At 46.1% G+C, this 121,896-nt stretch overlaps 11 protein-coding genes, 1 non-coding gene and 1 pseudogene across 12 annotated transcripts; 7 read left to right on the forward strand and 6 right to left on the reverse strand.

Annotated features, from left to right (window-relative positions):
* Positions 1-22,072: 22,072 nt before the first annotated feature.
* Positions 22,073-25,228, forward strand: LOC128707222 (leucine-rich PPR motif-containing protein, mitochondrial). Its single transcript, XM_053802172.1, has one exon. The coding sequence runs from the start codon at positions 22,073-22,075 to the stop codon at positions 25,226-25,228; it is 3,156 nt and encodes a 1,051-aa protein (XP_053658147.1).
* Positions 25,229-27,433: 2,205 nt separating this feature from the next.
* On the reverse strand, positions 27,434-31,802 carry LOC128708679 (zinc finger FYVE domain-containing protein 1-like). The gene is made up of 6 exons (XM_053803659.1): positions 31,755-31,802; positions 28,935-30,232; positions 28,611-28,809; positions 28,272-28,536; positions 27,940-28,107; positions 27,434-27,873 (listed from the first exon to the last, which is right to left on the reverse strand). The coding sequence occupies exons 1-6, from the start codon at positions 31,800-31,802 to the stop codon at positions 27,434-27,436; spliced, it is 2,418 nt and encodes an 805-aa protein (XP_053659634.1).
* Positions 31,803-33,503: 1,701 nt separating this feature from the next.
* Positions 33,504-34,798, forward strand: LOC128707168 (dihydroorotate dehydrogenase (quinone), mitochondrial). The gene is made up of 2 exons (XM_053802116.1): positions 33,504-33,530; positions 33,629-34,798. Exons 1-2 carry the CDS (start codon positions 33,504-33,506, stop codon positions 34,796-34,798), a joined length of 1,197 nt encoding a protein of 398 aa, XP_053658091.1.
* Positions 34,799-35,343: 545 nt separating this feature from the next.
* Positions 35,344-39,945, forward strand: LOC128719808 (intron Large complex component GCFC2). The gene is made up of 8 exons (XM_053813445.1): positions 35,344-35,665; positions 36,184-36,497; positions 37,279-37,528; positions 37,602-37,778; positions 37,852-38,565; positions 38,649-39,384; positions 39,465-39,788; positions 39,870-39,945. Exons 1-8 carry the CDS (start codon positions 35,344-35,346, stop codon positions 39,943-39,945), a joined length of 2,913 nt encoding a protein of 970 aa, XP_053669420.1.
* A 1,671-nt stretch (positions 39,946-41,616) lies between these two features.
* Positions 41,617-50,767, forward strand: LOC128710136 (uncharacterized). The gene is made up of 10 exons (XM_053805178.1): positions 41,617-41,665; positions 42,755-42,948; positions 43,023-44,211; positions 44,287-44,680; positions 45,518-45,737; positions 45,812-46,040; positions 46,109-47,082; positions 49,575-49,886; positions 49,944-50,184; positions 50,271-50,767. Exons 1-10 carry the CDS (start codon positions 41,617-41,619, stop codon positions 50,765-50,767), a joined length of 4,299 nt encoding a protein of 1,432 aa, XP_053661153.1.
* A 303-nt stretch (positions 50,768-51,070) lies between these two features.
* Positions 51,071-51,142, forward strand: Trnad-guc (transfer RNA aspartic acid (anticodon GUC)). Its single transcript has one exon. It is a non-coding gene; the product is annotated as a tRNA-Asp (tRNA).
* A 1,252-nt stretch (positions 51,143-52,394) lies between these two features.
* On the reverse strand, positions 52,395-64,276 carry LOC128719078 (bromodomain and WD repeat-containing protein 3). The gene is made up of 9 exons (XM_053812698.1): positions 64,234-64,276; positions 63,928-63,986; positions 63,797-63,826; positions 62,641-62,700; positions 56,967-60,601; positions 56,728-56,898; positions 56,289-56,562; positions 53,462-56,197; positions 52,395-53,171 (listed from the first exon to the last, which is right to left on the reverse strand). Exons 1-9 carry the CDS (start codon positions 64,274-64,276, stop codon positions 52,395-52,397), a joined length of 7,785 nt encoding a protein of 2,594 aa, XP_053668673.1.
* A 4,016-nt stretch (positions 64,277-68,292) lies between these two features.
* LOC128706737 (E3 ubiquitin-protein ligase RNF13) lies at positions 68,293-72,609 on the forward strand. The gene is made up of 7 exons (XM_053801680.1): positions 68,293-68,514; positions 70,307-70,464; positions 70,536-70,627; positions 70,715-70,914; positions 71,235-71,433; positions 71,502-72,072; positions 72,150-72,609. Exons 1-7 carry the CDS (start codon positions 68,293-68,295, stop codon positions 72,607-72,609), a joined length of 1,902 nt encoding a protein of 633 aa, XP_053657655.1.
* Positions 72,610-74,312: 1,703 nt separating this feature from the next.
* Positions 74,313-75,299, reverse strand: LOC128706722 (dehydrodolichyl diphosphate synthase complex subunit DHDDS). Its single transcript, XM_053801665.1, has one exon. The coding sequence runs from the start codon at positions 75,297-75,299 to the stop codon at positions 74,313-74,315; it is 987 nt and encodes a 328-aa protein (XP_053657640.1).
* Positions 75,300-77,952: 2,653 nt separating this feature from the next.
* LOC128717969 (uncharacterized) lies at positions 77,953-80,042 on the reverse strand (annotated as a pseudogene).
* Positions 80,043-80,276: 234 nt separating this feature from the next.
* On the forward strand, positions 80,277-96,692 carry LOC128709805 (F-BAR domain only protein 2). Its single transcript, XM_053804823.1, has 15 exons — positions 80,277-80,306; positions 85,886-86,230; positions 86,303-86,518; positions 86,634-86,732; positions 86,820-86,916; positions 87,980-88,459; positions 93,101-93,209; positions 93,283-93,455; positions 93,542-93,714; positions 94,847-95,088; positions 95,158-95,333; positions 95,408-95,591; positions 95,669-96,178; positions 96,254-96,483; positions 96,556-96,692. Exons 1-15 carry the CDS (start codon positions 80,277-80,279, stop codon positions 96,690-96,692), a joined length of 3,201 nt encoding a protein of 1,066 aa, XP_053660798.1.
* A 2,111-nt stretch (positions 96,693-98,803) lies between these two features.
* LOC128708836 (uncharacterized) lies at positions 98,804-101,762 on the reverse strand. Its single transcript, XM_053803817.1, has 3 exons — positions 101,659-101,762; positions 101,210-101,587; positions 98,804-101,129 (listed from the first exon to the last, which is right to left on the reverse strand). Exons 1-3 carry the CDS (start codon positions 101,760-101,762, stop codon positions 98,804-98,806), a joined length of 2,808 nt encoding a protein of 935 aa, XP_053659792.1.
* A 17,754-nt stretch (positions 101,763-119,516) lies between these two features.
* Positions 119,517-119,969, reverse strand: LOC128707934 (uncharacterized). Its single transcript, XM_053802892.1, has one exon. It carries the CDS (start codon positions 119,967-119,969, stop codon positions 119,517-119,519), a length of 453 nt encoding a protein of 150 aa, XP_053658867.1.
* Positions 119,970-121,896: the final 1,927 nt, after the last annotated feature.

Here is a 121,896-nt window from a genome sequence, read left to right on the forward strand (position 1 = left end):
ACTCCTGGCCGTATTCAACATCGTAACAGTGTACATATCCAATGTCACCTCCAACCTGCCCATCACACGCTACGGCAGGGGTCTCAAAACGATACAAGACCTGATCGACAACCAAACCCCGATTTTAGGCTCTGAAACGCATCTGCAGGTGTTGCGTCTTGCACAGCAAATTCGCCGAAGCTATATGGGCTAGTTGGAGAACCCTTGGTTTAACGCTACATCGTGTACCTGCTGGACAAGGAATCGATCCTACAGGAGGTGCTGGAACGGTATGTTGCACTAACCTATCAAGCCAACCTGTACCAGTGCTGGGATAGCTTTATACTGCAAAAGGTACCGATACCGAAAAAATACCCAACAATCGCAGCGAATCTGATTAAATTTGAGGAAATTATTAGACTCTTCATAATCCTGCCAGTTGGTGCATGTTTTGGGATGTTCGTTTTTCTGCTGGAAATCATCCATTATCGCACGATGCAATGGTGGTCAACTACATCCAACTTATCTTTTTCACACCCGAGAGTAACGTCTTTAAGATTGTGAAGGAATAAAGTTGCTTCTCAGGGTGGCCGCAATATAATCCTCTCTGTTAAACAGCGAATGATCCCTTCAAGGTTTGAACACAGCTCCCGTCTGTTGTCAGGAAAAGAGCTTTATCATTTAGCCTATTTGCGCGATCAACCAAAATAATGAAAAACCACCTATAATAGCTGCGCTATTTTGTCAGCTGCATCAATGTGCTTAAATTAAATATTTACAAGCTTGGTAAAAACAAAATAAAGTAAATGAATTAAATACTAACACAGTAATTATGATTTGATCCTTATCTAAACAACCTTTGGAAGTAAAGTATATTTCTTTCAAGCTCAACAACTGTATTATTGTGCTGCATATTTTAAATCTTTAAACTATTCATGATCATATAAAACATGTTCGGATACAAAGGATACATTCGTGATCAAACACAAATTTAATTATATAAAAATAATCATGTGTCTTTATCAACTATTCCGATCTGGCTGCAAGAATTCATAGAAACATGGTGTCTCAGACGTAAAAAAGATAAACAATTTTGGATTGTTAGTGGAATTGTTGCTATTCTTTTAGATTTCTCCAAATCAACCTACAAAAAACACATGGCAAAAACATAACATTACGTCTTATCATTACACAAAAAAAAAGTTGCCGTTAAATATTGTCTCGTAGCCACTAATTTTTGACAGTGGGCAATTTTTGAGATTGGGCATCAATTTTTGTCGCTGATAATTTTGTGTACGAACATAATATAAAGAATTGATGAGTTAGAGGCAAAATTTCGCGACAACGACTGTATTCAAGCTTTAACAATGGGAGAATTGGTCACGATACCATGGCCGCTAAAATATGCTTGATATAAAGTCTTTACTACTCTTCCTCCCTTCTACTCACAGAAAATACCAAACACAAAAAAACAAACGATATCAAACAACAAATCTCACTAGCTTCATTAACCATTGTAATTCTTTTTGCTGCAGGCTTATGCTGTAACGAGACGCCATACTCACGCCGAATGAAACGCCCAACCCTCAACAACGCCAGGGAAATGAATTGGATCATTTCCTTCGCATGTCAAATAGACACATCAAGCCACGGAACGCACCGTCCGTCCTCGCCGGTGGAAGGCCCTTTAATGGTCCACGATCAATAGCACACGCTCTCACCCCTGTTTGCACCGTTTAACGACAGTTTATGCTACGGTAATACTTTTGCTGGCGCTCTCCCCAATAAAACACCGGACGGCGGGGTAAAGGACCCCCGAAAACTTCTAGCCGCCGTTGCTAGGGCTTTGGGGTTGGGACAATACGTTAACTACCTAATCTGCGGGGCGGGCCACGGCGGGCGCCAACCGAGAGAGGACGGCATCTATTTGACGGATATTTTAGGAACGGTTCGATCGAAGAAAGGATGCCAGCAGCCAGCAGTTTGCCCCCCCCCGTGCGTCTTCTGTGCAACCATGTGCAGCATGTACCGGTATCGGGTTGGACTGCGTTAACCGAGACGGAGCAATCCGTTTTGTTTTGTGTGTGTATGTCTTTTTCTTTTTCCTCATCAAGACCCCAATTCCCAAACCAAACATCGCGTGTGTGTGTGCGAGTGTTTTAGATTTATTTTCATTCGGTTTTGGTGCGACGAGCCACGCCACCGACCGTCACAAAACGGACGCAAAAAGGGAAGGAATCTAAGTGACACTTACCCGAACCCATCCTGACCGCCCCCATCTCACCCTACAACAAACAACGGTTGTGGCTTTATTTTTAGACAAGGTGGTGGACAGAAAGGGCGGAGGAAGGGTGTGTGTGGGGGGGGGGGGGGGGGGGTAAGTTACGCTTTGCGACGATCGACACCACTTCGACAGGCGTCGTCCCGTCAGAGCGGGCGTCCATTTTGCGGGCACCACACGGGGGCACATTGTACGATTGTCTTTTTTCCGCCAAATGGGTTCATTAGAATGGGAAGAAATTGTGACACGCACACACACACACGGTGTGAGCCACGTACAATCGGATACTGATTAGTTTTGTTTCGGGGTTGGTGGTAGGCGGCAGAGGGAAGCGTTTATTTCACATCTTAAACCTTGAATTGAACCCGGGCGGGTTGAAAGAAGGACACCAGGGCCATCAGAAGACACAACATCCTCATGTTCATGTAGCTTAACGATGATGTAAACACGGTACCATAACTGCACGACAAGCCATGAAAGACCAATACGCAGCATTAATTGCTTTTAGGACAATATTTGGCCAGTTTTGTTTGTAACTTTATACTTGCAACAGCCAGCAGACACGAAGCCTGCAAAGGAAACACTAAAACGGACCCATTTGTACCCATTTGCCCGGCATCCAGCACCATTGAAGCAGCATCTTATTAGCGCACTGACCGCCTTCATCGTTTGGCAACCCCGTCCATCGTTGTTGATCGAGCGTATTAGCGATCTTGTTGCAATGTAGCTCACTACCCGGCACGGTGGTACCGGCCGCTTATCGCACATGCGGATGCAGAACAACAACAAACTGGGGGGAACGCCATCAAGATGGCGCCCCAAACATGGCCAATATATTATCTCCGCGTCGGTCGCCATCTTTATTGCCCACAACAGCGCGTCAAATCGTATCGATACAGAACCAAAAACAAAAATAAAAACAAGATTACGAAGGTAGGTTTTGGGAAGTTGGCCTTGATCGGCACAAAAAAAAAAAAAACAAGTACAATGGAACTCGCTTCACGTGCTTAGTACTAGCGATACAACGATAAGAAGAAATAGGTAGGAAAAGTGAGCATTCAAATTTGTCTCTCGAGCAGCGTAAACAACAACTTGATCTTACTCTAATACGGGGGATGGCTCCCGCTGGGGGATTCGATTCGGATGCAAAACAGAGATAGATGCACCCTTATATATTGCCCATTACACCCCCCCCCCTCCTCCCCCCCTCCCTTCTCCCCCCGTTTTCCCGTGTGGCCATTACGTCACAGCTCAATCACATCCAATTACGGTAAAGCGAGTACGAGCATCACATTGCCCCCCCGTGCCATAATTGCAGCAGTATTGGTAACGGACCCAACCGCCGATTCTAAACATGGCCGTCCCGGCGGCACTGGTTTCGATGATCGTTGTCAGTGCTTTATGGAACGATGTCAACACAGACATTACTGCACCGTTCCGGCGTTCCGCTATTGCTGATCGGTTTTCAATGTTTGCTAGTTTTTTTTTTCGAGCTCCGTTGCTCCATTCGCTTGGAGAGTTTGCGGCGAGCAGCGAGAACCTCAACGTGACTCAAGTATGTGTGGCGACCTGAAAGGAGGGGTGAGGGAGGGAGGAAGGCACTGCCATGCTAATTTGTAGCATCAATTGAATGAAACGCTGCTACTGGTACAAGCTTCGGCCTCCGGGAAAGCGGACACGAGGCACGGGTTACCAAACAAACAAACAAAACGTGTCCATCGAATGTGGCCAGCACGAGGCAAGTACGGGAGCTTCACCTCACCAGTGAACTGGTTTCGGGATGCTTCTTCTTTGCAAAAAAAACAACAACAAAAATCACACACACACACACATCCAGATTGTGAGCCATTGGATGTTGGAACCATTTTGTGAATGATGGATGTCATCTCTCCCTCGCCCATCCCCACGTGTGCCACACAGCGTGTGTGTGTGTGTGTGTGTGTGTGTGTGTCTGGTGTGTATACAACCCGGACGCCATATGTTTGGGTACACGCAACGGATGCATTACACAATATCATCGCGTCTTTTTCCCTATTTAGCCAGCGAAGTGATCTGGCGTAGCACCATTACGCGCGAGCTGATAAATTGGTTCCGCTTTGGACACACGCACACACACATCCAAACGTCCGATAGAAATGATGTGATGCGGGGGGATAAGAATATTGTTCACACCCTGTTATCTGCCGATGATATTAAATAATAATGGCTTTTTAATTTAGCGACTAGTATACAGGTGTTACATGCATAAGTATCAAAGGGGCGCCATTTTCCATCAGCGTCATTGGGCACTACACGGGACTGCAGATCGTTGTTGATCGAGGGCACTAACGGTTCGTTACAAGCGCTTGTTTACAGCGGTACGTTTTCTCCCTCTCTCTCTCTCTCTTTCGCTTTCTCACTGATCTACTCATCTGTCAATCGTGTCGCTACTGTCAGACGCGCTTGCAACTGGTGTTTGACAGCCGTGTGCTTCCCAGCGCCCGGACCCAAACAGTAACATCATCATCCAGTACCAGGCGCCCCCGTCAAATTCTGCGCTTGTTTATCAGTGCGACCGATGCGGCGTCATTGTTTCGTACATTTGCTCGCGCACCGATCAAGGACGGAACGTAAACAATGTCCGCACACACCCCGCCGCAAACCGACGGTCGGCGTCGTTGTGGGAGAGGGAATGATAAAACAAACACCCACACAGGCGGACCGCCGTTTTGGTCAAAATCGCAACCATTCCAAACAAGTGGCGACAAACGACCCCAAACCGGAACCGAGGCGTTTGGCCTGTTTACAAAACAATACTGTTGTCTTGCCACTGTTTGTTTGATTGTTCGTAACCTTTCGTTAAAACAAATGGCCATTGGTTCCCCCGGTTGTCATTAGTGGCGATTAGTGGCGAATTGCGTTGCTGTGCTTCTGAATTCAACTGTCAAGTCGATATCTCCAGAGGCCATTCTCAGGATGGGAGGTTTTTTTTTCCTCACGAAACTCGGAAGCTCATTCCTGTCCGCCATCACAACGGTCGATCGGTGATTGTTCTCGCGCGCCGCGTGTGGTGCCGTTGTTTGACCACTAACACTTTCCTGCTCCATGTATCTGTGTGTGTGTGCGAGCGATTTGGTGTCAACATTACGCTAATCAGATAGCCGCAGCTCACGCGATTTCATGCTGTAATCGTTACGGTCATTTTTCCGCTTGTCCCGATTCCCATCGCCCGTGCCAGCTTTCCGTGCGGTGAGTGACCAATACAACAAACAGCGCAAAGATATACACGAAAAGCTATAAATGTTGCTTCTGCAAAACCATTAAACGCAGCGTTACAACATTTGGACAGGCAGAATATCGTGCTTAGTATAGCTCAACTCCAAACCATGACAGCAGTGTTGCCAGACCGTGCAATCGAACCCGTGCCAGTAGAATACTAGTGCTATCGATCGTATTTCCTCTTAGAAACCAACATTCACGACTTCAGTTCTTAAACCAACAATACTTAAAATGTTGTGTTTTCAAAGCATTTCTAATCGTTTCACAAGGCTTTATTGTCAGGGTTGCTTTAGACAAACGAAGCAGATGATATGAAATATGTCAAATCTTGAAGAAACATTGTTAAGGTCTTATGAACAATAAGCCAACAGTTGGAGCTGTTGAAGTTGAACAGATGACTATCTTGAGTAGATATAGAGAGAGTCAATAAACGACGAATTTCAAGTGCTGCAGATGTCTTCTGTCATTTTTTGTGACAGTGATTTAGCAGAGATGAGGCATCAGATCAGAGATCAATAAACATTCCATCTTAATGACAGGGTTCTGTCGGAGACATTACCAATTCTTCAATTCCACGTTCGTCTAGTTAAGTTACCCACCTGACATTTTCTATTTTCTGAACAGTTCCACAGAACTTCAAGCAATGATAGAACAATTTCTTAATAGCATCCAGATCTCCAAATTGAAGATGCCTACAAATGCAATTCCCAACAGTACATCACCGCCAACAGTGCAAATGAAAATCAGAAGAAAACCCCACCTCATATTACTATGCGAAGCACGTAGCACTCATTAGAATGAATATTGCAAACGGCACTACGACAGCAAACCTAAAGCATAACTAAACGGGCAAAATATTCAACGTTCGTTCCCGTGCCAAACATTCCACCAATGGCGCCGGGGGATGCACAGGTGCACACTGAGGAATTTCTGGCATGCGCGCAGGAATCGCCGATCGCTAATTTCATCTACATCATCCGCACCTGCTCGGTCGGGCGAAACCAGGATGCTCGCGATGGTTGAGGCTCTCGATTCATTCGCCCTACCCGCCAATGGCTGGAGGACTAGCCATATGTGACCTCCTTTTTCTGCTTTCTTTCCCCACTCACTTTTTTTTTCTTCTTCTAATTCTCTCAACAGGTTCATTGCAATAGCGCATTTGCATACGATTACAAGCTCCAACATTACGGGGCCTTTGCCTTGGAACACACGCTTGGAAACCCCACCGTGTGTACATCCGAGTTCTACCGCAAAAACCGTGCCACAACATCTTGTTCATCTTTCCCGACGATCGTCGAACGGCGCAAACGCGTTCCCTGGCGGTGTACTTGAGCAACAGCATACTCCGAACTCTCCGAACGCTCAATTCTAACCTCAATTAGAAGCATCACCTTTTGGGGCGTCTCGGGCACACACACGAACACACGCTCGATCGGACTTTCGCATGCGTTTGTCGAAAGAATGTACGATCGTCCGTTATTGTCAGGCGCGCGTCCGTATACCAATCTCCGGACCGGCCAATCCCAGCCAGGCAGTCCAATCAAATTGAGCAAATGGAACGAACAAAATAGAGAACAAAAAAACTTCCACTGCCCGTTTGCCAACAGTCAAGGGCCGATTGAAGGTTGTGCCGTAACTGTGCGTTACAGCCAAGCCGGACCGAAGAAGGGAGAGGGGGTGGCGTGTTCGGATGCTGCTTAGATATTTTGTAATTACTACACATATTGCATGGTGGTTGAGGTTGGAATCGGTTTGGATCTACATCTACATCTACGATCGCAAAGATTGTTTCTTCCTTTTTTTCCAATATTATTTCACTCTTGGGAAGGAAGGAAGTAGACATTCTTGTACAGATCACAGCACAAAATGTAGAAGCTGGGCACGACCTTTCATCTCAAATGTGTAAACAATATGCTCGCATATGGGAAAAGAGAAATAGATGATTTCATTGCAGCACGTTTCTTATACCAAAGAAAATCGGTTAAAGGGATGAAACATAAGACTTGCTTTTTCAATAATTAAAGAAAAGTTAAATTAATGAATTAGTACAAAATTGTGGATAAAAACAATCGTCGATCTTATACAACTTTGAGTGCATAAGCCTTTTTTTTACCTTCAAGATCATATGCCTCAAAAATGGTTTATTTTAAAACAATCAATTTGTCTTATCAACTGCTTCGTTTGTCTAAAATACTGACTCGAATCGAACAGATCACTCCTCTCCAGCTCCAAAAGGTCCGAACTATTCGCCATCTTTCCCGAATTAGATATTGAGTTTCAATAAATTATCTCACAATTCTAAACGCTTTAGCGATTGCTAGCGCCAAACCCTCAACAAGTGGGATTTTCCAATAAAAAAAAAACCCACCCTTACTGAATTGTCTAGCCTTTTCTACTACCCCATCCTCCAAGACGCTAGAACCAACATGAGCGAACGAAGCGAACAAGAGCTAGAAAAATTGAGGACACAATGATAAGCATCAGATAACGCCCCGTTGGGGCACTGTTGGGAAACTCGTGGGCACTCGCACGAATCAGCATCTTGGCTTCGTGGACCTTTTTGGATGCATGTAAGCCCGCAATACAATGTTTAGGAAGCAGTGCGGATACATACACACGACGGCCTGTGCACATATCATATCGCGCCGTGCCAAGAATAGCCTAGCCAAAGGGACGGACAGGTGAACGAGTGGCCCCAAAAACGGGGAAAAAGCTGAGCAGCAAGCGGCCGAGAATGCAAATCATTCGACCGGTTTCGTCGTCGACAACCAACGGCGCTGTCGCGGTGGTTTGTCATCGCCGCCACTGCCACCGAACCGAAGGACGAAGCCACGCCGGCTGACACTCGGGTGTGGTAATGGGGGGGCCCGAGGAGGGGGGGGGGGGGGGGGGGACAAGCGTTTGTGGTACATGTGATCTAATTACCGAATCACGATGCCATTTTGTGTGTTTCGGCCACCGTTGGTCACACAACTACCTGAAAGGAAGGTGAAGTAGATGGGGGGCGGGGGTGGGGGGAGGGGGAGATAGAGAAACTGCGAGGCCACGCGATGCAGCAACTAACGAAGCAAAAAAAACCGACGCACCGGTTTTCGATTTTCTATCCGCAGGTTGGTGCGTTTGGAGCTCTCTCTCTCTCTCTCTCTTTCTCTCTTGTTCGACCTCAAACGACGGTGATGCGGGTTTAACCGGTAAGATTGGTGTTGGTAAGAGCACGTGCGGCTGTGTGCGTAAAAGCGTTGGGTGTAAATAAACACAACGGAACCGCTGCACGATCTTACGTTCGCATGTGTCCGTTCCGGACAAACAGAGCAAATATCGGCAATGAATAAACGCGTTATTAAACATTGAAGCTCTAATATACAGAAACAACACAGCAACACAACCTCTGTAGTTGTATCATACTGTGCTGTGCTGGCAAGTATTTGCTTCTCATCCCTTTTTGCACATTTTGACAAGCAGGGCATCATTTTCGATCTCACGTGGCTCGTTGAATCCTACTCCTCTCACCCTTGTTCGATCGGAAAACAACCGTTGGGAGGGGTAGGGGGTGCACACACTCGCACACACTCCCAATCTCTAGCTCTCTCTTTCTCGCGTGCGTTTCCATCTAATCGAAGCGTCTTTAGCCAAATTATTTCAATAATCTCTAGTGTGCGTGCGTACGCTTGGTGTATTTATTGCGTTGGCTCACGATCATCGTTCTTCCCCATTGCTTTTCCACCCGATCAACACCCTTCCCCTGCCCGTGTGCGCTGAAAACACGATGGTGACCGCGCGCGGTTGCCATGACAACCGACAACTGATGCTCCCCACCCGGCATTATACGAGTCGGCAGGCGTCGGTGTGTTAGTGAAGCGAAAGAAAAGCGCGTTCTCATCAACCCCCGCTGCCGCACACACACATAAAATACCGACTGTCGGTAAAACCGCATTATACGACCGCGCCAGGGGGGGGTTTGAAAAGAAAAAAAAAGCCGTGCAAAAGAAAGCAAAAGCAGACAGGCGCGATACGTCACCGGAATAGCATTTCATAAGGTAAATTTCATTCTTATTAAGCGATTTTGGGTTTGAATACATTAAAAAAAAAAACGGTTTACAAAGCTTGTTTTTGACAGCTTTTCTCACACACTGTCAAAGTGCGCCCGAGTCATTTGACATTGTTGCGTCATCAAATAGTTGTTTGTTGATGGTAGTTTTTTTGTTTTGTTCGCTCTCATGTTGGTCATCAAAATTTCCGTCACTATGACGCCTGTGCGTCCCATTTTTGCTGTATAAACGATGCCACAGAAAGCGAGAGAGAAGGGAAAGAGAGAGAGAGAGTGCGATAATGTGTGTTATAAAGAGAATGAGAAACTTTATATACGCACACGCGATCACACGCTAACTGTGCGTCAAACAACACCTGATTGAGACACTGGCTAATTGATAAGCTTCCCTCCCGCAGGGCGGGATGGGAGGAGAAGGCAATCGAGTAGAAGGGGTGTACCACCCTCCCATCACCTTCACCTTTCCCTTTTCCAACCTTTTCGCCCTGGTCAACGGCGTCTTTAGCAAGCGGACGGCAGCATCAGCGGGCAAGCGAACGCAATTAAAACACACAGCCGACCTACCCGATGATGGCCAAAAATGGATTTGCCGGCCTAAATACCACGACCAGCACCAGGCACCGTAGGTAGATTAGAGGGAGGTTTGCGTTCCGCAGCCTCCTTTGCTTGCTGTGCGCGACCACCACCACCGGCAAGCCGTCCACCGTGTGCAACCACAGATGTGTGTTCCCGTCGTCCGCAGCGTACTGTTCAAGACCGAGAGGCGATGGATAGCCAAGGGCGGCACTTGCAGAGGCCGGTACAACACCACTTCCGCTTCGGGTTTGCGGAACATGTGTGTGTGTGTGTGTGTTGGAGCTGTTCAACCGTATCACAATCAACCTTTTTCCGCTACCGAACGCACAGTGCTACAGATAATAAAGATTAATAACGAAAAGCGCATTTCCAAACTTCAACCCCCCTTTTGTTGGGGGTTGGGGATCTCGTGCTTTCTCTCTCTCTCTCTTTCTTTCTCTTTCTCTTTTTCAACAATATTTTGGCTTCGTTACACACACACACCCTCCAGCCAGTCATTCTCTTTTGGCCAAGTCATCGATGATGGCGTCGTTGTGCAAATAACGTGTTTTCTATAAAAAAAACTCACACACCCGTTACCATAACAGAGATCTTGCAAAAAATCCTCTTAATGATGCAGAAAGATGCTTCTTTTTTGACAAGCTGTAGAACTAAAAAAATAAACTTTGTTGTGTTAAAAAATATGGTCAAAGCAAGTCGAGCATTAAATGACGCTTTTAACTTACTGGCGGCGAAACTTCATATTGTAGTTTGTGTGTTCCTTTAGAGGAGTTCTTGGGCGGAAGTTATAAACCACAGTCATAGTTGTGACAATTGTTCCAGAAAATCCACGAATAACAAGGCGATTGATTTCATAGATCGCTCACCGAAAGCTCCACCACCGAAACATACACAACTCGCACTGTGGTCACGGGACCATTCGGCCTGGGGGGGGATTTGGACGGTAAAACCCGGCGCGCACGCCCGTGTGCGTGTTTGTGTACTTGCTGCAGCACCGTGGGCCCCTCGAGGTGAATGTGTGAAGCCCCGTTACAACTCACAGCCAGCCAACCACCAGCCAAAGGGTGAGAAGACGCTACCGGGCCACACGGAGGCAACCGAACCGTGGCCGCTGTTTCTGTGCACATTTCTGTGCCAATTCTTCTGCACGATTTCTTCCTTTCGGGCCGGTCGCGGCAAGCTGCACCCACCCCCAAGGCGCAGGGGGGTGGTAGTCAGTGGTGAACTATTTTTAAACCACACCGCCCAGTGCAACATACATGCTACACGTAAACTTCAACAAACATACACACAACCACACCACAGGCCCCGCTCGCGTACGGCACACCCCTTTCACCCTTGCGTCCGCGTTGGCGATTGACCGGGGGCCAAAGGGTTCTCCTCCTCCAATCGCATTGGCATTTGTTTCGCACTAACATATGCGAAACGCCAAAACGGTGCTCCCGTCGGATGGATTTTACGGTATGTGCAAAAATCTATTTCACTTTCACTAGCAAATGATTTAATGAAATATTCTAATATCTCATTAGCTAAATTTGGAACGCATTCCATACATGCAACAAACAAACACAGAAAAAAAACATCTTCTACACCCTCAAAACTGGACTTAATTAATTATCTAATTAATGTCAGGTAATTTCCCGTTTCTCCGGTTTGGTGTTTTGGTTTTTATTTTTCCATTCCACTCCAATTTTTTGTATACATTAGCCAAAACTCAACTCGGCGATCGAGTAAAGCGCGGTATTCGTGAGTGCGAATTTTTGGCAATGACGCTCAATTTTACCTACAACACACACATACATAGATTGCAGAGGTAAAACATCGCTTTTGCCACGCATCGGTGACCAATGCAACATAAATCAATCAGCACAGGACGCACCTGATCATTGCCAACCCGGAGGGAAAACCACCCCTCCCCCCCCACCCAGGGGCGGGCTGTAGTTTAATTTATTACACGTACTCACAGAGCAAATGACAGATATAGGGAAGAAAATAGTTACACCAGGCGACACAAATAATTTAATAATTACTCCGATGGTTTACAAACGAAATGGTGAGAGTGTTAGATGAGTTCAATAAACACACCTAATGTAAACATAAATTTAACATTGTAACGCATCATTAAAATAGATTTAATTTCGCGGTCCATAACATAATGGGGTCGATCATACCTTAAGCTGGTAAACTAAAACCTTAACACGGTAGATGCCAAACGGACGAGCAAATAACTAACGGTAAATTGATCAAGAAAAATAATATGTTTGGTTCAACTCGATACTTATGATCTTCGATTGTGCTAAACGACCATAGTGGAGTAATTTGTTAAAGAATTGTCATTAATATTAAATATTAAAATAAACGATTAAACGATTACAATATTGGTAAAATCTTAAAGGTTTTTAGACTTCTATAATAATAATAATAGCTTTTTAGATGAAAGAGAAGAGCTTTTTTATTATTTGAGACAAATTATGTTTAGACAGCTTATTTGATTGTGCACCTTTTGGCAGAAAGATTAATCAATCTGGAGATTTATCGTAAAAAAAGTCTATTGAAAAGGTTAATCTAAAGTACAGTTCACATTAGTTTGGAGACTTTTCCTTCTCTCAACAGCAAATGGGCACCATGCCCCGGTGTTCTCGACCAACTATTCCGTAAATATTCTTATATAAAATAACCGCATTTACCCGTTTAAAAGATGTTCCTTCATTTTAACGATACAATTTTGTTGAAAGTATTTTTTTGTAAATAAAAGTAAACGTTTAATACATCTTTTAGAACTTGTAATGTTTTTTTTTTATTCAAGAAGGACGGCTTGGCCGTACATTTGGTTTATTTGTCATAAAATTTATCTAATTTCTCTTTACCTAGATCAGCAATATCAACACTTTCCAAAATACCACCGGGTTCACATTCATAATCATAGGTAACATTCTCCTTATCAACAACGTCAATGTAATTGGTATTGCTGTATTGCCCATGCCGGTGACATCCCGGTGTATACAATATAGCCCTGTTTTTAAAGGCTTTTAAAGGTTAAATTTATATTTTAAAAAAATAAGGGAAACTTGAGCCAATTTAAGACAAACAAGAAACAAAATGTTTTATTTTGACATTCGTCGAGGAACCCAGTTTGTCGTTTCCGGTTTGTTCTCCCTGTTCTCAGTGGACTTGCCAGTTTGTTCGTACGACGAGTTCAAATGTCAAACGTCGACCACATTTTACACAAAAAAAACTAGTGAAAGGTATGATAGACAACCATATGTCCACACCAAACAGCTCAAATACAGCCTGAAAGTATGTAACTCGTGACACTTTCGCAACGGAACCAACTAGACGAGCTATACAACGTGAACAAATATCCTTGATCGAATCGAATGCAAAATTCGCAACCAACGCAAGTTTGCTGACATTTTCGCATTAGAGCCAAGGGGCAGCTTCGGCGATGCAAGTGGGCTTATATTATTTCGGGTTTTGCGATTTAAGCGTCCCCGTTCCAAGACGCTGTTAGAAAAAAAATTGGCGCCTTGAGCAGGTGATAAGAAATACAGCCAACAGGTTGCATAATCTTGCCGCGGGGTCGACCCATAACGCATCCCGATAGGGCAGGAATAAAAAGAGCAAGACATGGCCACAAACAATCTCAACCAAACAACCTTGAAAGTGAGGTTTGATTTTGGACCGAGATGGGCGTCGTTTCGGAACGATGTGGCGCAGCACCGTTCCAGCGAAGGTTCGAAACGATCGCACTTGTATTGTGTTCGTGTCCGGTGCGTTGCGATGATATGCGGGTGCACCGACTGTTTGCTCACGGCGCTTTAGGGGTGGTATTCTTCGGATTAGAAGTCGCCGGGTGCGCACACCAGCCCGGGCTTGAGAAAGCTGTCCCACCGAAAGTACGACACCTTATCGGGGGATAAACTCGATGGGAAAGGGAACGAAAACCAACCAAGCGGAAGCGGGCGGCCACAGAAGAACAGGTGAAGCAAAAGATCGTTTATAAACAAACGGTCTGAACAGCGTTCCGCCGAGATAGGAAGGTGATATGAGTTTTTCGTATTGCGCCACCATACACCGCACGCACACACACACACACACACACACACACACACAACTAGGGACACAAACCGGGCCGGGGGGTTTTATTGTTGGTTGCGGCGTCTTAAATTGATTTGATGCCTTTTTAACTTTGCAGCGCAAACGCCAATGCGCCCGGGTGGCGTTACCCGCGTAACCTTCGACTGTCTCGCCATCGCGCTGGTCTGTGTTGGTATTGGTGGTGTTTCGTTTAGCGATCGGTCCACTTTTTTACGCAGCGACCAAAAATCATATCTGATAAGCCGGCCGAACCGGCCGAACATCGGCAGAGTTCAAGGAGAAGAGGACGTCGCCCGGCTGCCCACTACACCCGCAGTGGTCCTAGACCAGCTGTCTTCCGTCTTGCGTTCCGCCACATCCGCTTGAATGTGTCTATCGATTGTGACTTACCCTCATCACCCCCCATCACCCCCAACCCCCTCCAGAATTTTGTATCCGATCGGGTTGCCGGTTTCGTCGGTAGCGACTTTAGCGATCGCAAATGAGAACTTGTTTTTTTTTTACACTTGTTAGTCGGTTTGTTCAAAATTCCACACATTTTAAAGTTAATTTGCATCTTTTCATTGATTTAAAATACAGGAAGTCACCGAATTTCTTCGCGTTTTTTTTTTCGAATATCTACGCATGTTGAATGAGCAGCAGTACTCAACGACTTTATTAAAGAAAATATTCACAAAAAAATTAAACAAAATCTATTGCATGTAATGAGAAGACGTTATCAAGCATTATCTGCTAAAACTGCTAGATTTTTGAGCTATTTACCCAACGAAATTGTCTCCGAATCACCGTATATTAACTCGGTACCGAATATCTCGAGTACTACCTGTGCATATTTTAAAAGTTTTATTGTTATTTTGCTGTTTATTTTAGTTATTTTGACGTTATGCTTGCTTTTTATTGTAACATATTAGTAAAGCTACCTTGTAAGAGGCATCGTCTTTAGTTAAGAAACATTAAACTGAAGTAGTTTATATAGGTTTAATCAACATTTGCAAAACCTTTACCAAATAACCATGCTCAAAAGACATTCTTTACCTCAAAATGTACTCCAAATATAATCAAAAGATTATCTCCATCAATAAAGAAGCAAATTTAGCATTCTATTTTTTCCCTCTCCCTCTCTCTCTCTCTCTCTCTCTCTTTCTCCAAACCCCAACAAAGAATTCATTCCTTCCAGCCCATCTACGCAGCAACACTGACCACCGCACCTACGTAAGGTTAAGACGAACCACGTGGTCAGCAAATGCTTCCTCCCTTTGCGCATCACGTGTCGAAGGCATGGCCAAAACGAAAAACCAAAAAAAAAACCCTTCACACACCAACAATTGGTACGAATCCGACGGATCTGTTTTGCCCACTGCAAACCGAACAACCGAAAATGCAACACTTGATACAACAATGCGGCCAATGTGGCAACGATACCCTGGGCGGCAATACAAACCCACCACCCGGTCACGGAAGGAAGAACGACCACGGCGGATGGGTGACAAGAACGAAACAGAGAGAGAGAGAGATGAAATGGTGGAATGTTAAACGAATGGTTCATAATGCGTTCTGTGATGCGGTGATCATATGCGACGGTGTTGATGCTGATAGTGCTGCTGATGCCTGCCCCGAGATACGCGAGACAGGGCTCAACCCAACGCGGTACTCCAACACGGTGACGATTGTAATGCCACGGGAAGTTAGATAAAGTGAAGAATTGCAGGAAGCGTTAAATTAACGCACCGGGGGCCGATTGCTGTTGTATATACGCACCGACTCGGGGCACCGACTTTTCCACCACAAGCGCACACACGGCAACGGTCGGTGTGTGTGTGTGTGTTCGAACAGTCGAATGGTGTGTTAAATGAAGATGATGGGAAAACGTACGTGAAAAGCAACGCATGGTACATTTGGTGTTCCGGGTTCAACAAAGTTCCGGCAAAGGTCGATCGGGAAACAGGTTCGACGTAAGGGTCTCGTTGGGAAAAGGATGTGAAAGGAGTCGAGTTCGGTTAGGGATAGCAGGACTGGCGCGGGAAGATCGTTTTTGGCGATAAGGAATAACGCATGGTTCAAGGGGAAGTTGAACGATAAACAAACCTTAAAGAGGTTGAGCTGTAGGTCGAGATCCCTTCATTCCGCTCTAACTCAAATAATTGTCCAATTTTAACAGTTTCCTGAATATTTTAAAACAAAACCATCGTTATTATAATTTAGCACGAAGATCCTGAAATTCTTTTGTGTGCTTTTATTGCCATTGAAATGTAATAAAACTAATGAGTTTCATTCAGAAAAAAACCCACCGTAAAGCTGTCAAATTCATTCATAAGAAAAAGAACTTAATTACCACATCGGCTATCCGGTGATCTAACATGATCGGTAATGCGAGTGGCACACTTATCATACATTACGTCACACCGACATTATGACACATACACACACACACACGCTGTGGAAGTGGCGGCATCAAGCCAAGAATCAGCGCGAACAATTGAATCGTATAAAGGATCACGCAAACCAAACATCGGAAACACGGCGAACCTCACACAACCTTCTATCGTCGGTTTTAGACGCGGCTTACACCGCTCCCGACAGGGCAGACATAATTCTTCCGGCCGTACCCAGTACCACCGCCTCAAAGCCTCCGGAAAACCCGAACATCTTTGACCGTGGGCTGCTGCAACACGATGCACATCCTGTTGAAACAGACGCGATGCATTACGCGATGCATCATGCAAAACTTGTCGCCTCACAACCTCACACCCCCCCCCCCCCCCTCCCCCCCTGGGTAGTCGGTGGTCTTGGGTGATGAAAAAGAGCGGAAAGAAAAGCAACACCCACTCGCCGTTCGCATATGAGCGCTTGAGTGAAAACACAACAACAACCAAACGGGGCGGAAATGCAACACGCTGCACCAAAGACGTTTTGCACCTGTGAATCATGTGCCCTGTCCGTGTGTGCGCCGGACGTACTGTTTTTGCAAATCATAAATAACCATCACACCTAGATGCGATGGGACGGGGACGGGAGGAGCAGAATGGATAAGTGCACGATTGGCATGCAAGCGCCCAGACGGTGTAGATCATTCCAGAATGGGTACCGTTTGTCAATAGAGTCAAATCAACATTAAAGTGATCGGTTTGCTGGTTAATGGCAAGCAGATGACTTGAAGTGGCACAATTTAAAGTCATTATTGACACCTTCAACAGGTATTCTTCTAGTTGTAGGCCTTATAATATATTGGTTTATGCCAACGGCTTATTCGACTCACCTTTGCCGTGCTTTGTATTTAGATACTTTGCTTCTTACTCTTGAAGGTACCCTTGAAGCTAACTGAACTTCAAGCAACTCCCAACATAATATCACACTACCAGGAAACTAAACTCCCCTGAAATTGTCGAATTCCATGGAGAATTAAGAATTAATGAAGTATAACAAGATGATCTTAAAGAGCCACTAGTGCCATTTCTAGAGTAATGCCATCCCGAATACAATCCGGCTTGCAGCAGCTCATAATGTACCATCTCTAGTTGATCCCACCAAATTTTATTTTACAATGCTTGATGAACGTTTTGCTTCATACGACGATGTTGGGAATCAAATAAAGGTCACCGACGCAACACCCCCCCCTTTCACGGTTGTCCAAAACGGAGTTATCAAACTGAAGAAACTCCCCAAGCCTGATAACATAGCAAAACGTTGGCTTATCAAAAATAAAACAAGAGCACGGTACAGCTGCATTCCTGGTGCGATTGTATGGCGCGATCAACACGACACGCCTAATCGTAACCCGGTCGGAAAGTACGCCTGCCAGAGGCAATAGAGCCGCCGCACATTCGCACGCCATCTTTATCGAACGATCGATTAGCGAAAGTGTCAAATTCATGCGCCATCTAGTATGCACAGCTTAGAACACTCGCATACGTCACGGTGCCGCTACACTGGTGTGCGTTGCTTGGGACTGTCCGAACGACTGCACGACACCAACGCTGACGACGCTGCACGTGCACGTAACAAACGTCAAATGGGTCCGACGCTCGATTAGAGCGATTGTTGCTGTTTGTCGTCATTGCCATTTGGCCGGGGGGCAAGGGGGAACGCAGGGACGGCACGCCCCCACGCCAAACAAAGTGACAGATAATTCTGGCAGTGATCATGATGAATTTCCAGCTCGTCTTTCGTCACCAAACCCCACAACAACAACAAAATCCTACTGCCTACGACGTAATGTAACGTGACCCAGTATGTACTCAGTACGATGACGTAACAGCCGTAGCGCGAGGGTTGTTCTTCTGTTCTGCGATCGGATTTAGAATCTACCAATGAACATAAATACAACCGCTTCGATCTCTCCTTACCTGTGGCAGTGCTTTCTGCTGTAATTATTGCGTGAATTATAGAACTTTTTGGTCAATGTCTTCACAACCCCTCTATTGCGCAGGAACTTTCACACAAAATCTATCTAGCTTTGCTTCACACTCGGAAAACATGCGAATAGAACCGATCATAGCGAACAATCGACACACCACAACTGTGTCGTACAGCCCGGCGGTGGTGGCATGCGGCATCACCTCACAATCAGCCGCAGCATTGGCGCAGGAAGGTCTCCACAACAACGACACCGGCAACGGAACTACAAAAAACAAACGCACACTGTTACGCGTGTGCGTGTCTGTGCTGGCCCACAACACGATCCGGTACTTTCTCAATCCTCCCCGGTGCGGTTAGCAAAAAAAAAAAGAAACCCCTCTCAGGTCCGCGTGTACTGCGGTGATCGAGGCCACACACCGCATGGTTGAATCAATTTCGGGTGCAGTACAGCATACCTTTTTACGCCGGGAGCAGTGGGAGACAGTGTGAAAGGGCACCGGAATGGATGCGTCCGTGTCCATGCTGTACGGGGAAGTATGGGAGTGGCGGGGCTGGCCCCCCTCCCCCACCCCCCCACTACACAATGTTAAATGGAACAACACAACAGCAACAAATTCGCCAATTTCAAGCCATTCTCAATGTCCCAGACTCTCAAATCTAATCTTGGCGTATGGGGTTTTGTTTGTTGTAATGTGAAACACCACACGGAAGAACACAGGCCGTTTAGAGTGGTAGAAGAGTGCCACTCTGTTGGGATGACATTCAAGAACTAAAGCACAGTATGTCGCTTTATCATAATTTCGATCATTTATAGTCCAAAAGAATCGTTGTTTCCTCATCAACGTGAAACCCGAATGACTCACTATCTATCCTCAAAATTCATCAAAGTGGAGATGGCGAATGCATAAATTTTATTCTGCCGCTGCTTTGAGTTACGGCAGTGTCAAAAAGTTCATGAAATCGATCCACCCGTGATCAACTACAATCGAACTTTTGTTCCGTTGGAATCACTTTGAGTTATTGTGGTACAGGATAAAATCCACAGTTGCTCTTCTTTAATATAAGAAGAAGTGTTAGAATTAGAATAAGTGTTAGAATCATCCTAAATTTAACTTAGGAGGATTAAATTTAATCATCCTAAACGCTGCTTAGGAGCTGCTTTCGATGCCCAATCAGCCCCAAAGTCGCCTGTCTGAATGATTTTGATCTACTACAAGTGTGTTCTTTAACGTCATAATTTTATACTTAATTAAAATTTCTATTATATGTATCATTTATTCAGCAAAGGAATTCAGCAGTCGAATAAGAAAATATAAAAAAAGTTTAATTTATACCATTTTTGTTTTTAGTTTTTCAACTGAACAAAACCCTGATGGCAGTACAGTACATAATTATTTTACAGTATCTTTTTCAAAAACAATATATTTACTAGGTTAATTGTAATATCCACCACTGTAGCGCACTGTAAAAAAAAAACCAGCACGCATACACAAATTGGCTTCCCGTCGTGGAAAAGGTGCGCGTATCTTCTACGCAAGCGAACACCGCGTTTATGTTTCAACAAATAGATTGCCATGATTTGCCGCAAGGACACATACATACACCCGTCCGCCCCGTTTGCGAACGGGGGCTGTATATGCTGTAACCCCAAAAAGCCACAGCCTACTCCGTGTGCCCTTCGATTGTACACCTCCCAAAAAAAAACAATACAACACCACGATCAAATGGTTCGTTTGTGCTTATTTTTTATCTAACCTCACACTCGGTCCCTTCGTTCAAGCCAAAGGGAAGATGGTGCCAACGCGAACGCGAATCACATGCTCGGTATGCTCGCCGCAGAGACATACACATTACCGCGTGGGGCGGCGATACTCGAGTATCAATCCGCCGTGATGATAGCCGAAGTGCATCTCGCATGGTCAATTAAATGTGGTTGCTTGCCAACGTTCGCCAATGCACGACTACTACGATGCGTTTCCGTTGGTAGTGGTCCAAACGGCAACCAATCTACCCACCGGGAGGGGGTGAGAAACGGTTTCGGTTTCCCTGGGTAGCAACGGGCTGACGAGAGGGTATGTGTGTGTGTACTCATAACAACGCACCGAGAGACACTGCCGATCAGTGAAAACGCATCGGCCCATCATTGATAAGGGTAGGGGAAAGGGAGGTTTTTCACGAGGGGAACCATTTAACCTTATTTGATAAGGATACTGCCGCCAGGGGCTTTAATTAGATGCTGCACTGAGCTGGGAAGAGGGGAAGTTTTGCGTACATACCTTTGCTGTAATACCCGGTATCTAAGCAAGCAACCCCACACACACACAAGCCACACAGTGTGTACAGTAATTATAATGCTACCGTTTCTGTTCCACGACCAAGTTTGTTGTGAACCACGCGGCAAACCATTGGCCACGGATGACCTAGAAACTCAACACAACTACGCACACAAACACACAGCACGATTTTGTGTCCACGATGCCTTTGCACGCCAATCAATCCATTTTCAACCTTTATCACCGACCAGTGGCTTCCTCGCTATGCAACAATTTCACTTTCGCTGCACACAATTTTCGTTGACAAACAAGCAAAGTTTGCAGTTATTTACCAAAGAGGTTTTCCACACTCCACGCACGTTATCAAAGTGATATTTAGAATGCACGATTTTGACTGCGAACCCACGTTGCGTTTCGTTTCCGTTTTTGTTGTGGCGAGGGGGAGGGCTAAGAAAAACCAGCCGTACTACTCGAAGACCGATCCGGGTGGCGTTTGTGCCGAGCGGTAAATAAAACGAGCTATCTGTGTTCGAAACCAACGGAACGCACGCACATACACCAGCTCAGCTCAGTAATGTCATTCGCGATGGCTGCTTTGTTTTTATTTTATTTTTTATTTCGTTGAATGAAGCACTTTTTGAATGGAACGTTTCATTCCATTTTACTTGCCTTGCTGGTTGCCAAATTGCCAACTGCACCTGTGCGTGTATGTTTCGGTTTTGGGTAGGTATTATGCAAACGGGCGAACACTAATTTATTTGTAGAAAAACTAATCTTTCCCGTGCATTACTTCCAACGAACGAACTGTTTGATGAATATTTTATTTGTCATTATTAAAGGTACTTCCTATAGATACTCGTTTTGTGTTACCGCGGCTGCACAAGTTCAGCAAATAAAAAAATATTCTACTCACAGTTTGCACACAAATCAGCAAAAAGTACACAAACCCTTTTTCACAATACAATCGGTTTGTTTACATCACCACGTGCTCTGCGAGAAATGACCGGGACGCATCATCTCACGCACACACCTGCACCTAAAGTCCGTCGCCCGGCAGCTGACACTGACGTTTCAAGCTGTCAAACGCGATCCGTGTGGGCACTTTTTCAAAACAAACCCCCGACCGACGTTTTCGCTCATGTAATCACTAGACTCGTTTCGCTGCAAACGGTACGGCGTTGTTAGATAGCATTTTCCGTAGAAATGAATCACCTCCGAGTGGCGCTCATCAGACAGCAGCGGTTGTGTCGTCGTGCTGCGGTACAGTGTGTTTCCGGTTCGTGCTATACTGTCGTTCTGCAGCAACCATCCATACCGCTTACTAGGCTGCTCTCACAATCGGTACGCCACTGCCAGACGATTCCATCCGCTAAGCAGCAAGAACCGTCCTCAACGCAAGCTCGGGAAGCTTCATCCGGGAAGAAGACAGTGCAACCGGACAGTGCTCGCCTGGTGGAAGTGCTGCGGTCCGATGCGACCGTTTACCGGCGTGTACAGTTGGAGAAGCTGAATCAACTGCTCGCGAAACCGTTTGAAATTCCCGCGGATGCGTATGACTTTTTGCTGCAGTGCTGTGGATCGCTACTGTGTGCCGAAACGCTTGAAACCCGTATGAAGGTGTTCGAACAGTTTTGGTTCTATTTGGGTGAACCGCAACAGAAACACTGGAAGGTGTTGCTACAGGTGTACCGGGAAAATGAGCGTTCCATCACGGATGTACCGGCGTTTCTCGCAGGGATAGGCGAAGGCATTGAGAAGGATGCCGAGCTGTACCGGGGACTGATGGGTGTGCTGGCTGAGAAAGGAGATATCGCTGAAATGAAACTCGTCGGTGAGATGATGAAGGAGCGTAATATTCCACTCACGGTCGATGTGATCAACCTAATGATCCGTGGCTATGGACGTGCCGGAGATCTGGACGGTGTCCAGATGGTGCTGGAAACGATGAGCGCTAGCAATGTGTCCGCTAATGGGCAAACTTACGGCGAGCTTATGATTGCCTTCCTGGAGGACGGTATGACCGAGCGGGTGAATAAAATGGTACGTGAAAAAGGATCCCAATTGGAGGAAAAACACATCCTTGAGCTGCTGTCGCTTGCATTGGGTGGGAAAATTCAACCAGAATTGGTACGCGCCCTATTTAAACTGCTTCCAGAGGAGATAACTACGGACGGTCGAATACATCCGGTGCTCCGGAACGTGCTTAGCGGGTTGATTCGATCCGGCCATTTCGATGGAATGATGGCACTGCTCGAGGAACTCCCAGCGCCACAGTTTCGTGCCAACGAAAACGTCGACAGTTACGCATCCTTCCTCATGGTGGAGATGCTCCGCAATGATGTTCCGCTCGAGAGGATAAAAAAATTCCTTGCCATGCTTATTAAAACCGAACGGAATGCTCGTGCGTATCACGTTGCTTGTGAGTGTGCTGCTAAAGCTGCTCATCCTTACTTTTCCCGGCTGCTAGCGGCACTCGCACCATTCGAAGATCTTCGTCCACACTACTTTTGGCCACTGTTTCAACAGCGCTCGAAAGTGGACGGAGAGGTCGGTGTACTGTCGGTTCTGCAAACGATGAAGAAGCTTAAGGTAGAGCCCGATCAAGAAACTCTCACACAGTACGTTCTACCGAAGCTTACGCTTACCCTGAAGGATTCCCGGACGGCATTGAAAATTCTAGAAGATTGTGGTGTACGGATGGGTGTTCTGATGACGCCGTATATTTCCCACCTGCTCTATCAGAACCGCTTCGATGATGTGCTCGCTATCGCACGTCGTTATCCGACCAAGCTCGACACGGAAACGTTACTGTGGCCATTGCTACTCCAGGCGAACGTGAATCGGTCCAGCGCCCATCAGCGGAAACTGTGCGAAGTTATCTGTGCCATCAAGGACCGATCGTCAGACGAACGACACGATCTGGGTGGCCAGTTGCTGCTGGAGTTAATCAGCAACAAGAAAAGCAAACACGATGCAAACAGTTTGCGCGCGTTACTTAGCGAATACGACCGGTTCGAGATCAAGATCTCACGAATGGCCGCCGGTGTGCTGAAGAATCATTTCGGACGAGAACAGAAAGCTGCTACCGGTGCGGGGGAACCCATCGATACGTTGCTCAAAAAGGTTACCGACGATCAGTTGACGATCCTCTCGAAGGAACTGTTCGATACGATCGGTGTACATCCGCGGGACATGAACTACGACGAGCTGGAATGCCATTTGGTAGAACTGGAACAGAAAAAGTTAAACACTCGCGGCGTGCTAAGGAGACTGCTGCAGCTGAGCGTACGCGAAGGACGATACAAGCGAGCGCTCGAGCTAAAGCAAAAGTGCGATCAAGCCAAGGTGGACCAAAGCTCCGGCATGCTGGCGTCGATCATCGAACTGTATACGAAGGTAGGCAATCCGGAACAGGCCGGCCGTACGCTGGAACACTTGAGAAAACAATTTCCCGGCTTTATCGTGGATGAGCATAAGATCATCGATTACGCTGCGCTACTGGTAGAACGCGGACAGCTCGACGGTGCTCGAAAGATTCTTCGCGAACGCGCCACAACTGGTGGCAAACTGCGTGGTGCGGACGATGGATCGACCAGTAAAAATGTGTGGAATTTGCTCACCAGCACTGCGCAATGGGCTGCGACATCCGGTCGGAAGGTGACTGCACCCAACAACACCACCCAACAGTTGCTTGATTTTCTCGTCGAACTTGGGTACTGTAATTACGATAACACATTGCTAGGCCCGGTGCTACGTGAATATCTGCTCGCCGGTGACAAACGTACCGCGATAGGAGAGTTTCAACGCATCGCGAAGGAGAAACGTCGCACACCTTTGCAGCTGGAAATCATTACGATGCTTGTGGAGCTTACGAACGGTCAGGATAATGCGGACATCGCACCAGCCGAGGCTAAAACGCTCCTGAGCGAAACGATCGAAATCGTGTCACAAATTCACGGACCGGTTAACACGAACAACACACTGATAGTAGCACTGGCGGTGGCCGGTACCGAGGCCCAGCTACGTCGCATGCTTATCAACCCGGAGGTACGCATCAACCACGAGTACATTCTGACGCAGTGTGAGTTCCTCGTTGGAAGTGGCAAGCTTGAACCCGTGCTACGGCTAGCCAAATGCAGCAAAGGGCTGGCCAATGTGCGTGAGTCCGACTTTCTGCTGCTTGCGTTAGGGCATTACGTGCGGGAGAATAACTGCGAGGCGGCAGTACAGCTGTTCCAGCGATTGCTGGACGAAGGGGACGAGCTGAAGGTTACGACCGAATTCGCCCGCAAGCTATCCGATCTGCTGGAGGCAAACAATTTCGAAGTACCAGTTGGATTACAGATGTACCTAAAGTGAGGCGATCGTTCAGCAGACCAACATAGAAAAACGCAACATGTACATAGTAGAGAGATCGTGTGTTCCTTCGCCATGGGCATACCCAAATGAACTAAACGTAGCAAAGATAGTCATAAAATAAAGTGCATCTTTCTAGGATAAGTGATTTACAAGGAACAATGTTTCGAAATAAAACAAAAAGTTAGCCATTTCTTTAAATAGACACATGTGACGCATGAGATTGTATTCATTTTAATGCACTAATTGCATATGTCGTCTTGCACGCGAATGGGAGGTGGCTTCAATCATGTTTGGTGCTATTTTTAGACCAACCCGACGGTGGCGATCGATTGTATCAATCGTGGATCTATCGCATCAAACAGTTCAACGTTTGCCACACGTGTTAATAGTTTGTATTTTACCCCCGCGGGGAAAACTGCAATCTTTACTTTGGAGAAGCTCAAGATGAAATCCACCATGGACGGCAGCCATCGTTTCCATACGATCGTGATCAAGATTAAGATCTTCTTTTGATAATGAAATAAACATTGGCTTGAACCAGGCGGAATTGAAACCAAAAAAGGAATGGAAACTCTTAAATACCTCTCCGCAGGTACGTTAGGATAAATATTTAATACAGTGTTTCTCAACCCAACTCATAACTGCCGGCATGAATGTCGATGACGTCAATATCGATGTGAACATGTTAACACTGCAAAAGATGGTGTTGATATTCATGGGGACAGTTTTGAATTGGGCTGAGATACACGGTAAACAATGTTGAATTACCACTAGCGATGCTCCCATCAAATTCGTCCTATTCATTTGTTCTTACCCAATCGTTGAGAATTTCGATCGTCGTTTCCATATAGGCCGATCCTGCACGGAAGGTTATTTGATTGCAATAAAGCTCATGCTTCTTTACACTTTGCGTACACATTTTTGGATTTTACCCATTATTTACACTTGCTGTCCCCTGGTTATTGTGGAACTGCAATGAATTTATCTTCAATAGCGATCTTAATCTAGCGCCGGCTTTCTTTCAAACTTACAAAGAGAAACATGTACAAAACGTTTCTACTAAACCTGTGCCATTCGAAGAGTTCTTCTGAAGAATTATCGAAATATATATACTTGTATCTTTATGTATATGCTTTGACGTGTCCATACATAGGTAAGATGCCACTAGCGACAGGAGCTCTGTTGTTGGATAGAGTTCAATAATTACTTTAACTACGAAACATCGCACATAAACTATGTTTACACTGTGTGCTTATTCTTGTTTTTCTTTTTTTTTGCAATAACACGACACACGATAGGTTCTATCCGTAGCCGTGTCATCCTTCCATTGCCCGTGCTCAGAACACGAATGGTACAGAGTTTGGTGATAAATTCAATTCAGGGGAGGATGCGATACATTGCGATACCTCTGGTATATAAAGATCTGATGGCAGCATAACCAATTTCAAATGTCCATTTTCACGGACACCATTTATGGTTGGGGTGTCTTGCTTCAATTTGATTCTCGCACGACTTCCACCGTGCGTGTAGATTTTTAAAACCATTTCAGGTTTCCCCTACAGACGACATGGCGACATTCCAGTACATGCAAAAGTGTGCATTCAACGAGACGCTTCGTTCGAAACGCACTAATACAGTACAATTTTCATACGAATTGAGTAACAGAAAAAAAAACACGCATCTAATGGATCAAAATCAAAAGAACGTTTTAAAGCTAGGCTGTATACTATTTCACTTACATAGTCCATAAACAAAATACTAGTCTTTATCGGTTTCACACCAAAGTCACGCCTCGTAACCGAACTGATTTCAATAAAAAAAAAACCTATCAGCAGTTCCGATTCTAAACGCTAATAAAGGGGATATCATAAAAAGAGGGAGTAAATATCATCACATTTTTGGTGGTTTGACACAGCCGGCTTGTTAAGCCCGTGCTGCGCCAAATTCTAGGTGCGTACGGTCCAATCGTTCGGTTGTATTTTTGGCTAAACACTTCCACGCATTGCGCATGGGAATGCAAACTGGGAAGAAAGGCGGAACATGAGTATTCGCTTCTGTTGAAGGGAAAAGCTCGTGAATGGAATATATGAACGACGTACCACACATGCAAAGGATTTAACAAAAAAAAGCAAATCCAGCTACCTTCACTAATTTGCTAACCATGCACAGGTGGATCAGCTGTGGAAGAAGGAAGGAACTCGGGTTTTAGTCTTCTGCCGTGTAGCAACTATTGCAGACGCGCACATCGCTCAGCCAGCCCCGTTTCGGTACGGGACGACGGTTCTGTGAGCAGCCGGCGCATACCGGATTCCCACACGCCCGACAGTGATGCCTTCGCCGATCGACGGTTCGGTATGACGAACCAGATCGCTGTGATGCTGAAACGCCAACACCGGCAGCCTTAGTGCTCTGTGCAGCTCGCGTTACTCCACCAGGCGGACGGGTGTCGCTTCCATTCTCGGCCCGTTTTGCCGGCGATGCAGACGGTGTCGATCCCGCGGATGATAGTGGTGCTGCCGCCTTACCAAGAGCTGCAATTGTGTTCAATTCTTCCGGAGAGCCAAACTCAAGCTCGCAGATATAGCAGTTCGGTGCCTCGGCATCCGGTACCCAGTACGAAGGACGGGCGGATTCCTTGATAAAGTCTATTGATAGGAAACAGAAGTGTTTGAGCGGGATTGAAAAAAGCTTCACTCGATTGGTGTTCTTACCTTTCGGATACTCCAGAACGGCACCAATGTTGCTGATCGTGTTGATAACGGCTTCACCGTACCGCCGTACTAGTACGTTGTTCGCTTCATCAATACCATTGCCTGCAGAAGAAGACGTCACGAGGAGGTCAGCATCATCAGTAAGGTCTTGCTCATCAATTACACGATCTGTGCGCGGACGGGACGAACAGATGGGTGAAGACATCATCATCATCACGTCACAGCACAGCGGATCGAGAAGTAAACGGAAATAGGGCAGCAGAGAGACAGCGAATTTTGAAAGGCGCATTGGCAAACTGAAATGGAGAACACTAAAGCCGTCCCACACATACCTGAATTCCGGTGTGGTTGCTCTTGTTGGTGGTTCCCGTTCGATGCGATTCCATTTACAGCTGGTGCGCCATCCACACCCAATGTGCCACCGTTTCGTCCATCATTCCAGCAACTGTTGCATACCCGGACCGGATAGTTCCAGCCACGACTAGGCACAGGCATCTCATGCTTGGAGCAATGGTTACAAAATCCTTCCCCACAGCTGCGGCAGTGATGCTTCTTTAAACCGAGCCGCTCAAAGTTACTGATGCATCCTTTGCAATGCTATCAATTTTCCGAAAAAACAAGAATCTAGATATGTTCTCCTGCCTTATTTCTATCACGCGACAGCTACTTACAATGATTTCACTATCCGGCCGCCAGTAAGCAGGTCGAATTTTGTCCGTTACCCACGATTTGACGAGCTTCGTTGGTTGTGAGCCAACGCTTGCCATAGCATCCGTAATGTAAGCCACACCGTCCAGAACGAGCTGGGCAGAGTGTGTTGGTCCATGGAGCTGTAGACCGCCATCGTTCCAAACATGTACAATTTCCGTCCTGAAATCCCGCAAACAAACAAACAAAAACAAAAAAAAACCATTACAAAACCTCTTTTACGACTCTAGCGCCATCTATCGGCAGATAGCACAAGCGCCACCACGATCACGAAACCGATTGCGTACCGTACTGCATTCTGCTCAGGTGATTTGTTGCCGTACCAGTGTTGACGCGAACGATAAATTTCCCCGCAATGTGGACACTCGATAACGGACCCGCTCCACGCGTACAGTGCCAATCCCATCCAGGACGAATCGGTTGACTTTTGTGTCTGAATACTGACCACCACCTGGCGACCGTTCACGTAGCACCGATTGCACAGGTACACCTTGTTCTCGTGCTGATGCTGATACTTGCAACTGGTGCCGCAACGATGATCCTCCTTCAGCTCGAGATGGCCCATCGACAGCTGGCAGCGGGCATCGCACGACTTACAGTAGGTCGTACAGGTAAAGTACTGCTCCGGGAAGGCATTGAACGGGAGCGGGCTAAGGTCACCGTTGAACTTATTGTTCAGTGCCATCAGTGCCTCGAACACGACCCGTGGCAAGCGGGGCGAACGGACCGCCGTGTTGCGGATCTCCTTCTCCCAGACCATGCGCAGCAGCTCATAGTTGGTCGGTGGTTTGGACGTCCGGACGCCAACGTACCGTAGCGAGCTGAACGCACTCAGCTCCAGCCGCAGTTTGGCAAACCGCTCGCGCAGAATATCTTCCTCCTTTTTACCATCGTCATCCTCCTTCAATACCTCCGTGTTGTGCGTTTCGTGAAAGATAATTACCGCCGGTCCCAGGGCTTGTGGTGGGCCGGGCAAATCGAGTGCTTGCAGTGCGCCGGAAAAGTACTTCGTGAAAGCTTTTGAAGCTGTGCCGAGAAATTTATACATATCCGTGCGCAAACGTTCGGCCCGCGTGCGATAGATGATAATGTCCGATATGGCCAACACTTTGAGCAACATGCGCATCTGTCGGTTTTCATTCACCGTCTCACCGAGCAAACCTTCGGTATCGAGCGCGAGCACGTTCTTCTGTCGTTGATAAGCGGCCCAGATGCCCATCGTGCAGGAGGCCTGTTCCGAGGAGGTTTTAAACACATCGCGACCACCGAACAGTGCGTGATTCATCGTGTGCGATTTCCCATCGCCCGTGTTACCAAAAATGGAGACGACTTTTAGCTTCGCATCGGGTGATACGGATAGCCGCTTGCAAAACTGTTCGGCCGACCGGACACATATCCGTTCCTGTTCGTCCATCAGCAGGAAGCTACGTTCCTTCTTGCTGCCAGTACCGGTGGGACCATTCATTGCCGGTGATCGTCGATCGTCTATATCGTCGGTATCGGTCATATCGAGTGGAAGTGATGTAAATGGACCGGATACCACATCCGGTGGCTGTGTTGCGAGCGTTCCATCGGTCGTTGGTGGCTAAAAGGAAGAACAAAGAAGATGAAAAACATTAATTCCCTTGCGGATTTTACTTCAAACATCTCTAAATTATAGTAGAACATTATTAACGCAACACCCTATTGGGTGTTATTTCCTATTCGGTTTCCTACCATCTTGAACGAGCCCACCGTTTCTAATGAACTCAACACAAATGCTCATCGCACTAATCGTACACAATCACCATAAATCTCCTGCGTCATCAACATTTGCATCCCGACGACGCTGCTATGGTGGTATTTAAATCTTTCGGGCTATTCTTATCAATACCGTCCTTTCCGTTACAGTCAGTCTCCTCAACCATCGTACGATGTGACGCGCGGACTTGACGTGCCCGCGATGTAGAAAGCAATGGAAACGATTACCACTCAATACTCTTCGTGGGATCGATAGGCCACCAGATTGCGCAGCAAACACAGATCGCGTAAGGTTCGGTTGCGCGATAACGTGAAACGCGGTAAAAATTTGTTGCACCAAACAATTGGCGCTCGTTCGTTTAACCCCATTTAATTCCGATGCACCACGATTCACACGACCGGATGCATTAATCGACTAGGGCCAAATCAGTGTAATACGATCATCCCTTCCGGCACAGCAGCTTATTAGTGCTGGAATATGTTTTTCCATAATAGAATTTGCTATCGCAGCTAAGTTGCCCATGTAGCAGAATTATGGCAGCTCGTTTTGTTTACACACTTTTGCTTCATCTAATCTTTCCAAACCTTTTCATATAAGTAGGTCGATGTTGGTAGCAATTGTTGTTCATTGCAACAACATGGTGGTGATTTTTTGCATGATCAGGAAAAAACCACCTCGAACGATTTATGAATTTGATTACTTATTTAAACGATCGATTCGTGCGGTCTGCTTGTTCATTTGATTGCGTTCAACGGAAACGCTGTGGCGGCCGGGTCGTGCCTTTTGCATAACGCAGGCAAGACGTCTTTTAGAACCAAAGTTGAGGATCAATGTCATGCGTAGAATATTAATTCCACCACCTGGTAATGGCTAATCGGCACACGACGATCGTCGCCACTCCACCGGTCGGTCGAAAGTCCTTGAACATTCACTGTAGCAGAGCTGTGCCGTGGTCAGAGAAGGGAATGTGGACGGCTTTTTGATGCGTGCGTACGATACGCAACGCTCTTCCACAACACACAAGCCGTAACAAAGCTGTTTTTGGTGCGGTCGCTTTTCTTCGTGTTATGGTGGTTTCTTTATCGTGTGTGGTCAAGCGCAATGTTCGCATCGCGTTCTAAAGCCAGCAACTTTAACCGTGTGCCATCAACGCATCCCACAAAATGTAAACAAAACATTTGCCCCAACGTCTGACGAAGGGCTACATCCACGCACACCCACTCCGTTCGCTTCCCACACACACACGGTGGCATGGTGGTGAAGTTAGGCACTCTAAGTAGGCCAAGACGCATTTGAAGAAACTGTTTCGCCTGTGAAATATCGAAAAACCTTTATCAAAATGTGTGTTCCCATTGCTTGTGGTTACCTTATCGCTGATCCACGAAAGACTTTCGGTGTCCTCCGCTTGCATCATGGTTGTTGCGCTGTCGTTCGTAAGATGTCTCCAGTTTTCAAACCATCAACGATGTACGGAGCGAAGAAAGGCAGTGTAATTAGGTCCGGTTGGCCCGTGTAGCCACTTTCTCCACTGGATGATTGTACAGCCAGGAACCGCTCACCAGTGGTTTGTGGCTGCTGTGGCCTTGATAGAGCCTTCGTTACACGCTTATCGACAAGGGGGTTTATTTCAGCGACAAAAGCACACACTCTTTACTGGTAACCAGAGGGCTTCCTCTCTTCCATCCGACACAGCAAGTCGTGTGAACGTAAACATGCAAAGGGTTCGGCCAGCCTTCTCTGCCTATCCGCGGAGTGTGACGCTTCGTGACCTTGGCTGGTCAAGAGGCTGCTCCTGCTGCTCGTTCTGCTCTTTTGAGCTCTCACACCCGAGCGATAGAGAGCGCGCGCACACGTATTAGATGGACAGCGTGCCAAAAAGAGTAACAGAGTTCCGCCTCCGTGCGTGTGTGTGTGTGTGTGGGATTGTGGCCCAGGGTGTGAAAAGGAAGGGGGTTTGATATTTCTACTACGCAACAGTTCAAACGGAAATCCTTCACATTGCTTCCGGTTAACGAGCTCTCGTTCAATGTTATCCACACAGGTGCATACAGCTACACAGAGATGATGGAACGAATCTTTTTTCCTGCTTTTCTGATGACAAATTCGAAGCAGTTGGCGAGGGCTTACCCCGATGGGATGCTGGCAATTTTGTAAACAAAGAACGCACCTCTTCGTTGCAGAAGAGGTGGAAGAGGAACAAAATTGTGGAAAATAAATACGATTCTCAACGAATACCGTACATACACACGCACAGACGATCGTCCGCAGGATGACGTTCGTCGAATTAACACATTAAAAACACACTGCTAATCAATTCACTTTCTAAACAACACTTCCAAGAACACAAAACATTCACAATTGCTAGCGTACGAAGCACTGCCCGCCGAGATTGGGCTCGCAAGAAGGCAGGCTCTTCCTGTGCAGCAATAGTAAGATTTTCAGTCACTGCTTCTGAAAAGCACTGCGCCACAAGGTGGCAAATACGCGTCGTGCTGTGCGGCAGCGTATCAGCGATGATAAGCAGGTTATTTTCACGATTTTCGGAGCTTCTGTTTTTCTTCGCTGATTCACACGCACTGCTTCTGCGACTTTTTTGCTTTAACTCCCTACTGACACTTCGCTTTGGTAGTGTTGGTGTGGTGGGTTGTAAATAACAAAGAACGTTTGCCGACGTTCGTTTTTTGTCAAATAACAGCAATAATATGTCGAGTTATCGGTTGATTCTAACAATTGTATTGCTCATGTTTTACAAATACGGGTGCATTACAATTTTACGAACATAAAATCACAACTTTTGAACCAACTTCCCAAATTCGCTGGTTTTCCACGTTTGCACGCTGTCGACTCTTTAGCTAGTCAGCTATAAACCTACAGCTTGAGTTTTATAGCATCTTTGGCAGCGCGCTCCTATACCAAAACATAAACAACCGCACATTTCCTCGCACGCACACCGTGGAAACTTTCGCTTTCTCAGCCACAAATAATAATCCAAAAGTAAAAAAACTATCATCCGGTTCGGTAATATATTCGGTGGAAGATTGCTTAAATTAAGTGATACTTTTGACTCCACAAGTCTCGAGACTGATTTGTGTTTCAATTTTAAAAATCACCAACCATGTCTGCCTGCCGCGTTAGAACACCGGTAAACGAAAAGATTCCTTGGCTCGCCGATACTGCTGGGAGCCCCGCTGATCACTGATAAGCCTTATATTGATAATTTCATTTATTGCTGTTTTGTAGAACAAAATCCGCTCTTTGCTTAAGGTAACCGGGTTGGGTGCTGGCGTATTTAGCGCGTACAGCGTGTGGCGGGGAGATGAGAAGTTCTACAACAACGTGTTCATGCCAATCGTCCGGCTCATACCGCCGGAAACGGCACACGATCTAGCGGTTCTCGGCGTCAGGTTAAAATTGTTCCGCCCCGCGCACCAAGACACGGAACGGCTGCGGACACATTTACTCGGTATGACGTTCAGCAATCCGATCGGTATAGCGGCCGGTTTTGACAAGCACGGCGAAGCGGTCCAGGGCTTGCAGCTGATCGGTTTCGGTTTTGTAGAGATCGGATCGGTTACTCCTGAACCACAACCGGGCAATGCAAGGCCACGCATCTTTCGCCTGAACGAGGACAAAGCCATCGTTAACCGGTACGGGTTCAACAGTGAAGGGCACGACGTGGTATACGATCGTTTACGACAATCTCGCGAACAGGAACATCCCGAGCAAAGAGTAACGCTTGGTATAAATTTGGGCAAAAACAAACTGTCCCTTGATGCGGTCACAGACTACGTGCAGGGTGTGAAGCGCTTCGGCAGTTTGGCTGACTATCTGGTGATCAATGTGAGCAGCCCGAATACGCCCGGATTGCGCAGTTTGCAGAGCAAAAGCACGCTACAAACGTTGCTAACAGAGGTGCTTAAGGCACGTGCAACACTGCCGGCCCATGAGCAAAGACCGATACTGCTTAAGCTCGCCCCGGACCTTTCGGAGGAAGATCTGCGTGAGATAGTGGACGTTATTAAGGCCAAGGCCTGCGCAGTGGATGGACTGATCGTTTCAAACACAACCATTGACCGACCATCTACGCTGAGAAGCAATAATGCCGGGCAGCTCGGTGGTTTGAGTGGACCACCATTGAAGCACCGTTCGACTGCGATGATCGCCAAGGTGTACAAGCTGACAGAGGGAAAGATACCGATCATAGGCGTGGGTGGCATTTTTACGGGTGAGGATGCGTTTGAAAAAATTGAAGCCGGTGCCAGTGCGGTGCAGTTGTACACGTCCTTCATTTTCCACGGGCCGCCGGTAGTGCCGAAAATTAAACGCGAATTGGAACGCATGCTGGAAGCGAACGGGTACGCCAACGTGCAGGATGCTGTCGGTAAGGGGGTGGACAAATATTTGTCATGAATGTGATGCTCCTCAGGAATAATATTAAGCTAAAAAGTGAGTCGAAATATATATTTGTTTTATATAGTTGCGAAATTTACCGGTGTTTTTTTTTCGCAAGCGCATTTTATTTAATTTTCACCGGGAACATGAAGCTCCGAACTGCGGACTATACACACTCAACCTATCGCGGAAACTGACATCTCTGTCACACGCGGGCGTTGATTCTCCTGTCCTGCTCATCCCCTCGGCAATGCGTCAAAGTACATATGTCAAAAGTAAAATGAAAAAAGCAAAGGAAAATTTTCTCTCGATGCGGAGCGATAGCGCTTTTCCGTCTGGCGTGTTTTGATCCATTTTTCCTACTTATTTGTCCATTAAATCTAGTGAAAAGTGTATTTTGCATCAGAAGCTTTCCTTTGCGTTGTGTGAAACCCGAAAGTGATGTCATATAGCAACAGTAGCAGCTATTAAACGAATCAAACACAGCGGGCACAATAACAACACACATACACACGCACACACGGGGTCACAGTACGGCAGTAGCAGGAACGGGCAAATGAGCGATGTCGCTTTTCCGGAAACCAAAAAAACCTATCCAACGGCGCGTTTTCAGCGGGTACGATGATGAGGATGAAGAGAACCACAATGCATCCTTCAAGGACTCCGGCCCACACAGCGTCAGCAATGGAAGTGATAATGGGAGTGACACCAATCGACCTGTACCGATGGATACCGATCCCACGCCGGAAGGTCCGGCGGTAGCGGTTATACCGACCGGGTCCGAACACCGCAAGCGAAAAGAACACCGTGCGGAATCTTCCTCTAAGGGCTCGTTGAAAGCGATTCCGAGCACCAAACCCTCTTTGCTTAGTTTCGACGACGAAGGTAACAAAAAACATCTATTTTAGCTCTTGAACATAAGAAAACAGAAAAAGTACACGAAGCGAGAAAAAACGCAACATGACCATCGTCGTCATGTGGCAAAGTGATCGCTAGTCGACGACCGCAAATTCAATTGCAGAAGAAAAGAAAAGCATTTCTGGCTAATTGCACAGTGCCCGGAGAAGATTGCTAAAACGCACACTGACGGAATGTGGGATTCGTCCGGCCTTATAGGGTTAAACGAAGAAATCGAAATTATTCAGTGCATCCCCCATGTGCCTCGTTGTACAGTGACCGTGACGCGAAACGTTACTCGCTGTAGGGAAAATCTCCCCCCTTTCCCCTTTTGTGCACGACCATCGTACCGTCCAGCGCGCTACCCATCATCGTGTCTACACAGGAACTCATTTAATGGCACCTTTTCCCGTTCGTTTTTCTTTTCTTCTTCTTCTTTCTCTTTATTTCCAATTCCCATCGCGTTTGGGTCATCGTCCCGTTAACCCGTTCCCTATTCTGTGCAGAGGAGGGCGAAGTTTTCCAAGTGAAAAAGTCCTCCCACAGCAAGAAGGTGATGAAAACACTCGACAAGGAACGGCGCCGGAAACGACACATGGAGAAGAGCAATGGCACACAGTCGACCACGGCCCAGACCGGATATGGCGTGGAGCAGGGCAGCAAACCGAATGCCTCCCGCAAGCAGCAGTACCTTTCGTCATCATCACCGCCTTCAGGCACGGGGTCGTACGGCAACGACAGTAATGATAAGATAAAAAGAGAAAAGTGTGAAAATTCTAGCTCTAATATCCAAACAGAAATACGCACAGACGACTTTGTGGTAAGGTTATTATTATTCAATTTTCTACTACTCTTTTTTCCTTTAAGTTGTATTTAAACTACATTTACTTTGTCCAAAAACATCACAAAAACCCGCGATCGAAACATAGAAGATGATGAAGAAGGTCAAGCGAGAACAAGCAATGTTTCGTATTGGTTCTTTTCGCCCAAAAACTTTATGTTGATCTTTACACAGACGGCAGTGCGTCCCTTGTCCTTGCTTCAATGCCAATTGTAAGCTCTTGGGAGAAGGCCACGTTATTCAGAAATCGTCGAGTTAGTTTTGATTGGTGAACGATAGTTGATTTGCTTAGAAATTGAGGATTTTAAAATCGCAATCATATGTATTAATCGATGTCGGGTATTGGCGAATGATCGTTCAATGAGCAGTGTACCGAATGGGCCGTACATATCGTTTCTCTGTGTATTATATTGTACCCAATTACCTTTCCCTATCAAATGCACCATGGCGCATCAAACCATAGTTCCATGCTCAATCCTCAACCAACCGATCGCGATGGTTGATGCTTGATTTCGAGGATCACAGAAAGAAGAGCAAAATGCAAAACGCATCTGCAAGCAGTCGAAAGGATAATTTGCACCGCTTTTTCGTCCCTCTAATCCTCTGCGCCGCGCATTTCTTCTCCACTGTGTCAGAATCAGCGCAAAACGATGTCCATTGTAAGATTTGCGCTAATACTTGTCTTTCTGCATTTATTTTGCATACATGGCCCTTGCTTCCCATGAAACCGCATTCAATCTTCGACACGGATTGGGCGCAGCTGGTGGTCAAAAAGTCGGACCCTGAGAATATGATTCTGAACGGCCGGGCAGCCCTGTGCGCCGGGCGCAACGATATGTCGTCGGAGGATGAAGCGAACGAGGGGGATGAATCCGATGGTCGGATGCAGCATCATCACCGGTTTGCGAAACCGCAGGACAACTTTAAGATGTGTCTCGAGAACGGTGTTATACCGGATGCGGCCATGATTCATGCAGCTCGCAAGCGACGCCAGAAAGCTCGCGAGCAAGGTAAGTAAACGGCAGTATACTACCAAACTTATATGCCTTTGTAAATTTTCATTTGGTTTGCTCTGCATTTTAGGTGAATTTATTCCCGTAGAAGAACCGAAGGAGGAAAAGAATAAAAAGCGAACCGTACAAGAAGACGGGGACGGTGACGGATCGGATGAGGATGACGATCGGATCGATATGTCGGCTATAACCGGTGCCAAAGAGCGCGAAGAACGGCGGGAACAGTTTTATGCCGTACAGCGCGAAGGTACTGTAATCTGGCTTTGCATTCACCTCAGCCACATTTCAACTCAATACTAATTTTTTTCCTCATCACGCAGATTCCGATGCGGAAGATTCCGATGTGGAAACGAAGGAATGGGAAAATCAACAAATACGCAAGGGTGTTACCGGTGCTCAGCTAGTTTCGGCCCAGCAAGAGTCCGTAATATCGCAGTACTTAATTGGCAGCAACTTCAGTCAAACGTTCCAAAACAAATCAGCCCTGCTGATGGACGATCAACGTGTCGGCGATGGGACCAATGAACTGCGTGGTCTTTCAACGGCTGCCCTGCTCGAGAAAGCTTACGCAGCGTCCGGTGGTATCCGACTGGCTGGCAGTGGTGGTAGCAAGCGATCGAATACTACAAGCAGCAGCAGTGTTGGAATGACTAAAGCATCAGACACTAAACCAACCGGTCCCCGGATGCCACAGCAGATTCTTGCACAGCTGACAGAACGACACCGAACGACGGCAGAGTTGAATCGAAAGCACGACGAAGATATCAAACAAATTACGCAAGAAATCAAGCTGCTCCAGATGGATCACCTGTCGTGCGAACAAAAAGCTCCTGTTGCTGCGGCCAAATACCGGTTTTATCAAGAGTTTCGCTGCTATGTTTCGGATTTGGTCGAGTGCTTAAATGAAAAGGTACCATTGGTGATGGCCCTCGAGCAAAAGGCACTCACCTTGATGGGGAAGCATTCGGGAATGCTTATTGAACGACGCCGGCAGGATATGCGCGACCAGGTGAAGGAAGTTTCTGATGCAAACAGTAAGTATTGGCATATTGAGTACCAAGGAGCGTAGGTTCTGTTGTTAATTACCTTTTTTTTTGTTAACCTGTTTCATTTGCAGAAGGGATCAAACGCGTTGGTCCGGAAGAGCAGGAACGCGTACGGCGCGCAGCTGAACGGGAGGGACGACGCACACGCCGTCGACGGGATCGCGAAAAGAATGAAACGGCTGAAAGTCACTTCGATGGCATGTCCAGTGATGACGAAATCCCAGATATGGAAGCAGCTCGCTATCGTTCCGCACTGCAGACGATAGAGCTGGAAACGAGAGAGGTGTTTGAAGACGCAGCGGAAGAGTACGGTGAGGTGGCTGGCATCCTGGAGCGGTTTGAGCAGTGGCGCCAGCGCGATATGCCCGCGTACAGTGACACTTATGTGAGCCTCTGCCTGCCCAAAATCTTGGCACCACTGATCCGGATCGAACACGTCTGCTGGAACCCGCTAACGATGGATGCCTTGGTGGAGCTGGAGAATGAGAAATGGTACCGCACGGTCGCTCAGTATGGCTGCTCGGCCACGACGGAGGCGTCACTGGCAACAGATCCAGACGTTCGCCTTATACCGACGCTGGTGGAGAAAATATTCCTGCCAAAGCTGACGGCACTGGTCGAACAGTACTGGGATCCGCTGTCTACGACGCAAACGTTCCGGTTGGTACGATTACTGAAGCGATTCGTGCGCGATTATCCATCGCTAAAGATCACGTGCAAATCGCTCCGGGTGCTCTTCCAAGCCATTCTCGATAAGCTAAAACAGTCGATCGACAACGATGTGTTTATTCCAATCTTTCCCAAACAGTAAGTATTCGAATTTGCGGATTCACGTCCTGTAATTTTCAAAACTTATAATTCGTCCATGTGTGGTCTTCCCTTTGTAGAGCGCAAGAGGCAAAGTCGTCCTTCTTTCAACGCCAGTTTTGTAGCGGTTTAAAGCTACTGCGCAACATCACCAGCTGGCAAGGCATTTTGGCCGATGCAGCACTGAAAGAGCTCGCGATCGGCTCGCTGCTGAATCGATACCTGCTGAATGGAATGCGCGTCTGCTCGCCGGTGGATGCGATCGCGAAAGCTTCAACCATTGTGTACACATTGCCACGCGTCTGGCTTAACTCGGGTGCATCCGTCGTGCAGAGCATGGACCAGTTTGTCAACATGCTACAACATTTGCAATCTCAACTTGATCCTGCCCTTCCCCAAAATGGGTAAGTTGTTGTTTGGTGCGAGGTAAAATGCATAAGAAAAGCATACTACAAAAGACGCTTTCTTTATTTACTTTTTTCCAGAGAACTAGCCGAACAGATACGCAAAATTCTAACAAGTTTGCACGTGGTTTCAACGCCTTCTGCGGTAATGAACTAACGTTATGAAGGAGAAGGATGCATATACCCCGGTATCAAACAGTCGATTTTCGATCAATGTTTCTAATATAATAGAAAAAAGCAAGCAAATAAAGTTGCCCCGATCGTTTTGAATGAGCGGTAATAAATTTAAAAAAAAGGACGAATGCGGTAATATCAAGCAGTTAAAACAAGAATAAATCCGATCAAGGCTCGGCAAAACGAAAAATATTTGGAAAATGTTGAGAAAGTAACAGATCGCAGACTATCACTCCGCACGTTACGTCGTAGATCCTTCAGCAATGCGGAGAGGGCAGCGCAAATTAACTGCGAACTGCGGAACACGATGTTCGTATCTGATTGAGATCAAGGTGAGATGATGGATGGGTACCGATGAGTCGGGCCGAGTTTCAATATCCGTGGCACCGTTGTTTCCTGTGTTCGCCGATGGTTTTGCTTTGGAGAACTGTATCAATGCTAGAGACTGATAATCAGTAGACCCTTAAACGAACGATTGAGAATCCTGGTTGTATCGCTACATGCTTAACTGTAAAAAAGCCAACTAAGAAGCAACATTCTTTCCCAAAACACGGGCCAAATCTGTTAAATGATTTCAATCAACTGCAATGCCCCGAATGTAGCGAACGACGATGATGTCATGCAGGCATCAACTGGCACTGTTCCGTAGTGCTTTCCCGTCCGTCGTCCTTGCAAAACATCGATGAAAGGCGCATCCCAAAAATAGCATCTCTTTATTGACCGCGGGTGGGCTAATGGAATCACGAGATTCCCCCAAATAGTGCGCGATTGCATTGACCCACCGCCAATTTTTTCCTTTAATCAAATCTACTTCTTTTCATTTACATTCCTGTCATTCATTTTTCCGCCCCATGAGCGGCAGTTGCATCATTCGTCACCGCTGTGGGTCAACAGTTTTGCGCGATTGTGCCGGGCCGGAACCGAAGGACCACGTTTGAAACCCGTCAGACGAAAAAAAATCTTATCAGCGTTTCTTGGTATTTACTCATTTCAAACTCCTCCCCCCGCCCCACGATTCCGTACCTTTCCCGAGCGATCTTACGATTTGGTCGTTTTGTTTTCCTTGCTTCCAGTGCAGGGACCCGGCGCCACTTCTGCTGGAAGCAAACCATACAACCAGAGTCAGTTGTGTGCCGTCCGATCGCGCGCACGCAGACGGTTGTGGTGCCGGTTGTCTGAACGAAACGTCGTCTCGTCGTGGTTGGTTGTGGTGTAAGCGAGCTTCCCTCGCTGCGAATGAATAACCTCCGGGGTCACGACGTCACCGATCAGAAGTGTGGTTAAGTGCCTTTGCCAACGCATCGACGACCAGCGATTGGACAATTGACAAGCGCCTCCAACCCATCCCTGCTAGGTGATGTCCCAGCAGCCGTGGGCTGGATAAAACCAAGACGATCGATGCTGGTCGTCAGTTATGTCGCGACTATCGCCCAGTTCGGAGTGATCTCAAGCGCAGGCGAAGGTGAAGTCCCGAAAGAAATTGAAAACACAAGTGTGGGCCCGGGTCCGTTGTGTTACGTGTGTCCATCTGCAAGATGATTTGAGTTGCATTTCCGTTTGATTAATGGTGTCCAACGGTGTTCTCAGTGATCAGTACTTTGAAGAAGAAACGAAAAAACAGTGTGTGATAAGCTGTGACACTATCTCCGTCAGGATGGGTTCGACCATTCCAGCCAATCGACGACTTCCGGTGCTAGTGTGGGGTTAGTAGCTGTTTCCGAAATTCTTACCCTGTGTGGTCGCTTCTCAAACATTTCACAAGCCACGACACACCGAAGATAACAAAGTTTCCTGCCGAAAGCCTCGCACAGTGGACGCCAAGTTCAAAACCCCGGGACCACAACCCGCTTCCACTGTGTGTGTGTGTATGTGCGTTTGTATACCGCCGGCTGGTGATAGTGCCTTATCGCTTACGGTGGACTGGAATGCGTGGCATCGTGTAATGCATTTGCACAACATTCCACACCAGTGTCCTCCTGCTCATCGAAGACCGCGCAGGAAAGAAGGGCACAAGAATTATGCTCCAGTGCGGCGCGTTTTCGCCCGCCCATCTTTTGCCGGCAGTCTCGTGATCCGCTCATCGTTGACCTCTTGACAGCGTTTTAATTGCGTTTTCCAGGCCCCCGAGACGGCATCGGAGATGCTGATGGAAGCAACTGGAACTGTACGCACGAGGAAATGCGTTCATTAATAAAAAGAAAGGCACATACACTGATGGGTCATCTTGTTGTTATCAGCAGCAGGATCTTCTTATCCGCGAGAGGTCCTTGAGGAAATTTTGGCTTAAATGTGCCGGTTTTTGTTTGACACGATCTGGGGGGGTGGAAATTTCCCACTTTAGAAAGTGTTGCATATAGCAGCATTTGTTTGTTTGATAATTTTGCCTAACGATGGTTGTTTTGCACCGGATTTACCCACCGCGCGTTATCAATTTACAAAGCTGCAAAGGAGTTGCTTTCAAAATATTTGTAAATTAACTTTTCCATAATCTAAACAAATCGCCCACCACACACCACACACGCTGGTAATAAATGCTTTTGCCTTTATCGGCACAACAACCTCTAGGGGGTCTTTTAAAAGGGGCTGACCATTTCTGGCTTACCAATAGCGTGTGTGTAGTGGGTAGAGATTGGTGCGAATGGGATTTTGGACCGGTCCCTGTCGTGGTGGCGACCTGCGCCGCTACCAATACACCACCGGGCTGTCCCGTATGACCACAATTACTGACATTATTTGAAGAGTTCATTTCACTACGACTCACCGTGTATCATTATGCTTGCGTGCTATTCCAGTTGTGATCATACTGCCGGTACTCATTGATCGCAGCAATGCGTTCGACATCTTTCCACCAAACTACGATATCCGGTACCGGCTGGAAACGGATGTGACTCTCGTACCGGATGTGCATGCGACCGATAACTACATGTGGTACCTGAACGGTTACCTGCGAGTCCATCGTTATGATGCGAAAAATCTAGCCGCACAGGTAAGTTACACTCCCGCCGTAACAGCAGTGAAAGAAGTGTTCTGCTCACACTACCCCTTCGTTGCACGCGATAGATCGAGCTCGATCGCCATCACATCCCACAGAGCGAGGGTGATGTGTCCGCATTGCTGGAACCGTTCCGCATAGCGATCGCAAACGATACGATCCTCAGCATCCAGTTCAAGCAGAGCGAACCGATCTGGTCGGCGAACATCAAGCGTGCGCTGGCCTCACTGCTGCAGGCGCACGGCGATGGTCCCGGGGCGTACGTTGTCGATGAGCAGGGCATCTTCGGCAGCTGCCCGACCGAATACTTCGTCGTGAACAAATCGAACGTGTTCGAGATTTCGAAAACGTACGGCATGGACCGGTGTACGATCTACCGCGGTGCGATCTACCTGACGCGCAGCAATATACCGCAGAATCACTGCATCCCGAACAAACAGCCGCAGGCGATCACGTCCCGCATCGCCAACTACAAGCTGCGTAAGATCGAATCCTACCGCTACATGCTGACCGAGCTCGATGGCACCATGCGCACCAACATTCGGACGCTGGAGTCGTACTACCCTCAGTTCCTGTATTCGCGTGTGGTTTTGCGGTACGAGCAGCACCAGGTGTTGGACGAAACGCCCGGCCGGCCGGTGGTGGACATTGTCAATGGAATGGCATATCTGTTCAGTCCGATCCTGTTCGAGAGCCCCGATCTCGAGGCGACCGGTGGCCGCAGTCCCAAATCGAAAGAGAAGCTAATAAACCGCACTGCCAGCCTGCTGAACGCGATGGCGGACAATCTAGAGACGGTGGACAACAAGCTGAAGGAACCGTACGACGAAACGGTGTCGGAAATCATCCGGCTGATGGGCACGATGGATTTGGAAACGCTGAAGCAGCTGTACGAGGAGATCGATCTCGGTACATCGTATCGGCAGGAAACGGCCCGAAACATCTTTCTCGAGATAGTGCCGCGCACTGGTACGACCTCCACCATACTGCTCACGCGCGATCTCATCATGAACAAGCAGGTTAACCCGATGACGGCGGTACAGTTGCTGATCTCGCTACCGTTCTACATGGCGGAACCGTCGCAAGAGTTGGTAAAGGAGTGTGAGGTGTTCCTGGAAGTGGGCGCGGATCGACCGGACATAAAGCATGCGGCGGTGCTCAGTTACGCCACCATGATCTACAACACGTTCGTGGCGGGGAAACTGACTGCGGACACGTTCGAGAAGTACGTCAAGATGTACTTCGACCTGTTCCTGAGTAAGTATGCGTTTCGCTGGTCCCTTTTCGCCCGATCAACTCCCCTACTGTGCATTTTGCCCTTTCTTGCAACAGATAGTTTCGAGTACGAGCAGCAGATGCTCTACCTGGAGGGGTTGGGTAACCTGCAGCTGGAAAACGTGGCCGAATATTTGGATCCAATCATTCGGGCAGACTATCCGCAAAACACCGACATCCGCTTTCTGGCCATGTTGGCCCTGCTGCCGACGGCCCATTTGCGCCCGAACCAGGTGTACGAAACGTACTGGCCAATCTTTCACTCGCGCACCAGCCCGTTGCAGCTGCGGGTGGCCGCATTTACGATGCTGCTGTTCTCCAATCCGACGCCCGGGCGGTTACTGGGGCTGTACAGTGTGATAAAGACGGAGAACGATCCGCATATGATCAACTTCTATCGCACGACCGTACTGAGCATCTCCGAAACGACCTATCCTTGCTACCAGCATCTGTAAGTACGAGAGTTTGGGATAATAGGGAGAATTTGGGATTGGGTTTGGGGCGATGGGCGGACTAGCCTGGTGCACTCTACAGCCCAGCGCTAACAAGGGGCATTCGCGATTTGGAAGTGGAAACTTTGGGGACCATCTTCTATAAGTCAATCCAGATATTGGAACATGCTGAAGATGTAGACATCAGAGGTTTACAGATCTCCTACGTAGGAAGGATTGTGCAGGCGGTCTCGGGATATAGATTACCTAGGCAAAAGTCTAATTTAGTACATCCACCACTAGCGGCCTTGACAGCAAATCCTAACGCACGCAGGAGTTGCTTAAGACAGGTGACAGCACTTTTGAAATCGTCCTAAATTTCACCTTTCTTGAGTCAAAAGTCAGCATCGACAATAATATTGATATTGAGATACGCGCTATCGAGATTTTATAGAACTTATATAGTTTCAGTACTCACATATGCCTCTGCGACATTGACTTTGTCTATAACTGACGAAATCCTCTTAGCAGCGTTCGAGATGCTCATATTATAGACTCGCTAGGCTCTGGTTGGCTAGTCTCGTGGTGATAATGACACCGGACGACTAAACCCGTAAAGTTCTTTTAAGTCATCCTCACGGACAAAGGAGGCGTGGTAGGCCCAAATTAAGAAGGATGTGATGGCATTGATGTGTCCGCCAGGAAGGCCAGGATAAACGATTGTCTGAAGACGGAGCTAGACCTTGAGCGGTTTAGAGGACTTCCCCAGCAGACTAAGACCGGGAAGCGGTTGTTTTGCCTGATAAGTTAGTAAGTAAGTTCAAATCGAGGATTTGCTTTCAATTTTTCGCTTCTAGCAAGTTACTTCTCGCATACATGACCCGCCAACTACCGGATGCACCAGCGCCCAAGTATTGGGTCACTGGTAACTATCTGTTTGACTACCGCGATCGCAAGTTCCACATCGGCTCGATGTTGCAGACCATGCTGATCGGTAGCCATCAAACGGATCTACCGATGATCGCTTCGTTCAAGTTCGATACGGAGGCCCTTGGCAGGTTTACGGGCCAACTAGGGGTGAGTGTCTGGTCGTCCCAATCGGCCCATCGTTAGGTTTGGCGAACTAACCTAATTTTGTGTACCGTCCACAGCTGTACATTAAAGCGCGTGGATTGAGTGACGCCGTCATCAACCGACTGACGACGTTCAACTCAAGCCATCTGCGGCTGGATCGGTTGAGCAGCATACTGAAATCGATGAAGCTATCCACCATTAGTCCAACGCCGTTACATTTCGAGTTCATCGTCCAGTTTGAGGGTAAAACCGTCCTCTGTTACCATCTCAATCAAACTACCTTCCACAATCTAACCGACGGAAACAGTGAGTAATGTGCCGGAGTCGAACCGGGGAATATGTGGCTTGTACGAACAGTTTCTCATCACTTTCAGTCATCAATCGGATTAATCTGCTGAGGGATAGCCACGTGAATATGCAGATCGTACGGCGCCCGTTCATGATCAAGTACGCGCTCCCGACGCTGCTGGGCACGCCGGCCGACATCCTTATCGAGAACACCGTGCTGGCGACGGTTCGCGGCAACACCACGCAGCAGACGATGCTGATGGACAAGGTGGCGCGCAGCAACCAGGTGGACGTGCGTTACTCTTCCTACGCAGTCGTAAAGATTCGCAGCTACAACCCCATCAACGATGTGGAATATTCCACCATCCGCGAGCAAGGCTTCCTGGTGTACATACCGGTGAACAACGAGATCGTGTGGGACATTGCGGGTAAATCGATCAGCTACAGCTTCTACCGTCCGGAGAACATGACCAGCGGCATCTCGCTGAAGAGCCGTACGCGCAACACGCCGGCAAACGGTTCCACGGCAGCGGAGACACTCGAACCGAAGGAGGAAGATATTGCCAAGTATGGGTACCGGATCGACGATCTGGGCATTCAGCTGCTCGCCAGGGTGCACCAAGATTACACCAAGGACAACGTGATGTTCATGCTCGAAACGGACATACTGGACAATGCGAAGGTGCTGACGAAAGCCCCGTTCTCGCTGGTCAACAACCTGCTGCGCATCGTCAGCCTGATACAGCTGAACACGATCCACATCGGACGCGACAAACACCTGACGCTGCTGATTGCGAACGATCAGAAAACGCTCCTGCAGGGTACGCTCAAATGGGACACCCAGAACTACTCGAAACAGCCGTCCGTGCCGGAAAACGAGGTGCTGCGGGTGAATCTGATCCTTGCCCACACCATTCCGAAACCGGAAGGCAGCCGGGACGAGGTGAAGGTACTGCACAAATGGGACATCGTGTCACAGTACACCAACTTCAAGTGTGACCGGGCAGCGCGGATATTCTTCTCGCTTACACGCCACGAATGGAACAGTTCCAACTGGAAGGTACGTTAAAAAGGGGAGTGTGGGGGGGTGCGAGAGTGGGTGGGTTGGGTTCTTGTACGGCACCATGCTCCACCGGCCGGGATCCATCTTGGCGCACGCGTGGACTGGCGTTCGTTTTTCAATTGAATTAAACTCAATCAGAGTGGGGTCAATTTTTTGCGCACCCCGGCCAATATCAGCACGGCCGGGATTGGGTGATTGCATTTCTCCGCAGTGGACAATCGAGTTGTTTTTAATTGTGCCAGCCGTATCTGTGCAGATGTGCATACCACCCAGGGAGGGAGAGTGCCGCAGCTTAACTGTTATGAACCTTGGTTTATTTGGGATGCGCAACTAAAGCTATGGCCAGCGTAACATGAACATGCCGCTGGGCCCGGCATTGATTGTACTAGCAGAACGACTAGTTCGAAGCGAATTTGCTTTTAAAGGCGGATTTTCCTAATAGCAACAAGCAAGATTTTGTTGTCGATTTCTTATTCGGCTGCGGGCTCTGCCTCGCCGACGGCTTCAGCGGCAGCATCAGCACCACCCGCTTCCAACTCCTTTTCCAGCGCAATCAACGCCCTCACACCGTCCACCATTTCCTTGACGGCCTCAAACTCCGTCAGCCCGAGACGCCGCTTGTTCGACACATCGAGTATGCCACCGTCGGTGTCCGTGTGCTCGCCGTGCACACCGCGTATCTGGAGTTTGTGTGCAGCGGCCGCCTCCTCCAGCCGGGCCTTGTCACTGCTTAGTTTCGGCAGGCGAATGTGCACCGAGGCGCGAATAGCCGTGCCGAGGTTGGTCGGGCAGAAGGTAAGATACCCGAGACGTTCGTCCCGTTGGAAGGGGATGTGTTTGTCCAGCGTTTCCAGCGCGGTAATGAACCGTTGATACACTTGCGCTGCGGAGAGTAAGCATCAAATGTAAGGCCGATTTGCGGAAAACAACCGACACACCGCTACTCACCGATATCGGCACCGTCCTGCATCGAGATAATACGCAAGTGGTCCTCCTCGTTAACCCACACCACGAACGTTTTTGCCTCATTCAGAAGGATGGCTCGTCCAGCCGGGAAGAAGCGGCCGGCCTGTGCTTCGGCCAGAAAACGGTCGCACTCCTTGAACAGATAGTGGCCCTCGGTCAACTCCAACCTTTTGCCCGCATCGAGCGCTTCCAACAGATGCAGCTCGCCCTGCAATTCTTCCGGCAGATTCTGTACTGCGGCGTGCACCTTCTGGTAGATTTCTTCGTACTGATCTTCCTGCATGCGCGGATGGTACGGGAATCCTTCCACCGACCGCGCGCAACGGACACGCGTCGATACGACATACTGCCCCTCGGCATCCGGATTCTCCAGCTCCGTCGGGTCTCCCCAGCTGAGGTCCGGCTGTTTATCCTCCGCACCGAACCCCATATGATACTCCACGATCAGGGGGTCAAACAGCTCGGCAAACACGCTGTATGCCGTAGGATCGGCCGCATACAGCCCCACGTGCGAATCCCGATTCTTCAGCCCGGACTGGACGCAATCTAGCAGGGTCGATTTGTACGTCGGCGTTTTTACCTCCCTCAGCTTCCCGAGCAGCTCTTGGGTGAGATGTGTTTTCAGCAGCGAGCGACACCCTTCGTCCTCTGCCAGCTCCTGCAGACCGGTATCGAGTGCGAGATTGGTTTCGCTAGCCGTTCGGCGAACGTTGAGCACAAGTCCGCGATTTTCGCGTTCAAGTTGCTGGATCCGTTTGCGGGCTGCGGCTAGCTCCTCCATACTTTCCGCGACCTGCTCGTCGGTGGGACAGTTTTCACACAGCACCTGCCGGATGAACTTGCAGGCGTCTTCCGGTTTGTGGTCTTCCTGGTACAGACGAATCAGCGCCTTGCTTAGACAATCGATGGCACCCGCGGATTCGAGATACTTCCGGAATGCCTCACGCTTTTGCTCCAGCTAGCAGGCAATGGGAGGGATGAATATATTTCATCTCAATGCTATACAAAGTCGATTCTCGATTCCACTTACCGAAGCCATCGTGGCTGGTTGAATAGCCGCCGTACACTTCACCCGACCTTGTAGGGCTTTTTCAAGTGGCGTACTTCCGAATGCGACGAAATATGACACTCTGCTTTGTGGTTTGCTCACACCGCACCGCTCTCAGGTATCGGGATTTTGCCAGAAGCCTGCTCTGAAATTCACTGCAAATTTAGACCCTGCTACGGTTCGCAACCTGCTCGTTTGGTGGTTTTGCCTTGAATGACGATGTCACAACACTTCAATGACTACTGAGCTGTTAGCGACAGTCTGTGCACGTGAGCAAAACGGAAAAAACGAAAGTTCCAAGGCAATGGTGCAATATGCTAAGCAGCGTGGCACACCAACAGGCAGCAACCAAACAGTTCTGTTGCCATGGCGACACATACTGGTTGCTTTCCGAAGGATAAAAGTGTGCATAAAACGAAAGAAACAATACCATTACACCTCGCTACAAAGGAATGTTTTCGATCTGTCGTTGTAGATGTGCTTTTCGGCGGATTATCGCCCGCTAGTGTTCCTGCAGCGGCCCTTCCAGCTTACGGGCGAGGTCGTGTTCGGCGAAACGAAGGTACCGAAACAGTGCCCCAAAGAACCGCGGATTGCGTTCAACGTGTCGTACCATCTGCCGGATTATGTCGAGCGAATCTATCGCGCCCTGGACACGAAGGACCGCAGCTGTCCGAAGGAAATTCTACGCCTTACACCACCGCCATTTTCCGGCGACTGCCGGGCAGATCGGTTCAGCCCGCTGACGACGGTTACTGGGCTTGATGGGCGTTTTACGTTCACGAAGGTATGGCCGCGCCGCGAAATTCCGTTTCGGGGAGATTCATTATGCTTGTCTTTATAGCTTCCTTCCTGGATCGATATGTTGTTGCACCGGTTGGATCACGCTGTTTCGGCAGTAGTGCCTGGGCGTGTGCATACGCTCAACATCACCGACCATATCGATGTGCAAGCCCGCGTTCTGCAGTGGTCGAACGATACGGAAATCCAGATCAACGGTGGCACTATTTGGTTCCCGTCGCGGTTCTATCACAATGTGAAAATGCAACATTCCTACACGTCACGGATCGAGTACGGGTTCCTCAGTAAGTTCCGATGAGTTGGTGCAAGCGTGCGGAACTTTATCACTGATTGGTTGTGTTTTTTTTTGTTTGTATTGCTCACTCGTCAGGTGTCTGCAGCTTGATCCACAACAAGTTGACGACTTTTAACGATCGCATCCTGCAGCTGACGAACGAGATCCGGGACGAGTATCGGGTGCGCGACAGCTTTCTGCTGACCGCCGACTGCTCGCTCACACCCAAAATGGCCATCCTGGTGCTGGACGACCAGAAGGGCGTGCAGATCTACACAGGCGGTAACTATTTGATCTACGAACCGGGTTCTGGTACGGGTGCGGTCAACAGTAACGGCACCACCTTCTCGCCTACCATGACTGTGAACATTAACGATGAGCAGCTGATCGACCTCCGCAATATCGTTTATCAGTATCCACCCGATGACGAATTCTACGACTTCCGGGTGTACATCGATCGGGAGGGTGTGCTGGTGGTTGAAAACCAGCTCAATGGAGCTGTCGTACAGTACGGACCGGCCGGTATTGTCAATCTGCTGCTACCGACCGTACACAAGGGCCAGATGTGTGGTCTGTGCAGTGATCGCGAGTAGCAGAAATCGTTCGACTGAGTAAGGAACACCGTCCGTCAAAATCCGACGGACCAGAGTGTATATGTGTACGTGCGCGCGTATGGTGCACCACGCAGCGCAGCGTTAGGTAACAGTGCCTGCAAGCATTTGTTCGTATTCTACGTTAGAATATAGTAGATGATAATAATAAAAAAAAACTTTCAACAAAATTAACTACATATAGCAGTTATTTATCAACACTCATGATCAAGCAGAAGATGGTTGATCGTGATTAGGGTTACTAGATGTGTTTGAAATACGCATTTAACTCACCCCTCCGCAAGGTCCTCGATAGTATAGTGGTAAGTATCCCCGCCTGTCACGCGGGAGACCGGGGTTCGATTCCCCGTCGGGGAGGGAGAAACATTTTTTCCGTAGAGAGAACTCTTCTTTTGACTTACTATCCTTTTAATTTTACCTAGATTCTATAAAAAATATTATTTGAAGTGTATTTTTTAACATTAAAATTAATTTTCCAACTGCATGCAAATCTTTGTTTTCATACTTTTCCTCGATTTATTATTTCTCTTTAGCACTTTACCGCTTCGAATCTATTAGTTACTTTTGTTTCCTCAAATACGCGACACAGAGACACTCTTAATATGCGTTTTACTCTTAGTGTTTAACGAGGGGGTACCATTAATAGGCATTAGTTCGTACTGTACTGTGCTTACATCCGGTAATAGAGTAGAAAACCACACAAATTCGCTGCATCCTCGAATACGCGTGCAATTCCCTTCTTTCACTACGCGGCAACGAATACAACGTGCGACGATCGGCTCGTTTTGACGCTGCGCTAATTTTACATTTACATTTTCGTTTTATATACTCTTTGCAGTGCTTACGGGGGGAGTTCTACTATTTATAATAATTACTTTGCTACGTAAGGAAATTAACCGTAAACTATGTATATTTTACAAAAGTAGGCGAAACTATTCCCGCGTTCCTTCTTTTTTCAATTGTATGTTTAAGTTTTTAATATGCTTTGTTCACACGGCTGTGAAGCTCAAAGTAGTAGTGTATCGGTCGGTCTATCAATACAGGAAAGAAAGTGTCCGATTCTTGCAGCAGATGAGATAGGTCGGAATTTATGACAAATAGAAACCGATCGAACTAATATAATCCGACCACAAAAGCAAGAACGGAATGCCATCGGCTCGCACGATACACAAACGTTTCGCTCTAATAATCAGTCTTACACGTTTTTACGCGATAACGTTCACCGACGGAAATGGCTAACAACAGTAATGGAGAACAGGGGACACGGTGTAGGACAACTGTTTTTCGTTTTGTTTTGTAGATACAAGGTAGATTTAAATGATGCTCCTTAAGTACCTAGAATGAACTCCAGTTCCTCAATGGTAGCACCAGATGGACTTGCGGAAAACATCATCACCTCACCGATGTCATACACCACATCGTCTACCTGTACGTCGAGGCTGCTCACCGTGGTAGTAGTAGTAGTAGTCGCATCGTGCAGCAATAGCTCCTCCACACACTGATCGAACGGATGATGCTGTATCGTGCCCGTGCTATTCAATGCTGAAAGTCCTTCCTCACTGGTGCTGCTATTGGTTTCCTCCCATGCAGAATCGTCCGGGGCGTAGTACTATTCGCCGAAAATTTTTCGCACACGTGGATTAATCCGACGAATACGACCACGACTACTGACACTGGTTACCAACGTGGTGGCATCGGTATCATTCTCCAATTGATCGTCATCCTGTACTCCGTCATCATCCTCATCGCTGTCACGATGATGGTGTCCGTCGCGTCCTCTTGAGTATCTTAACGAAGGTCCCGCTACATTATCATCCCCACCAAGCGTATGTTCCAGATGGATGTTGGCGTTACGCGGCAGACGACCACCATTGCTGCGATGAGGAGGGTGATGTTGCTGGTGCCGCAGCCTGCTGTGCTCAGCTTCGTCGATATCGCGTCGTTGCTGATGGTTGCCGGTTGCTGACTGATGGCGAGAAGGAGGAGGAGCATGATGATACGGTTGCTGTTGTGTTGTGTTGTGATGATGATGGTTATCCACCACCCTATTACTATGACTATTGGTACTACCATTGTTGGCCGCTGTTGTGTTCGATGCATCACCGTCGTGCTGGGCCGTGGACGAGGAGGCTATCTGCCGACGGGACCGTTGCCGAATGTTTGCAAGCGCTCGCGCAATATCGTCCTCTTCGTCGTCGTTGTCCTCATCGTCCTCGTTGTCGTCCCGCCTCATCACTCGTGGCCGTTGGCGTGTTGCATTCCGTTGCGCTCGACTATGATGATTGTTGTCACTCCGACGAACGTCCTCATCTTCCTCTTCCGATTCTTCGTTGTACCGAGGACGTTTCAACTTTCGCGTTGATCTTCCACTCGAGGGACCGGGAGCCTAAAGAATCAAATATTACGAATTATTATGACAAACATTAGTAATGTTAGATACTAATAAGTCTACAATAGCGAATATAAAACAAAGATGAAATAAAGAATTATGTAAAAAGAAAATCGGATACATGGAACAATGTCCAAACGACACTAAAAGTGAAAGTATTTGGCGCAGTAAGATGTTCATATGTAACTAAACCATGAGGAAGGAAATGAGAGTAAATAAAACATAAATTATCTCTAGAAATCGAGACATGAAAATCATAAGCGTTTCATATTTTCATTCATTCTCACCTCATATTCTTCATCTGATGTATACCGTTCTTTCCGTCTTGTTCGATGCGCCGCCATGCGGCTACCGAACGATGTGCTGTCGGTCTTTTTCGGTGTTCCAGCAATTGACGCAGTTTGGGAGCGGCCACTACGCGTCCTGGACGATGATCCCGCCATCATGTGCAGGGGCGTATTATCGTCATCTGAATCATCGCTGTCATCACTGGCATCTGCACCCTCTTCCTGCAGATCCTCTTCGTGGGATGAAGAAATACGCGTGGATTTCCTCTTCAAAGGTGTACAACCTTCACCACCTGTGCGCGATCGTAATTGCCTTGCCGTGTTGGACCGTGATGATCTCAGACCCGTTGCCATCCTTAAGGGTTGATTATCATCCTCATCACTTCCATCTGTTCCGACCGCATCGTTCACGTCTTGGCGAGCTTCCTGCAACGTAACGCTCTGATCAAGCTCGTCAGGGTTTCGTTGATGGCGGGATAGTACCGTGCTACGTGTTCGAGTACGTCTTATGGCGCTAACACCACTAACTGTTGCGACATTGGATGCATGAGCACTGGTGGACGTACCAGATATCCCACCCGTAGCGCTCGATGAGGCAGCAGACGATGGACCTGGCTCACCGTAATTATGATCTACGGTGTGCGGTGGTGGAGTAGCAGTACCACTAGATGCGCTCACTTCCATGCCTCGCAATCGCCGACTTGATGCCACGGTGGTGCTGGTTATCGTTCGCCGCACCATTGACGACCCACTGGCAGAACCATTGGCGGTCACTACCGCACTAGAGGAGGTTTCAACAATCAAACGGCGAGAAGAGCGCACGGAATGGAAACTGGTCGAAGCAACTGCAGGACTTGCGGTTCCCGCCGAGTGGTTAACATCATTATCGCTCTCACTGGCATACCAATTGTTGCGGGTACCACTGGACGAAGCAGTTTGTCTCGTGTTTGAATGATTTTGTCCCGCTGCTGTACGCTGTGCTCGTTGCGTTGCCGAACTACGCTTGCTAATGTTGCTGGTTTCTTCCGGACTCTGGTCGAGATCGGACGGGAGCTTGCGAGCTCTCATGCGTCGAGCGGGCGTCACACTCGAAGACGAAGATGGTGCCGTCTGGCGTGTATTGCGCCCTACACGAATATCCTCATCTTCGTCCTCATCTTCATCATCATTCTCTGAGCGAAGTTTCCTAGCACCGGCATGTCTGCTGTTGCGCACTACGTCATCACCATCATCATCGTCGTCATCATCTCCATCGTCGTCCTCATTGTTCCGGTCCTCCAAACTGTCCTCACTCTTGCCCCATTCGGCTTGTGCTCGCCGTACGCTGCCCCTAGTCGATCGAGACGGTTCGCCGATGTTGTCGTTGTCCGAGTCGGAAACGATTCGTGCCGTTTTTGGACGTTCCTTGTGGTAGCTGTGATCGGATTCATAGCGGTTACGACTACGTTTCATTGCCGGTCCACGAATAGATCGACCTTCACCGCTTTCCACTGTGTTTCTTCCTTCGCCTCCCGCATCATCTCCACTATCATCGTCATCATCATCTTCATTGGTCGTATCATCCATTTGATGTCGGGTGCTTCTGCGCGGCCGCTTGCTACCCAGCGCAGTCTTTGGCTTGCTGTTATCGTGTTGTCCCGACGGACCAGCTTCTTCGTTTCCCCCATCGGTTACTGTTCTGGATGGAGCAATGCTAGGTACGACCCCACCATTACGAAGCGATCGTGTTCCACTTATTTCACCAGCAACCACCCCCGCTTGGGCAGAGGTTTCAAAGAGATCCTGTCTTACAGCACGCACTGCTGCCGAAACACGTCTTCCGCTGCTACTGCCTGCCACCATTGTGTCATCCAACACACCGGGACGTTTCCGTTTGGTTGTCGAACTGACCACTGTATGCTTGCCCGCTTTTCGATGAACCTTCTTCCTTTTCTTTTGTTTCTTCTTCTGTTGCGATCGTTTACGCGGTTTGTATGGATTGTACATTTCACCTGAATCGTAATCGGCGCGATGCGAAACCGGCACACCCGTGCTATCATCATCATCATCATCATCGCTGTCCGATTCGCTACTCGAATCGCTAGTGCTCACATCAGACTCATCACTGCTTGCCGCCTCTTCTTCCTCTTCGTCTTCGTCCTGTGACCTGCGGCCACGACGTGTTAGCATGCGTGCACCACTGGTTGCTGCTGCTCGACTGGTGCGGCTACTACTCGGACCCGGCATTGCTAGCGGATCTATCACATTGTTACTGTTACCTATTCCTCCTGCCGACGATGACGATACACCATTCGAGCCGCCCATGGTTGACGATGATTGACCGCGTCGAGATGTGGACGAAGTTAACATTCCACCGTTGCGTGTACGCTTTCCGGATCGATTTTTAGCCATACGACCATCTTCCTCTTCGTCGTCGTCATCATCATCGTCCTCATCAGACTGTGCCGTATTGTGGCTGGCAGTGGTACGCGAAGAACTCCCACTTGTGTTCATTCCACTTCCTGAGCTGCTATTTAACGCTGCACCACCTCTTCGGCTGCTGCTAGGACCTGCCCCGTCCCGCTGATCTCGGCGACGCCTTTTCGTCGAAGATGCTAGACCACTGCTACCTCCAGTTGTGGAAAGATCATGATTGCCATTACTCCGATTACGCCTACGAGCAGACTTCCAGTTGTAGATTACAGCCTTTATGTGTGCCTCAAACAAGGTGCTCAGTCGAAGGGTCATCGAGTAGATCTAAAACAAAACAAAAACATGCTTAGCAGTGTCCTTTTCACGTTCATACCATCTTATAGATAGTTTGTTGTGACGCTTTCTCGATACTCACCCTCGATCGTTTGTTTGTGTTGTAATTGCGAGAGTTTTGAAAGATGAGACGCATGTCTTTGCAGAAATCATACGGCGTATCGTAATTTCCACCCAACAAATCCTCTTTGATCGTGCGCAGGTCCATTGGCGTATCGATAATCTGTAGATAGTCGGGGTGTTCTATCGTGTCGACCGGTTCACGGAACGGTTCCGAATCATCACACTGCCAAATCATTTCCAACAGCTCCCGACAATCAACTCGCCAATCACCTTCTGGTACTAGACGTCTCGATCTATGAAAGATAAATAATGACGGAGAACGTTAGGTGAATGGTGATGCAGTTTTGTCTTCCATTTGCATCTTTGGCTATCAAGTAACTACTATTCGGTACTCAAATAATTCCAAAATATGTGAGTACGATTGATTATAGGAAAAATTATAAATTTCGGGAAATTACCTTCGCGAACCCGTTCGTCGATTGCTTGAGATACCGCTTCCGGATGGACCAGCACCTGCAGTAGAGTTTGACGATGGACCAGGTCGATGTCTTTCAGTCTCCGAATCGGATGACAGGTATGTATCAACCAGTTGATGATAAACGGCCGGTACATCGATTTCATTGAGATCACTGTAAATGGAGTTTCATGAATGTTTATTCGCTGTTTGTTATATTGTCTACCATTCTCAACAACTTACCTCAGTATGCGCAGACACAGATCGGTGATGATGCGCGCGTTCCGCACGATCGTGCTGTGCGATTCGTTGAACTTTTCTGCATTCGTCGCCAGATAGCGAACGTCAAACTGTGCTGACGTGATACGCCGATAGAAGTGATTTTCGAAGCGAGACTTGATTGTGTTCAAATCGATTGGATACTCCACCACAAACGCATACTCCGGATAGATATTGAGATCGACTGGTGCAAGAAAGAGATCCGCAATCGCAAGTCCCATCACTTGCTCCAATCCTGCGATAATACGCCGGCACGACGCATCACGATCACCCCGCGGCCATTCTTCCGGCTTTGGTTGATATAACGTAGCCTGCAGTTCTTCTGGCAGCACCGGTACCGCCCCGCCCACTTCTTCCGGCTGCCGTGCTTCGTCCACTGGTTCGAGATCCCACGGGCTCATCAGCTCGTACTCGCCATTGTCCCAGCGCACTCGGAAACACATGAATAGTGAGTCGGGGAAATCTGGCGACAGCTGATTGTGAGATTCGATCTGACCGGTCCACCACACGTCCTCGATCATACAGCGGAACCGATCTCCTGGACCCCAACTCCGTCCCACCGATGTATCAAACGTTTGCTTCAGCACCAGGAAGTCAAGCACGTCCGGCATATCGTGATACTTTATCGCAAACGAGCGGCCGGTTAATTCACCATCCTCCGTAATTATCGCCAATTTCAGGCAACACAATCGTGGAGGTCGAATCTCGTATTTTATTCCGATTACTTTGCATAGTTCGTGTGCCTGAATATCCATTGTTGCCCAGGGTTCACAACGGTTACCTAGGTTATACACAGTTTTCGTTCGCACGGCCTCTAGGTAACGCTGGTGACCCTGCCGGAAATACACGACCTCATCGCCCATCTGTGGGTAATATGGCGCTTTTCTTGGGATCACTTCCGACAACCATTCGGGCGGTCGGTACTGTTCAGGAATTTCACCATCACGCGTCAAAGGTATCTTACGTACTTTGGTCGAACGACGTCTGCCACCTACTGTACCACTAGTACCTGGCGTCGCATGACTCGGGCCAGGTTGGTCGGGATCTGGTGGCGAGTACGCACGTCGCTGGACATGTTTACGTTTCGATCGCTTCGGTGGCTCCAAATTGCGACCCGGTTCGTGTGACACCCAGTCCGAATAGTCGGAACTTGCCGTATCACTCGAACTGCTTCCGGACAAATCCAGCTTCTCCTCGATGGCGGTAGAATAATCACTGTTACTCGACTCAGACGATGATGATTCGTTCTGTTCTTCGTGCGCATCATCTTCATCTGGTTCGGGTGCTGGTTCGTTTTCGCGTACAGCTCGCGTGCGGTACGCAGGTCTTGCTCCGTTCGCACCACCCTCACCGTTGGCACGCCGTAGCGAACGATTGGCGCCTCCACCAGCACGGGCCGCTCGCCGATTTCCGAGGGATGACGGCCCGCCGGAAGAAGACGCACTGTTGGCAGTGTTGATCATCACTGGGCGACGGCGCATCTCACGCCGATACACTTCTTGCTCTTGTATGCCGGCTGAGTAAACGCGTTGTTTTAGATTCACCATAGCAGAATAGCTCATTGGTCGCACGTACTGACGCCGGTGGAACTTAAAGCCTTCCTCGGTACGGTGCCAATTTCCGGCAGATCCAAAACCACGCTGTGCATTCCTTCCACCAGCCTGATTGGGGTTGTTAGCAGGCCGTGCATTACCAAGCTGGAAGGCTCCGCCAGCTTCATCTCCACGCGCACGATCATTGTTTGAATCGGGCGCTTGATGTTCCTCCCCTGGAGCGCCCCTATCAGCCCCACCCTGCCGTCGGTTCGCAAGGGCTTCGATCATGCGATCAATATTAGAATACGCACCACCCGCGACCTCCTGTGGTCCTGGCTGAGCAGCTGCCGGTTGCTGTATATCAGCTCCTTCACCTCCCACACTGATGTTCGGTATCAGCTGATCCGTGGGACAATTTTCCCGCCCGGGCACTAATCGCTGCAATGCCGGTGGGTACGGATTACCGTCAATATCGACCAGAAACGGTGGTGGCATCAAATGGGGCATCATTTGTGTCTGTTCGTCCATCACATGCAGAGCCGAGTCCCTTATCAGCGGTCGGTAGTCAGTGTGAAAGAACAACTCCTGTGGCAGTTGTTTTAATTTCTCGTGCCCGGACCCATAACCGAACATTAGGATATGACCGTGCGAATCAGTTGCCGCGATCATCATACCATCCGGGGACCACTTTGCATCGTAAATGCCTCCCTCACAGTGATCGTCGATCTTGTTGACAAAGTTCGCCATCGACACGCCCTGTACGATGTCCCAGATAAACAACTGACCGTCGTGTCCGGCCGAAAGTAACACGCCAGAATCCTTCTGATGGGACTCGAGCACATATATTTCGTTTGTGTGGCCGCGTAACACTCGATGCAGCTTGCCCGTGTTCGCATTCCACACCTTGATCGTAAAATCATTCACCGCCGTGATGACCCAGTTGTCTGTATTGTCCCATGACACCATCGTCACTTTTAACTTCACATTATCTTCCGCGTTTACGGGTGGACAGCTCGGCAGTCGATCGCCCATGTTCAGCCGTATCGATTTCCACTGCTGCGATTCAAAATGCCACACCAACGCCGTACCATCCTTGCTACCTGAGATAAAGCACAGTCCATTGTGGGCCCACTGTATCGAATCGACCGTGTCCAAATGCGATTCTGTCTCTAGGATACGTTTGGGACCATCTTCCGACATCAGGTACACACGGACATGATGATCTGCCGAACCAGCCGCCATAAAGATACCACCGGGTGAAAACGATGCGCAAATCATCTGTGCCTGGCCAGGGCGCAATTTCTCGTGGTAGGAAGTAGGTTTTGACGAGAAAATGGTCTTTCCGTTTCGCGTAGTATACTCCCAAAATGCTACCGAACCATCCGTGCTTGTGGTTACCAGAAAGCGTAGATCCGTCTTCGGTGAAGGGCAAAAGTTGACCGACGTTATCATACCCGTGTGGCCGGAAAGTACCGCAATTGGGCCACCGAACTGTAGATCCCAGACGCGTAATATGCGATCCAGCGAACCGGCCGCCAGCATCGTGTTATCAAGGTTGATGGCTATATCAGTGATTTCGGCCGACGCACCACGGAACGTGGCCAACAGTCGTCCGTCGATGGCTGACCATAGCTTGACGAGGAAGTCGTCCGCCGCGGTAATTATGTACTTTCCTGTACGATCGAACAGCACACAGTACACCGCGGACAGGTGACCAAGGGTACGCCTTTGTAGCGTTTGCTTCGAATAGAATGAAGTCGGGATAGCCTGACGGCGCGTTAGTGGCCCCGCACTTTCCCGCCCGTACAGCACCTTCACGAAATTGTGTGTGTTGTTTCGATTCACTACATCACTCAGTGGTCGATCATGCTGGCGGGTGTAGTAATCGATCAGCTGCCGTGGCCGGGATACACTTTCTTTCGTACGTAATAAATTCTGCCGTCCGGCTCCAAGTATAGACAGGACGCCGGGTACGGCCGGAGGCAGTGCCTTGTCCAACAGTGGTCCGATGCGACAGCATATTTCCAGTAAATGCTCTGGTCCAACATGAGGATATTTTCTTTCCTGAAATTTTAATCAAAGGGAAGAAAAATTAATCACAATTTGTCCACTATGGAATCCTTTGGAATTATGAATTTCAGCTTATGATATCAATTCTTTGAATCGTTAAATATAAACACCAAATAGTAAAGTTAGTTAAATGTGTAAAGTATATTAATTATAATCAAACGGGGCATATTCCACTTTGCTTCCACGTTTAATACGCTAATACCGTGCATTAAAATCAAATTTCATTTTCGCTCAAAGTGTTCCACCAGTTTCGAGCATCCAACAACGCGGTTGCTCGAAATCCATCATATTCCCAACGCTAGCTTGTGTTAGTGCTGTATCGTCACACACACAACTGAAATACATCGCATGACGAAATCAGCCCTGCCGTAGTCTGATTTTTCGATGCGAGATAAAAACTAACTTCGAAAACAATAAAATTTTCATAAAAATTACCAACTTAAACACAATTTTAAGATCAGCACCTCAGGGCCATAAAAAGAGGGGTTTTCAAACATGTGACAAAATTCATATCAGCGTCATTTTTAATTCATGATTTTCATGCACATCAACAGTGAAACGTTGTAAACAAATGCTTTCACAATCTCATCCATTTGTTTTGATGCATTTCCATTCCACGGATGAAGCCGTTGCGGCTCAAGCTTGGTTGGAACGATGTCTTGAAAAAAGATAAAAAAAAAAGCAATATGAAAAGCAGGAGCGCCCCTTCTAGCGCAAAATTAAACTACCCTACTCACACACTCTCATCCTCACTACCAAACAACACACACAAAGAACACAACTCGAAGGTTGCTGTGTTGGCCCCGTTCGCCCTGATTCGAGCAGTCGATGCTTCAGCGTGCGTACACTCAATACCAACACACAGTACGTTGGTGGTAGTGCCACGCTCGTAAAAATACACATTTGCTACACTCGCCTCCCATTCTTGGTGCACACAAAGAGTATCGGAGAAGAGGAAAAACACACAACTGCTCTTCATATTTCGTGTTAAAATGGCGACGCATAAGCAATATTTTGCAATATTTGTTGTAGTTTACCATATTTAACGCACTTTTTATAAACTTTGCATCGAATGGGACACACATACACACATCGTTCCGTCCAAACACAATAACTTGTCATAAGCACACCGTTTTCATTCTTTCATTTCAGCACAACATTCTATTGTTTTATGCGAGCACTTTACACTTTTACCATGTGAACAATATTTAAATAAAAAAATAAATCTTATTCCCGAAAGTACTGTCGAGTACTTTCAACGCAGCGCAGCAGCAGCTGCGTGTTAGTATTACCTATACACTCACACATCACCCCAGCACAAAGCGAAGCAGGCGCTGTTTCGATTGGAATCATTTAACGACGGTTGAAAGGGAGGGATGGTGGGAAACGAACACTTCCGTCGGGTGGGTTGATGAAATGGCCATCTGCAGAGGGTTGGTTATCAAAAGCGTTTTTCGCAAACAATTCCATCGCTTTTTACAATGACGAAATACAAAGAAAACCAATATGGCGGCCGCCATGTAACATCGGAATAAACTTGGCAAGAGGAACGTATCCGGTTCCGGATGTTACACGTTCCGGATTCTGGCATGGGTAAATAATCTGGTGCCAAACGGTCAAAGTCCAGAAACAAGTACAATCCAATTACATTGAGACTTTCAAGTTTGTCTCCAAAAAAATGCCCAACCATAGAGGAATGAATTCGAAATATTCCGGAAGTAGCGCCAGAACATCACCGGATCACAATCCGATTGTGGTTCGGCGACCTTCAAACGGTCCGGACATCTAGGCGACACCAAAGCCGTCAAAAGCTGCACCGCGCACTAACACATACGCAATGCAGCCCCTGCGGCACATGGATGCCATTGACACGTTCGCACGATTCAAGCCCGTCGAAGTGCGCGGCGCGTGCTTATGTGTTGGTAGTAAATGACCCCTTTTAATAGCAAACCATCCCAACGACCATCCGGTACCCACGGAAACAGCATTATGAAATTAAAAGTGAACTCGAACATAATGCAGGCTTTACTTACCAATTCTTCCAACGACTGACGATGCTCCTGACCGGTCCAGTCGAGACGACGTGGTAAAATCTGTAACCGTAAACGTTTGCCCAGTTCCGGTCCGACGTGTGAGAGAGCGGAAAGGCGACGCAGGAAATGCCCGGTGACGGAGAGAGGGAGACGGGATCAAAACAAAAATACAACATTAAATGTCATTGAACTGTCCTAACATATGGATGGGAAGAGCATGGCAGGGGGGGAGGCGGGTAGAGGTAGATAGAGGATGAGGATCGATGAATCATCGATGGTACGGTGCATGGGAGAAAGGGTGAGAGAAATGGAGATAGGTTTCTCAGTGGCCATCATTTTTAGCAACCAAGTTCCAGTCAAAGCTATAAAACGATATAACATGCATGGCTCTTGAGGTGGCACAATCACCGTGCAGAAAAAAAGTCTCTAAACTAGGACAAGGTCAAGGCCGAATGTACCAACAGGGAGATTCCCGCGTGATTCAAAATCATCGTTTGACGTTTTTGCTCTAGCCTAGACGCCAAAGACTTTGGGAATTCCCTTGCATGCTTTCCCCCTGGCGGGAAAGGGGCAGTAAGACGGCAACGGCGGAGGCAGGCAAAGACCCTGTTTGCCGGTAAATCCAACCGGAGAGGTAGGTGAGTGGAAAGAGAGGCAAGAGGTGCCGGGTGGGTAATACACGTGCTCGATGATTACTAATGATGCTACCGTTTTAAACGGTGCAATGTAGTTTGTTCAAAAGTTTTGCTCAAAAATAGTGTTTGTTCAGTTATGCGCTGGAAGTTGAATTACTTAAGTAACATTAATTTATGAGATATTTCACAGAAGATATCAATTATCATTAAATATGATCGTAGTTAGCTATTTTTTCGCAAATCGAACACCACCGCTGCGTTGTTTCATCGAAAATTTTTACATTGCTTCACCTATACACGCACACAGCTACAAAACCCGTCGGCAATAAAACAGGAGCATTCGTCGTCTATTTCTCTCCTACAGCTAGGTTGCTTATGAGGGAGCGAGAGATACGCTGTTTCTTAGTTTTTTGCCGTATTACAAAGCTTTGGAAGCACCGACCAAGGGACGGGGAGGAATGGAGATACAGGCAAGGGGCAGAGAGATCGAGAAATGACAACAAAACAGCGTCTAAACTTACGTCTAAATGTTCCAACTCCTGTACCAAAACCTGTAAATAAAGAAACGGCGAGTCAAAACACAAACAAAACGTCAAACAGCCAATCATTTAACCAGGTTTTACGGGTTCCGTCGATCGAGCGCGTCACTTACCTTGGCTGTTTCACGCAGCGGTCCATTGGCCAAGAATTTGGAAATCAAGAAGTATAATTCTATGGGGAAGCACAAAAAAGGGACAATTACAAAGTGCACAATTTAATCACAATGAAGCAACATTCCAGGCGTATGTTTTTGGGTTAGCTTCTTCCGTGTCTCTTTTTCCACACATCGCATACACATACACGCACACATAGGCACGGGTGCGCTGGGCTAGAGCTCACTTCTTCATCCCCTGTGTCTCGGCGTATGGCTTCGAACATTTCCGACGTCTTGCAACGCGTGTCACGACACGCCACTTACCTGGTACGAGAATATTTTCCATCACCAAGCTTTGTTCTTCCATTTTTGCACTAGTTCGTTCACCACACTCATTCAGCACAGGTTGAAAATTTCATTTTTCTGACGCAGCACCGAACGAACACATCCGCCATTACTTAACGCTGAGCTCGGAAAACGAATGTGTTCGCTCGTTCGGGCCCACACGGTCGAAGCATCGCTGCTCGAAGCTAAAAGCAGGGCTGCTCGAAACATTCAAACTCGACCAAAAGAGAAAAAACAAACGAACTGGTCATATGAATTATACCCGTGAGAACTATGCGGGATGACTGTTTAAAAGAAGGCGAGTACTTCAAAAAGTACAAACGGTTTTGTGAAAAGAAATCCCTTTGTTATTCAAAGCAATTAAAAGATTCCACTCGTAGTTTTAGGAGCGGAGTGTAGACGCGGCCTAACAACACCGATGTTGACATTCGATCTGTCAACTGACAGCACCGACAGCATTTCACTTTATTCCTGACTGGCGCTGTGCCTGAACAGGGTCGATTATTTATACAGCGATAAAATATTGCTGTTGGGCAAAAGAAAACAGTGCGTTCCCGAGAATATGTGTAACCGTAAATTCGAACAACTTGTAGCATTGTAAATCGGATCTCTAGCAACCATGCTTTTTTCCGTTTCTCGGTGCGTTTCGTAGCAGAAAACTGTGAAGTGTAATCGCGCAGTACAACATAGTGATTTTCCAGTGCGTAGCACCTTTGTTTTTGTCTGTGCAGAAGTCGGTGAAGTATTTTCATGGTGCAAAAAGTGCTAGTGCTGTGTGCCACTGCTGGTTAGCATAGTTAAAACGCAGTTTTTCCAACAGCTAACTATTGTTCCCTATAGAATTCTGCTCTCTTTCTTTCACTCTCGTCCAAACCCTTGCGAGAAAAGGCACGGCACTGTGTGGATGCAGATGTGCATGTGTGTGTATGCGGGGACCGATTGCAATGTTTTCAATCGCCAAGACAATCATGGCGACGGCTGCTTAGTGATTACGTCCTCGCGATCCACGGTCCGCGGTAGTGAAGTGTTCCCTTTTTTCATTCATTGCGTTCATGTACACAGAGATTCAGTGCTGCTTCCGGTGAAAAGCGAGCAAGAAATGACTAATTCCTGTCAATAATTACGGGGCAAAGGGAACGGATTTGTTTTGACTCTTTGTTTTTTCGTTCCATTTTGCGGTCAGTTGTCATCTGTGTGAAGCTGTCGGTGTTTACTACGATGTAATAGTGTGTGCAACGCGGCAAGTGGAAAAACGGAAAATCATTGCAAAGATCATTTTCTTCCCCCGGAAGAAATACTGCAAACCCAGCAGCTGATGCTTATTAGTGGAAGTAATTCGTGTAGGTAAGACCATGTCTCCTCTTCTCATGATAAATAATCAATCTTATTTGTTTTGGGTGAGCTATTTTAAGGGCTGGCTTCGTACTGTAGCCAACTATAAACAGAATTGTGTGATAGTGGAAAAAGAAGCTCTTCGTGCAATCGTATGGTTTATTTTCTCTCTGTGTTGGCCCGTAACAGATGGGGCACACAACTATTCAACTGTTTAACATGATATGCGGTTGATGTTGTGAATAGTTTGCCGTTTTTCTTCGAACAACATGATAACATAACACTCGCAATGGGATGTCTCACTCACACAAATCGCTCCGTGCACCATGAATCTCACCAACAAACGCACAAGCATCAACAAGCACCTTCAAGGTCAGCCACGTCCAAACAATAACTCCATCGTCTGGGATACTGTTTGTCCCAGCAGTATCAGATTCGGCAGTATTCCAAGCAGCCAGAATAAACAGAACAAGAAGAGCAAAGTCAGCAGACGGAATCGATTGGTAAAAGCTACACAGTTGTGTGGTGTTGTTATGGAACACACATTCAAACACAATGTGAGCAGCAACGTCAAGTACGTGCCATTCTCTACACGGATTAGAATGACTCAGTATCGCTTGCGAGCACTTGGAGCAACTGATGATAAAGAGCAACAAATCAACACAAAGTATAATGCATTAGAAGAAGCAGAAGAAGCAGAATCAGCAATGCTTTTGAGGAAAGCAATTGTCTATCCACAGAGTACCCAACTTATCTCAGGGTGTCCAAAAATTTAAAAAAAATCAATTTTCAAACTGACACGCTAGTAACAGTGCCATTACGAACATCTGTATATGGAAATTGGCTGCTGAAACGGTTTAAACCATGGCGTTGTCTTTTTTTAGGTTCTTTGCTTTTAGCTTATCGGAAAATATTGCCGTGTACCTACAATGCAACGAACTTTATAAAATGTAATGCACGATCGCAACCATAATGGATTAGTGGAAGTTCATAGAAGACATAAAAACGCAAAACCTCCCTTGATGACCGAGCGTTTATATTGGATGTGCGTATGTGTGGATGTTTGGCTCTACCCATTGTGATCGTCACTGTGATCGGTTTTATGATCATGCAGCAAAACACATACACCCACATCTTCGCTACCAGCAATTCTAGAACGTCTCTTCGTATACCATAGCGCATATGACGTATTCTACGGGGAGAGAATGATGATATTATGTGCCCCACCAAAATAATTCTTCCCATCCATCTCCGTGCGATTGTTGAGGTTGTCACCAAGCTTACAGCGCATCGCACCGAACACATGTTTACAAGTGTCAGACGTGTGTGCGTTTTTGTGACCAAGCGTACGACGCAAGCATCACTAGAAACATATGATTGGGGCTAATTGAAGAAGAGAGAAAACATAAACGACATGAAGAATATTTTCTACCAAACGGCATACAACGGCGTGTCGATTTGTGGCCAAAGTGGGTTGGCCTCTTAACTCATCGCTATTTGGGTGCTATCACTCAAGCTTGTAATTAACGATTCGTCAGTAAGCGTTTTAGACAGCGACCGTCCGATGCATATTTGCATCATAACGTATCGCACACAATGGTGGTTCTCCCTTAGAGCTCATTTACAGCAAAACCGGGATAGGGTGTATATTCTCTAAAACCGATTCTATTACACTTACATGACCATCCAATACTGCAACAGCCATTTCAGGCGAATTACAATCTTTTCCATTGCGTAAAACATGCTCAAGCACGTTAGAATTGTTGCAAGTATTTGTGTAATGTGCACAACGCGAAGTGAACCTGATTCGAAAGATTGTGTGCGATAGCGGGCAAGGAAATGAAACAGAGTCACAACATCCTTGAACCTTCCACATAGTGGGCCGTGTTTGCGAACGCGAACGTACGTGAACTTCTCTTCCCTGCTGTGAATAATGTTTTGGGACAGGTGTGTATGTGCTCACGCGCTCGCGCGTGTTTCTTCCATGTGGATTAGTCTCAGGCATCGGTTGCTTACTATTTCCGGTTGGGTTAATTGTGCTGAAAAGCTAGAACGTTCAAGCGAGAGTTTGGCAGCAAGAGTTATTTTCTAGCATTTGTTTTATTATTTTTTTTCGTGTGGGAACTATTTCTTTGATTAATAATTATATTTATTTGTCTTTCTCTTTTTAGGATACTGTGCACATCCTTGTGGTAGGATTTCAGAAATTATAATTAAACGCAACCACTAAAGAAGAAACTGTTCCACAGTTAGTGGAGTGATTGTGCATTCCATTCGTAGTCGTTTCTGGTGTGCAAAAACAACGTAACGTAACTTCAGTTCTGGTTATGTGAAGACAATCGTAACATGCACCCGTACCTGATACATTAGATTTGCCTCATTTTGTCAAACTATCGATGCCGGCCAGCTGAGTGTGGTGTGTTAGGCATGATCAATACCATCATTATCACCCTCCTAGAGCCGGACAGGCACTAGAGAGTTGTGAATTTCATTCTTCAGTCGTGTATACTGCGAGGAGCAAAGAAGTTCTCCGCGAGACGTGAAAAAGAGAGAACGCTTATACCGGCTCGCAAAAAGGGTAATCAGAAACACGGACTCCAGGAACGAAATAAACGTGAAGCAGAGGAGCCCAAGAACTTATATATAGTACAACCGATTATCAGAGTAAGGCTATTTGCCCTATTGCATAGCATAATCGGAAGAAACATGCCGCCAGAGTTGGTGATAATGCCGGACGGTTCAGAGCGTTTACAGAATGGCCGGGACCAAAATCGGTACCATAAGCAACCGAACAAAACTCTCGCCAACCATCGCCACTCGACGCGTCATCATCGGGTGATGCTGCTGGTTGCAATGATCCTGATGATGCTGCGGCTGATACCATGCGCCCAAGCGGACATTCTAGTCTATCAGATGCTGAACGATCAGGTAAGGTGTCAAACGCGATCATAAAGCGAAAATTAAAACCTTTTGGGTGATAGCTAAAATATAGCATTGGCAAGGTTTTGTACCGTTGGGATATCTTCGAAGGCCACAAATATGGTATAATCACCGATGGTGAACCAAGAATAAACTAGAAGCTATATGTTATACAGAATGAGGCCAACTAACCCGCTTTGTTCATTCGCGCTGTTATCAGTAGAGGAAGAAGGCACCATTGCTTATCTCTGGATAAAAGTTATCGTCTTTGCATCGATCCGAGGACATACTCTGGATTCGGGACGGGCAGTGGAAAAACGAATGTTGTATTTGTTGCGAATTTGTACAACAAGTCCATGTTCCTAGCTGGCTAGTGTGGGATTTTTTGAATGTATTACTCTGTCGGATTACCTTACAAAGAGTACTGTCAGGCAGTGTTAAGCGAGTGGTTAAACAAACCGTAAACACTTTGGAAGTTTTGTTGTGGCAGCCTACAAATTTAACTTGCACGTAGTTCGTGATCGATTACTTTACAATGGGGCAGGAGTAAGCCGTTTGGAGATGTTGCTAAGCGCAGAATTTGAAAATATGAATTGATAGAAATTGTGTGCGCAGATGCAAGTGTAGAGCAAGGGAGTCTATAATGGTTTTTAAAAAGTTAAAAACATTATTTTCTTATCAATTGTTCGTTCCCGGTTATTGCGAACAAAACTGTAACACAATAATAATGTACGTTAGTCGTGAAGTAGCAATATCAAATCTGCCCCAATTCTGTCTAATGGGAAAGCAACGTCTAAGGTCACTAGCAACATACCAACAAGCTGTGCAACGTGTTACAACATGGCACCGTTAGTTGAAAATAAGATTACAGGTCTTTTACGGGTCAAAATTAAATACGAACACATTATTTTTATAATTTTATAATGACAATATTAGTTTGTAAGGTGTAATTCAGAAAAAAACTATCTAGAGTTAGATACGTTCCCATTTTAAGCTGCGGTAGATGTATTCGGGAGTTCTCATCGTCATCATAAAATCTCGATGTGGCCTTCCGCAACTGTTCATTTCATAAACAGACTTATTACTTTGGATCGTCCGGTACTATTATCATGACGTGATTGGTCTGATACCTGAGCTTGGCCAGTCTAATTTGTTATGTTATTAGATATATTGTAGGGGTACCTATGATGTAGGGGATTTTTCTTGGACACATAAAGAATACCTAAAATTATCCTACCAAATTTCTGATAATTTAACTTCTTCCAATTTTGAGAGAGTCTAAATCTTAGATAATTCGATCATCGTGGACAATTCGAAGTCCGGTTCGTGTAGTATGTTATGCATTCAGAAATAAAATCCGAATGGGATTTGGTACTGATCACGTCGTGTGGAAAATCATCACTGGGACGAATTACTTCACGAGTAGCAATAATTCCTGCGTTCCTTTGCGTTCCTTCCCTATCATCTTCACTGATGTACTCTTTCTTCATTCGTTGGTTTTGATAGCGTTGACAGATAGTATGACACACGTTTGCACCATATCAGTAGCCCGTTGCGAGTGATTTTACTGTTATTAACAGTTTTATGATAATGCAAGCATCGCACAATTCGAATTAAGGGAAGAAAAAAAATACTTTGCGATGTCGGTTACGGTTCAAATAGCAAACAATTGTGTCCATGCGATTAAGACTTGTCTTTTCTTCGTTAGCCAATAAGTCCTTATGGCCCTGTGTTTGAACATTTGTATGATTTGCTGTCCATTAATTCCTCCCCAATTTTTTTTCCTTTGGTTTCTTTGTAGATCATCGAAGAATTTCGCGACCTTCCGGCCACCTTTGGGGGAGACATTCCTGATTCCGGGCTGAAGGTACTCGCTGACAAAGCCGATCCACCGGATGGTTGTATGGAAATGCGCCCAGCGCCGAATTCTACGAGCAAATTTGCTGTAGTGATTTCTCGGTAAAAATTCTTCCTCGAAAGTTGTTGCAAGTGGTTATGTTGTGTGAGTTGCTAATCTTTTGTTTTAATAGCTACAACTGTTCGTTCGAGGTGAAGGTACGAAATGCTCAACAAGCTGGATATGCCATGGTCATTGTACACAACGTGGGCAGTAACGATTTGGGTAGGTTTTGTACCAAATAAAGTGAAGATTTTGGTCCTACAATGATTCGTTTCCAAATATAATAACCTCCTTTTACCTTTTTCACAGAACATATGTCTGCCAACCATCCGCAGGATCTGCTCATCCCGTCGGTGTTTGTTGGTGAAAGCAGCGGACGCAGCATCATCGAGATGTACCTGTACGATCGAGGTTATGCCCTTGTCATCACTGATGACATCCCGTTCAACATTAGCAACAATCTGATTATTCCATTCGCCATTGTAGTTGGGTTGTGCTTTATCATTATGGTAAGTACCGCGAATAGATGCGAATGATCCACGAATGAAGGTGGATTTTTTTAATCCCCTAAATTTGCGCATGCTTTTACATTAATGGGCCATTTGGTAACAGTCGGACACTTGCTGGTGCAGTCACTTTCTCACAAACCACACTCATTTGCCTAATGTTAAGTTTACAAGTTAGTGCATAGAGAACATGTAACAATAATTGAATAGTACGTCACCTTGTACACAGCACAACGTGTGTATAGTTCTAATGAAAACCGTGTAGGTGTCCGATTTACCCTGTGGCCAACTGTACGTGTGTTTTTCCCGCTGATTTTTGGTAGCGTGTCTTGCAGGTGCTGTTCATGATTATCCGTTGCATTCGAGAGCGCCGTCGACGGATGCGCCATCGGTTGCCGGCCCGTGTGCTCCGACGGATCGGGATTGTAAAGTTTGCCAAAGGCATGAATTTCGACGTGTGTGCCATCTGTCTGGAGGATTTTGTGGAAAACGAGCGACTGCGGGTATTGCCCTGTCGGCATGGTAAACCAACAGAGTGTCATATTTGTTTGCGGACGTGATATAATGCGATCCTTTCGTCTTTTTTTCAGCATATCACGCGATCTGCATCGATCCTTGGTTGACAAAGAATCGCCGTGTGTGTCCTATCTGTAAACGGAAGGTAATTATACGCGGGGAAGCACGTCAACGCCGTTATTCCAGCGACAGCATGTCCTCAACGAATGCGGACGAATCGACACCACTGCTAAATTCGTCGGAAACCAGTGGATCGAGTGGTGGCGGTGCTGCAGCGGCTGCAGTAGTAACCGCACCACCTGCGACATCGTCTTCCACACCAGCCACTCCCGGCAATGCGGTCCCACCATCAAGGGACTCTGGTGGTGCATCGGCACAAGGTGGTGCAGCGGCACAAACGCAAAGGGAGCAGCAACAACTGCAACAGAATGCTGTCCCCAGTAGCCATGTGATGGAAGTGCCACCATCGGACGATGACGATGAACTGTTGGATGATCGAAATGTACCAAGCGCACGCTGGCTGTTGCGTGGCCGTACTTCCTCCCAACAACAGCAGCAACAGCAACAGCAACCATTAAACGAATCACCTTACAGTCCGATTGGTGACAATGTGGTTTCCTTCCCACGTTGGAGGTTTTTCCAAAGGTATAATTGAACGAGAGAGAAGGAGAAAGAAATGAAATGCTTCAGTTTATTAACAGTACATCTCTCCGTTTTGGTAGATTTTTCACTAGATCTTCGACCCAGGCCGAAAACGTAGCCGACATTCAACAGGAACCACCTCCCAACCAGTCACCATCGTCTTCGCCGGCAAATCCCCCCTCACCGGTAGGTACCGGAAACAACATCCTCAATGCGCATCTGTCCGGTTGGTTCCACGGTTCGGAGGACACGACTGATGACGAGCTGCTCGATGCAATGCGCCGCGACAGGACAAAGCATCGTCAGTTCCGCTCAGCACCGGACATGCCCTCGACCAGCGTCGGAGCTCGGATCGGTGTGATCGCTTTGCCGAACGTGAACTTTAACCCGGTCGGTGGGGCAGCAGCAGCGACAGCAGTACCAACGCCACCAACACCACCAACCGAATCGGCATCCGCTGATAGCAATACACGCGTCCCTAGGCGTTCGCGTCGGCAACGGAGGCACGATACGAATGGCAACAATAGTCACATTGTGTAGATACACGGTTAGATGCGTGCAAAAAAAGCAGAAAGTGCGTGTGTGTGCTATAGCCGTGGTGGTGGCTACGAAAAAGCGATGTGTGTTTTAGGATAATTTTAAACAGGATAGCAAATTGGAGTGTGAATTACCCGATGTACACGCGGATGAACTAAAAAAGAACACTACCGATAGACCTATCATTTATCATCAGAGCCAGCATAATGTGCGACCATATTGATGTCGCTTACACACGTGATATAGAGTACATATATATGTAAGCATAACAACAAAAAAAGGTGAAAAAGAGCAAGGTTTTGTTTTTTTTTAAGATTTGGAACGTTCCCGACGATGCCGTGTGGCGCAAGAGCTAATGCGCAATGCAACCACTATCAATCCTGGTCTTATTATCTTGTACATGACCTGCTCCGGTACAAGATATGCGACTCTCAAATGTGTTAAAATTAACAAACTTTCATATGTATACTTTGCCCGGTTCCGCTAAACGCTCAGGCATAATGTGTATTGCATTGCCTTAGTTTAATCTTGCGAGCATCATCAACATCAACCTGGCGGTCGTCGCTTCCTGTTGATCTAATTTACCTTATTACCTTTTACAAGTATATAGTCATTCGCATATTATTCGTATTCATATGTTTTCATTTTACTAACCGGAACTGATGAGTAGTACTGAGCAGGAAAGAAGGTCTACAATGTTCAGGCGCAAGGTGTGGAGAGTGTAATCGTAAGATGAAACATTCAGTTTTGCAGGAAAGATAGGCAAAACACGCAATACGAATGTTTTGCTAGTGTTGATTTGTTGAAACAAGCAGGTGAATGGGAAACTCAAAATGAGCAGACAGCGCCATGTGCAACTCGTTGTTTGTATCATTTTACACTCGACTCAACGTTCAGCTTCCAAGCAGTCGTTCTTATCTGTAATTCGCAACGCACTAAACGTGCAAAGCGGAAGCAGAAGATCTAGGCCCCAAACCAGTAGACCATTAGCAGTATCTCCGATTACTCACGATTATAAGTAGAGCTTCTCTTGTGTTGCGGAATTAGATCCCTCTAAGCGGGCGCCATCGTCCATTGGCTCCCATCCGTGGTTAGTAGTGCTAGAGCGGCGTTAGAAACCCATTGTGGTGGGTAGATGTATGTAGCGGCTTAGGAATAAATAACATTCGAAGTAAACATAATCCGTGTGTGTGTGCGGATGTATGTGTAACGTGATGTGTGTAGTAAGCGAACAAATGAGTAAATGAAAAATGGCACTCTAAGCGACGTACGTTTGTTGAACGGAAGTAGCAATAGAAAATGTGCAAGAGTTCAGCTTGCAGCAAAATCGTCTATCGTCCTTCAAAAGGAGGTGTCCACAGGCAAAAAAAACCCATACAAGAACTCACGCTCATCTCATGGCGGAGGCGTAAAACACTAACTGTAATTCAGCAAAACAAACAACCATCAGCGAGAACACATAATTTACAATAAAGTGAAACACTAGCAGTGAAACATGATTATAAACGATTGCGCGTTTCGGAAGCCGAAAGAGGATACATGTAAGTAACCGAAAATAAAACTCTCAATGTGTTGTAGTAGTATTTGGGGTGCGATTCGCATTGTTCTAGCATTTTGTTCCGATTTATATAACATAACACCCTAGTGGAAAGGAAAACAAACTTTTTAACATAATTTCGCACCTCACACTAACTTCCCGATCGACTTTATTTTATACCCGTCCCCCGTACCAGTCGCACCAGCTGATGCTCCTCCTGCCGCTCCACATACTCCAAAAACCGACCGATACGTTCCTTTCGCTTGCCGCACAATTCTACACCACCGTCGTGTGTGTATTGGTCTAACGCTTTTCGCACGTCCAACATTTGCCAGCGTACCCGTTGATAGTAGAACACCGCACCAAGCAGATGCCAGATGGTAAACTCGGGCCATAGCGTTTCGGTAAAGTACATCACGGAGGTAGCCGACTGCCAGAGGAGGAAATCACTTAACCGTACTTCACCGGACGTGCGCACCAGCAGATCCGGCTCGGCCGAATACTTTGTGTACAGGCAGCGGGTTAGCAGCTCTTCGGTGACGTCGTCCGGTTCGAGTTGCCCATCGCCAACGGCCTGCGCGACGGTACGGATGGAATGTGTTATCTCGTCCCGAGACGTGTATGCGAACGCCACATTCAGGATGGCCTTACGGTTGTGGCGTGTGAGCAGTACCGCTTCCGCGATGCTACGCCGTATGTCCGGTTCTAGCAGATCCCAGTTACCGATGATCCGAATGCAGATGCCCCGCTCATGCAGCTTGTCCCGTTCCGCCAGCAGCCGTTGGAATTTTTCCCGCGCAAGATTCATCAGCGTGTCCACCTCTTCCTGTGTGCGCTTGAAGTTTTCGATGCTGAATGCGTACACCGTCACCTCGCTGATGCCTACCTCCAGGCACCACTGCAGCGTTTCGGACAGTTTCTCGAACCCGGCCGAATGACCCTCCGCTTTGGCAATGTTTGTTTTCCGCGCGTACCGTCGGTTACCGTCCATGATGAACGCGACGTGCGTCGGTATCGGACCGGCCTGTAGCACCCGGATTATCCACCGATGGTACCAGTGCAGATTGCTTTCCCGGACCCAGGTCGGGGCAGGTGGTTCCGGTACTACCGTGGGGGGCGCACGGATCGGGGTAACTCCAGCGGCCGAAGGAGCCATCGCCTACAAGACGGAGAAGAAATGCGTGACGTGGGAATGATGGAAGATGGTACGGCCAATTGACGCACCTGTAATTACGAACTAAAATTGCACTATTTCATTGAAGCCTGATGAAAATTTCGAGTCGGCTACGGGAAAGACCTTTTTGTGAGTTGTTTCTTGCCGATTTGGAACCTCACATGACAGCAGATTGTTTTGAAAATTCCCGGTGGGAAATCTACCACACATGGAAAGGTGGGAGATAACTGGTACGTAGGCAATGTTCTCTTTGAGTTCCATGTACCCTCAGGCGCTTTTGTTATCATTTTCATACATGTTCAAATTTATAATCCAAGAAGAAGTTCGATTTCTGTAAAATAAACGGTTTATTGAAATTTGATAAAGTAAAGGCGTATTGACGGCACAGAGACAATACCAACATTGAGCGAACTGGAAATATTTGTATGTAAAAATATGCTACATTAACATTAAGAAGTAAAAGATAAACTTTTTGTCTAATTTATGGTACATTTTTGTTTGTATTGTGTTGTGTTGTTTCTTTTTTAACGGGCTATCGAAAAAGAATAATTTAAAATGTCATCTATGCAAATTTGACACTTGCAAAAGCGCGACTGTTGTAAGGTTCCCGATGAAAGCTCTTGCAAAACAAGAAGAGGAAGATTTTGACAGCAAATTCCTTCATTCCGTCATCGTATTCTGATCCCGTTTGGTTTTTTCGTTTGTTTCTGTTCGCTGTTGTCGCACGAAAACAGGACCACCAAGTTGGTAAAATCTTTCAAATATACCTTCCGGTGAGTGTATTGATAACGCCCTGTGCAAATGCATCGTTTCCTTCCGGGTGCTTTTGCGGTGCTAAAAGAAAAACGGATTCCAGAGGCAAACACCTCACCCAGCGGAGTTCCCTACGGGTGATTAGCATTCTTCCGACGTTCCCCGTCTGCACAAATCGGCCCCTCGGATAACCAAGTAGTGGATGTCGGGGAACACGAGTATATGTCTTTTCGTACGGTGAAACCCAATGATACGCCCACATGTTTTCAGTGAAGTAGTCAGTGTTGGATAGCTGGAAGCGAACGGTGATAGCAAATGGCGACCGAAAGTGTACAAGCAGGCAGAGTATTTTTCTATCATGCATCAGTGGCCCTCCGCGGGGCAAGAATGCTGCTCGGGCACGTAGCAAATCGTTGGAAATTCGTGTGTTTTGAAGGGTAACGCTTGGGAAAAGGGTCTCATTTGCGAGTGAAATTGTGGGGCATCCTATCGGGGAGTGCACTTTCCGGCATTCCCGGATGTCATCGGTAGTGGTGCCGTTCACCGTTGTACAAGATGTGCTAAATATCTTCCAGCTAGCAAAAACCCGTGCAATCATACACACCTCTTGCATGTGTGTGTGCGTACCCGTGTTTGTAGGTAGGCACCGGCCGATATTACATGTCGGGAAGAACCAACAAAAAAGTTCAACGGTCGACGGCTGCGGACGAATTCGCTCGATGCTTTATTGATTCGGCGCTCGACCCCATTATCCGGGCAGGTTGGTGGGTTGTGTAGTGACGGGTGGTACGCGTTCGAACAAGCGAGCTGCACAATAATCGTAATGGGGCGGAACTGGCTCGCACCCCATCCCTTCCAAACTGCAGCAAAAAAGTGCAAGGTTGTATAGCGAAGGAACGCGACAGTAGCGCGCGGCAGGTTGTGTAATATGACTGTTTGTTTGTGTGTGTATATGGTTTAAAAATATGAATACCCAATTTGATGGAAAATCAGTAATCATGAGAGCATGTGTGTTTATAGTGGATCGTGTATGTGTGAAAATGGGTGTAAAACATGATACTAGAAACAAGACAAGTATAAGAAAAGGAGCAAAAAGCAACCAGTAATCTAAAATTTTGAAGAAAAGTGATCAAAGCGACTACCTTGGAGTGTTGTGTGATCGGGTTCGACACAGTTCCATCAAACCTTTTTTCAGCAATCGTTAATCGTTCGAAAGGCCTATCATAGTAGGCTTGTGTTAGCAGTAATTACTGACATCCTTCGCAGTCGAGCTTTGAACCCAAAACAAGTCTATTTAATATTTGTAATCTATGTTACATCAAAAGTATGCAATTTGGTTAAATTCATTAAGTCAGCACTTGTGAAACCCAAACCAATTTCATCACAAATAATGGAGCAAAATGTTTTCCTTTAGCTAATGTACTCCTTCTGATGGTTTTTTATACGCATTGGCTGTTGCATTTTTGCCATTCGGGTACCATTTCCGATTCCAATTGTTTTGTCGTCTCACCAACCGCCAAACGTCAAATGTGTGTAGGTTTGTTTATGTTTTGTTGTGCCATCAGTTCGAGAATAAACGCTTTCTTGTAATTTTTCAGCCCCAATATACACCTAATAGGTTGGAAAATGTCGTGCCGAAGCCATAGTGGTGTTTTTGCCATGCTTCGCGGAACCAAAAGCATAGCAAATGATCCAAGTAAGCACGTAGAGGAGGGATGAACTCGAATGGAAAAGTGTTGTACCAATACAGCGTGCAAGCGGAAAACAACGAATAATGGAGCGTTATTTTTGTGCTATTGCTTTTTATTAGCTTTGTGTAAAAGCTGACAACGCTTGAATACGCTTGTCACACCAGAATTCCACCGAACAGTTATGGATGATTTTAAGGGTGCAGCATTTTCAGATCGTGGCTGCACTTGGCTTGATGCAACAGTCCCACCAGCTCGTGGAAGTGATAGTCCAGATATTTGGCGACCGGTTCCTGGAAGCACAGCTCCTGCTTGTACGCAGCGGTGCACCGATCTGGGCACGGCAGTGAGTTCTGCTGCAGACAGACAAGATGCCGGTTGGCAAAGTTCTCGCAACATTCGCCCAGCCCAAACTGGACGCAGTGCCGATCGAGATCCGCTCCCGCCTCGTCACAGTACACGCCGAGCTTGATGGCTACGCAGCGCAGGAAGCACTTCGTTTCCGGATCCTCCGGGAAGATGCCAGACATGTAGGAGGGGAACCGCTGCAGCGGTATGCGCAGCGTGTTGAAACAGTCGAGCACGATTTCGAGCACCTCGAGGAAGGAAGCGGGTCGGAAGCTGGAGCTGGTATGTTTCACCACCTCCACCGGGACGGATACCGGTTCGTGATGCACTAGCGGCACGACCGGATGATGTTGCTGTACCACCGGATACACCTTGTGACCGCACTTGGGCGCATGGGGAAGTACCGGCACGTGGAAAGCACTAACACTGGCCACCAAAACACTGGCTACCACGACTATGCAAACACTCGATTTAATCATTTTAAACTATTCTGCAACGAAAACTGGCAGCGGTACACCGAAATATCCTGGAATGGAGTTGCTCAAGCTACTGGTACCGAACGGTGCTGCACCAGGGTAGTTTTATACTTCGAACCTCTCTGCCGTGTGCAATGGTCTCACTGTGGACACTAAATTCCCGCCGACTGGTGATACGGCACGCATCATTAGTGAGGCCTGGTCCAAGCTCTTGTTGGTGCTCTTACTACCTGATGGTATTTTCCTATCAAACCACTACCGGGTTTCGGTCGGTGGAGGTGATGTGTTTGGACAATTTTGGCCTTCCTTTGGGGAGCGCATTTTTTGCTTTTATTTTTACGGTGCCGTAGTCTAGTTTTTTAAGGTACCCCCTCAAGACACGTGGATAACAGAGTCGACAGACTGTAGCACACACACGTCCCAACATGGTGGTGCGCCGTGAACCGCCTCACAGCGATAGGAAATTCCTCTTTTTAGCGCTTTGAATCTTAACGGGGGTAGAGTTTTTGCGCCTTTTTTTTCAATATGATACGGATTTTATTTGTATTTCTTTAGCTTAATTTCCTTTGTTATATATTTTTGCGAACGGTTGATTAAGCGCGGTTTTTTTTTGTTTGTTACACAAATTCGGATTGCTGTTTACTTTGAGTCAACGGCGGAATGCTTACAATGTGTAATGGAACTGCTTTGGCCAAGACCACAAGGGTTCAGCATGGCATCTCTGACGGCAATCTATGGATGAATCTTTGGGAGCTAGAATAAAACCAATATTTTTATCCTAAAATTCTGAATATTCCTTTCATCTTACGTAGGATTTTTCGATTACCTTGTAAAATGATCAATTTTCCAAGAAAATCAAACTTTCGAATATAAAAAAAACATAATTATTATCTCATAAACATCCGCTCAATTTACCTTAAACTACAGAATATCAAGTATTATTTATCGGAACACAGCTAATTATTAATGCCATCAAATTGCTCAACTTTCAGTCATTAATAGTAGTCGCATCTGGAAAAAAAGAAAGCAATTTTGAACGCGTTCGGATGGAAAATGTCCCTCCTCAAACTGCGAGGATTATGGGAAGCAATATGAAATGAGTGCCGGAAATTAATCTGAACATTCCCGCCAACCGTGGCCAAACAGATTCTGTGTGTGAGTGTGTATCTGTGGTAGATGAGTGATTGTGCCCAGTGTATGTAGCGTATGGTCACGAGACGTACCGGAAAAATAAAATCCTGCAGCGCTACTTCTCCAGACCACATCCTCCCCACGCTCCTTCGCTTTCTCCCCACGGGGTTACCACTTTGTGTGGCACTTCCTGTCTGTGGATGCGGCGACTGGCCCAGTGCCAACGAGTTCGTCCGGGCCTGTAGGGTGGCAGACAGGTGTAATGAGGCCAAGTTCTGGCACACGTCAATCGGAACCGGCCGCGGTGATACAGAAAAGATGCGCCCCATCATGTTACGGTAGTAGTGGCAGACGTGGCGGTAATAGCAGCGGAACCGGTGCAAGTGTTTAGCACAAACGAACCCCCGGAAAAAAGTGGAATAGTGGAGCTGAGTGGGAGAGTGAGACACAGATAAAAGAGAATCCGACGACAGTGGCAGCAGAGGAAAGTTGCAGTACGAACACGATCAAGGATAATTCGTTTTTTTTTTTTGAGGACAAATATTAGAACTCCAACCATCAAGATGACCGTCGATTTCAACGACTATTTTTGGGTAAGTGCAATAGAGTAGGAAGATGTATTTTTAGTATGTTACTAAATAGGAATGTAGGCGTTTGTCGACATTTGGATCTGAGAGAGGAGGATGCAACAATTAGAGTTCACTTCATTCACGTCTATTTCATTGCCTGCAAAGTACGTTGAATTGACGTATCTTAATATTTAATTAAGATCGTAATTTAAGGAAAGTCCCTTGGTTCCCCTGGGAGATGTTTGACAAACTGTCTCTCGGCGGTCAATTGGCTTCGCAATTATCTCAATCCTTTTTAACTTCTCGGTTTTCTTTTGCTTCTGCTTCTAAATGCTCATTTCGTGGGGCCAAGAATGTCTGGAATTGCATGTGTTTTATCGCCATCTTCCAGCCAAAGGAAACATGTTTAACAAAAAAAGATTTCCTTTATCGACGCTGATAACGTTAGTGCTACTTTCCTAACAAACAACCACAGCCCTTGGTTGGTATTGAGCTGCACCACGGGAATGGTTTATCTGACCGTCGAACTTGAACTCCCTCGACATTCGCCGACGTCGTTGTTTGCTGTACAGCAGATTCTCACGCATTTCCTGCTGCAGTGAAGTTGTTATCGCGCAGCACTTAGCTTTTTTCTTCAAGCGTATTTTGAACCATGTTTGAGAGGGTTTTGATAAGCACCAGCACTCTGGCGGGTTTGTGCGGTTTAAACAGATACCGTGAGTGAATCATTTAAGAAAAACTGCTGTCCACGTATTTTAAATATTTTAAATTCATCGTATGCGACCGGGAATGGTAATTTGTGTATTAAAATCTGTCATAGTGTGTAAATACGATTCCAACAATACCATGCATAACGATGACGCAACATACGATCATGATGCGGGAGAGACGGTCGACGCCCATACTCACATTACGTTCCGGTGTTTGGCGTTGACTTGTGAATGTGTTGTGCTTTTGTTGTTGTTTTTATTGTTTGTTTTTTTCTTTTCTTTTTGCGCGCACACCCATAAGACAATCAGATACACGACACTGAGCCCCTTCTCCCCTACAGCCATCGTAAGAAGCTCAGCTGATGCTGAATGGAATTATCTTGCGCGCCGCTTGTTTCGAATGATGTGTGTTTGCGAGCTTACTCGGTACGGTGTAGTTCCGTTGGGGGAGGAAGATAAAATTGCTTAAATTCCCGCCGTCGTCTCCCTCGCCATGGGGCCATTGGCGTTTTAAGCCACGATTTCACGTCAGCTGTCATGCTGGAGTGGTGAAGGTCAATTAGGGATGCAAACACAGTAACATTTATAATGGGTTAACATTGTTTAAAAATTCCAACCGCTTAACGCATGGTAGAGTATAATGCAATAAGGGATTCGCAACAAGCGGTAAACACTTATTGTAGCGATCAGTGTTTGGAAGTTTTGTGTTTTTGCGTTACAAATTGTGCTGTTCGCGCGATTCAATGCGAGTGAATTTTTGGGAAAATGTATTTCAATGTAATGCAAAGCCGCGCACCCTGACGGTTTTGATGAGGTTTGGTTGAATGAATGATTTTGAGCGTATTATTAAACCATTCCTCATACGTTTCATTCATAAGTTCAGAGGATCCTCACAGGGGCTTCGTCTTTAGTCACTCTACCTCAAATCCAATCAACTTAGGATAAGTTTAACTATTTTTTTTTTTATTTTTAAATGATCCATTTTGCCGAACAAATTTTTCGCGAACTTTTTAAACACCAAGAAACACTACATAACAGACAAAAATTAGCCTGCGAAGTGTTCCTGGCATTAAAGGCACTTTCAAATTATCATGAGACTAAAGGCATGCCGGGGTTTAACATGACAGAACCGAATCCCAATTCCCATTCGGACCGATCTCCCATACGCACGACGGACTATCCAGCTTGCCGGTAAATATAGTCTAAGAACGCCAGAAATGGGTGTAGGCCTTTAGACCTCTTGAGGTTGTAGTGCCGATGATGAAGAAAAAGTAAACAAAGAATGTCAAAGGATTTCTAGTTCCAACGAGGGAGAATTGAGTATTATTATTAACTATTTTATTTCAATTTATTGCTCTTTCACTATGGCGTAAATTGATGATATTAAAATTATTTAAATAGAGTATAAAAGGGCAAACAATATCCCTCACCCGTAGTCATATGGTCGTTCAATTGGCAAAGTATTAAGGACTCTAACAATAGTTAAGTCAATATTGTGCTGTACAACCACACGGCACAGCCTGCGTTCAATTCTTAAACGATAGGAGGAGGAGTGTCCTTTGCACAACTGAGAGAAAGAGAAAATATAAAACAGCAAATGGGAACAGCAATGGCAAGAAAGAGTTTGTGAACCTTCCGTCATAAAATCAGCTGACGTTGTGTGCTGTACACGTACACACACCCGTTACGATGTTCCGGATCGTTGGTGTTTGTTGTGGAGAACAGCAAAACGGTTTTCTGCTGAGTCTGATGAAAAACAGAGCAATTGATCTTTGTACTGTCGAAGACAAGGCAGACAGAGCACCACGACCACAACACACCATCCTCCCGGTTACCGTACGTTCTATGGCGGACTCTTACGGGAAAAGGGATTTTCCTTCTTTGTTTTGTGCGCTTTGTACAAACGAGTGGAGAATTTTCCGATGCGTCATTGGCGCTTTTCCATTTCCGGCATTAGAGCTTATATTTTTAAATTAAAAGCGAGCAATTATATTCTATGTTAACTAGATAAGTTACAAAGAGAAGATTAAATCTAATTCACCTATTAGATCGAATAGTGCTGTGGGTCGCTTTAGTACTATGACCGTTAAATTCCTTTCTATTGATTTATGGCCCGAATTAGCCACTCTCTATTACTACCTAAAATCAATATGTGTCCAAATACCTTCATCGGTTAGGTCCGTTTAGATAATTTGCTACTTCATTCATTTCCTCTCTCTGTCTCACACACACACGATAAATTAATTCAAAACATTGTTCCACTCACCGTTGGGCAGAGAAAGGACAAGTGAAACTAATTTCAACACCACTTCGAACCATTACGCCCATTAAGGGGGTTTGGGATGTGTGGCCCTTTGGGATAGCATGCCCCCGGACACAGCACCCCATCTATGGGGAGTTCACTGAAGAGGAAGGTGTCGATAGCGGGGTAAATGGTAGATGATGTCGCCACCAACGTCGCCCTCCGTCGTCATGCTGGGTGCGCATCATAAATGTATCCATTTGTATTTTGACGTGACGCGCAAATCGGTTGTAAATGAGAGTTGTTCAGCGTTAGCACTATCGCGAATGATGGATCTACAAGTGTTGCAGCACAAACTAATCCGGAGTGGAGTAAAGGGAGTTGGGGGAATAAATGTAGCTAGACGTTTGGACACATTTGGAGGGTATTCATAAAAGTAACATTCTTCATTTTGGTTCTAATCAAAAGTAACTTTACGTGTATTTGTTGTAATTAATTTCATTGCTTCTTAAACGACGGGACCCACCAACCCACTTCCTGCTGCTGTGTGTTGAAAACACAAACATCAATCGTTAACGAACGGTAATCATTAATTTTGGCTCTCCGTTCGTTGGCCATCGCTTTCTGCACTTTCGTTCATTAACTGGATCCGATGACGTTCGGTTTATTACATCCGAAGCAGAGCTAAAAATACCCGGGCGCGCGTCGGTCTTTTCAGGATGGCAGGTCCAGCAACATGGTCCTTCGCCCTACGGGGGACACTGCATGGAGCGAGTTTAGGAACAAAAACAGCACGTGCGTAGGAGTCGATATAATCGTCTACTTGTCGACATTTTCTCCAGAGATGTTTGCGCCTGTGGTGGACTGTTTTTTTTTTGTTTTCCTCACCACCCATGCGGAAGCCATAAAAATGGCCATTTGCGCGATGGAGTCGCTGGGATGGGGTACTAAACGAAACAGATGAGAACGCTAGAAACACTGTGGCTGTGGCACTTTCGATAAGGTAACTTTAGGTGTTTGTGAACAGGGACACTAGGTACAGGCCACTCAGTTGCCCTGGCCAGTTCGTGGGAAAACACCGTTACCGTTACCATCGATGCTTTTCTCATAATAAATCATGCTCGTGTTTGCAAAAGTTCATGGTGGAACCGGTTCCAGCGAAATGCACCATCATTGCAGTATCACACCTGACCGGATTCAGTTGGTGGGTGCGATCCGGCACAGGCGGGAGGTTACCAATGTCAGTGACTTTCAGGCCACTGTGTACCACCACCATAGTGGTTGTATGTGTCTTGTTTTGCCTGTCCATAACATGCAGAATGAGCGCCACTTTCGGGTGTCTCAGGGGAAAACACGGGAAGGGGTAGTCTTTCAATTGCCGTGGTCAACGCTGGAACCGAAGATCAAAATAATTTGATTTAACTCAATTGAAGCTTATACTCGAGGTGGGTGTGTACATAAGAATACAAGGCAATAAGTGCATCTAACATCTTGGACAGGTTGTTTTTTCATCACTATTTTCTTTGAAGGTTTTGTTGATCTTCGTGTAACATTAAACCTGCTCTTTGTGGTTTTGTTTTCCCCCAACTTGTTTCCCATTGGGTTGGTGGTGCGCGTATTTTTAAAATATCATGTTCAGTTATTGTTTAAGTACGTTTAAGTTTAAGCTCGGCTGGCGTTGGCGGCTTTTTGGCAAAAGATAAATTGTTTTACCCTTTTCCCGGTTTCAACTCATCCCCGCATTCAGTGATGGAAAAACTATTTCTGGACAGCGTCAATTTGAGCGTGTATATACTGAGGATAGTAAGAAGGAGTAGAACCTTTTCCAACACTTGAGAAGATCTTTTTTTTTACGAGTTCGTTTCTCCTTTTCTTTGTTGATAAAACAAGAACCACATTCCACGCAGTGGGGAGGTTTGGTTTCGAATAGGTTTACTTTTTTATCCCCGGACGGACGTACGATGAAGTGGAATTCCTTTATAATAACAACACATGTGGCATAAATGTTTGTCTAAATTTGGCACACATTTAGAATCCAAGTTTTGGATGTTTCAGAAGTATTATAGCTTGATTTTGATCAAAATTGAAAATCCTATACAAAAGTCGTAATTTTTTTTATAACATTTCTTAAATTTGATGTTAGAAGAAATTGATCCGGATTTGATCCGGATGGGATTTTGGACCGGCCGGTCCTGTCGTGTGAAAATCGGCGACGCTACCAATACACCACCGGGATCGCCAAAAACATTATAAGCTATTGATAAGAAAAGCTTTGTGTAGAACTAATTTCATGTTAAAAACAGTATCCAATAAGTGGTAACAGTTTTACAATTATCTCAATATATTTTAGTTCATGCCTAAAAAGATTCCAGAAAAGTAGTAATTTTTATAATTTTAACTCGAAAATCCTGTATGATCAGAGTAGGTTGTTGTTATGGGGTGATTGCATACGGGGGGCATTGCGTTCTTGTTAATATTTTATTCTAGAAAAGATATTGTAATTAAGTCTGATGATGCTGTCGTGATATTTCTTGTAACTATAATAAGGTCTTTAAATTTTCTTCAATTTAGCAATATGTGTAATACGATAAAATTGAATGAGATTTAACCTTTACACCTCATTTTTTATCCTCTGCTAAATCTTCCTGCAGGGCGATAAAAACAATGGTTACGAGGTGCTGTACCAAAACATGAAGTATGGCTTGTCGGCTACGAAAGAGCTGGCGGAATACTTCCGCGAACGCTCGAATCTCGAAGAGTACAACTCGAAGCTGCTGACGAAGCTTGCCAACAAGGCGGGCTCGAGCGGTGGTGGCACATTTTCACCGCTCTGGATCATCCTCAAGTCCACGACCGAGCGGCTGTCGGAGCTGCACGCACAGAAGGTGCAGAAGCTGACGGAGCTGGTCAAGAACGTCACCAAGTACGCGGAGGATCTGCACAAGAAGCACAAATCGGTGAAGGAGGAAGAATCGGGCACGCAGGATGCGGTACAGGTGGGTAATCATATGGCGAACAAAAAATCATGGCGAAGAAATTAAAACTACCTCATACCCGGATTTGCACAGGCGATGAAAGAATCGACAACGGCCGTGGCGAAAGCAAAGGACATCCACAATGCACGGCTGCAGGAGGTGGAAAAGGCACGGAAGGACAATTCGACCAAGGAGATCGAAAAGTCGGAGGCAAAGCTACGCAAGCATCAGGATGACTACAAGGCGCTGGTGGAGAAACACAACATAATCAAGCAGGAGTTTGAAAAGAAAATGACAATAACGTGTAGGGTGAGTAATATGGAAAACATAACATGCGTTTATGCGTCATGCAGTACACCCTTCCGGCGGAGACAGCAGCAGTCTGAACTGTAATCGAATTGCTTGCTTGCATTTTTTGTTGTAGCGTTTTCAAGAAATGGAAGAAGCGCATCTGAAGCAGATGAAAGAGTTCCTCTCGTCGTACATGGACATTGTGCAGAACAATTTCGATCTGGTTGGACAGGTATATGGACACACACTGGCGCTCACTGGTCGTGCTGGGGTGTTAGAAACAACGTGTAACATTACGCCTTACTCTGCTCCTCCGCAGGTCCATTCTGATCTGAAGCGTCAATTTTTAGAGTTAACCGTGGACAAACTTCTGGAACAGTTCGTGCTCAACAAATACACCGGTTTGGAGAAGCCAGGTAAGTACGGCACGAACGATTCGTTGCATTATTTCCCCATCGGTGCGAAACAGGCACAGCAGTAGTGTGTCGTGGACACTCGCATTTTACACATTTACACGAGAGTGCTAGACAGAAGTGTGTAGCCGTATATTGTCAGACAGTCCTTAGTACTAAAAGCAAACGCATTAAATTAGGATTTGATTACCCGTTTCTTTGTTATGTTTGTTTTGGAACTAGTTTATTCAAATTGTATTTCTCTTATGTTATCCTGCCGCTCACATATTTTTATGTGTCGTATTTTGAGCATGATTCATGTGTTTTTTTTCTTGAAGATTTTTTCGCTGCATGTTTTTACTTTGTTTTTCAAGAGTTAAATTAAAGATTTGATGTTTTTGTTTATGATTTGAAGTTTTGTTTTAGGTTTTTATATGTGTTCGAACGTATTGTGTGAGTGATTTTGTAGAATTGTGACACTGAAATGGTACGTAACTGCAAAGAGCCTTACTGTTTTCGTGAATTTGGCTTTCATTTAATTTGCCTGGTAAAAGCTAATATTACACTCGAGAGATAGCTAGTTTTGTTGCGAAGTTATATTACAACCGATGCGCTGCGTACGATAAGGAGTGTTCACGTAGCGTCACAAGCTGGTCAATTCATTTTTTAAATTTTGGACCACATTCATGTACTGTAAGAAATAGTGTTTGCATGCCAATTAATTTTGATTTGTTCCTCGCGGCGTCATGGTCGTATCGTGTGCTATCGTTCGTGCTGTGTATTCGTATTCGGTTTTATACGCAATGTAAAATGTCAAGATTAGTAGTGTTTTGAAAAGCGTTTACCGTCATCTTTTTCCGAGTTTTCCTTACTTCCACGCAATAGTGCGTCTTCTGATGTACGATCCTTGCCGTGTTTCTCGTGTGTGTGTGTCCAATACAGTGTTGTCGTATGTTTTTGTCTTGTTCATGCGATTTATCTCTTTCACTTTCTTACCTTTTTCTCCCGTTTTGCGCGGTATGGTTGGGGGCGTTTTGCCGTTCATCATATGCATTACACACCATTAAAAATGTTCTTCTTTCCCTAGAGCTAATTGAGCTTGATTTTGAAAGTGGCACCGCAAATGCTTCCGGTGCGGGTAGTGGCAATAATAGCCACCAGCTGCTAGTAAACACGTCAGCCTCGGTCCCGGGTGGTAGTACGTCGCCCGCAGCATCCTCTCTGGCGGGCGGTTTGCTTGAATCACCGACCCTGTCAGCTACCAGCTCCTCACAACCGATCAACATTGGTCCGACGCCGACCAGCAAGAAGGAAAGCAGCCATCTTCGATCGTGGTTTAGTTCGAGCTCGACCGCAGCCGTCCCAACTAACTCGCCGGTCAATCTGTCCACATCACCCACAGCCACCTCGGTAGGCGGTGGTGGGCTGCGGTACGATGGACACGGCGCATCGGACCTTTCCACTCAGCATCACCCAATGTCCTTGCGCGCCATGTCGCCGGTGCCATCGGTGCTGAACGAAAGTAGTAGCGTTTCCGGATCCGCACAAAGTACGAGCAAACACTCAAGTAAACCATTCTATGGCGATCTGTTTTCCTTCAAGCATCATAGTACCAATCCCTCCACTAATCACAATCAGCCATACCACCACCCGTCCAACCTAGCCACTAACGGCCACAACAATGGTGGCAGCGGCAAACAACAATCGCCGCTAATGAAACAGCAGGAACAGCAACAGCAAGACTCTTTACAGCATCCACAGCAAGATCAGCAAACTGCGTCGCCGCAGCAACCGCAACAACAACAACAAAAATCTTCCCGCCGCACTACTTCCCTTCTCAATCTCTTCATGTCTAACTCCCAGGGTAATTTTATCTTCTTGATTTTCACATTTCGCCACTTGCGAACACTTTCTATCTATCTATCTACACCGAAACCAAGAAAACACACACTTAATACACACACTCTTTTCTTACTACGACCCTTATTTTTCTACTTAGTATATTCTTTTTTGCCTTTTCTGTTTTTACTTCTGGTATGGAACTTTATTTTGAATCTATTTCATTTGATTTGGCATAGTATAGTTTTTCTTTCCCGGTGATTATTCTATTAGATTAGTTTTCCTGTATTTTCACACTTTCTCTCATATCGTTCCTCTATTTGTACCGTAGAGTTAGTTATTATTTGTCTCGTTTCACATGCGTATTACACGTGCCGAATTTGTGTTGTCTATTTGATGCTATTAATATCTTCCCTTTGCCTTTCTACACTTGTTGGGTTCGATTTAATTGTTTTAATATACTGCTTTCGGCTTTGGTATTCTTCTCTCACTTACACTTTCTTATCCTTGCACCTTTTCTTTGGTTTCAGCTACTTTAGGCAGTTTAATTTAGGACTTTTTTTAAAGTAATTTCGGATCATGCCTTAACAACAGGAAGAAACTCATTTGTTGGATAAAGATTTCTTGATTCATCTAAATCAGAAAAAGCACCTTAAAGCGGGGTTGCTATTGCATTTAGAAAATATTCACCATAGTTTTACCGTCAATGCCAAACAGTGAGTTAAGCTAACGTTTAAGCGGAACAGCACTTTCTTTCCTACGGCGTAACGCCTGTTTGCTGAAGTGTCTAAACGTGCTATTAGCAAAGTGCTATTAGCCGGGAGGAAATGACGCCTGCTTACCGTAATTGCTATATATCTACCCGAACACCTCTGTACCGGTTGAAGTAGCCTTCCACCCATTTCTACTAGCTCGCGTAATTCCAAAGGTGGGAGGTTCGTAGTTCGTAAAAGATGTCATTTGCACTATTTTTGTACCACCATCTGGATGATGCCTTGGTGGCGCAGGATATGAGGAGCATCGGGAGTATTGTTTGCAACATTACCGATTCCTTTTCTTGTACTGTGGCTAAGGCACATGCCCTGCGGTGTTTAGCGAAGTGTTGGTCGGCGAAGAGTAGTTAGCCGGAGGTTTTCTAACACCGAGGTCATTATTATTTACCGGTTGTGTTAATTATCCTTTCTGAGTGTATAAAACTTTCTATATGTATGAGTTTGAGTAAAAAAAATGGAAAAACTGAATTACAAAAATACTTAAGTAATCGCTATTTTTTATTAATAAGGACACCTTGAGATGTGTTTTGCATACTTTTTGGCTTATGAAATATCTTAAAACAGATGATGTTGTTCCACAGTTTTCAGCAGAATAGGTAGTACATGGTTCACTATTATTTCTTTAGAATGTTTAAATGAAATTTTCGGCACATACCGTAGTTAAACGATAAGTTCGTTCTTTGGTGTTCTGTTTTCGTTATAATTTTGACAAATCTAAGATTCACAACCCTCTTTCAGACTCAACCATTTTCTCTCTTTCTCTCCTATGGTATGGTATTGTTATTGGCTTTATTGATTTTACTCTGGTCAACCTTTAAACTCTTGACCGATGAAAAAAATACAAATAGTATCCAAACCAAATTATCTTATGACTTTTTTTTTTGTCTCTTCCCATTTCAATCCCATGCGGGCGCGCCCCCAAACCCATGTCTGTACAACACCTCACTCCTACCTACACACGCCAAACGTGTACCATTCATCCATTTCACATGCGTACATATTATTGCTTCGCCTGGTGGGCGGTCGGTGTATGGTGGTTCCTTATTGTCATAAAATGAGGAAAACAGGAAGCCGCGATAGTCGTGAGAGTCGGGAGTCGACCGCGAGCACCGGAGGCAGTGTTGGTGGGCGTCGGCATATCATCGGAAGCGGCCATGCGACATCGGAAGCCGGTCGAAATTCTGTCTCCTCGACCGGTGCAGCTACAGTTTCGGCCCCGACCAGCCCGAACGATCCGGACACTGGTAGTAGCGGTGGGGCTGGAACCGTCGATCAGCAGTCGCAGCAGCAACCGGCAGGCGGCGGCAATTCCTTTATCGGACGGAATCCCTTGTTGCGGGGCTCGAAATGTAAATCAAACAACTTCATCTCGTACATGCGTGGTGTTGTGTTTACCCCACTTTCTCTTACTCTCTGTCTCTTCCTCTCCCCTGTTTCGGTTTTTTTGGTGTTTATGTTGGATGATCTATTCTATTTCTTTTTGTTACTTTGGTTTCCGCCCCAGCAACGGTGGATCGTTTGTTGATCTTTCCCATGCTGATTAGATTGATTATACATTTAGGATATTATTTTCTTGCACTTGGGTTTGGATTTTGGTTACATGCTCTGCTCCTGAATAGTGCAAACGATTGTGTCCATTGTTTTAGTTCTAATATTTCTTGGTTCTTGGTTCCCATTAGCTCGTTCAGCTGTTCACCTGCGATACTTCTCGAAACCAATAGTGAAGTAGTGTTTGAATATTGCATAGGATTAGGCTGAAGTTCGTTGTTCTCCCAACTGCGCCCGAGTGATTTTAAGGAATTGCGGCTTATGTTATGTTATTTGTAGCTTGTTTTTTGTAGCATACCACATTTCACGTATATATTTCGTAATACTATTATAAATTACCCTGAGTAATATTTATTTACAGCCTAATTTAAATGTAGAGTAGTTTTGCGTGAAATTGCTTGCTTTCTTAATGTCGCTTTCTTGTCTAACCCCAGTTTTCAGCTAAGTGCTACTTTAAACTGCTTTACACATATCGCTCAACCGATAATTATCCGTTCCATTCCGTTTATGTTTTCTAACCACCTTTTGCCTATGACCTTTTTCTAACCTTATACTCAGCAGTGGGCGGGAAGAAGTTGTTTTTGTTATCATCATACGACGATGGGGTTAGGGTTAGGACGAAGCAAAAGCAAGGACTCAATATCGTACTAATTTTCTTTGAACCGTGCACCAAATCGGGCACGCAACTTCTACGGCAAAGAAAAGATTGCTTTGGTCACGTTTACGCCAGTCAGAGGTTCTTACAACACACGCATTATTTCCATTTATGAAAGTGGTTAATCACGACGCGGGTCCCAGTTATTTTTAAACCGCATGTTCCTAGAGTGGTTCTTGAATGTGTTACTGAAAGGTTACAGATTAAGGGTTAAAATACGAGTCGTTATCAGCAAGCGTGATAGGAACTTATGTTATGCGGTAAGTTAAATTTGATAGTTTGTAATTACACTAGCCTTAACGCACGACTGCGTTGAACGGTATGTCTTTTTGTGCGTGTGTGTATGTATGGGTTGCTTAACGGCATGGTGTCGTTTTCACAGACCAACGTATGGCCCTGGACAGGATGACCGGCAGGAAGAACCACAATGGACAAGTACTGTACTGCCCTCTCAAGAACGAAACATGATCCGTTAAATACCGGACCTGGCAGCAAATTAGGATACTATCTGCTCGTAGTGATGTTTGTGATGTGGCTTTTAATTAATCACTAGCGTATTATAGATGCGAATGGTAGTGTTATGCTAAGTTTGTCAGCTCTTCAGTGCAGCTCTTTAGCGTTCGATTGTTCATTAGTGCGTGCTTTTATTTAATGCTGATTTGTTGGCTGTTTCATTATTTTTTTTTTTTCCTAGTGGCAAGAATTGTTGTTTCTGTTGTTTTCCATTGTTACAATTTAACAAAATTTTATTTCCATTTCATTCCATACATAAAGTGCCTGTTCCTACCATTTCCTTACCCTTGCTCCTTTATCCCTTTATCATTTCTTGCGGTCGTATGATCACTCACACACAACCACACTCATCAAATAGTCACATTCTGTTGTTGACTGACATGACCAATTGTGTTTCTTCGCACAATTTTGTTCTTCAAGGTTTATTGTTGTGTGTATCTTGTTTTTGATGTCAGTGAGAACTTTCACAAATGTTTTCAACAAATGGTAGAAGGATACAGTTGGTTTTCAATTGCAATAACCTTTTCCTATGATAGTCACTAAATTAAAGTTTCCATTTTGGCTTTTGGCATATTTTCTCTTTCACGCATCACATTTTTGTGTTAGATTCTATTTTGGCATTTTGTTCTTCTCTAAATTTAAATGTACCTTCTAACCTACTACAGTTGACTTTCCTTCACAAAATATTGTCACTCTTTTAGGTAACCTTCCGTATTTTCGGTTTTTTCGTACGTGAAAACATTATTCATAGAGCTAAATGAAATAACTGTGCTGTCTCTCTTTTCTTTGTCCTCCTGCCGCCCTACAATTGTTTCTTTTTGTACCCTTGCGTCGCGTTTCCGATTTGTTTGTCGCACGCACCCCCCCGTCTCCGAAGCAGTCTCCGGGTTTCTGCGCAGCCGACGCGAGAAGGCCAAATCGAAGAAAGCCAAAAAGAAGAAAGATTCCACGGAAAATTCCAGTGCCAAAGAGGAAAATATTTTGGACGGGTACGTTTGTATGCAATGCTGCGTTTTGCTACTATATTATAATATCATCATCTTCATCCATTTCTGTTTGCAGTGATAGCAAGGGCGAATCAGCAAATGCGGACAGTGCTACCAATCTGCAAACTACATCCGCGATCAGTGCATCGAACGTCGCACCGACGGCAACACCCGAAGTCGATGAGGACGGTTACAGTATACAGCCGCGCGAAACTACGTGGGATAGTGCGACGATCACGGAAAAGAGCAGTAAGGATCGCTTATTCCTGAATTAATCGTCCAAAAGGCGCGTTCGAATGAAGCTAATTTGCTATCCGTTCCATGCTTGCTTTTAGATAACTTCTACTCAAGCTCCGATAGTGACAGCGAAGATGAACGAGAAGAGAAAAAAATACACGTTGAAATTAAACCGCTTAACAATGGTGCCGCACCCATTTCGGCGAGTGTGGATGAGCTGCGAGCAACGGTGGAAAATCTGTCATTGTCACCTATCGGTATTTTAACATCGGTACGTATCGGCAAAGGTGTAACAATTCAACGGGCTTGACATGTGTAGTAGTTCAGTGTCGGACAAGTAGTGTTGTTTTTAGTGATTTAATCACTGCTTTCATCTTGATCTTGTGGTAGTGCTGTTTGCTAATTTCAATTCTTCATACTCTTCGCTGTATAGTGTTAGTTCATTTATATATTTATTCATTCATTTACTCGGTTTTATTCATATTGCACATGATATTAATTGTTTGACTTAAGCACGCAATAAGCAAAATAGATTTAGATCCAAGAGTTCAGTTTTATCATGTCTATTTTTTATGATGTTTTCACACTTTATGTTATTTTCAACAATTTATTTAATACGGTATTCTACCGAGTCTATGTGTGCTTTTTACCTTTATTTCCATACGTTAATTTTGATTTAATTTTTTGCAAAAGCGATATAAAACAGTGAACACGAAAGTTCACAATTATTTGACGATACTGTTCAATACTTCGTGTTTCACAGTGTGTAACACATTGCTGTAAGTTTGTTGTGCTATACTATATGATGTATCTTGTTGGTTTAATTTAATTATATAAGCGATATATCTTACGCTTCCTTCACACGTGAATATATGATTTTTGTCAGATTTCTAACCCAATTCTTTGAATGCCTTTTTTCCTTTCATCCATTTGTACACATAACACTCATCTACGCACTACTACTACTTTCGCCCACTGTCTGTCCACTGTGTTGTGCTGTCGAATTGATCGTGGGTCGATTTGATGTTCATCCATGCCTAATCCATCATTCAAAACCATCATCATCACTAACAAAATGCTTGTGACTGTGGAACAACGAAACCAAACCCGGACGATTGGAAACGCCATCTCATTCACGCACTCTCATTAACCTGTACTAATCTGTTCCGGGGCTTTCACCTTGGTGGTGGCCGGTACTTAAAAAAAATCTAACCCTCACCCGCTCCATCACATAATTGAAAACAAATCAGGCAAGGCGCGGTTCGAGCTTCGACCCGCAACACCAGGACCGACTGTTGCGCATGAAACGGTCCAAATCCGTTTCACAGCAGCTCGGCGATAATGGCAACGGGTGCAAACCGAGTCATGATCTGTTGTCATTAAACCATTCTATTTTCCAACAGCAACAGCAACAGCAGCACCATCAACAGCATCAGCATCATCAGCTACAGCAGCAGCAACAACAACAATCCTCACAGGCACATGCGTTGCACCATCAGACGTCGGTCGGGAACGCGTCGCTTTTGAACAACAGTAACGCCACGCACCTCACTAGTCCCAACGCATCGAATGCGTCTACGCCGACCACAGTGCATCCGTATGCGCCACTCCAAAGCCCAACCCTATCGATGTCAACGAGTTCGAAGTGAGTAAAGTGTTTGCGTGTGGAGAACGATCAACAGTACGCTTTCTAAACGTGTCAATCGACTTGCAGCAATCGATATGCCGATCTTGGGGACATCTTCTCGGAGGTGGGCGATATAAGCATCTCGGCACCTGCGTCCGCGAACCTAACGAAGCTTACACAACGACAAATCCCAACACCGACTTCCGCCGGTGGTAGCAGTATCGCTATACCGAGACCTCCATCCAGACGATCGGAAGCGGCTGGTAAGGCACTGATTAAATGTCAGAATGATATATCGGGATTTACATATTACCTATTCATCTGGTTCATTTCTTAGTTGCACGGGATCGAGTAAGTCCTGCATCACAGATCGCACGTGCCGACAGTGTCGGGAGCTTGGAGTTTCGAAGCCCGAGCGTTGGTATTGGATCCTCTCGCGGTCCATCCCCGTTGACAATCGGCATGTCCGACACGATTCCATTGGCTGTTGCATTCCACGAAATTATTCATGCGTACTTCAAGTAAGATAAGCGTTCTGTTTCAGTATAGTCATGCGCTAGACGAAAAACTAATTTATGTTTGTTTATAATATCTTTAGAGGGGCTGACGAGTCCCGATGTCAGGTGAAAATGTCGGGCGACATGATGATATCATTCCCGGCTGGTATTGTTAATGTGCTGACGAACAATCCCAACCCGGCCAAGCTGGGCTTCCGCATCAAGAATCTCCAACATCTCGACAACGTACTGCCCAACAAGCAGCTCGTCACGATCGATCGCCTACAGTCGACCAGCTTCAGCACGACGCTTGAGTTTAACATGCCAGTATTAACGGCGACCCTGCGGCGTCAATCCGAACAGAACCCGAACGCACCGCACATTAACGTCGACATCCTGAAGTATCAGATCAAGGCAAAACCGGGTGCCGCGTCCTGCCCGTTCCAGCTCGTGTCCTACTGGAAGTGTGAACAACGGCACACGGACATTAAGATCGATTACAAGTATAACTGCCACGCGATGGCTCAACCGTCTCCGTTGCTGAACGTTTCCATCTCGGTGCCGGTCGACGGTGGCGTAAAGAATGTACAATCGAAACCACATTCCGCATGGTTAGTAGAGGAAGGAAATTCTGCGTGTGTGTCGATTGCAGCACTCAATAGAAGAGCGTTCTCTTACCATTTTAGGCAAGGAGAATCGAACCGATTGGTGTGGAACTTTACGGATATATCGCAACACTCCGAGAGTGGTGGTGTTGATACGCTCCGGGCACGACTCGAGGTTGGTACGGGACCGTCGACACCGGCCATCATTTCAACTCAGTTCAACTGCGAAGGAACGACACTGTCTGGAATTGAGTTCGAGCTAGCCGGTTCTGGCTATCGACTGTCGCTTGTAAAGCGCCGCTTTGTATCTGGTACGTTAAGGTACGATTGTGGCGCAAGCACCGAAGTGTACTCACACGATTGTGTTTTTGTCCTACTTGCAGGAAAATACATCTGCGAAGGGGACGGAATACGAACGGTAAAAACACCTACACCACCAAACGTGTCGGGCGTTATGTCACCGATCCCGTTCGGAAGCGGCAAGTCTGCAAACACTTCATCCGGTGGCACAACCGGATAGTATCGGTTTTTCTTCTATTAGAAATGCCAGTACCGTGTAAACACTTTGGTCGCCGAGGAAGAAGCGCGTGAACTGATGAGTAGAAGTTACCACAAGTTAGTAGTACTGGCGTGTACATCCGGGCATACACCGTCCACGTCTTCGTGACCATCGAACATCAACATGCGAGAAAATGTAGTACGGGAAAACGTTAGCCACTCTTAGATTCTGTTTGTACACCCGGTACGAGTTTCGAATGTCCAATTGCTTTCGGAGGTAATTAGGTGAGTTTTATTTCCAAACCAGACCAGACAAGTGAAACGAATCGTCGAGGACTGTACCGTGTAGCAAAGGCTTGTTCAGGTGGAGTAAGGTGAGAATGTTGATAAGTACCAGGCTAGGAGATTTCAAGATCGTTGTTAGTCCCGTTTTTGGCAGGAATAAGTGTGCGGAGTTGGTTAAGAATAGCCTTTTGTAGTAATGGGTATGGTGCCTTCCTTCTTTAGTGCAAACCCTCGCCGGTCCGTCGTTGCACGCGCCACCGGCTTTGTTTGTCCAGAATAGTTCTATACATACATGTTTTTTTTTTTCTTCAGTTCCGGCCAACATCCGTTCTTTTTTGTACTAAACTTTTAGTATTTTCTTAGGGACTGAACGTCATTCCTGTTGTTGTTGGTCTGTGTTTCATTTTTTTCCATTAGCTATCTAGCTTTGTGTTAATTTTCTATCTATTACCTATTCCTCAACACGCGAGAATGCTTTAAGTAATGTAAATTCCATGTTATACCTTCTGCAGAAGGCGCTCGCTCGAAAGTAATCATATTAAGACAAACATCACACAAACCGGGCGGGCGCTTTTCTCCGCGAATATATTAGATTTAAAGATGAACGATCGGTGAGGAGAAATGTGCTGGAAAGTGGAATACCTGCAGATCTTTACAGCCGAGCAGCAGGTGTGAAGGCTGTATTTTACGCATGCTTTCCAACAACTCACTGCTCGTGTTAGGACGCCAATGAAAATACTCTAGCGTTGAACATATACAATTGAACGTAATGCACTGCATTCGCTGTTCCAGTGTGCCCAGAGTTTGAGTTACGATAGTTGATGGTACTCCAACATGCACTGTACGTTTATACTGTTATTTTATGCTCTACCGCAGCATATGCAAAAACATGTAAACTTATGTACGTTCGATGTACTCGGTGTCCCTATGCTTAGGAGAGAGCTCCCTTAGTTATCCCGTTTCGGTACAACACACCGGTATTATTATTATTTCCCATTCTTCTGCACTAGGGAAGTAGGTTTAATGATAGGTAGAGCAGGACATAAGGGAGGGCAAAAGAATCTGAACTAAAACCGGGACTGTTTCCTATCGTATCGAACTATGAAATGAAATTAATCCAATTGCCCCCAATCTCCACTCCCCACTGGAAGAGTTTGCAACATTTGTAGGTTAGGCAACAACGCAGTACACAACAATAAACACACACACACAAAGCCGCAAAACTGCAAACGATTTACATTTAAAAAAACTACCGATACACTTGAAATCCACTTTTGCATACAAAAACACTTATTCGAATAGGAACAAAAAGGACGCAACATTTATCCAGGTATCATTATTATATGGCATTGTGCGAAGGAAAAATAAAAATTAGGCAATTATCAAACAATGAGTAGTGACGCGGACACAATTCGAGTCTTACATATCCGTACAGAACTACAGGATTGTATTACTATGTGATATTTCTGGGGGGAATCTTTTGTAATGCAGGCTAGTCCCTATGACTAGAACCTGTTGCGATTGTAGAACCACGGTAGATGAGTGGAACTATCTAACAACAGTTTCTCAAACACTACTTCACATCCTGATAAATCGCTAACCAGTTTGTGAAATACATTTCTTCAATAGTCCAATCTTCAAACAGTACACATTCCCATATTTTCACAGTAGTGAGTATTATTTCCATGTAAAATTGCAATACAAAAAAAAAGAAAAGCGAAACATATAACTTTACAATCACACCATCGGTGGTGCACAGTGTAAGAACTCTTTCTACTGGCAGCACTGATATTTTGACCTATCTACTTAGTATAATAACTTGTCTTTCTAAGTAACACGCGCCTGTGTTCAGGCAGTAGGCAGTGTTCCGTTGCCAAGTTGCTCAGATGCGAATTTGCTAACATTCAGCAGACTTGTACGGCGGCCGCTGGCAGTCGGTTTGTTTGAGGTATAGAAGCTGGTTCCGGCAAGTGACGCTATTGAGGGTGCTTTGCTGGCAAAGCTGGCAGTGGTGGACCCAAAGGAGGTACCTATCCCTCCAGGTGTATGGCTGAACTGGTGATGGTAAGATGGTGTTTGTGATTGCTGTGGTGGAAAAATGTGTCGCGCGGTTAGTGTGGACCCGGTTGCAATGGACCCACCAGCACCACCACCGCCGACGGTAGATGGGCGGGTAAGTTTCGGAAAAAAGAGTCCGGTTCCTTCGGTCGTAAATGTAGGTGACACTGTTCCTGTTTTTCTATCTAACGGGTTAGTCGTTTGCTGTAGGGCACTGTTAAAGAGATTTTGCTCACTGAACAGCGATCGCCGTTGTGAGGTATTAGTTCCATTAGCGAACGATCTATCGCGAGCCATACTGTTCCATTCGAACACGGACGCAGACGATGGAACTGGCGACGGTTGTTCGCTCCGCGGAGTTGGCACGATGTGTTGCGATCCATCCAACCGTGTTTCACCGTTGGAACATGCGTCCACTTCCGTTGGTGTGTTACGGCGTGTTGTACCGGTTTGCGATTCAAAACCCGAGCTTTGTGATGAAGTGCGCGACATGTGCGTTAGTTGCCCACCAAAGCTACCGCTCGTCCACAGTGTGTCTTTTGCAAAGCCTTTAGACGGTTCGGGAGCTCGGAAGACACGTGCGCGGTGATGTAGTGAGGTGGGTCCCATCGTAAGCTCTTCATACTCCGTTTCGGGGTTGAACTTTTTCGCAAACGGATTTGTGGCGCCTGCAAGCGATGTGCGAGAACCGAGCATTCCGGCGGCGTTCAACGAAACTTGTGCACTGATCGAAAGCCGATCGATATCGTCTTCGATTAGTGGATCGTCTTCCTCCCGGAATGGACGATCTTCCTCCTGATTGATGGTGTTCATTGAATAGCGAAACTGATTAAAATTCCGCTGGCGACCGGAGAGCGTCGTTGTAGGTCCAGATCGACGAGTGTTTTGTCTGTGGGATAGGGTTTGAAAGTTATCCACCGAAAACGAAGGTGTTTTCAGCAGCGAATGGGCAGACGCGCTAGGTGTGATGATTTTTCCATCAAATGCAGCCCTTTTATCAACGGTTCCGCAGGTTTGATCTTCACCAGCCGCCACATTGAATAGTGAACCACTAATTTTGCTGAACCCTAGCGGCGGAGAATCATCTACCGTCAGAAATGGATTCGTTGGAGAAATTGAAAAAACGGAAGGACTGCCCGATTTGGTTGTATCGAGCGATTTCGCACTAATATCACCACTCACATGCCTCATAGTGGAACGGCCTGACACAGGCGGACTTTTATTGCAAAACGCATTATGATCTGCTCTAATTGATTTTTGCTCTGAAACTTCGTTACCAGTGTCGGCATCGGAATAATCGCTTTCCTTGCACTGTTGGGAATAGATTTTGTGGAAGCTTGAGTTAAGATTACTGGCCGGCACATCACTGCGGATTAATCGTTGTCCGATGCTGCTGAGCGATATCGCAAGAGCAACGGTGGTAAGCAGGAAGCCTGCTATCGATGAATCCTTCACCTGGGCGTACTTGAGCAAACAATCCACGAGGCAAAGTGCCACGACAAGCAACTGCTTCACGATCGTTCGTTGACTGCCGAGAGAAGCTAGCAAAGCCGCCAGTGCTACTATCGCTACGTTCAACAGCAATGAAGAACTCCTTTCGCTTGGCACTTGGGCCGAAATGGTGTCGTAGTAGCGTGCAGATGTCATTAACACCGAATTCGGCACATATTGGTGAAATATTTCGTACCCTATCGATTCAATGCGATTCGTCGTTTGTTGTACGTTCGGTTCCGACAGCAGCTTATTGAACTGTTGGAGAAACAATTCGCGCATTGCAAGAGTGTATGAGAACACCATAGTAATGCCGGAAAGCAGCGGCGGTGGACAAAGCAACAACAGCTCGGACACGGTCCATTCGGAGTCGGCAAAGTTCTGCTGTAGCTTCACTAGCAGCAACCCCGTGATGGCCCATACGCACACCTTTGCCCAACGCTGCCGCTTCAGGTGAGCTAGTTGCTTGCCTGAAGCTCGTATGTGCATATCCAAAACATCCACACTTTTGCTTCCAATCTGGGCCAGCTTCGAGCCAAGTATGTTGCGTTTCACATCGTTCAGTGTGCGCTTAAGGACGCGTTCACATCTTCCACACAGCTTGTACGCTTGTTCCAGTTGTTTGCTAAAATACAGAAACATAACTTTAATAACCCACAAAAACGCCACGGGAAGCCACGGAAAGGAGTGCGATATGGTGATTACCGGTATTCGTCCACCTCCACATCGTAATTATCTTCATCTTCGGGCACGAACGATGCTAGCTGATGTATTTTTAACTCCTGGTTGCGATTGCATCCAAAACACAGACCGTTGTTGCTCAGGAATCGCCCATTACCGATCGACGAACGAATCGTGGAACTGTCCCACTTATCGTCGTCCGTGACGTTTGAAGGATGATGATAGTAATAGTTGTTCAGCCGCTGCTGGTACTGTTCCGGTATCTCCCGATTGTAGTCTCCGTCCGCGGTAAACCCATTGTACTGCTTACAAGCCGGGCAGACGAATGAATTCGACTGATCGTATGGAACGCTTGTATCATGATTACAAAACCAACAGTTCACCTTCGCCGGGAAACGTCTCCTACGGGGAAATTACACCAAATGTAAACAATAGCTTGTTTTGACGGCAAAGCTAGCTTATGCCTCCCTTACCGAATGTTCAAGTACAGATTAACGCACGTAACTGCAGAAACGAAGCATATTATAACCAATGGCACTATGATCGTGCCCACCAGCACCAGCAAATTCGCGCCCATTTTCTTTCCCTGTGGTCCTTTTATCCTCTCTTTCTTTTTCGCGCAAACACAGCTTCAACCACGCGACATTTGCAGCACGGAGCAAAACGAGTGGCTCGCTATTTTTGTTACTGTTCCTTTACCTTACTCCATCTTGGTTTGTTGGTTAATGAAACACTCTTTTTACGATGGGTTTAGTTAAGTGTAACAGTGATAAAAAGGGTTTTTATAACACGTTTTTTACTTTTTAATTCGACCCGGAATGCAAGCCCCAGCCAAACGTCACACGAAAATTTGATTATGACGTTTCGAATGTCAGTTGAATAAAGGCAAGGTGTATATATCGACGTGTGTATCGAAGTCGACATGCGATATCATCCACAAAGTCGACATAGCGCAATTATTTAAATTGGACGCTAAACACGATGACAAAAATAATGTTTCGAGGGACAAAAGGATTTCACAGGACTCAAACGCACATTACTAATTTGGGTGACACTCTTGAATCATCTATTTCCTTCCCAATTTCATCTCATTTATGGTTTGCAATTGAAAAATTGGAGAAAATCTTAACCATTTACACTACAATTCCTTTGCATTCTGTTTATGTTATACTATTCGGTCCTATCGATAATATAAGATCAACCAGCAATAACAGCAACACCAACGTATTTCGGAACGTGCGAGGCTCAAATAAATGCGATGCACAAATCAACGTAAGAGTTCCGCTTCGTTATTTGTGGTCGATTGGAAATTACCGTGTTTCAGTCCTTATTTGGATGCGAATGAATTACAACAGTCATTTGGCGTATGCGTTGACGCACGACTCAGAAATTAACAGTGCCGGATTAACGTCAATCGAGTGTAGAAAAGCATGTCTGGTTTTGTAGGAAAGGAAATTCAGAAAAGACGAATAGTAGGAAGAATTCATATCACGCTATCTTTCGTCAGGTTAGGTTGCGACGACAGGAGAGTTCCTTGGATGTTTGCTACAACCTTATCCACTGATGCGCGAATACCTTAAAGGTCTAGAAAGCAAGAACTACGATGAGCGCTGACTAACACCGTACACCCACGATACTTATTTATTTCTATATTCGTTTGCAACCTGCTCAAACGCTCTCATGCATGTGGGTGAGTATTGACGCGGAATCTTGAAACAGTTGGCGCAGCATCCCACAAAGTACGATCCCTTTCTGATGTCTGGTAAAATCCGACTTAATCTGGTTATACCAACGGTGTAACGTAAGTGATCGACCTGTCTGCTTCGCTGACTCTACTCACCGCGAAACGTGATTCCAACGATCAGCGACGATATTTAGATCGCCACCACCAAACAATATTGCCTGCTGCCGGACGATCGTGCGTGAGTTCGCCGATGTATTTTTAAATCCCTGGTCCACCACGGACGTCGATGCGGGAGTGTCCGAAGCGTGGGAAGACGTGTGGTATTTCGTTGTAAACAAAGCTATTTTGCCTAGCCGGGATTTGTGCCTGGTTCCAATGTCAAGTTAACCGTGCTACAAACACATACCAGAGATGAGAACAAACTGTTCTAGCAGCGGGGGTTTGGTTTGCACATGATCGTTGCTATGTTTGCAGTAAAACATACGGTGCGGCTCGTGCGTGCTTGCACGATAGCTTCTCGTGTGACCGATGTTATATCACATCACATGAGACACATTGCCTTTATATCCTAGTTCGTTTCTTCTTTTTTTTCTTAACACGACCCCAGCGATGACAGGGCTCCGTTATTTACACATTGTTCCGGTCTCAGGGAAAACGGGTGAGATTAATGGGCAGAAAAAGGTGCAAAAACTCTGACATTGGAATAACGATCACGGAACAAGTGCATCAATCCAGATGCATTGCCTTTACATTGACCTAAATGCGATAGACAAGAAGAAAAAAGAGTAGTTTTATATACTACTGTTGTTAGTAAAGGAATGCTGCAAGGTAAACAGTGGACAATGATCTCCAGAGAACGATCTACTTAACTTTTATGGATGTCCATGTATAGCCTTGCGTTTTCGTGTTAGTGTGTTTTGTTTGTCCGAGGGCTTGCAGTGGACTGCCTGACTCCCTGACCCTTACGCCGCTATCGCGCATTGTCCCTTTGGAACGATCGTTAAAGCGGTCGACTAAAACAAGAATTGGTTTTACGATGTAAATTATTCTACAGCTCGTAACAAAACATCCGACCGTGCGAAGATCACCGTGCGGCAGACACATTCCTGCTGCAGCGACGTCAATCCGTAGCACGGCCAGTTTCCTTCTCCCTCGGACAGTTCCTTTACCGTATCCATTGTGCCCGCAAAGTCAACAAACCCATCGAAAGATCGTCTCACGTCCATCGTCCTCCGTGTCCGAGCTTGCTTCAAAGCTGAGGATCCTGTGTCGCCACGGTGTCCGTACCATCGGGCAAGCTGGTGATTATTTTTACATACGGCACGTCCTGGCCCTTGCCACACACACACACACACACACCCGCGGAAATGTCACACGAGAGATGTGGCAAAATAAAGGCAGCAAAGCACACAACCTCCCCCCCATCGGCCACCAGAACCGAACCGTCCCACCTGCTTCATCACGACACACATCACAACACACGACACAGTAATTGATGGCTGACATTAGTGGCCAGCGAAAAACGGTTTAGGTGGATATTTTTAGACATGTTTAACAACAGCCAGTACCAGTACCGGTAGCACGGGTTACGAGAGGAACAGAGGTACGGTGACCAAAAACAATGGTATTGGCCGATTGGAGAGCTTATGGTCCCGTCGGGTACAAGCTGGGTGATAACGTAACCGTGGTCACACCTCGCGGCAAAACGAGAGGTTTAAGTTAAGTCACCAGTTAGTACACCCCATGAAACTGTGCTGGTTTTTAATCGTATTCTTCGGCTAGATGGTTGGGCGTGCGTAATTGTTCCGCATTTGCGCAAAAAAAAAGCTCTCGTTGCCAATCGTTGGATTAATCGAGCAGCACTATGACGATTGATTGATTGGCGTCAGCCGGAGATGTCTACTCGTGTGGGGGGAGGGGAGTAGTAGTGAACGAAGCAAACTGACCTCCTCTTAAGGTGGGTGCATCTAAAAGTGGGTGTCTAATAACGATCTGCGAAAGAATATATCCTACATCGGTTTATCCTAACTTACAGCGAGTACTTAAACTATTTTATTTTCACTTAGTGTCCGATAGATGTTATGCTTTTATGAGGTTTCAATATGACTCTAAAAAAGATATTTGAGTTCCAAGTGTTACCAATTAAATAGAGGAAGATTTAACGAACTTAAACAAGAAAAAGGATTGGGCCTCTTGACCGCGTGTGATACAATGGCTGCCAAACTATCGCAACACAACAAGAACATCCTAAGTTATCTGAAAATAGATGAAAACAGGATGTGATACAAATTACTGATGTTTTTCGACCAAGTTTGTTGGGTTTGCGACGTCCGGAAAATCACACCGCTGCTAAGCTTTAATATTCTCGAAATAAATGAACTGTTCGTACTACACAATCCAGTCCGCTACCAACAGAGCGTGGACGATCAAACGATCGTATGCAGTACGTACGTGATCATGCATTAGATTAGCTCGGAGCGCGACCACGGTGCCGCGTTGATTGCAGAACACACCCAACCATGCGCTTGAATATCATCGACAAACAAACAAAAAAAAAAACTGAGACAACCTTCCTCCGTCGTCCCGCAACCCACCACTCCAAACCCAGTGCACTATCCGCCATTGTCCGTCACAGTCTCGGATCGAGCCGGCGCCAGTCGATCGAAGCCGCGCATCGATACACTCACTGTGGTGACCATCCACCGCTTGTATGCGCGCGCGAGTGTGCATGTAAAATTCTCACGAGTCAAGGACGACAACCCGGCAGATACGAGGGGCCCACACGGACCCCCCAACCTCCCCCCTCCATATCAAACCGTTACCGATCAAGCGGAAAGACAAACTGTGGCCGCCGCCCACGTGACCGAATGGCCCACGCACCGCACCGCACCGAATGGGTGCAATTAAAATGTCTCCTCAACGTGTCACGGATCGGTGTAAATATTTATGAAATGGCGGAAGTTTATGCGAGCACGAGATGAAACCTTTCGCGCGCCGGTACCTTTCCTTTCAAGGCAACAACCAAGCGTGGTAGTGTGGGGAGAGAGAGGTGGTGGGAATTCCTCATTCCATAGCGAAGGTTTTTCTTTTCCTTCCACCAACTTTATTCGTTGTCTTTCCAGCGATATTTATTGGGTTCTTCCTGATTGCTGACATGGCGCATTTATTCCGACGTTTTACCGGTCAGCGTAAGGAACGGATGGACACTTCCGGGCACCTTTCCATTGGAAGGGAGCTAATATGACCGGTGTGCTTCCAAAGTATCGGGAATCCTGCCACCAATCTCCAGTCTTGGACAAGCGTGACGCAACAGGGCAAACGGTTTTGCATCAGCTGCCTAAACTCCTCGAATACCTGCACAAAAGTGAAGTGACCATCATCACGATTGCGCAACAAGACGGTGTCCATTGCGCGTCATCTTGTGGCCTCTGTTTGCACCGCACCATGTTGACACTGCACTTTATTTGCCCTAATCGTGTTTGCCGCGCAGTAGAGGCGTTCGAATGGTTCCACGAACGATTGCACAATATTTCCAGCAGTAGAATCATTTTCCAAACAATCGTGCTGGTCGGCATCGGGGGTGATCTTAAGGATCACTCAGAAACCATTATCTCCACATGGCGGATCCACTTATAGTGCGGTATACTAAAACTTAATCCCAACGGGGAGGCATCCTGGTCGAAACCGGTTCCAAGTGGATTTTTTCGAGTATCTGCTTTGTCCAACGACACGGCATCCTGTCAATTCCGTAATGTTTGTAGTATCTGCTAAACCGGTTCGCCTGCCGCACACCCACGGAAGGGGTCAAGGCATTATCGGCTACAGGGGAATTCCATTCCTTTTGTGCAGAATTCTCGTTCGGTTCCGTATCGGAGAAGAACGCTATCAAAGCGTCCCTCCCCCGGTGGAGTTCGCGTAACTGGCTAGAACCGGTTTTTTTCTTTTTCGCAACGCCGGTCAGTAGTGCATTTGTATGCCGACCAGTCATCGATCTGTGATGACTCTTGCGCTGCTCTTAGTGCGCTATATGCAAGTCACAGCAAAGGAGTAGTGGAGGGGGTTAAAGCAGGAAGCAAAAATACTCTGACGCAAGTGCAGTGGCACTTACTACTGGCCGAATAACACGAATTCAACGACCGTTTTGTTGCGTAAGATAAGCGGAGCTAAAGTCAGCCGCTTTTTGTGAGCCTTTGTAAGGCTTTTGGCGAACCTTACAAATGTCGCACTACTAGTAACCGCGCTGCTCAACACAATGGCAGCGCTGTTCGTTTATAATGGACAGGTTAAAGTATGTATCGGCGAACGGGAACACAAATCTTCTGCGGCGTAAACTTAACGCCAAGGGTTTTAACTCTTACCGTAATAGTGGAAATTTTCCATAACCACCGTCGCTCCCGTTTTGGCGACATCGAGGGCAAACCCCGTGTGTATGTGTGTGCCACAGAACGATCGCCTTATCGGGTGCGGTGTTCCACCATTTTACAACGGTGCAATATTCCGGTGCCGGTGAGTGCTTAGCAAACACTCTTTGCCCATCGAACCGGTTCAGTAAAAAAAAAAGAACAACACCAAGCGAAACTGTTTCAGCCCGTCACTTGATCTCTCGCCAGGGAAAGGAAGGGGGGTTTGACTGTGATAAAGGGGAGAAGCGGGGGTGTAGAAAAAGCGAAATGCAACCTCAGCTTGTAGCACGCCGGGTGCGGTGAATTCCCTGTTGGCCCTTCGATATTGGACGCTCGTGCAAAACCGGGTTGCCGATCCGTCCATCCCGTGCTCACTCACGGTAGACACGTTTATGACGCCCGTGTGTGACGGCGGTTACCTACGGCCCCAGGTAGTTGTGCCGGACTGTGGGGACCGATCTCTAACAACGGTAGAAGAGCAAGAGGTGACTTTCTGGCGCTCCCTGGGTGGGGTGGGTCGCCGTTACGGGCGGAGGTGGAAATATTTCATAACATTACACGATCCGTGTAATCGGAGGCTTTACTGGTTGCACGTTTGCACGGGTCGCGGGTTTATTTGCTCCACACCACCATCAACCATCCTTCCGTTTTCCACCGAGCTGGAAGCGAATTAATTGCATCGGCATCGAGCGTTGGATGCGAAAAGGTGCACGGGTACGGGTGCGCGACCCGTACCGGATTTTTCTGGATTTCAATCGGCCAGACTCGCATGACGCCGTTTTGTGGCCTAACGACTCGATGTGTCCGTACCGCAAGTATACATGGAAAATTACCAGCGATACAATCGAGCTACGAAGAGCTTGGTACGGATTTGTATCAAACGTCGAGTGGACGCTCGAAATCAGTGCTTTGTGCTGTGTCCATCGTTGCGAATAGAATGACAATAACTCATTCAACAAATATAGATTGTAGACACAATGAATCACAAGGCGATGCGACTGGCACAGGGTTTGAAGTTTACCCCAGGCCGTAAAGCAAGATGCACGACTAACCAAACAACGGTATCACAAGTCTTAAAGTGCCAAACAAAGAACATCTCCGAGTTGTCATCTTGGATGACATACTCGCAAAACAATACACAATCATGATGCAATCTTCAGTCATTATGATGATAGGCGTTGATAAGAAATGTGCGCTCAAGTGTCAATGTCGAATGGATGACGTCGTCTCGGGAGTTCCGGGAATGGCAGGAGTTGTATGGAAATGCACGGGACTTTCAGGAGTTCCCGTGTGATGCGATAGGGCATCAGTAATAGGAATGGACACGGAGGTGGACCATCTTCTATACGTCTATCCAGATCTTGGCATACGCTGATGACATAGACATCGTTGGTTTAAGGCTCTCCTACGTAGCGGATGCTTACTAAAGGATTGAGCAGGCGGCAGCAAACCTTGGGTCGGAGATTAACGAGACAAAAACCAAGTTGATGGCAAAATTGATGATTGATGTTCTCACATACACCTCTGAGACATGGACTTTGTCCAAAACTAACGATATTCTCTTATCCGTGTCGAGAGGAAGATGTTCAGAAGGATCTTTGGCCCCGTATGTTAGGAAAGACAATGGTGGAGCCGCTACAATGACGAGCTCCTATGAGCTGTATGGCGAACTTACTGTCGTACAGTGGATTAGACTCGCCAGGCTCCGGTTGGCTAGTCACGTCATGAGAATGACACCGGACGACCCAGCCCGTAAAGTCCTTTTAAATCATCCACATGGACTGAGGAGGCGTGGTAGGCCCAAATTGAGATGGAGTGATGACGTTGATGCATCCGCCAGAAAGGCCGGGATAATGGATTGGCAGACGAAGGCGCTCGACCGCGAGCAGTTTAGAGGCCTCCTGCAGCAGGGGAAGACCGCGAAGTGGTTGTAGTGCCAGATAAGTAAGTAAGTAATCTTAGATTTTGTACTATAAATTAACTCAGCCGTCAAATGTCCAAAAACCGCCAATTTCCGAATAAGAGGAACCGCGTATCTTGGGGACTGCCTGTACGATAAATTATTATTATTATTTACTTCATATTGTTTGCCAAAACGGCTTAACAAATTTGCACTTATGTAACTAACCCAAACCTAATGCTTAAGTCTAACTTAGGCCGAGAAAAGACAACTTTGACAAAGAAGGGAATCAATTGGAAATGGACAATAGGCGTGAACGCTAGGAGGATAAATAAAAGATTATCGAGAAACAGGGGACTGTTTAATATTACACAAGTATTGTTGTCTCACTGAGGTCGTATTTCAAAAATTGCTAATCTTGCACCAATTTCTTCGTACCCCTCGGTGAGCACACGATAAGGCACTGCAATAAGCTTCGAATAAATCCTTTGAACTGCGGCTTATGATTTATTTGACTTGTATGCTTCGGCTGTACTGATAAGGGCCACACTTCAGCACGGCTTGATTTATACTACCATCCGTCCAACGACATTTCCGACATTTCGTGAATCAACAAATCGTTTCTCCAGTGCTTTTATTAATGGACCAAACGTCGTCATTGATTTGCACACCCGCCGGCCTACTACGCAATACATTGCAAACGCAGTGAACTGCTCGCCTTCCACCCGATCTACCCATCTGCTGGATGTGTTCCGTAGCAGCCCGGATCGACCATTTCAAGCTCAATGGCAAACGCGCCGTAACGGTTGACTACTTTCGCCGAAACCAGTTTCAATCAGCAGATTGTGTGGCGACACAGCAATTGACGCCGATCGATCGTTGCTTCATCGATTGATCTATACGCATCTGCGCGCGGGTTTAATTGAAGCGAAACGATCCTCCATCCTGCCCGCCTTTCGCGTAGTGATTGCAAAAAAAAGAAACAACCGAAACGGGTCCCCGCGCCAACCCCCGGACACACAATGCGTGCAACCGTGGGGTAGATGTCACGGAACGCAAATGGCCACAAATTAAAGTGAACCATGCCCTTTCCCCCTGCTCGCATGACGTAGTGCCATCCCGAACGTTGGGGTGCTTGGATTATGTGGACGATTGGACGGAAACGGCTACAACGCCATCGCGGCCGTGTTTGCTTCCAGCAATAATGGCAACATAAACGATATCAATTGTGATCAATTGAGCTGACCCGACGTATGGCATGGAAATGATACGCAAAACATCTCGAGACGTGCCCTCGTCCGCGCGTCATTCGGAAATCTTTCCACCCATGCGGGTCTTTGGGCCGGCGATCTTCAACCGTCTAGAACGTTCGGGCCCAGTGCATCAATCCGGTTGATTCATCGATTCCACGGTTCGGTGGGATGCTGCAGTTATATTGCCGTAAATAAACAAACCCACGGTACATCACGTGCGCGAGTACAGTGAGGCTCAATACGAGGTCGTAATGACCGTATGCTCATGCTGGTGGAATGTAAACAACTTCCAGTGCGTGATATGGACGGAGCTGCACGGCAAAGATAAGCCGTACGGAATGTTCCATTCATGGGGATGAAGATCTTAAAAATAAAACTGTAAACAATTACCGTTGATGGTGAAGGTCGAAGCTGCTGGATGCGCTGGAAGTGCGACATTCCTACCGTGTATGTCTCGGGGTTCCCTATCTTGGTGTCGATCTTATCGGAGCAGCAGGGGGGGCGAATATCGGAAGTTTTACTGGCCTTGTTGGCGGGTTTTGTTGACAATGGCCAGTAAACGCACCGGGTGGACACGAGCCACACTTCCGATGGAACTTGTAAATTGAAAGTGTTATCTCAGATCAAAGCTCGATCGATGGTTGATCGGTATTCCTTTACCCTTTTTTTCGTTCAAAGTGTTTGCTCACTTGTTTACTTGTTTAATTTACATTTAACGACCTGCCAGAGGTGTCAAACATTCTCCGGTTGTCAGATTTTTCCCAAATTTCCCTGAATGCCCTTGAACATGTCTTCATACTTCACTTAGCATTGATATTGATTCATCTCCGAAGACAATCAAATGGACGGCCAAAGTTAAGTTGTGATAGCGTAATCGTTATATTGATGTATAGAGCAGCAGATAAATTAATGTAATTTCCAAAGTTCGTTAATATCCGAGGCAGAGCCTGGGTCTGACCTTGGCTGTGTGCTTGTGCCTATCGTCACTCTGCACGACGAGTACTGGTCAGAATATGAATACAAGGGTACACAGAACCTTTCAGGAAAACTTAAGATACTACATCGGTAACAGAGTCATATTAACATTTCTGTCATATACGTGTAGGGCTTTTTCCGGGAGAAGGAAAATTCAAATGACTCTTTGAAAAATACAATCTTTAGTTAGGTTAAAAAGCTAGAAACGCTCAGAAAAATCGTTTATACCGCCTTATAGAGAAAGATTTAAGGAATTGTTAGGCCCTTAAAAAAGGGAAGGACTCTAAAAGATCCTTTATAATGATGAGATCTTTGTGATGGGTAAGCTCATCGTATTTTCCAACGATGACGAAGAAATGTTTGAGCCCTGGAGGAATTGAGGAGGGCCTTTGGATGATGAGATCTTTGAGATGACTAAGCTCGTATCGTATTTTCCAACGATCTAGACTGAGCAGACTTCTATGAGATGGTCATATTTTTGAAATGATATCGAATATCTCAGATCGTTCAGTAGATATTGAAAAAAAAAAATAATCGTTTGACAACGCTGGATTTGGCACGAAATTCGTTGAACTGCTGTGCGATACTGGTTTTATCATCCAGATATGTTCACCGTTATTGTAAACACCAGCCATTCAACAGACGTGTTTACTCTATGCTATAACCAATTTAAAATATGTACAAATCAGGTTGGGTCGTTATCAGTCTTGCTTGTGTAGGGATTTTTTAAGTTGTTCCCTTTAGCCTTCAAACTCCCCGTGTTACCAAACGAATCAAGTAACCGTTTGTCTGGTACGAGATCTAGTGTCACAGCTAATGTGTATTATCTATCACCACAGCCATATCATTTCGTGGATTCAAATGACAAACGGTGCTGTCCACCAGACAGCCTACCGAGCCAACGCTAGCGTACTGCGTAGAATGTCACGTTCCATCAGATCCAGGGTCATCTTTCCAATTCCGTTTTACCCACTGACACACATCCGCAACTCGAAACGCTGGTATGTTCATGTGCGTGCTAACGTTTTTTTGATTGCTGCACTCCAAACGCACGTAAAACCGAGCATTGCGTTTCGTTGCGCCTCCAGATGATGCACGTTCGAGGTCGGTTGGCACCGTTATGGTGGCGACGTCTTGACCGGTACACCAACCCCCATCTCATCTCATCTTCAATAGGGCAGAAACGGCATACGAACGCCCCGACCGAGAAGGTTGGGTGGTTGGTGTGAGATTTCTTGGGGGTTTCTGGCTGCTAAAAATAGTAACAAAGTGTGTTGCATACGTTGCATGCGTTGCAATGTCATGCAGACACCACCACCCATATGCCCTTCGGCCCGCTGTTAGTGGCGCCATTACCACCGTTGCCTGCTTCACTTCATTATGGGCGTTTGCTCTAGGTGCTGCTGGGTTTGTAATGAGGAAAAAAACAATGCCCACACACTATCCACCTACGCGCCCAAGTGCCACCAGGTGGAACACATTTAATTTATGGGGCCGCACTGTTACTCAATTATAGGGCACGTAGGTGCGCTCATAGGTTCATACATCTTTAAATAGAATTCGAAAAACGATTAGAATTATTCCATTCCAAAGGAGGTTTCTGAAAGATAAAGAAAAGGAAATTACAGTAAACGGCATATAGCTCCGAGCGCAGTAATAAGCAAATCGTCCACGTTGCTAGTGGAATATTTTGCATCCCCAGCGGCATGGAGTATGGAATTTTCCACCGAAGCTTCAAATGCCGTGTTGAGCTTGTGTTTTACTACGACCCTTCACTCTTGCTCTCCCCCACACGGTGTATCTTCTTTTTAGCTGATTTTAAAAATACGTTGTGTGCCGGTACCTGAGTGTGGATTCACCTGAAGTTCGCTTGGAGAAGCTTCCCCAATGATTCACCTGCCTGTTCAATACCGTGTTTCCCTTCGGTGTTTACAGTCGAAGGGCCCCCTGCCTAAACTCTGGTCATTATTTCGAGGAGACCAACCGGTGCACGTGGTGTGAGAATGATCGGTTTCGGTTTTGCTTACGTCCACTCGCAGTGTAACGATAACGGAGAGCGAGATGGCTCGGCTACTGCACAACGCCGGCTAGCGTGCCTTAGTGGATGTATTAGTACATCCATCCATCAAGAATGCGTGCTATAGTGCCAATCATGTTAGGCACAGGCTATAATTAGTACGGCGAAAGAAACAATACACCTGTCTGTTACATTTGCCGGTCAAAAGGCGAGTGACAGTGCGCTGACATCGGATGGATTATTATCATGCAAACTTCTCGCACCTTTTCCCATACAATAACAACTGGTTTTCTACTGTTTTTTTTTTTAACTTTGAAGACAGGTATTCTAATAATAATATAACCTAAAAATATCGACAACAGCATTCTGATGCACATTTGTTTCTAGAACAGCGCAGAATTGTATCTTCCCGTGGCAATGGGACAAAATGGTCACACTTTGTAAACAACCACGCGCACGTGCTGAAAACAGATGCGATGAGATTGGAATGGGTGTGAATGATGTTAATTGTTTCATGTGGTAAAAGCAGGCGGTGTGTCTAAATTCTTACCCCCGCATAGTGATAATTAAATGTTTTCAGTGTCAAAATACATTTTTCTGTAAATCACATCAAAACGAAGATTTGTTAACAACCAAACAGAGATAAACGAAGTACAAACTAACACATATGATAATGAACATTAAAAACGTAGTAAGCTACATATGTTAATAGACAGGAGCAAAAATCTCACTAACACGCCGATATTATAAATATTTGCCCTCACACAGTAGTATCCTTTCAAGCTCGTTACCAAAGCGCTCCAGCCGGAATGCTGCTGACACACTGTGTACGCATAATTTTCCACCTGTTGCACACACTCGCTACTGTGATGATGCTCTAAACCCATTGCTAAGGTGAATCAGCTACCGAGAGAACCGAGAGACAAAGGTCTTCTTCCAAAAAGCCGGTGGAAGTAGGCGAATGTTGGACGGGGTTTGCAAATGTCAGATGGTGCTGGGTATTGTTGTGCTGGAAACGTAACCGGAAAAGGATAGTCCGGCTCCATCTGTGGCAAGTTTTTAATAATCAGCAACTATTTTGCATCTTTAATTTATCCATTGGCTGCAATGCTGTACAGTGAAACGTTGTTTCGTTGTTTATTTCGTTACCGGTTGGTCGTAGCTTCAACCTACATACGCATGGAAACTTTACTTCTTGTCCGTCTTCGGCCATTCAACTTCAACCGCCCCAAGCAAAAACCGGTTAGTGTACGACCGCTGACTACATTCGATTGCGAGCGGCCGTTAAAGAGGGGCTCGTCTGGTTTCAACAGCAAATCCTGTTCTAATATTCCTTTGTTTTTTGCAGCGTTTAGATACACATGCCGCCATCTTGGCGCGAAGGTTTAACAAATTCTTAATATCACTGCAATGGCGGCGATAGTAACGAAGATGGGTTTTTCCTTACAGTGTCCAATGTGTGAGTGTTTGTCTGAGTGTATTGTCAGTAGTAAATGAGGGCATGCATCTGCAAATTGACAAGCCTGTACAGCACACTGTCTATTCTTCTCGGTGTTCCACTACCAAAGTGAGGTCACCCGATTGACGTTGGCTGTGAAGCACAGAATCCGAAATCATTTACACCAACAGAACGTCTGGAACGTGAACAGTATAATATCCACCATATTTGAATGACAATTTCACCAACACAAATCTTTGGCTCCGTGCGAACGCTTGAGAACTCACCAACATTGAATGTCGCGCAAAATGTAAGCGATCTAATTAAAATTCCATTACTTTGTAGTTTAGATTTAATGAGCAAAATATTTACCTCCTCTAGCAAACGATCAACATTTGCAGTTAAAACAGACTGGCGACACCGGGCGGAAGTAGGAATAGTTGTGAGGTTTATCGAGCCATGTCTGTGATGGCGGGAGGACACGAAACGTGTATTCAATGGTCCGTTCGGTGCAGAAAAACATGGTCTAAAAATAAGCATTAAAAAATTCAACCCAAACCCAGACCTGACGATGGTGAAGGGGTTTGTATTTGAATGTAACCGGGCGAATGGTTTTGATGACCACATCCTTTCCATTCCTCGCCGAATTCCGTCCTCTGCTCGTGCGGAGACGAATTACTGAACACGCTTCTGGCCGATCGAATTATTTTCCGCGAGTAATCGGAAAGGGTGCGGGTGTAGGCGGTGCTGCAGCAGTAGCACAGGAATTTGCAACGGTGATTTACGATCTGCACATGTTTGGTCTTTCTAGTTAAGCAGAGAGTGAGAAAAAGGAAAGAATCGTGCACCGTGTCGCGAAATGCAAGTGACCACCGGGCCGAAATCTGCTGCCCGGCACACAACACCATCTTCGAGCGAGCTGTGCCACCACACCCGGGGTTGCCTGGTTGGACGGATATTTGCAACGCCAAACGTACGAAATCGGGATTTTTTCGCACAAACAAACCCCCGACCACAACCGGGGGTGGTCCTCGCATCTCCCGCCCGCCGATGCATCTTGCTCGTATTTTTACCGATGTTACTAAATTTAACCCAATTGACGTACACGGCAAAGAATTTAACGTTTCAACGATTGGAACACAAAAACCTTCCCGAAGATGATGTGAAGAAAGAAGCGAACGTTTCCACTTTTCTTTCAAAAACCGATAATGGAGAAACATTTGCCACCAACCGGCGGATAGATGCTTTGTGTTGGTTTACAAATGGCGGAACTATGGTTCCATTTTTATTGGCTTAATATGTATATATATATATAAGTATATGGCTTATACAATGGTACGCGATTCGGTTGATTATGTTGTTGTTTTTTTTTGATAGTGTGTTTGCCGTTTTTTCGGCATATTATTCGCATATTATACCTTTTTGGTTGCGATAATGTAGATAGGGATAGTAAGGTAGATAAGGTTTACGCCAACACGGGAGCAATATATCAGCTATAGGTTACCGGTATAATTTATCCCACCATCCCGATGGTTCGTGACGGTATGCCAAATTATATTTTATGCCTGTCCGCTGCACACGTGTGACCTAGAATTTGGCAAAAATGGAATGTGTCTATCGTGTGTGTGAGTGGGTTTTTTTTCTAGTTTTTTTTCCATTTTCTATAACTAAAGGCCGGTAAGGTTCGCGTTTTATTTCTGTTTTTGTTTCTGCTCCTGTGCACCTGGTTTGTTCATTCTGGTTGACGCGTTTTTTAAACACTATTTATTTACCGATCACGCTCAATTAAGTGTCCCGGTGTCCGGGTGCCAATGGCATCATGACTGAATAACACCGCGTATGGTGGTCTAAGTATTCAACTTGGTCATCTTCAGAATGCGATGAAATTGAAAGAAGAGGTTCCAAGACCAATGCTACTAAAACGCTGCCTTATCAGTGATTCCTCTAACCTTATACCTACGTGTTGTCTTGGTCGTTCCGATGGGGAACCGCTAAAGCATTTAACAAAAGTGAGAGCTATAACGAGGATATTTGAAGATGGTAAAAGTCAGCAGCAGTCTTATACGATCGAAAATGAGTGGATGTGAAGCGTATGTTACTTATATGTCTAACCCCTTCCAACTTAAGTCAACTGACACGGCTGTGTATGATGTGTGTTTTGCTTGCTTTAATTACCACTGGAGGAAAAAGCCAATTTTGGGGAGATATTAGGAATATCAATGATCTCATCCAACCCATGGGAAAGATACCCAATAGATTCTCACGGAGTAAAAGATCACTTTCAGCATCGAGTCACGTTAATGTAATCGAAGACTCGAAGTATCCAGTATTCTGTACACCCGCGAACTTCCTGTGAAAGAAAGTGCACACAACAGCTTTGGGCGTTGCAACATCGAGTTCAAAGTTGTAGTCCAAATGAGACCTGTACGTACAATCGCTTAGTGAGGAGCTGACCCTGAAGGCCAATAGGAAATGCGCCTTTACTGCCACAACCACCGTTATCAGCGGAGTGACAAATAGGCAGAAAAAGAACCAACGTTCCTAATGCGCAGAATGGTGCGTACCTTAAGTATTCTGTATTTGCAAATTGGCGATTTCGGGCTGTTATACCTATGTTTAGTTGTCATTCGTGATAAGCGTAAAACCGTATTCTTCGTTATGTTTTTTGTGTGTAATCTACATAAATATAGCTTTATGCTTCTTTTGCTTGCAAGTACCAAAAACTGTTATCTCACTACCATCTACGTGATTTTTTAGAATTCTTTATCTTTCACTGCACTTTTTTTTTCTTTTCATCTCTCTCTCTCTCTTTCTGTGAGTTTTTCCTTCCAGTGGGGCATTAATATTCCAAAATTGTTAAACGAACATCTTCCCAATGTCACAAATTACATCATGTTTAACAAGCACTATAAATAATGTGTCTTTTCGATTTTGTAAATTCCAATTCTTCATAACAAAACCAATCGGGCCTGATGTGGCGAATAATTTTTCTACCATTAGTTTTTGTTTAGATTTTTGTAAAATATATATATACGCTTATAGCATGAAGCTGCAAGTTTTTCCTTGCTTTTTCCCGTCTACGTTAAAAAGCATTCACAATTCGATATTAACACATTGTTTCACCGCCCTGTTGAATCACAGTTTTATGTTTTGTGTATGAAAAGCAAAACTTTTTACGTTAGAAAACAATAACTGCATTTTTCTAAAGGGGAGAAACATAAAACAGGGAACTATCTCTGATGTTTGGACACGGAACCGTTGAAAGGAAATGTCGCAAACCACAGACGCTGAAGCAACAATTTTCTAAATGAATGCAATAGCATTTGCTATTTATCTGGCGCTTGTTGTTCTCCTCGTTGTTGTGATTCCACTCAACTTAAAACGATCAGATATCAGGAGCTTAGCAAAAGATGGATGTGCAAAGGTGTTGTGTATCGATGTTTAATGTTGGTGACAACATACTACCCCTCCTCCCCGATACATGCTTTTTCTACTGCTCCTGCTCCGTTTCCTTGCTGTGCGATACATAATGGCCTTCTGCTACACTCAGTGTCGGTTGGTTCCAGTTAAAGGCTTTTCGATGTGTACCGAAGTAACATGTATCACAGATCTGTGGGCATCGTTTTCCTTTCAAGTGAGTGTGAGTACCAAATGGAATCGAAACGAAACTACAACGATTCATGTAACCCAACATTTAATTTCATTTTCCAGGCAAAGGGAACATGGTCAACCAAACTGACCCGGCAATTCTACGAACAGAAACTAAAGCTAAAGGAACAATAAAATAGAGAGAGATAGAGAAAAAAGCGAAACGGGGATTCAGGGAGGACGCATTCAAGCGTATTATACGTTTATAAATATTTCTTCTGGCTTAAAATCTACTAAAATCGGAAAATCATTCCTTTTCCACGTCCACTCAACACTTAAAACATATTAAATCAATAGTTTTGATTCGTGTTCGTATGCCAAGCTCCACACATTGTGTAGAAAGCGAAGGAGACACCCGCAAATGTATATGATATAATGGGCGGGATGATGATAGATGTTTGTATTAGCCTAGCCCATATGTAACAACTATATTGTGGTGTATATGTTCGTGTTTGCCTTGTTTAATGCTGCGCACCCGTTTGTTTTGTTTTGTTTGCAATGCTTCTCTCCTTCTTCGTCTAATGCTACTGCTGCTGCTGCTTTTGTCTATAGTATACTAGAAGTAGCTTAATATTACGTTACTAATAATCCATACTCGTCTTATGTGTCTCTCGTTGCTCTCTCTCTCTCTCTGAATGGGTGAAATCGGTTCAACACACCTCCTCAACCGGATCTGGATTAGGCTGCGGTAGGGCACACGCGTACCAAACGACACCCGGCACAAGTTACCGTGGTGCGCTGTAGGTGCCCCGTCTGGAACGGACCTTTCCCGCCATCACTGTTATCGTCGTTGATGCTCGTGTCGTCGTTCTTGGTAGGGGTGGTTTCCGGTGATGCACATGCAGGACACTGTCTGAACTGGCTTCCCGAACCTCGTCCTGTTCCAGCTGCCGCCTACCAAACCGACTGCCACGCCGATGCGTCCCGTCGCCGGTATCGTCGTCGTGGTCGTCTTCGTCCGGATCCGGCTCGGGATCGTCGTCCTCTTCGGCGTCAGCACATCCGCTCCCCTCTCATGACCGGCCATCGGTCGACTTGCTTTTGCGAAGCGACTTTCGCAGCTTGTCGACCAGCCGGGAGTGGAACTTGTTCAAGCTGCTCTGGCTTCCGGCGGCTGCCGCCGGTACTGTCTGTCCCGTTGCACCCTTCGGCGGACTGCTGCCCGAGCTGGCCTTCGAAGGGCTCGAAGCGATCAGCGAGCTTTGCGACGTGCGGGACGAATTGCGCGAGAACTGTGACCGGGAGGCAAGATGGGACATGTACATCGGGTGGCTACGGTGTGCCGGCGAGCCCGACATGAACCCTTCGTTGCCGGGCGAGGTGGATAGGCTGGGACAGTCCGACCGGGAACTTTCCGACACTTTGCGCGACCGGCAGTTGCTTTGGTTCGAGCATTCCGATATCCGCCGCTGGCGCCCTTTGTAGATATCGAACTCGTTCTTCATCACCGGCATCATGAAAGCCATCTTGGTGTGATTTTGCGAGAAAGTGGACACACGGTCGAAAAGGTGAGTTCAATCCGTTGCTTTTACCAACTTTCCACAAACAAATGCGCTGTTGCAGCAAATTCGTTCTCGTAAAACCACTCAAACACACGCGCGCGCACAACTACACCAAACAACACAAATACGTGGTCTATGTCGGAACGGAAAACTCGTGCCGTGTGCTCGCAGTCACGTACTCAAATAGGGACGTATTTTGTTTCTTTTTTCTTTCCCGTTTCTGCTATGCTTTTCCACGCTTTTCACACACTGATGAAAAAATCAATATTCCGTACTCCGCGTTATTATTTTACGTACGAGCGGGTGTATTTTTCTTGCTGTTGTTATTGTTGTGTCGCACAAGTTCGGTTTCCGTTTTCTGGCGTGTACGCTAGAGTAAGACCACCGAAACTAACGGGAAAACTAATACAGCGAGAGTTGCTTGTGCTGCTTCTTTTCCACCGCGATCTGCGTATTCAAGCAAAACGCATCCGAAACTTTCACTTCCCCGTATGCAGTTTGTTTCCGTTTTATCCACACAAAGCTCACGCACGTTTCAAAAACCGTTTTCGATTGCTGTCGTAAATGTTGTTTACTTGGATTTCTGCTTTTTTTTTTTTTTGAAATTCACTAAACGACGCGTCGTAGGGTTTGCTTTTGAGCAAGGGAATTCTTTTCCTCTGTTGCTTGTGACGACTTCACGAGAAGACTGTGCTGTGCGTTCGCTCTCCGGTTTACGTTTGACGTTCGGCTGCCTTTCGCATCTTAATTTAACCACCCAAGGAACAATTTCTACCCCACAACTACCAGTTTCCCTACCGCTGACTCCACATACTGAACGGTTGGCAAAAGATTGTTGTAGTCCCGCTCATAGGGTTTGAAGCTACCCTGGACATATTCGTTGTACTATGGGCTCGCGTTGGTCATGGATTGGTAAAATAATAAATTTAAAGGAAATGTTTTAATTTTTGTTTCCGTAGTTCGAACAGTTAAAAACAAAGCTTTTAATGAACATTATATAAAATAAAGAATAGGTTTAATTTTTAACACTTAACTTTTGTATTATCAATGATTTCAGGATGAGCATTATATAATTAAGAACATAAAAATGTTTTAAGTATTTATATAAATATGTTGAATGAAAAAAAAACATTGTTAAAGCATGCTTTTATTAACCTTCGATAATTTTATTACGAATATTCCCTAGTATAAATGAGTACTACATATTGAAATAAATTTTATTTTGTCTTTCACCAAACTTCCCCCAAATCACCGTTTTAAACTGCCATCGTAAAGGGAACAAAAATTATAACCTGTTTAATTTTTATTTTGTTACTCTTCATGACTACGCGCAGACCATAGTGTTATGTCAGAATTATGTCAGGGGTAGCTTCAAACCCTGTGGGAAGTTTACAAAAATCTTTTACCCTTTGCGCTAAAATCACCTAGTCAGCTATCATGTTCACGGATTTACGATAAAAGTTATCCAAACATTTTGATTGCAGTTATTTAACATTTTTTCTCGTTTAAAAAAAAAGTTAAATCAGTTGTTGATGCTTTTATTACTTCGTGTTGTTTTCTTGTGATAAAAAATAAACACGACCAGCAAGTGTGCCCAAATAGGCAGAGATTTCTTACCCCTGGAATTTTTATGGCACTCTATCCTATAATGTCGAACTTTATGGCATCAATATTTGAATTCAAATGTCGGTAAGTAACAGAACTGCAACATGTCGAAAATATTAACGAATTTAACGGTTTCATTGTTCAGTAGAATAAGCGCCAATGTGCCGCAACAATATGTTAAACAAAATAACAGGTGGTCTTAGCATGTTTCAGGTGTTCTGTAAACCGCTCAACCGGTCAAGCGTCGTCGTCAGCAAATTTATTATTCAGACCATTCTGGTGGATG

Source organism: Anopheles marshallii, chromosome 2 (genome assembly GCF_943734725.1).
Source record: "Anopheles marshallii chromosome 2, idAnoMarsDA_429_01, whole genome shotgun sequence".
Classification (NCBI taxonomy): domain Eukaryota; kingdom Metazoa; phylum Arthropoda; class Insecta; order Diptera; family Culicidae; genus Anopheles; species Anopheles marshallii.

Coding starts and splice junctions, on each gene's coding strand:
- LOC128707222 (XM_053802172.1), top strand. CDS start 22,073: ATGAATCACCTCCGAGTGGCGCTCATCAGACAGCAGCGGTTGTGTCGT.
- LOC128708679 (XM_053803659.1), bottom strand. CDS start 31,802: ATGATGCAAGCGGAGGACACCGAAAGTCTTTCGTGGATCAGCGATAAG. Junction 28,537..28,610: donor GGCCGGATAGTGAAATCATT/GTAAGTAGCTGT, acceptor GAAAATTGATAG/CATTGCAAAGGATGCATCAG. Junction 28,108..28,271: donor GCAACCACACCGGAATTCAG/GTATGTGTGGGA, acceptor GTCCGCGCACAG/ATCGTGTAATTGATGAGCAA.
- LOC128707168 (XM_053802116.1), top strand. CDS start 33,504: ATGTCTGCCTGCCGCGTTAGAACACCG. Junction 33,531..33,628: donor CCTGCCGCGTTAGAACACCG/GTAAACGAAAAG, acceptor GCTGTTTTGTAG/AACAAAATCCGCTCTTTGCT.
- LOC128719808 (XM_053813445.1), top strand. CDS start 35,344: ATGTCGCTTTTCCGGAAACCAAAAAAACCTATCCAACGGCGCGTTTTC. Junction 39,385..39,464: donor ATTCCAATCTTTCCCAAACA/GTAAGTATTCGA, acceptor TTCCCTTTGTAG/AGCGCAAGAGGCAAAGTCGT. Junction 39,789..39,869: donor CCTGCCCTTCCCCAAAATGG/GTAAGTTGTTGT, acceptor ACTTTTTTCCAG/AGAACTAGCCGAACAGATAC.
- LOC128710136 (XM_053805178.1), top strand. CDS start 41,617: ATGGGTTCGACCATTCCAGCCAATCGACGACTTCCGGTGCTAGTGTGG. Junction 45,738..45,811: donor GGTTTACGGGCCAACTAGGG/GTGAGTGTCTGG, acceptor TACCGTCCACAG/CTGTACATTAAAGCGCGTGG. Junction 49,887..49,943: donor GGCGTTTTACGTTCACGAAG/GTATGGCCGCGC, acceptor TTGTCTTTATAG/CTTCCTTCCTGGATCGATAT.
- LOC128719078 (XM_053812698.1), bottom strand. CDS start 64,276: ATGGAAGAACAAAGCTTGGTGATGGAAAATATTCTCGTACCAG. Junction 56,563..56,727: donor CGACGAACGGGTTCGCGAAG/GTAATTTCCCGA, acceptor TATCTTTCATAG/ATCGAGACGTCTAGTACCAG. Junction 53,172..53,461: donor CATCAGATGAAGAATATGAG/GTGAGAATGAAT, acceptor TTGATTCTTTAG/GCTCCCGGTCCCTCGAGTGG.
- LOC128706737 (XM_053801680.1), top strand. CDS start 68,293: ATGCCGCCAGAGTTGGTGATAATGCCGGACGGTTCAGAGCGTTTACAG. Junction 70,628..70,714: donor CGTGGGCAGTAACGATTTGG/GTAGGTTTTGTA, acceptor CCTTTTTCACAG/AACATATGTCTGCCAACCAT. Junction 70,915..71,234: donor GGTTGTGCTTTATCATTATG/GTAAGTACCGCG, acceptor GATTTTTGGTAG/CGTGTCTTGCAGGTGCTGTT.
- LOC128706722 (XM_053801665.1), bottom strand. CDS start 75,299: ATGGCTCCTTCGGCCGCTGGAGTTACCCCGATCCGTGCGCCCCCCACG.
- LOC128709805 (XM_053804823.1), top strand. CDS start 80,277: ATGACCGTCGATTTCAACGACTATTTTTGG. Junction 86,917..87,979: donor CACCGGTTTGGAGAAGCCAG/GTAAGTACGGCA, acceptor TTCTTTCCCTAG/AGCTAATTGAGCTTGATTTT. Junction 95,334..95,407: donor CAGACGATCGGAAGCGGCTG/GTAAGGCACTGA, acceptor TTCATTTCTTAG/TTGCACGGGATCGAGTAAGT.
- LOC128708836 (XM_053803817.1), bottom strand. CDS start 101,762: ATGGGCGCGAATTTGCTGGTGCTGGTGGGCACGATCATAGTGCCATTG. Junction 101,588..101,658: donor AATCTGTACTTGAACATTCG/GTAAGGGAGGCA, acceptor ATTTCCCCGTAG/GAGACGTTTCCCGGCGAAGG. Junction 101,130..101,209: donor GTGGAGGTGGACGAATACCG/GTAATCACCATA, acceptor TCTGTATTTTAG/CAAACAACTGGAACAAGCGT.
- LOC128707934 (XM_053802892.1), bottom strand. CDS start 119,969: ATGGCTTTCATGATGCCGGTGATGAAGAACGAGTTCGATATCTACAAA.